We start from the raw sequence: 127,775 nt of genomic DNA, 5'->3' as shown, positions 1-127,775 counted from the left end.
AAATTGAGCCCTAAGTGTAAGCTGTGTGGATTGATTTGATAGGAACGTGTGTCTGCTGGCTGTTTATTTACATTTACTTCATTTCCATTGAGACAATCTGTCAAAGGAGCGCCAACAACTCCTGACTGCCACAGTCCACTTAAATCCATTACTTTTTCTCTGATGCGTTTGATGGCACAAAAAAAATAAAATAAAAAAACACATCTACAATGCTTTATTGACTTTGACACACAGCTTTAGTCATGGAAATATCTGCACTCTGCAGTCTATTAAATTACACTTGAGCCAAAGACAATCTGTGAGGGGTGAGGAATTGGATTTTTATGCTATTCCTCCCTTGAAGACTTCCATCTGTGCTATCATTACAGGTCTGTCAGGTACAGCAGTTTGAGCTGAAATGAACGATAAAGACTAAGCCATGGGGAAATGATTAAAATGCAGTCCGAAAGAAAGCAGCAATCTGTTGCAGTGTGAGGTAGAGCAAAAAGGTCATGATTGAATTGCCCAATGGTTGAAGTTTTTTTTTTCAGGGGGGCAAAAGCGTTCTCCTCTGAGACAGTACTAGAAAGAAATATGTCCAGGCATAAATAAGTTCCCTTGCCAAAGAATTTAAAGAATGTTTTTATTAATTCTGTCTCTTCCATATGCTGGATTTCATAATTCAATTAAAAGCTTTATTTTAAGTGTGAATCATATACTGTATATTATGCATTTGACAAATATCAATCTTTAAAAAGTCCTCATTCACACTCCAGACATTTTCATTAATCCTTTGTTGTTACAGTAAGTAACTCACACCGGTGTCCCCTTCTATCAGCGGAACGGAAATGGACTTATCAGACATTTCCGATCAGTTAAAATAAATGAATTATTTGATCACAGCGATCTATTTTACCTCTATATAAAATTACACAGAATTGTAGTGGTTGAGTGGTTGATTTCCTTTACCAAACAGTTTTTCCCCCTATTTTCCTATTGTAGGTAATAAGAGAAATACATATAAAAACATTGCATACATACATTACATTGCATACATACATACATACATTAACCATCACTGTGACATGACAAAGAAATTTCATCCTATTCAAGTCGTGTCTCTACTTTCAGTCCAGAGTTCAGGGAGTTGCTTTGGATTCACTGTGAGCCTGACCAAGATAAAATGACTATTGGAGATGAATGAATGAATGAATGAATGAATGAATGAATGAATGAATGAATGAAGGATTATTTTGGGGAATATTTTTCAAAATACTAGCCATTTTCATTTTCAGCAAGAGTGAACTTATTACAGTCAGTGCAGTTTTTTTTTTTCAAATTATTTAGAGTGGTAACAAAATGTTCACACAGATAAGCTTTAATATATCTCAGAGTAATCGTTCTATTTCTGAAATAATTATCTTTGAGTCTTCAGTTCCAGCAAGGTAAGATTATCTCTACACTTTCACAGATATCACAGGAAGCGTCACAATTTATTTCAGTCTGTCGTGTATAATTGACACAGTGCAATGTTGTATGAGGTACAATTGCTCTAAAGCGTATATGAGTGATGGTAAGTGCACGAGCATCTTCCGGATGGGGGCAATCCTCACATCAGAGGCCCTGGAGTAGATTAAAGGCTAGCTAAAGCCAGAGTCAAGAGCCAGACTTTTGATGTCTTTGCTTCATATGGCAAATTTTCATTCATTATTTAAAATTATCAGTAGCTGTCTAGCCTAAAACTTTTGTGGATTGGTATTAAGAGTAAATTATTTATTTTCTGCATATTGCTTTAAGTTTATTGGAAACATTTTATGTGCTGTGCTCATTGGAGGTTCAAAGTAAAGCTATTTTAGTTAACTAAAATTGACGTAATTATAAATATTTGTTATGAATCTATATAAAACGGCCAATAATGCTGAAATGGGGGAAATCAATTTAGTATGCAAAATTATTCATAAAAAATACCCGTGTAAAATCCCCATGCAAACAAAGTCCTTGAACAAATTTAGCATTTGAATTTAGTAAAATATTCTATATTTTATAGCCATAATCTGGAGGAAGACTGGATGCAAGTCAGGAATACAGCCTGAATCGGATGCCAGTCCGACACATGGCAAAGGAAATCCTTACAGCTAAGGAAAATTCCGACAGTAACCAAATATTACAATTGAACCCCTGCACTCTTAAAAGCAGTGGTTCTTTTTAAGAACCTAAAATTAGTTCTAACACTTGCTTTATATATAGAACCCCAAAAGGTATATATATATATATATATATATATATATATATATATATATATATATATATATATATATATATATATATATATATATTATTGAGAATCAGCAAAACTCCAAGTATTTCTATCATTTCAGTTTTTATTATTTCACAAATTTAATGAACTTCTTCTTTTCTTAATGATGTCTTCGTTGAGAAACCTCTAAACCCCAAACACTGCAGCCTTTAAACATGGCCACCCTGAATTACTGTACACTCCGCACGACACACACACATACACACACACACTTCCTTGCTCACAGGCTCCCATCTACTGACTGAACACACCTGTACTCAAATAAGCCACACGCCACATACACACACATCGTCTTCTCATTTTACTTTTGGCTTTTCACGTTAGGGGTCCCCAGAGCGAATCATCAGTTTCCACCTCACCTCCTCAACATTCTCCACTCTCACACCAATTACCTTCATGTCCTCATTTAACACATCCATATATCTCCTCTTTGTCCTTCCTCTTGACCTCTTACCTGGCAGCTCCATCTCAAACATCCTCCAAACCGCCTGTACACGCCTTCATACACACACATAGTGACTGTTTAAAAGAATTTTTCATTGACTCACAACTTTATGAATTATTTGTCCAGTATACAGTCCTGAAAATATCAAGCCTTTTGCTCACTGTTTTGCTTTCAGAGTTTGCTTTCAGAGTTTTTTTTCGTTATTACTTTTTGTAGTTTCTGTGACACCCTGCAACAATAAATGCTGCTAAACCTCACACAGCATGTAAGTTAATGTAACATAATCATAAGTCTTAATGAGCTAACAAGGGTTATTATGCAAATGTGAAATATTTATGCATGGCATATATTTTCAAGTATCGATTTACTTTTATTATACTTTTTAATTTTTTTTTATTTATTTATACTTCTCCATAATTTAGTGAAAAAAGAAGACTTCATTTTAAAAAGTTATCTCACCCTAAAGGCACAGTCTCTACCACTCATTTTTCCTAACAAAACTCACAAAAAAACCTTGACCTTAGGCCCCACAGCATGTAAATCAATATTCTAGATTTGCCCCACTTAGAATTATTTGTGTCTCCCACTCTCCAGCACTTTGTGAGAATTTGCAGCTCTATTCACCACAAATGGTTAGAGAAGGCAACCTGTGGCAAATCCTGCAGTGCTTATTTTCTCAGTCTGGTTGTCATCTCTTTGACAAAGCAGGATTTTTTCAGGGTTGCAGCCGCAACAGAAGTGAAAAGTTCAAATATTAGACTTTGCTCTGGGGCTGGAGCTCTGTGACAGCTTGCCTGTGCCAGTGTCAACAGGGCAGACCAGTGGTAGTGGGCACTTCTGTCTCGTCTGTGGTGACCTGCTGGGATGTGCAGACGGACCACATTATCTTACCTGACATAGCATAGCTATCTAGTCCAATAATCCTTCCTTGAACATCAGTACAAGTCTTGCTCCGTGCAGTTATCATTATTAGCTTCTTTCTTTTCCAATTGAAGGAATGCATGATTGCGGTCAGGTTTCTGTTCATCCTGCGTGTATTTGCTCAAAACACTTTAGACTCAGCTTGAGTAGCTGATGCTATGGCTCATGTAATCTGTATACCTAGAGCAAAGAGAAATGTTATCTTTGTGAAAGACTCATTGGTGTAGAAGAAAGCAGAAGAAGAACAAGAATGATGCAAGCGTGGAGAACTTACAAAAACAACACATTTATTTATGTCACTTATACATTAGAGCACAGTGAAATTCTTTCTTTGCATATTCTGACTTTGGGGTCAGAGTTCAGGGTCAGCCATGATACAACACACCTGGAGCAGAGAGTGTTAAGGGCCTTGCTCCAGGGCCCAACAGTAGCAACCTGGCAGTGCTGGGGCTTGAACCCTGATCTTTCAATCAACAACCCAGAGCCTTAACTGCTCAATAGGCCAGCAGAAGCAGCTTGGGAGTGCTGGGAGTTGAACTTGCAACCTTCTGATTTGGAAGATTTTTTTTATATATATATATATATATATATATATATATATATATATATATATATATATATATATATATATATATATATATATATATATATATTAGAAGAATATATTGAGTAAATGTTTGGTGTTACATCCCCGAGGGATGTAATAGCCTAGTGGGTAAAGTGTTGGAATACTGATCAGAAGGTCAAGGGTTCCAATCCCAGGTTGGCCATACTGCCTAAGCGAGGCCCTTAACTTTCAATTGCCCAGTTGTATAAATAAAAAATGTATGCCCCTCTGGAGCACCAAATTAATTTTTATTTCAATATTTATTTTTATCGGCAGCTCATACATTATTATACGTTTAATGTTGTGGCATGTCTGGAAGTAGAAGTTATATTCTGATATAACCTTAGAAATTCATATAAACACGACATAAATGCATCCTGTCATGTTAAAAGTTAACCTTAAAACTATTCTGAAAATTTTCCTGTTTTGGAAAAGTTTAACTCTGACTGTTACAAAGCACTGACACTTCCAAAAATACAAGTGATCATCTATTAGAATGAGTGCATTAAGATAAATTTATGATTTACCTTAAGCTAGCACTACAGTCTCAGAAAATTATTCCAAACTTTCTGACCAATCAGAATTGAGAATTAAACCCTGACATGTCCTAAACCCTAATAATAAACATTCATAGGCAGTTTGCATTTGGATTAGGATTATTGTTGCATAAAATCTTAATAAAATGGCAATACATCTTTGTTGGCTTTAATGTGCATCTGCATTATAGTGTATAAAAATGTCACTGTACATTTTTCATTGCAATTGAATGCCTTTTCTTTTATAGCATTTGGATTTTCTCAACCCGAATGATTTCTCTGCATCCGAGTAGAAGCTGTGGTTTAAGCACTGAGATACTATCAGTCTATTCAACTGAGGAAGGATCAAATAGGTTCATTGAGTAGGCTATAGTGCTGCACTGGCACAGATGCCTCAGCTAAGACATCAGGCTTATCGAGAAGAAATAGAGGTTTGAACGTAGCATAGCTTCCCTTCCCTTTCATCTCCCCTTCCTTGTCCAAGCATGCTTTAACGAAAAGTTGGCAGTTGAAGCAAGATTGTGAATGCCCCCTACTGGCCTTTGTGTGCCACCTTCTGTTAATTACATTATAATTATATCCAATCTTTGCATGCATTACATTACAAGTATCATGGATTTCTTTGCTATTCTCTGTTCTATACTTGGAAAGTATAGTATAGTATAGTATACAGTTCATGATATTTTAATCATGCATTTTTGTACCATGCAAATATGCTATGCTTCATTTAGATCTGCCTGGCATGTTTTTCATATTGTCATATACTTTCAGCCAGTTAACTAAATTACTGAACTGTAGGATCCTTTAAGCCTAAATCTGTCCTTATTCCTTATTGCCTTCCAAATAACATAGACTTTATCACAGGAAATGCAGCCAAAATGCAAGCAGCTTTATTCCTATTTAAATACAGGGCTAATTATATATTACATTATTAATAATAACATGATTATTATCCATGCTGAATATCGCAGTAGTTATCCAAATCATTATCCGATGATTTGCTTTGTCACTACATAAATAGATTGGCAGATTAAATAGGCAGATTAAGCTAAATTTATAGAGGGAGTCCTTTCAGAAAATAAACACAGCAATGATGTGCAATTCTTGTCAGTTCTGAATAATTTAAATCTAAAGTCAGCCGTAGTACATCAAATACAGGTCCATTGCCAAATTCAATAGATATATATGCAAAAGTGGGCCGTTTTCCTAAAAACGAAGTGGTTATTAATCATTCGCTCATCTTTAGTATCTATCTTGATTAATGTTATGAAAGATGTGAGGTCAATCCTGGCAACGCTCGGCTCAAGCTGGAAGAATTTACCCTATCACCCTAGACGACAGCCCATCGTAGGCCACCATGTAATTGCATACATTCACACAATCATTCACAGCTAAGTTAATTTGGCAGATATAGACCATGTAACTGCATGTTTATTTTTCTGGACACTGGAGAAAACTGGAGAACTTACAGAAACCCCACATGTAGAACATGCAGATCTTTACAGTGTCCTGAAAGTAACCTGAGCTCAGATTTCAGCCATGGAGCTTTGACATGTAGCAATGCTGCCTGCTGTGCATCTATGCTGCCCACATATAATTAGCTATAAAGTTGTTGTTCTTCTTTCAGCTGCTCTCATTAAAAGTCACCACAACTGATGATCTACATGTATGGTTTTTTACTCATGCTTGGGACCAGCACTATGAGTGCACAGGCTTGTGCAACCAGTGTGGGAATCGAACCTGGGCCACAGTGGTGAGAGCGTGGGAAAAGATGTTAGCATAAATAACAAATGAAAACCCCTGTTGTATTTTTCTTGCATTTACATTGTAATACACGAGAGTACATCACTTAAAGAGAGTACACCACATCCAGAAAAATCATCTTCTGCCACTAAAAGTTGTATTGCCCCATTTTGTGGTGTACATGCTCTTTCACAGACACACATTCGTGTCCACCCACACAAGTCTACCAAGAGCCAAAACACTGCTGGAAAATTGCGAAATAGAAGAAAAATAATGTCAGTTTGCACCACATACAGTACAGTTAATTATGACAGTTGTAGAAAGTAACAAATTGGTCGAAAATGTGATCTATATTTGTGAAAATACGTGCTTGTGGCTTGTGTCCAGTGGTATTCCATTTAACTAGGTCACTTTTTTCTCTTTTTCCTTATTTCACTTTACTGTTTCCTTTGGCCAATACAAAACAAAAAGAAAACACATGACCCTAATTTCTCTTTGACATTTTAAAAGCACCAAATGAGTTCCTGGGTGGCTAAAAAGCATGTCCCATTACCACATTAGTGGATGAGTGGTTCTGGCTTTGATTACATTCCAACCATGTCATGAAAATAGTGTTCTCGCAGTCTCTCCAGGGTCCCGTTAGGAATAATATCTTACATGACAATTATCAGAGCAGATGGAATTAAAAACAGTCTTTAAATCTCTTTCTGTGTACAATGAATTGAACTGTCTGACAAACATTTCTGAGCACCATTTGTGAATTGTCGAGCTCTTCTAATGATTCTGGTTAAAATGGAGCAGACAATGACTTGTTCAGTTAGAATGTCAAGTATTGTTACTCCTACTCACTTTCACAATGTTCTGATGCTCTTCCAAAGATTGCTGTAGCTCTTTTCTCCTATAGAGATGTCTGAAGACAAACACATTCAGCCTCAGGGTGGATGGGTCACACCACCAGCAACATGCACCATTGTGATTTTGGCATGCCTTTGGTTGCCATTGTTGCCCTTGTTTCTTTGTTCTGAAACAATAATATGAGTGTAGCAAATGAGAAACATGACATTTATCTAACTCTTTTGCATCCATAATTGGCCGCACTGTCGTCCGCAAGGTCAAGCGGTGTACAAATTGCCAATGAGGTGAGGTCTGGCTTTGTGCAAAATAAGATTTTGCTAGAATTGCAACAGCGGTTTCGATTACTTCAATTAACATTGTATATAATAAACCTCAGAGTTTTTTCCCTTCTTTAAACCTTCTGAAGAATGTATAATATCAAGTTTGTCTTGAATTCAGGCTTAAGTCCAAGTAAATATATAATACATACAATACAAAAAGTAACAAGACTCCAGCTTAAAATGCATTGTGTAACAATGTTGTTCTTAACGTCAACATCGTCACAGATACGTCATCCTTTTGTTCGTCATTTTACAGCTGTGTTAAATAAATGTCTATTACGAAAAGAGTGGGAGGGGTGCATTTGGAAGGAATCACAGACAGGAAACAAAGGAGGTGCTGACATTCAGTTTTACCCCTCCATAAAACCTTAAGGCTCACTCCGACCTAAAGGGAGACAGATTCTCAGGACCCCCAAGTGCCCTCTTTTGAATAAACATTAACAATGTGGCTGGAATTTCATCCCTGCATTTGAGCAAAACAACGACTAACCACTGGGAGATCAGCCAGAGGCAAAATTGAGAAGATCGTCCAGTGCTGGGCACATCGTCTACTACCATGCTGTGTATCCTGCACTGTGTATTTGTGTGTCAGTAAGAGTCCCAGGAGACAGAGGACAGCATTTCTTCTATATCAACAAACCAAAACGCATTAAAAAACAAACACAATTATTATATTTGAATTTGAATTAAAGGCATTTCTATTCACTCCATGCAGCTAATGTATATGTGGCAGTTTCCATGTCTTTTCATTTTCTTGCATTTTGAAGCTGGCTAATTGTTTAAACACACATTATATTTCTGTTCTTCTTCTTCTTCTTCTTCTTCTTCTTCTTCTTCTTCTTCTTCTTATTATTATTATTATTATTATTATTATTATTATTATTATTATTATTTCATTAAAGATCCTCCTGATTGATGGCAAGTGTCCGGTTGTAAGTGTATACAAAAAGCTTAGATGACAAAGACTAAAACCTCTTGTTTGCTTTCACTTGTTGTTAAAAGAAAGAAAACTTAATATCCAGAAAGAACTTAATATCCAGGAACGAGAAAAAAATGCCTTAGTAAGCTGTTAGGTCACTGCAAGCTGCTACAACAGCATCAGATGACCTTGGCGTAGATTATACGAGTCTCTGTGAACTGTTCTGCAGGGATGAATGTTAGTCTTTAAAAAGATATTTGCTGAGATGGTATTTTGATGCTAGTGATGGGGTTTGCTGCCTAGCATGTCAAACCAAAGTATGTGAATTCATTTTTTTCTTGTAAACAAGTCCTTATCTTTTTTAGCACCAGTTACCTCTCAGTAGTTTATTCCTCTTTGTAGCATGGCTACTATAATATACATGTAATCTCTCTATTGTCTACTGCCATGTTTCTAAGCCATTGACATTCTCAGCTACGTTTATATGTTGCAGTAATGCATTAGAATAAGTTACTGAATGTCATTCCCATAGATCTAATCACAGTTGAGCAGTCTTGTAACTGAAGCTCCTGCATTGTATGCCCTAAAAAGAAGGTCATTTACAAGTCATTCGCAAGTCATTTAAATCTTTTTCTCAAGATACTGTCTTACTTTTCTGTCATTTAGCACCTTTATCCAAAGCAACTTACATTTTATTTTAATTTATACAACTGAGCAATTGAGGGTTAAGGAGCCTTGCTCAGGAGCCCAGCAGTGACGGCTTTGTGGACCTGGGACCTCCAACACCTTAACCACTGAGCTACTACATCCGTAGACCCAGAAGCATGAAAAACTGAGCCTACTTAGTATTTTTATACATTTCACAAAGCAGGGAAAAACCATAGGATTTTAGTTCACAGGATTTTAGTTCATGGTTTTGTTTTGAATCTAGTCAGATGTTGATTAATTTCCTCTAATTGCAGTTTTGTCATTATTTACGGTACAGCTCTGGCTCAAATTTACATAGAATCAGGTTAATAGTGATGTAATTAATATTGATTCTATGTAATGTTTCTACAGTAAAAATGCTTTCTGGTGTCTCATAAATCCCCCCAAATATACAATCAACCACATCACTTTTATGCCATTAAAAGAAAGTGAAATAATATGGTCAAGAATTGGCAAATAATATCATGCCGTATAGGTGCTAGATGTACACAAAATAATTCAATGGTTCCATTTGTTTATAAACAGAAAAAAGATAATTAATGTCTACTGATTTTAAAATTGTGATATAAGCTGTTTTGCAATGTATACAGTATATATAAATATAATTTCTGTTTTATTGCAGTTTTTAATTCATCCTGTAAACACCTATGAATACGAAACTGGGTTTGTTCTTATATCTTTTTGCATTTATTTATTTATTTATTTATTTATTTATTTATTTATTTATTTATTTATTTATTTATTTATTTATTTATTTATTAATTAAAATGAACAGCCTTTGGATGTTTTTGGCCTAAGTATACATGAATGTACTGATGAGTTATGGAAGGACATAAAACACAACTAATTTCACAACACCAGATTTAATTCAGCCTTGGGCTCTGAAATAAGAAATCATTAAAAAGCATGTTAAAAATACAACATTTTTTTGTCTTTTCGGTGGTTGTTTTGTTCTTATGTTCAGAGGGAATAGAAATAATTAACATCAGATGCAAAAAAAAAAAAAAAAAGCCATATCTCTGACCTCTAAGCAAAACATTTGCTATAAACATAAGAGCAAACCAAATTGGTACTCAAGTGATTCAAGAATACATTTCAAGATCATTTACAAAGTGCTTATTATAATTATTGTAATATTCCCATTGTCCTCCATGAGACATTTCAAGCATCATTTAACTGGTTTATGATACCTTGGGGGTAGTTCTGGACAAGCAACTGTTAGTGTCTCCTCATGTTGCTAAGCTGGCTCAGTAATGCAGGTTTTCCTTTACAACATCAGCAGGGTCTGACCAGTTCTCTCCATTGATGCCACTCAGGTGCTTGTTGTCTTGAAATCGGTTGGCACTTTGCTCCTGGTCATCTCCTGTATGCCACAAGACCACTCTAATGTTTACATTTTGCTAATCTGGCTGATGATTTTGCCCCCAAAAAAAGTACAACTGACTGAAATAGTCAGTGATTATTTCTGCACCAATGTTACAGCGTTCACTGAGCATTCCAGTGAAAATAGCAAGACGAAGCTGAAGCAGGATGTTGGAATCCTATTTTATTGAAATGTACGGCTTGTTTGAAAGGCTTTGCTCAATTATTTTGCTAATACAACTTGAACAGGAGATATAACAATAAAAGAAGTTAGTCATGATCACTTTTGAGTGATCATGAGAAGTGCAGTGGATAGTTATTATCAGTGGAGAGCTCATAGCTATGATCTGTGTATAGCAGGGATTTATTATCATATCAGTGTGAATTTCAGTCTTGTCATGATTACGTAGTTTCCGACTATGATGGAGTCAATCAGATGTCCATGTGTGTCCCAGACCAGTGCAGAATGTAGTATAAGTGATCATTGAGAGGCATTTGACTCCTTTCAGACATGTACTTATTGCTAAATAATTACGTAGGACACAGGACACGTGTTAATACCAGGTGTGAACAGGGCCAAAAAAGAACTCATTTACCTCATTTACTTGCACAGTTATATTGTTTTTGCACACGTAGATTAGTTTAAAGTCATAATACGATGTATTCAGTAAGGTGTTGTTCAGCAGAAGTAAATCTTTTAAATGCAAATGTCCTTGTTTTTCTTTTGGAAACAAGCAGATTTGACTCGGAATTAGACATAAAAGAGAAGTCAGAACTTTTGCTTTTTCAGAACTGCAGTGTATAGAAGAAAATGTCCAAATGTGAATGAGTAAAAAGATTTTTTTGTTTGTTTGTTTATGTTTGTCTGTTTTTTGTCAGGCCACCACACAAATACAAATGACCTCATAATACAAACTTCATTGTAGCATTAACAGAACCTTTACAGACAGAGACAAACTGTGTCTTCACGGTTCACTTTGGCAAAAGTACTACCATGGGTTTTCTTTCCATAGTCCTCCAGCACCACCACCTCCTCCTCCTCCACCAAAACCACCACCACCACCTCCTCCTCCTCCTCCTCCACCACCACCTGGTCCTCGCGCGCTTCGCTACTAACGGGGAGAGCCAGTGACGTCACGGCCCGGCTGCTCTGGAGTTTATTAGCCAGGTCGCGCGAGCCGCCTCTCTCTCTCTCTCTCTCTCTCTCTCTCTCTCTCTCTCTCTCTCTCTCTCTCTCTCTCACACACACACACACACACACACACACACACACACACACACACACACACACACACACACACACACACACACACATAAACACACACGCGCGCACACACACACACACACACACACACACGCGGCTCTGTCCAGCCAGCACAAGGCTCGGACTTACAGCTCCTGGGTATTTTCACTTGTACTAAAAAGTAACAAAAACTAAACAAACACAGACCCGAGTGCTAAAAACTTTCGACTGACGCAACCAAAAACTAAAAAAACAACTTTTTTATGTCGGTTTGTTCGTTAGAGGATTTATTTTGGGTCCAAGTGTAGTTTGTAGGTGGATTTATCCTTTTTTTTTTTGGAAGACTTGAACTTTGAAGACTGAAAGTTGGAGGAAAAAAGCCGACTCGTGATGGACGCGCTGTCACTCAGGTTACTCGTTGTTGTGGCTTTGACCTCAGCCACTGTGGTAAGTCAAACTTCTAGTTTTATATTTGTAAAAGAAAGAAAATGGATACACCTGGAAGCTTTGAGATTTAAAAATAAGTACATAAATAAAAAGTTTAACTTAGAAAAAGGACTAGTAAGGAGGACGAGGGCCTTTCTCAGGGGCCCAGCAGTGGCACCTTGGTGGTGCTGGGATTCAAACTCACAACCTTCTGTTCAGAAGTCCAACAGACTTAACATTAATATCATGATATTGCCGGTACTTCAGAACCAAAATGTAATCATCGAGACAACAGAACTTTATAGACTGAAGTGTGTTCTTCTGGACATGGATCATCAAGGTTTGTGGTGCATTTCATTTTAATATCTTACATATGTGCCAAACTGTCAGGTTTCATATCAGTCTTAGATTCATTCTCAGGAAAATAGTCTAAATCTGTTCATTTCCTCATTTCTGTAACCAGTGGTCTTATCCTCGAGGGTTCACCTTTTTGTACGTTTAACCTGATAACGTGGAAAAGTTTACATTTTTATTTTAGAAATATAAATGGACCAAAATTAGATTTTAGTGTCAATCTTGTGTAAAACAAAAGGTGTACACAAGAGAACCTCACACCAGCGCACTAGTATATAACCTTTTGATTCAAGATACGTACTCATAGAGTATATAGTCGGTAAATAAGCATATTATAAACTAAATCTTCAACAGCCTGCCATATTGTTCAGCACTTTTATAACATTACTCTCTTTTCCAATCGAAAAAATTTGATTTCAAAATGTAGACATTGTCTTTGTATGTGTATTTTGATCACTTTAAAACTGTTTTTTTTTCCTCGTTTCAGGCTGGCGAAATTAATAAAGAAGGTAAGGCACAGCATTTTGTTCCTTTTTGATTATAAATTTCCGTTCAACCAATTATGTGAACAGCGACAGTGTTTAAGAGGTGCAGTTGAAGGTTAAGGAGCAAATCTGAATCAATCTCAGGTAACATTTCAGGAAAAATCATTTCATGCCAAGTGGGATGGCCACAGTGGGCGTAAGTGAGAAGGGACTATATTTTTCAAGTTCAGTTTTTGTTTCTCACATACACAATAATACATAAACAGTACAACATGTAGTGAAATGCTTTTTATGACCGTTGATCTAAAAAGTTTAGAAGTATGCTGCCTATCGGGATTTTTATTAGTTTCCTCGACTTTATTCCTTTTAATAGAATAAAAGTAGGATATAAGTTTACTAAACTGCAGAAAATCTGTATGGGTGCATTTATGGATTTAAGGATAATAGAACAGAGATAAGCAGAACGGAAGAAAAGCTCATATATTAGTAGATTACATTGGGACATTTAAAGAATTTCAGAAGTTAAGAAGTACTTCAGGCTGGAGCTCCGATTAACACCAAATCTATTATCAAGACAATAAAATGACATGGGCTTATAGCAGTTCTAACTGTTCACAGAGAAGACTTCAACATATTTTCACAATAATATTAAATATTTGCTAGTTTACCATCTAGACATAAGTGGAATAATTCTGATCCTGTTTATCTTGTTTAGAATAGATGTTGTTAGTAGGTATATTTAAAATGTGAAAATCAGATATAAAGCTTATGAAAAAGATACAATACCTGTCTTGTTGCTCAAGAACAAACACAAGAGTGCTTTATTGGTTTGTAAAAAATTGATAGAATGAATAACTGATAGAATTATTCTTTAATGAACTGCTTTATGTATTATTGTGGGAATTTGAAAAGCTCGCACACCTTAGTCGATCTCAAGCACAGAGAGAGGCAGAGTTACAATTCAGTTAAACTCTTCTGAAAGTCAACTTCGCTGAGCTTTATTGTCATGTCTCTTATAGCAAGTTACTGTATGTGCCGAAGACTGTTACTCAGAAAATTTTGTAGACTTTAACACTTTCACACATCACAGTACACTGTTTTTCCGTTCCTCCAGAGGAATGGAGATCGACTTATCAGACATTTTAATCAGAAGAAACAAATTAATCGCTGTAAGTCACTTGTAAGATTAAACAGGACACTGTTGGGTTTCTGTGTGTAGAGTATTGTGAGTCAGTATAGCAGGATGATGGGAAAGGGGGGTATGAGCCCCCTGCTGGGCCTCTCCACAATAACATTGGTACAAAACAGATAAAACAGACAGCACAACTAAAGCTGTGTGTAAAACATTGTATACAACTGCCACAATAAAATGATTAGATTTAAACAAAGAATGCTTGTGGAAAAATATTCATGAAAAACTGCAAATTCTTTAAGTTCTCAGTGTCTATTTTCATATGAGCCATTAACCATTACTATTGTGTGACAAGACAAATAAATTGGATGTTAAACATGGGCACCTCAAAACTGGCAGACATTTATTTTTTGGTGTCTCGGAAAAATAGTAAAATGACAGAAATGCTCTGTTCAGCTTGATGACATCCTAAACATTACTGCATGTAAAGAGAACAGCATAGTTATGCTTGAGATTTTTTTCTGTAGGATGTTACAGTCTAGGTTGTCCAACTTAATTATATGCTGTATTAATTCCTTTTGACTAGGAGATATTTATTTTCTTGGAAATAGTCAGAAATATCAAAGTCATTGACAGAGTTTGACATGAAGTTTAGATGAATGATGAGTTAATAGAGAAAAGGATTGCTCCAAAGGTACTGAAACAGCTAGGCTGTGGGATGGGCCAGCAGGCATTTTGGTTGACTCGTGTGCCATAACATTTCCTTCTTATTAGGTGAACTGGTTTATAAAATAAGTATGCTTTGTGGCATTTAGGTTCCCACTAGCAAACTTTGTCATCTGTGTTCTACTACTAGTTAAAACTGGTAATGAATATTAAACAGGAATATTGCAATATATGATATGAACTGCGAGTGATTTGTTTCACAATATTTCTAATAATGGTATTCTGTCTCATGCTTTTTTCTACCAAAACATCAATAGAGGGAATATCTTTTAAAAGAATAATACTCATCTATCCATTATAGCTTGAGAGATTTGCTGAATTTATGCCAAGGTGTTCAGAATCTGTACTGGTGGCTCATGGTGGCCAAACATAGCACCTTACTTATGTTTTCCTCTATAGGTTGGTTTACTCAGCATTTGACAGATGCCCTGAAATATATATAAACAATCTACCTATTTGTTGTAAATGCACTTGAAACCAGACCATGAAAGGATGATGCAATTTTGTCAAACCGATGTAATGTGCTAGACAATAACATCTGCTTTTATATCCCACATCTGTAAAAGTAGCACAGGACAGATTACAAGGCACTCTGACAGCTTTTTACTAATTTCAGATGCTTACCTGTATTCGAGCTATTGTTTATACATGATGCAGGCCAAGTGAGGTGGAAAATTACTTTCCAGAATTAGATAGTTCATGCTAAACATACTTTGCTTATTAAGTGAGTGCAGATGAATTCTATAATTACTTGCAGCCTACTAGGTTATTATGTGTGTGTCTTTTTCCCGTTAGAAGGAAATAGTGCCTGGTTAGAGTAATTCCTAAAAAGTTTTCTCCCTGAAGATTGAGGCTGTATTCAATTTAAGAATGTGAGTCTAAACCAAGCCAAGACCTTTTAATGATTAATGATATCTCTCTGGAAGGTCTGACATGCTCTCTCTGTGTTTCTCTCACTCGGTCTCTCTGCTATCTCTTCAGACTTCTTGAAGAGCAGACTGAAGGAGTATGGCCTGGTCACACCTGTCAGCACTGACTCAGGTGGACACTTCTTGTCACACCTCCTCTCAGCAAATCACAAGCAGCGTGTCAAGCGCAACGTGCCCAATGCCACAGAGCCAGCAGGTGAGAAACTCTTCTTCAATGTCACTGCTTTTGGCAAGGAGTTTCATCTGCGGCTCTGGCCCAACAGCAGGCTAGTGGCACCTAACGGCATGCTAGAGTGGCACGACGAGATTTTGGTGTCTACCAATGGCACCACGAATGAGACACGCACAGACAGGATTCTGAGGAAAGAGTTGATTAAGACGAACTGCAATTTTATTGGGGACATCACCGACATGCCTGGAGGATCAGTTGCTATTAACAACTGTGATGGTCTGGTAAGTTTTCTCACAGAATGTTCCGATCCCGAGCTACCTCTCAGCGTTTATTTGTATATACATATGTTCTCTTCCTTCATAACATGGCCTTAGTATTATTTTTAATGCTGATATGATATATTTGTTATTCTTGGTATATATTGAAATAATTTATGCAGTGCCACTTTAGCAACAATTTTACCCCAAAATATTTTGACTATAATAACGCTATATAATATAATATAATGCTAATGTTATAGTTTTCTACAAGTTAAAGAATTAAAGAATAAGAAAATTGCAAACATTAGAAGAAAGAAAGCTTGTAATTACAATTTCTTACATTTGCTAATGTGTGACTATTCAAACCTTATAAATAACCAAACCTGAAAGGTGGATCCACTCTTAAATTGTGCAGTCTCATAACTATATACATTTCCTTTGAGTTTCACTGTATCTACAGGATATTTTGCACCAATTAAAGAATAAACATCTCAATGTTAAAGCAGGAGTTTAAGGGTTTATGATTGTTATGGATTGCAGAGCTCATGCTTAGACTTCCTGCCTGTTAGCCACACTCTCCTACACAAAACACACAGCCTGCAGACTTAACTTCCTCTTTACGCAACATATATCGTCCTTGTAAACTTTTTTTTCCTGCATGTGGGGGCAGCATGGTGTTCCGCTTACTCAGGCATGCACCAAGCCTCCAGAGCTTAAACATGACCATTTTTACTGTCTTAGTGACACTAATGATTAGCACAGTGGAAGGCTATTATAGTGTATCTTTGTTTCACATCAGTAGTTAGCGTTTATGTGATAATACGAATATATCCCAAATAACTGACTTTTTGCCAGCTTCAATGTGCAGTAGCCTTTACTTCTCACATGCTGGCAAGTAAACTTCAGTCGTAAATGTGGAAGACATATCGACCACAAGGATGCTGATATCCAAAGTAAAAAGTGTTGCTTTCTAGTCTCACTGTAGTTGAAGTTTAAGCTGAAGCTTGTAGAAATATCCTTGATGTAAAAAGTACACAGGGTTCCTATTGTGCAGCACTTCAAGCCCAGCAGCCCCCTCACAACAGATACTGGTGCCCTGGGCGAGTGTCCAAATTGATAGCAGAGTTGAGTGAACCTCAGGTCACTCCAGGATGCTGACAAATGAGCTGCTGCTTCCAATCCTTAGGGATTCAACTAGCACAGGGGTAAGAGTGCACTTCCTTTGTGAGGGGTTTTACAGGAAGGAAAATGTGTGGGGTTATCTCAGAAGTTACATGAGATCAGTAATTCAGGTCTCATTTACTCGGATAATTTAAAAAAGTAGTAGTGGCTCCCTTGGGGAAAACTGATTGCTTTTTTTTCTTTTTGGTTATTAGCTTAACCATCAAGTCTCTAATGTAGGGTTAGAGTTGTTGCCATGGGTTTTGAGATATTCTGCCCTCATATTGTAAGATACACAATAACCTGGATGTCTATTTAACAATCTAATGACGGAGCTGTACTTTCCTTTTGTGTGCTTTGAATTTTGTAGAGAATGCATCCTTTTTAAGAAACTCATAATAGTAGTTGAAAAGGTCTAATAACCTTTGACTTTAGATTAAATGTGCGATTCTTATGATGATTACGAGGGTGGTTAAAGGTTAATATACTCAAACTTCTTTCTGCTAGTATTTTTTTAGTATATTCAAAAATGTTGAATGCTGTTCATAATACTATGTTTATAATATAATCCTTTCTGGGTCCTTGAGAGCAGATTAGCAACATGAAATGAATCAGTAGAATGATGTGTCATTGGCAATTGTTTCTAGTAGCTGTAACAAGCAAGATTTTAGCAGAATTCAATTGATCAACTTTAAGTTCCGAGATCCCATTACAATCATGCTTTGGCTTCAAGATATAATTATCAGAAAATGCAACTCTTTTAGAAAATCCTCTAATGCCTGAATAGCCTGTTTATGTTTTACCACCTTAAGCAGAAGACTGGATCTAACAGTGAACATTGGTGGACAGGCTTTGATGTTAAGTGGCTCTCTTTCTTTACTAGGTGTGTGTTACGCTGGTCTTAATTAGAGCTGCTGCAGGTCTGGAAGTCTTTATACGTAGCCTCAGTTCTTGGGCCTGTGAAGTCTGTGGGAGCATAGAGGAATGACCCGAACCCCTGTGGAGGAAAGACAGAAGGAGGAGTGGACTTGCTCACTTGAGATAAGCATGAAATCCTGCCTGTGAACATTCCTTCCAGACAGGAAAGAAGGTGGAATGATCATGCCTGGTCCTTCTATGCAAGATCCCATGAAAGTTTTGACACAATGCATTTACCTGATGCATAAACCAGATTTTGCTCTAATAGATCTGGTTAGACCTTTGTCTATTAATAAATCAGCATGACAAGGTTATGGTACAAAGCATGGTCAAAAATATGTTATACCTGACTGTAAAACGCAAACTTGTTGTTACAAATAACATTCACCATTATCCTGAATGTATTTATGCTGATTTAGTTTCACTGGAACTACAAGTGCTATCCCAAAACTGTCCCAGCATTACCATGCCCCTTGTGGGCAACTCGAGGTCTATAAAGACATGGTGTACCAAGGTTGGGTATGTGGATGTACTTGATTGATTCACAGAGCCCTGATATCAAAACCACTGAAAACCTTTGAGATGAACTGTAATATCAGCATCGTGCCAGGCCTTCTTGCTGGACATCACTGCCAATCTCTGCTTCTCTTTTTATAATGGGAACTCAATGCCTATTGCTATGGATGGGATGTTCAGACCTTCAGTGCACTAGTCCAAGGCACCAATGAAGACCAGTCACCCTAAAATATTTGTAAAAGACATCACAAATCCATGTGGAAAACTAAAAACCCCTTACAAACATCAGTGGTTTATGTACTGTAATCGACATCTCTGTGATTCCTATGGTAATGGAAGTCATACTTATATTCCTTGTACAGAATGACTGATCTGAATACTGGGTTTCTGGCAAAGCTTCACACAGGCAGCTGGCTTGATGCCATAGTTCTTGGCCCTACACCGCTCCTTTTGTCCAGAACTTAGTGTTACTAATGAGTGGAGCCAGTGCTCTTCAGCACCATGTCTTTTTACATGTCTGCAACAGTTGGTGTTCTTCAGATCCATGCGCCAATGCAACAGGGCCTTTGAACTCTTCTTGCTTCTTAGCCCAGGTCATACCTAACATTCCTCTCAAGTTAGACAAAGAATGCTGTGTTAAAAAGAGGGCATCTGTAGGTACATGAAGTTATTATTCTGACTATCATACTTAGTGTAGAAGCACTGAAGAGCAAGGTAATGTACATTCACATCTGGACCAGGAGGGCCATAAACGTAGAACGTTTGCAGTCGAATCGAACGTTGTTATGTTATGTTCTGTTGCATTAGACAGACTGCAAAATTCTCATACATACTGTATGTTACGACAGTGTTTGTCAAACTATGGAAGTTTTAAAGCAAGTTAGTATAACGATATGTGTCCAGGATGCGGTCAAGTGAATGAGTCACTGAATTGTGTTCTTCAGTAGTCCACTTTGCAATATCCTTTTGTTACTTGGACAATAGGTTTGAAATTAAACTGTTTTGAATTGTAATGCACTATATTGTATTTGACTGAATACAGAACAGTAAGCTCTGTCTGCATGGTGAGAACAAAAGAACAGATCGGATTAAAAAAACCTCTGATCTTAATAATGTCTCATTAAAGCTGACCGCCGGGAGTGGAATAATGCGAACAAAATTAATAGACTTTCTTTATTTCTTTGATACATGGCACTACTGTTGATTAGCTGTGATTTGACACCTAACTGGTATTTCACCGGGGAAACGTTGAAACCTGATAGGGTTGAAAGATGTTTTAGGAATGGTTAATTAAAGGAAAATATGGGTATATGTAGTGACAGTTGATATGACCAAAATATTATATCACTATGTATTATTGAAGCTGTTTTTGTAATTGGTGGTATTTTTTTTCTAATGCAACTTACTGCCAGTCTTTGAGTTCTGTCCTTTCAAATATTCTTCATATTTGCTCTCAGTGTTAGCTCTGAAATGAGCAACAGTGCTTGTTTCCACCATCATCATGTGCAGTTTCTTCTTTGAAACCAAAGCATGCCTACACTAGACCACATTATAATGTTCGTACACATACAGGTTTGGTCTGCTTTTGTGTGGATAGTAACAATTTTTATATAGAGAGTTATACAGTATATAGAATAGTATGGATGTGTGTATATGTATATAGTAGAGAGAGAGAGAGAGAGAGAGAGAGAGAGAGAGAGAGAGAGAGAGAGAGAGAGAGAGAGAGAGTTAATCAAAAATTGAATGTTATGGTAATGGTAATATTTACACATTTAAGAAAACTGAACTAAACCATTGTGAAGTCTTGTGTTTGTGTTTGAGCCTGTAATTGGAAAGAACCCCAATCATATAGGTTTAGTTTGATTCTGTTCTGTCCGTATGATTGATGATGGTTTTAACTGATGGCTTTTTCATCTGTCCTTCACTTTCACAGACAACATGGCAGCGTATTGCATTAGTTAAACCTGACCATTTCCCGCAGCCAGCTCCCTTTTGCTTGTCCACACATGTTTCACACAAGCTTTCCAAAACTGTTACCATTAATTTACAGTATAATTCTGACACAAAATCAGTATAATTCTTACTAAAATAAATAGAAAAGAAATCCAATGCTTAGCACACACATCGTTGTTGCTTGTGAACGGAATTACATACAATTGAGTCCAGTCTCAGTAAGTATTTTCATATTTAAATGTACGTCACACTTTTTCTCATACATTTATAAAGCAGTTTTTTTTATAGATGATGAAAAACCACTGTTGATGGAAGTTTCGAAAAAAAAAAAAAAAAAACCATACCTTCTTGTGAATCAGTATCATTAAAGCTAAAAATATGGTACAAAAAAATATGGTACACCACCCAGCACTTTATGTGGCACTGACACATCAGTTCCAAACAGTATATATATATATATATATATATATATATATATATATATATATATATATATATATATATATATATATATATATATATATATATATATATATATACACACACACATAATGTTTAAGTTTAAGACTCTACCTAAGCTTATGGTGCATTGGTTAATATATTTATTTTACATGAGTTGCATCTACAACGCTAACAAGTGTATGAACTTTGTGAACTTTCTATTTTTTTTTTTTATGTAAAGGTGTTCCAACGTGAACTCTAATCCCAGCCATCTGGAGCGAACACATTTTCCTCTGGAAATTTTGGCTCAGTTCAATGGTTCTTTTCAAGGACTAAAGCAGGTAAACTTTGGATCATAGTGGAGATTGTCCTGGCACCTGGAGCATAAAAAAAAATAACTGAGCAAAATCCTATTTGGGTGTGTGCTGCAGTTAATGTTAACTGTTATCTCGTGTAAGAGGCGAGTTCTACTTTTCTGAGCTCCTTCTACATAAGTTCCTAAATGGGAATTTATAAGAGAGGGAAGTTCTCATTGTGTTTTCTGAGAGGCACCTGTGCTTCGATTCGGTAACTCCAAATGCTCTTGAAAGGAAGATGATATTACACTGCAACGTTGCAGATTTATTTCCTAGTTTTCACTAGTCTTCCTAGAATGATTTGAAAAATGTAATACTTTTGCTTAGGGTCAGATTGCTATGACACATCTGATAGGATATTTTGTGTTTCTTTAAGCTCACATATACAGTATGTTGAGATGTAGCAAAAAGGTTTTCTTTGATGGAACAAACTGGAGCCAGTTACTTCCCCCAACCAAGTAAGAGCGGGCACAAAAGTCGTATTCACTAATAGTTACTGATGTAGCCTGTTGATTCAGCCAAGGAGCTTGCGTGTTGCAGCAGCCTGACCCCTGAGCTGTTTTGGTATATGGTTTGAGGTACAGGAAGGGAGATGCCTGAGGATATGCAGTGGCAAGTTACTTCTTTAATTTAGCTTCAGCATAAAGTAAAGTCGAAGGAGGTCTAGCCGTGTACTTTGGCTGCTTATATTGATGTATTTATGTGTTTACACATAAAATCACCCTTTCAAACTTAAGAAGAGCCAACATTTTCTGTTGTCATTTCCCTAGACATTGGGGCCTATTCACCCAAAGAGTTCAGTTTTATTTTCAGTTCACCAGTAAGGGTTAGACACCACTCAGATCACTGGGTAAATGTTTGCTCTTTTTTTTCCCCCTCTTGACAACACAAAAAGAAATGAAGGACTTGATTCTGATGTTGTCTTTTCAAATGGGAATTAAAATGAGGTTAGCTCGTGTCATGTTCTCTCATTATAGTTATTGAGCTGTTTAGGTATAATATGTTTTCTGAGCAAAGATTTGGTTTAGGAGTTGAGCGCTTAGGATTCAGAAGATTCTGAATAACCTGTTTAAAACAAATAAAGGGTTTGAACTTTGTAATTTATTGCATGATTAAGAGAATCATTATTGTTTTGGTACTAAATATTCTGCTATAACTTCCGCAATTTCTTGTTTAGTGAAAACTTCTTTTTTTCTCCTTTGCATCTTTTTACCTCTTGGGTGAAAGAAATTAGTCTATGTAAATTTTATTTTATTTTTTTGCTTAAAGTTCCTTTTTTAAGGAAGGATGAAAATGGCAGGTAATGATGACGAAGGTTTGCACACATTTCTAAACCAAATACGCCTTTAAATGCAGAGGGTGAAAGGTAGCAGTGTCTCAGGCTGAATCCATGCTTTTTTCCGAAGGTGGTAGAGTCTTTTTTTAAAGTACGTTCATACCGGCTCCTTAAAAGTTTAGACTGGAGGGCTGTCTTAGAAAACTGGACCCCTTCATCTGAATCCCATATGTTTGTGTTGGCTAAGGATGGCTGTCTGCTTGGCTAGCCCTGATGCTGTGGATATTAAACTGATGGAACACAGCATTCTTGATCTCTTTTTTAAGACTGCTAAATGCAAAGCTCTATCAAGCCACCTGCTTTTGTCTGCTACATGAGGAAAACACCTTATCGGTCATGTCTTTGTAAGCCCCGAGTTGACAACAGGGGTATCTACTTTATGTTATATACCTGTCAGTGAATTTATTAGTGAGATGCAAGGAAGTGCTCAGTGTAAGAAATGTAAAGTCTTCATTGCTGCCACTAGCTTGTATTAAAGTCATTTCTGCAGCAGGTGCTTTCTTTGGCTAGTATACGGTATGCAACGAATGTGTAGCTCACTGTTTATAATCGGTTGCAAATGATAACGTTTTTTGCATTCTGTTTAGTTTCTTTGCAGTCTTCTATATACAAATGTACTAAAATGATTTTTTCATTTTTTATTCTGTAATAATTAATTAACAAAGTGACTCATTTTAACCTACGTCACCAGGCAGAAAATGGGTCAGCTACCAATAATGGGTTACATATAAAAAGAAATATACTTTTTTCCTGCTCATCTAACTACTTATTTTCAAAAAAGCACACGACACATTTATCCACAGTCCACTCCCGGTCACATGTTTAGATATCTGCTGATAGAAAGGGCTTTTTTTTTTTTTTTGGTTGCTATTTTAAAAAAAACAAAATAATTTCTTACTGCTTTAGAATCATGATGAAAACATTAACACTTTGAGTTATAGACTTAGAGTTATGAACTAACCAAGAACATTGTTGGATTGAATCGTTTTATATCATAGTTATATTTATAACAGTTTTTCTGATGAATCTTCTCTCACCTTTGGGCATGTAGCGTCACCCAGGTAGCTTTGCTTAGAGTTCCCAAATAGATTGAGCTCCTCACTTATTCGCCTGAATTAAAGCTACTTCTCTAAGGAAGCCATAACATTCTTGACAAAACATATTTTGTTTCTGGACTTGATGTAAAATGATGTAAAACATAAATATAATTGTGTGGCTTAGTGTTTAGTTTGGTGGCTTTGTACCTCTTAGACTCTGGGTTCGAGTCCCATTTCTGCCTTGTGTTTTAAGGATTTCCTTCATGTACCGTGGTTTCATGTGTTGTCGGCTAATTGGCATCTCTGAAACGTCTGCTGGGATAGGTTCCAGATTCGTGTCCAGTTCTGGTTCTGGTTCTGCTTCTGATGTGTTCAATGTATCCAAACCACTCAAAACATTCTCCTAACTCTGGTGTCTATATGGTTTAAAAAAAGAACCCAGACATTAATTATAGTTTTTCCTTTTCCCCAAACCACCAGCACTGTAGCTGCAGACACTCTGGTCAGATCAAGGTATTATTACATCAGTGTTGAAAATAACTGTCCTGGTTGTAATTGGTTTGGTGCCACAAAGACTGAATAGACTGTCACCGTTAAAGACAAATGACCCCTAATACCTTTTATAACACAGTTAATTACAAATGGAAGAACAAAATAAGCACCATTCAGAGATATTACCTGACGTTCAGAGATCCGAGTTTGAACACTGCCATAATGAATTGCCCTTGATCTTATAATATTAATAATACTTAACTAAAGCACAGAAGTGTAGATACACATTTTTTATGTTCAGCATGACATGGTTTGAACTACAACCTTGCTAGTGTACAGTATGTGCCTAAAATTATAGCGAACTATAGTAAAGTATTTCTAAATCTTGACATTTAATATGATGGTAGAGAAATGTCTGGTTTGGAACATCTTTACATACAAATATCTGTTGACAAATAATTCTTTTTTGGATGTTCACAGAAAAAAATTTTTTTTTACTTTTTATTTTATTATTTTTATTTTTTACTTTTACTTTTTTACTCTTCCTTAATTTCCTTGATCCATTTTGTTGTACTTAGATAGGCTCAGATACGCTCATATAGGCTGTAATCCATCTAATTAAGGAACATGCAACGTTCACCAATTGTACATCTCGTTGATTCGGCATTGTTCTTGAACCAAAGTAGTTTATCCAGTCAGTGTACATTGCAAAAAAATCAGAACAAGTGAAAAATATATAGAACAGAGTACAATTTTATGATGAAAATATAATGCCGAGCATAAATAAGTTCTAGTTGAAAGAGTTTTGGTAGATAATTTTTCTCATTTTATTCATTTATTGTTAGAAATAATCAAAAGTTATCTTCCAGTATAATGAGAATATTTACTGCTTGGAATGAGCAAGAGCATATAAATAATCTCATAATAAGAAATATTTACAGATACAATTTCCAATATTAATGATATTTTTGTTTGCTAATGTAACGTTTTGCAGTGTAGGGCTTGGGGTCGGGGATATGGAATAGTTAATTACTGATTCTCTACAAATATCGGTTTTGGATTTATGCTGGAACATAAATAAAATAAATATTACAAGAACAAACAACTTATTGTCACTTGCAACCCGTATCAGTATTTTTGTTTAGATTTACCTTAATGCATTACATCCTTGTAAACAGAAGCTTGTGCTTGGCATCCTTTGTTTATGACCATGCATTAATTGCAAAATGTCATAAGTAGATATGTCTGAGAGCCACAAGCCTGTTGGCATTTTGCTAAGCTCGTCTGACACTTTAGGATTTGAGATATGAATACAGCTTTTGAATGTCAAGGCTAAAGCTATCCTACACTTGCCATGTTATTAAAGGCATCTAAAGTGTGCTAATATTTAATTTGAAGTATTGTCATGTTTTATGCAACACCCAATGTTCACATTAGGCTCGTTAGTAGGGTGTAGGGTTGTTGTTTTACATTATTTCTCTTACACTTTGAACACACTCTTTCCTTGCCGTTATCTCTCCTGTCGTAACACAACACAATCGGAGTGTTAACGCAATCATCACTCATCCTGTCAACCCTAATCACCTAGCAATAAAAGACTTAAAATGGAAATTCTGAATAGAAAGTGATTCCTTAACACCCCCTTTCACAAATCCCATTCTATTCATTCTATTCACCTCTATTTCTGAGACATACTATGGTTGTGTTTTGTACAGCATGTGTAAGATCGACCTACATATTTTTAATGATGTTCAAGTTATGGGATTGAGTACATCATTAAAAACTTGGCCATTCCAAAGGCCTCAGCTTTGTGTTTGTCGACGGAGTTCATGGTGGATTTCAAGATGTCTCAGATCATTGCCCTTCTGTAGAAGCCAACCTTTTTAGCTTTAGTTTTTTTGACTGACTGTGCCATATTTATTTGCTGATATTTACTGGAATCCATTCTTCCATCTACCCCTGGCATGTTTCTTCTGCCACTTTCTCGCCTTTGATGATCATAACCATAATTCTTTAGCCAACAGCGCTTATTTCCAAAAGACAGTTTGCATTTATAGATATTGTTTTTTTATTGTGAATTGTAAGCAATACACAGACAAGGGGCATGGTGGCTTTGTGGTTAACATGTTTGTTTTGCACCTCCGGAGTTGTGATGTTTTGATTTCACATCTAAGTTTACATGTTCACCCCCGTGCCACAAAGGTTTCCTCCGGGTACTCCAGTTTCCTTCTTCAGTCCAAAGATACACATGGTAGGCTGTTTGGCATCTTAAAAATGTCTGTAGTGTGTGAATGAGTGTGTAGGTTTGTGTGTATGTGTTTGTGCCCTGTGATGGGTTGGCATAATGTCCAGAGTGTCCCCTGGTTTGTTTCCCTAGGAGTCCTCTGGGATAGGTTCCAGTTTCCCCACAACCCTGTGTAGAATAAGTGGTGTAGTATATAAATTGATGGATGGGTGTTCAAACAACTAGCGTGTCCAAACATTCGCATACGGCACAATTAAATTTTTTTTTCAAATATATTATCAAATATAAAATCCATTAAGAGAGGCATTAAGATTTGCAAAATAATTTTGACATTTTAAAAAGTTTGTTTAATTATTTGCACTGCAAAATCAATACAATATGGCATTTCTTTCCTGAAGAGTGCACGGGATAGTGCTATGAAGTCCAAGCCTCTGATGAGTAGAAAGCTGGAATCTGTGTGTGTGTGTGTGTGTGTGTGTGTGTGTGTGTGTGTGAGAGAGAGAGAGAGAGAGAGAGAGAGAGAGAGAGAGAGAGAGAGAGAGAGAGAGAGACGTAGTCTTCTAGCACATTCCAGAGATCAGCTTTGAGAGGCTGGACTGTGTACATGAGTACATGAGGCCAGTTCTGGGGCTTGAGGCACTGACTAAAAGAGCTGCTTTAAAAGTACAAGGAGGTCAGTGCGTACACACATTCTTACACACACAGACCGTCAAGTATGCACACATTGACACATACATACCCACTCTCCGGACACACCCAGTGACACTGAAATACTCACCTGAGAGCAACATTTACAGACAGAGTATGTATGAAATTATGTACATTCCAAATTTTCTTTTCAATATCAGTATTCAGCTTGATTGAGGCACAGAAAATTATGATGCGGGATGAACAAAAATAAAATCTGTTCGTTTTATTACTTCTGTAAAAAGACACTGTACACAGGTTGTGTAATATTTGTCATATAATGCAGAATACATAAAAAAAAATCCCATTAGTCTCAATTAGAAATACTGACCCAAATTTATGAGTGTCTGTTGAATGTCTGACCATATGGTGGAAAAGTGAGAAAACCTAGAAAGGAAGAGAGAGGGGGAAAAAGTAGCTCACAGAAAAAGTGAAGATAAAAAATCCTGAGAAAGAATATTAATGACCAGAAGTCATATTCTCTCCGATGCTAAGATGTGATACTATTATGTTATCCTATAAATCTTAAAGAGCTTATAATGGCTAGTAGAATAAAACAGTGCTTCACTTGCACTTATATATATGATTAGTCAAAGGTGCTGGAATAAAAAACACAAGTTTAAAAATATGCAAAAGTTTATGTTGTTATCTGGAACTTGATCTTCAGCATTACAAGGCCTAACCTTTGCATGTATCTTACCTCTGTAGAAATGCTAAATTCCATGTTTTTATTTTTGCTCCATAAGGCTGGCATGATCCGAACCAACACTGATGAATACTTCATCGAGCCTCTGGAGCGTGGCATGCAGCAGCAAGAGGAAAACGGACGAACGCACGTGGTGTATAAAAGATCCGCTCTGCTGCAAACACCTTCAGACATCTCAGAGGACTACAAACACCCTGGTGCGTGTCCACAGTTTGATCAAATCAATACTTTCTCTTTTCCTGTTTCTTAACACAATCATAGCTTAGGTAAACAATGGAGGTTTCACATGGAAAAAAAGTTAGATAGACAGTATAATATCTCAGTAATATATCTTACATCGATTTGTACATTTCTTTTAAACATAAAAGGTGGTTCCGGTAAAATGGGTGTCTCTTCTTCTTTTTCATCTTCACGTGTGGTGTTTATACGTTTTAAGCCTATTGTAAGCCTATTCCTGAAGTGTCATTTGCCATGTCAAACAATACCATCATTAAAAATTCTGTAGTAACGTTTTCGGGCTAGGAAGTAGAATTTTACAGTATGTAGTAGAAACCACAAAAGTCACAAGTGGGTTGATACACACAATGTGACATTCCATTGCGATTACAGTATAAGAAATATAATCACAATTAAAATTAGTGGATTTAACAGTGAATAAAAGGGCTGTCTGCTCTTATCTATAGCTGTGTGATGCTTAGATTTTGGCACCACTCTTACCACTCTCAAATCCCTTTAAAATTGAAGGATGCATCACCTCATGTTGTACAGTAATAATCAGGTGCAATCCAGATGTGCAGTACTCCCTGAGTTGCCCACTTCCTGTGTCATATCAATAAGTGCTGCATGTTCATTGCCAAGCAGTCTGTTCTATGGGAATTTTGTGCTTCATTCAATCCTACAAAGAACGCTTCTGCATTCAGCCAGGCTCCCAAATTGCCTATAATTATCCTTGCTAAATCTAACAGCATTGTATTTTGAGTATAGCAAGGCAATTCAATTATTTCAGATATGGCAGCTACACTTGTATGGAGGACAAAAAATGAGCTCTTCACCATAACCCCTTATACAGTATATAAAGCATTGTTAGTTATTACATTTGCATAATTAAATAAGACATTGAGAAATAAGTTTTTCTGTGTATGCAGGTTTATAGGTTATAGCCAATCACTGCTAAATTTGACCTTTTTAGACAGCATCTCAGTCAGAGAACTTCACATTCAAAGACTTGTGAAAAGGTTTATGATTTTGCTAAACAGGTGGAAAGCTCAGGACTGGTACTCTACACCCCTTTATGTTCACTATGGGGTGAACGCTTGTCTGGTGGTTGGGGTTGCTATAGCAAAGCGGTGGTGTACCATTGCGCCATTGTTGCAAGCATCCAAAATGAGAAATGATTACTCACTCGTTTCTGGTTGCTTGGAAATTCTGGTCCTTTTTTTTACAGTCTGAGAACAGGGTTCTTTCTCTCAGCCTTGCTAACCTTGTATACTCCCACCATCATCAAACCATTGTGTATCCTAGGCTTTACTGAGGACCACCAGCCTGGAGAAGTTCATCCATTTTTTATTTGGATTCAGTAAAAAGCTGAATTCTTACTCTAATCAGACAAGCAGGTCTCAACGAAATAAGCAGGGGTGTGAATCTTTACCTTTTAGTTAACCAAGCAACTTATGATATACTTCAATTGACTACCGATCCAATAAGATTCTCTTTACTATCGATAGGATCCATTTCATTATAAATCACATCACAATTATTTTTCCACCATGGGAAAGTCTTTGCAAAAGACATCTTCCTGGTAACCTGACAAGCTACTTTATTAATTAATTAATTTATTTATATAAATAATTTATTATAACTAGCACACACGGTTATTTGTGATCAATAATTTACAGTAATGAAGGCGTCTCTATTGCTGGCACTGTGATACATTACACTGCCTACTGTACATTCTACAGAAACTTTAACGGGACCTCTTTTGAACCACTCAAGCTGTCGGCAGTGGTAACGAAGGTGTCCATTTAGTATGTTGCAACACGGACCTTGGTATCATGTTGGCTGAGTACAGTTAGTTAGCAGAGTAGTAAAAAGATGCTCTTAGTGGTGCATTACTTGAAGAGGCTCTTAGTGGTGCGTTACCTTTTCTTTACCTCAAGTTCTTTAAAGAATAACTCCTCCAAAGCGTCCTAACAAAGGAAGCACCATTTAGCCATTTTTTCATTTGCATAATGAACACTGACATCTTCCGGCTTTTATTAATTATTATTGAAAAGATGTAGTGCTTTTTCTGCATGGCATAATCTTTAATTAGTTGAAAGGTTAAAACAGAACATTAGTTAGGATGTTAAAGTAGATTATTTCTATGCAGTTTCTCAGGATATGCATTAGGATGAATGAGTCACATAGCTTCCTGTTATTAACAGAAGGACTTTTCATTCAGGTCTGTAGACACTACAGCATGAGCCCCAGCAATGCATGCATTTCAAAGAGCAGGGAGGGTCAGTGATTAAGGTGGCGAACTACTGATCAGAAAATTGCAAGCTCAGATACCAGGACCTTTAGATAACCACTGGACCCTAAACTGTTCATTTCAATTGTATGTTGTAAGACATAAAAAAATGTTGTGGCTGATCCTTATGTTAATTTATCAGCTGGATATGAAAACAATACCTTTTACCCTGTACTGTATATATCCTGTATTACAGTATAAATAAATATATATATATATATGCAAATGATATCGTTTGCTATTATGCACAGAACATCCATCTCTGTGCAAATTGCGGCCTTGCAGCGGAATAAGTGTCCCATCTTGTCTCAACATGTCTGGCCTGTGGACAGTTCACTTGTCATGCCTTGAGTAGATGTGCTTAACAAGCAGGAGCAGCAATTACGAAAGAAAGACAGCATAGAATCAGCTACACATAGCACTGGAAATTACACATTTTAACTTGCTGCATCCACTAAAGGCTTCTAGCAGCAGGGCAATTTAAGATCTTAGATTAACAGCAAGCTTGAGGATAGTTCAAGAAAGCCCTTGAGAATTCTTGTCTGGTTCACCCAGCGAAGCATACAGCTGTAGTGGTCAAGTGGATTTATTCTCAACCCCAAAGAACCCTCGGAAGGGAAGATCCGGATTTGGTCTCTGGAGAAAAAAAGAAGAAGTGATTTATATTTGTCACACAGCTGTGTTAGGTTGAACTAGAGCTGCCGAGCAGGGAGGAATTTGGTGCGCTGTCAAGAATGAAGAACGAGTAATATTCAAACTGATGGCAAGTAAAGAGAATCATAAAAGTCTCATAAACAAACAATGTTCTTTATACTTAGCAGGTGAACATCTTTAGAAACGGTAGGTAACGAGAGAACAAGGAGGATTTAAATCTAACCAGTCAGGATAAACGTGAAGCCAAAAAAAATTTAGCTTCAGGTTTATAATGGGCTGTACATGCTGGCCGCATAGCAGATAGGAAAATAGTCTATGCAGCTCCTCAGCTCCTAATGTCTAATCCATAGCATCTGATTGCAGTGCGTTATACAGTAGCTCATTGCGGCTAGCGGTGCATGGATGCTGGGGTTTATAGATTGCATAGAAACATTGGGCCTGATTTATCAAATTGGATATGTGTACATATTTATCCAGAAAAGATTTATTAGTGCTTTCAGGTACTAAATGTGTTAATGTGTTACGAAAATCCAGAAAATTGTTTGCAATTTGGTTTTGGTTTATTTCAGTTGCACACGTGAATGCAGTGAGGATTTTACTTAAATGTTTAGAAAAAAAAACTTAAACTTAGGATTTTACTTTTGCTTAAATGTCAGTGAAATGAATCAATCCACTATGAATCGATTAATTGAGAACACTAGCTTATTATGAAAGAAAAAAGTATTGGCACAAAGAAGTTAAAGTATGTCTGCAATAACTGACATGCTACAATGGCTGGAGATTTTGCACACCCCACACTTATAAAGACTCATATAGTCATCATTTTGCTTTTTTTGGGCTCCAGTATGCACACATGGGTGCAAAGAAAATTACTGTTAGCAAAACGTTCATGAAGCCGGCAGGAATTTTTACGTCAATGAGTCCTACGAAAACGTTATTAAAAAATTTATACTCACCTATCAATATTTTGATAAAGTTTTCGTTACTTTTTGGTGTTAGATGAGTGGTTAAAAGTGTTTAAAAGAAGGATGTGGCCAAGAATGAACCACAACCAGTGTTCTTATTCATCTTATTAATTGTCGCCTGAATGGCAAGGTTAGATTTAATTCCCAATAGAAAGCCACAATGGAAAGGTCATGGTTCAGGGCCATCCTGTGGAATGCTACAACTCTGGAATCCACTTAGTGACAAGTGAACAACTCAGGACAATCAGGCCTTTGGGACATTAGGGGATGACCAAGTAATGGCATGCAGCTAGGAAGTGAGCCATTGTGAAGGCAAGAGACTTAATTGTGAGTAATGGCATCACCTTAAGCCTTTACTATCCCTTATTACTATGCTGGAATCAGCCTCTGACACATGAACCAGATTAATGCATGTGAGCCAGAAAGAGGAAGACAGATATGAGTGCCAGATTTTGTTCAAACCCCATTATGTCACAAAAAAAAAAAAAAAAAAGTTAAGTGAAGTTTTATGAGCGTTATAAAACCTTCACTAACTTGCGCTCCATTGTTTACTGAATCTTTCTCAGAAATCCTTCCAAACAAAGAAAAGAAGGACAGATCGCTGTGAAGTGCAGTTTAATGTTAGTGATAAATTTTATCCATTCAATCTGTGTTTAATAAATAAAAAAATGATATAATAAAAAAAATATAATATGAACATTGAAAGGTTTTATTGATGGCCAAACAGGAATCGTCGGTAGAGAAGGTCTTCCATGTTCTTCTTACTCATTAAGCATGACATGATAGATTGTAGTGTTACTGATACTTGAGATACTTTGCGCTCATAAATTGTTGCTATTATGTTATAGTTATGTTGTCACCGTAGACCTGCATGTTAGATGCACAGATTACAGTATTGTAAAAGACAACCTTCAACCCGTGTGTTATTGTGTTATTTAACAGCAAAGACAAAGTACACGTATGCTTGTACAATTTTTTTGGCTCTCACAACTTGAGCTGTGTGGATTAAGGAGCCTGTAAAAACAGCAATGCCCCACAAATCTGGTTTCCATATTGAGCTCTTAAACACTGCATGCGTCGTGACCTAATGTTGATCCCCAAGTTGGGGAAATAAAAGACTTCTCTTCTTTCCTATCAAGGCCTCATTTTGTGATGAAATATTAACTTCCATAAACCATTCGTTAGACCAATGTGTGAGTGTCTATGTGGTGTATACTCTCTGTGGTTGATGAAGACTGTAATGCTGTAATGCTGTAACAATACTGTAAAGTTTACATAAACAGCCAGTGATTTTTTGATCCTTTTTTGATGATCTTGATGCTTGTGGTGCCTTAGAGGAAGACCTTGAGATTGATGCACATGTTCTCGAGCTTTAATTGGAACCACTAGACAGGCCAGCTTTAGCCAAGCATATGCTCAGACTCAAAATAACAGAGACTGATTCCAAAGTATGCGCCCCTTCAATATTTTTTTGCTTTGTACATAAACCTAAGGCATCAACAAGGGAAAATTTTATGCAATGTGTGATGTACTGGCATTTATCTAGCAAGAGTTTGTGCTTATGCTCTTAAATGAATCATCAGTCATGGATTACACAGTCAAAGTGCTTGCCATGCTCTCCTTCAAAAATGAGGTGTAATAACAGCCTGATAAATACTTTCCATGGAATATAGTTATAGACGCTATAGCTCTGGTCTGAAAAATAGACAACCTTGAGGATTTCAGTGTATCAGAGCAGGCCAGTTGAGCTTTGTGCAGTTGTTCCATTGAATCACGTAACAGCCACGGCATCTGGCAGAGAAGCAAGAAGTGCTTTATTACCATCCCACATTGCTCTTCTTTTTCTTCACTGTAGGTGCATGGACAGCCATCATTAGATACGTGGGTGAAATAAAAAAGGCATTCGTAAAAATGCCTAAAAGGACGATGCCATTGTCACTGTGCAGATTGGTAGTTATTTAAGACTGGAGATTTGCAGTATCTACGATTGATTTTGCATAAAAGGCAAGATATTTTATTTCTTATACAGTCATTGTCCACTTTATTAGAAGCACATGTGCACTTGCTCATTCATGCAATTTTCCATTCAGTCAGTCATTATGCAGCAGTGCCGAGCAAAAAGGCATGCAGATACACGTCAAGAGCTTCACTTAATGTAACATCAAACACCAGAACGATTTGACACAATGCACATGATGCATTTTTTTTAGATCACCATGGTTGTAGAGTGGTTATTTGCATTACCATAGCCTTCCTGTCAGATTGAGAAAGCCTGGCCATTCTTCAGTGATCGCTCTCATCAACTAAGCGTCTCTGCCACAAGAACTGCGGCTGTATAAACACTGTTGTTTCTGAAAAGCAACAACAATGCCATAGTCAATTCCCAATTCTGATGTTTTTGATGTGAAGCTTTGAATCAAAGCTCTTCATATGTATCTTAATGGTTTTATGCATCGGTTTTATGCATCACTGCTGCTGCTATGATTGGCTGATTGGATGTACAGCTGTCCCTAATACAGTGGACAGTGAGTGTATATTAACATTGCAGACAATACATTTAACTTTATTTGACTATTCGTAATGAGCAATGCATATGTCAGTACAAGCCAAATTTTGGAACAAATTTTGAGAATATGCTTAACTTTTTTATTTTTTTATACTGATGTACGACCTTTAATCTGAAGGTTGGAAGGCTCTAAAGCTAAAGATAATTTCAAGACATTTGTACGAGGTCCGGATTAGTGGTTAGTATGGTTTGATATTATAGTTACCAGTCTCTGTCAGGACGTGTCCCTGGCTTTCCCAGGCACCAGGATTTCCTCTGTTTCATTTTGATGCAGATCTCTATGTTGAATATGAAGCATAAGAAATTTCACATCCTCCCTGAATATGAGAACCAGATTTCTGTTAATGCCAAATATCCTAAAGTGTTTTTTAGGAGTTTGTGGTAAGGATTTTGTTTGCTTTTTTAGTAAAGACTTTTGTTAGAACACCTGGTTTACCTTAAACAAAGCACAGTATTAAGACCTTGCTGTATTTCCATCAGAAGGGCCACATCTGTTTTTGTTTTGAGAAGTGGAGGGTCTAGATTATACCAAGCCATTCTGTTTGTGTGTGTGTATTTGCTGTGGGAGCGGATATATCTGGCTAGTTACGGGGTCTCACCAGCCATGTCTGCCCTGCAATGCCTCAGGGGCAAGAAGAAGAAGAAGAAGAAAAAAAAGCACGAGCTGCCATGTTTTTGTGTGTGTTGCTGTCCAGAAATGATACAACCTGTCATCCTCTAGACGCCATAGAAGTCTCTCACGCTTGTATGGGCTGCATGTGAAAATCAATTTCCTAAGCTTTTCATTGTACTTTATACATTAATTATACCTCTTTGTGCTTTTGGTTTCAGAGGTTCTCGCCGACTCAGTTGGCGTCAGACAGCTAAATTTAATGACTCCACTTAATAAAACATAAACAAAACAGCATGAGAGCACGTTTATCATTTCTTATTCTCTCGCCTCCACAGAATCATTCTCTCCACGTTTCAGCTATCATGTTCCTGACAGCTTGAGTGGCATTCAAAAAAAAAAACATAAGTGCCACAGAAAAATGAATGAATTGAGGAGTGTGACAGGTATCTTTGACTGCCAGTCCACTTCGCAGCACTGTTTGTGATCTGTCTTCATGTCATTTCATAGTATATATATGTTTTTAGACCGTAAGTGTTTTTTTATCCCTCACCCGATGATCATATGCACATATTTTATGCGAGGAAGAATTGATATCTTTGCTAAAGGTGGGCAAAACGTGTTCTGAAAAAATCTTTGTGAAGAAATAACTTCATCGCACACTGACAGATTAAGAGTAATGTACCTGTAAATTGAAGCAAATTTATTCTTATAATGTCATTGAAACTCACTTAGTCTTTGTCTTCTATAACAGATTGTGAATGAAAAGCAAGTATGCTGAGTCTCGTATGGATTTGGGTTAGGTTAGAGGTCTGGTATGGTCTAAAGCTTGATTCTGGGGTTACTGCTGTATATTTGGACTATAATTTTGGATCAATGTCCTGCTAGAAGTTCCTTGACACATCTAACATAGAGTTGAAGTAGATTTATTTTCAGGAAATATATTAAATAAAATATTATATATTTATATATATATATATATGTATATTTTTATTAATGACATGCACCTTTACAGCTCACTGTAGCTCATAATGAATGAATTTATTTGACTTTAAGTAATTACACTGTGATTATTAAAAGCATATAACAGCTTGCACACTCACACCGATCTCAAACATAAGTTCAATCACCCTAATGAAGTTTGTAGATATTCCACAACACCACAATCACTGACATTCAGCCTACAGCCTGCAGATAAGCAAATAAATAAACAAACATTGGCATTTCTCTATGTCATTGTCCTTGTGGACACCCTGAAAAATGACAACTCTTGTCATTGACATTCAAAATGCATCGACACACTCGCTAAATTATGCATAAAGGTTGACTGAACAGCATTAGCATCCAAAGCCTCATGGGCCAAGCATTTGACTCTGGTGTGAAGAGAATGTCAGTGGAAGATGCTGTTTTGAGTAATTGGCTTTTTAAATACGAGCCATTTGTAGGTCTTTCTGTCGAGACTGTGTGGTTTGGTGTGACAATGCCACAGTAAGTAGCTCAGATTAGCGTGTCCCCTGATACCTTGCAGCAAAGAGACACATCTTGAGGCACAGTGTTTAAGCCTCAGAGATGAGTGTCAGAGGTTTAGATAGATAAGTAGATGAGACGCTATAAATACTATACAAAATTACCTCACTGGGTGGTTGTGTTTATCTCAGCAGGATTCTTGTGAAAGTTTGCAGAATTTTAGAGATTAGCATGTGTGCCTAGGCCTAGTGAATCAACAGCTAGTTGAAAAAAAAAAGCTTTAAAATGCACCTAATTCCTGTAACTCAAGCACTGAATAAGTAGATTCAGCAAAACCCCTTATTGTTTACTCCCACACTGTGGAGATTTTCAGTTTGCCAGCTCAGCTTGTTATTTTACAACGGTGCATTTGCATGCTTATAAAGTGTTCCAGCAGTGAATCGTGCTGTAGAGCGCTGCTCCTGGCTTTATATCCCAGTGCCATGTCTAAAGAGCGCCACGTAAACCGCCTCGTGTTGCATCTTTTCCCTCCCGCGTTATGTTGTTAGCTGTATGCTGTACAATCTTAATTGCTGATTCTAGTAGACAGGAAAAAGAACCAGCTTTAGCCTTCAAAGAGACGCTTGTTAATCTGGGGGTTTAAGGGCGGGAAGCTGATCAACCCCCATTTTCCAAAGGTAAATAAAACAGCACGAAGTAGATTAAATCCAGCTCTAAATTGTTCAACTATTTAACATTTAGCTTACTCCTCTTTTGGTATCACGAGATGTAATGCATGTTTATGAACATTGCTGCAAGGCCACAAGTCCTAGAGTGGAACATTGAATTTGAGCAGAATGGTGGAGTAAATATAAAATATTAACTTATAATTAAACACATGTCTTTATATTACAATCCTTACATTTTTTAATGTCAAAACATTTTTAATGAAGTGATAAAGTCTGTGCAGCAGAGTTAGACATCACTAGCGTGCGTGTGGGAGTGAATGACTTTGATGCACCAGTGAAAACTTCCAGCACGTGCATGGTACATTGCCATGCCTGGGCACTCTGCCCATGCCAGGAGTATTCGATTTTAGGAACCTTTGCTGGATGGCTGAGCATCTTTTCCTTCTGTACGCTATCTTTACTTCTCTATTTCGCCAGCCGAGAAACCCCCTGAGGGAGCACGATTCTGATCCAGAGCAGACCAGGTTGCCAGAGCAGGGCCACATGCACAAAGCACACAGACACACACACCGATTGTGACTCTCGAGTGCAGGGGGAAGTCCTCAACGTCTTTGAAGTGGAACCTCAGAAACGATGTTTACTCTTTTGGGAGGCAGGCAAAGCAAGAATGCGTATGTAATGATGGGATGCACGAGCAGAGGAATGTGCCTCACAATCCCCACACTGTAGAGTTAAAACCCAAACCATGAGCCACTCGAGATATTTACCTTAGTGCCCATGCTCATGAAGGACAGTGCCCTATAGACTGGTGAATTACATGAAGCACTCACACGGCTCATTTTTTTCTTTCTTGGATAGCATCCACTTACTTGTATGCCAAAGAAATGTGTAGAAAGTCACTTTTGCTTCCAAGTTGATTTATCTGAATGAATCAGAGAGTCTACTGGGGCAACTTGTAATAAGCAAGATTTAGTCTTTGTGACTCATCATGAAAATAATTTGGTTTTCAAATTATTTATTTATTTATTTATTTTTAAATCTTTACAGTGCCAGAACTCAGTGTCCCTGGGGCACTCGACAACATCGCCAAACAAGTGAACCACACATCCAGGAGACGCAGGCACGCCGGAGACGATGACTACAACATCGAGGTGCTTCTTGGCGTCGACGACTCTGTGGTGCGCTTTCATGGAAAGGAGCATGTACAGAACTACCTTCTCACTCTCATGAACATTGTGAGTATTGTCAAGTATGAAAGGCTTACAGTTTAATAACTCCAGTCTCTGCCACCCCCCCTACACACATGCTTAAATGAATAATTATACTCCAGGTACTTTAGACAATTATTTCAATCTCAAGATTAAAAGGTGGTTCAAAGACTCTTTCGTGTGTCGAATGTGAACGACTACTGCTCGTTTTATAGATTGGTGCTACATAAAAAATGGTTGTCTCACTTCAGTGAAAATGAGCTCGATTAGTACAGTTCACTTACAGTATGACCCTGAGTTCAGTTTGGTTGCTTAAAGGTATTAAATGGATGGTATGTATTAACTTGGAGATAACACGTTTTAAGCCTTTTTTAATTTTTAATAAGATGCCATTCGTCAACATGACAGACTCTTATTTTTTTTTTTGTATATTTATAATCACACCCTGCAGTGTCACTGATATGAGGATGAGGTTCCCCATTGAGTCTGGTTCCTCTTAAGGTTTCTTTCTTTACCATCCAAGGGAGTTTTTCCTTGACACTGCTTGGCTGAATCACCTCAGACTTGTTCATTGGGGATAAATAAACACATTTAAATATATATCTTCTTCTTCTTCTTCTTCTTCTTCTTCTTCTTCTTCTTCTTCTTCTTCTTCTTCTTCTTCTTCTTCTTCTTCTTTTGGCTTTTCCCTTCAGGGGTCGCCAAACCGAATCATCTCTCTCCACCTATCCCTGTCTTCTGCATCCTCAACACTTGCACCCACTAGCTTCATATCCTCATTATTTACATCCATATACCTCCTCTTTGGCCTTCCCCTTTGCCTCCTGCCTGGCAGCTCCATGTCTAACATTCTGTTACCAATATACTCACTCTCCCTCCTCTGAACATGTCCAAACCATCTTAATCTGGCCTCCCAACTTTGTCCCCGAAACGTCCAACATGAGCTGTCCCTCTGATGTACTCGTTCCTAATCCTGTCCAATCTTGTCACTCCCAAAAAAGACCCTCAACATCTTCAGCTCGGCTACCTCTAGTTCTGACTCTTTTCTCTCTTCTTAAGTGACACTGTCTCGAAACCACACAGCATGGCCAGTCTCCCCACTGTCCTGTACACCTTCCCCTTGATTCTCGCTGATATTATTCTATCACACAGCACTCCTGACACCTTTCTCCACCCATTCCAACCTGCCTGCACTCGCTTCTTTACTTCTTTCCCACTCTCTCCATTACTCTGGTCTGTTGACCCCAAGTACTTAAACTCCTGTACCTTCTTCACCTCTTCACCCTGTAACCTTACTGTTCCACTTCCCTCCCTTTCATTCACACACATATTAATCTAGAATTTTGTATTCTATTAATCTTTATATTATTCTTTTTATTAACACTTTGTTCTATGTTTATGTTCTGTAAAGCTGCTTTGAGACAATGTCAGTTGTAAAAAGCGCTATACAAATAAACTTGAATTGAATTGAAGTGAATCTTAATTGAAGCATAGAGCTTTCCCAAAAACAAAAAAGCAATCCGCCCATTTCTCCGTTCATCAAGGGGAATAACTATCTTTCGGGTTTTGCTTCCCTTTAGTGTTTAACAGCTTTTATTAACTTAGATATCTAAAAAAAAACACTTTGATAATGTTAGTGAGGATAAATGACTTTGTTTTGCTTGTTTAAAAATGCCTATTTTCCAGTAGATGTCCCTGGCGTTCTGAGCACACATCTGTCTTTGAACCGTGGTGCACAGTGGCGTTCTAACGAGCTGTCCACTAATGACTTGCTGCCAGCATGTCCGCCATACTCACTGTGCCAGGCTCATTTTCTAGCACTTATCCTACTATACATTGTTATTTCAATCGCTTCAGAGAAAAACAACAACAACAAAAAACCCCTCCTGTTAGTGTTGATTGTGGCAACAGCAGTCTCCTGCTAACCCATCCAACCCCATTGTAATGCACAATGGAAATGGATCACTGCCAGGGTTTGATTGCTGAGTTTAAAAAAAAAATAGAAGTAGAAGAAGAAGCATTTTAAATAGCTCTTTTATAAGCCAGAATTAAAATTGATCCGCATTAGTTGTTTTGTATCAACCCCTGTGGCCCTTTTTTGAATTAGTTGAATGCTGGAACTTCCACACAGCTGAGCTCACACATGACCCCTTCCTCCTCCACTTGGATGTTTTATTTCAAATTTTATTTCATAAAGAGGCTGGCTTTCTTTTGATATATTTACGAGTGCACAGTAAATGGTCATATGTCAGTGAACAGTTTAATTATTGACATTTTGTCTGTCCTTGTAGTATAACTGGTCAGATGAAGACTGGAAAAAAGACCAGGTATTTTCTCCTAATCTTCATCTGTCCAGTTTGGGGCGAGTCTGTGCCCACGATCGCGTCAGATTCTTGTTCCTGTTCTTAGCTGACAGGAGTGGAACCCGATGTCGTCTTCTGCTATTGTATCTTATCCACTCTGCTGAGATGTTTTTCTGCTCACCAGAGTTGTAAAGAGTTACAGACGTCCTGCAGCTCAGGCCAGTGTAGTCATTTTCCTCTGATCTCTCTCATCAACAAGGTGATTCAGCCTCCAGACCATCCACACATTTTGTTTTTTCACACCTTTCTCTGCTCACACAACTCTACAGACTGTTGTGGGTGAAATTCCCAGGAGTTCAGCATTTTCTGGCACGAACATCCATGCCACGATCAAAGTCACAGAGATCACACATTTTCTTCATTTTGATGTGAACATAGACTGAAGCTCTTGATCTGAATCTACACGTCTTGTGGTGGTGCCAAACAATTAGCTTATTAAGTAACTGCATGGATGTGCAGGTGTACAGATGTTCTGCTTTTATATAATGCCATAAGTGCAATGCCAGGTAACTGTTTTCATGTCTGATTTTAAATTTTTCCTGAAAATGTCAGTTTGTGCGTTTTTTTGTTTGAGCTGCTGTAACAGGATGGCATATCATGGTGGCAATTTTTGGCTGCTAGTAAGTCAGGCCCTATTATCTGGTAAAATGAATCCATAGCCATGGTGACACCTCATTTATTTTGTATTATTAACATTTAGTATTTGCTTTGTTCTAGGCAGGGTCATGGTGGGTGTGAGGTAAAAATACATATTGGATCAGATAAGATTCATTAGGCCATCATGCACCCACATATCCTATCTTGGAGCAATTTAGATAAGATAATCCTTTGCCATAGGTTGATAAACCTATAGGAAACCCATGCGAATATGGGGAAGATACACATATATGCAAATACAAGATCAAGCTCAAGATCAAAGTAGGAACCTTGTTACACCACCATTTTGTTAATACTATTTTTTCTTGCTGCAGAGATTAGATTACATTGATTAAAGTCTGCAGTTATTTGCAAGGTTTGATATGTTGCTTTGTCAGACACTGATCTGATCGTTACTGTCAGGACATGCTTGATTGGTCAGTGTTAGCACTGCTATACCATACCTCTGCAGGAGGTGGAGATGTCTGTAAGGTTTATAAAGATCTCAATGCAATATTGTAATCAGTTCAGTTTTCCAGAGATGTGACATCACTGGCATATGTTATACTCTGACTTCACCCCTGCTGATTTGAGAGTTTGACAACAACTTGTTGTGATAACTACTAGTTCCATTAAGTGACACAATGTCAGTTACTTGTGGTTTCTGATTAAACTTGATATTCTAATATTCTCTTTAATAGGAACACTGGTACACATTCAGGCAATCCAAACATCCAAACATCAGTGACAGCAGTGCAGTTAAATCAGTGAATAAAGTGATCTCAGTGACTTTAATTATGGCATGACTGCTTGGAGTGCTTAAACTGAATGTTGCGAAATCATCTAGTGGCTTAAATATCCACTCTTTATTAAAAAAAAAAGCAAAAAAAGCATAAAAAATGCACACCACTTCAAACCTTGCTTAATGGCCAGCAAGAGAAGAAAGGCTGAACTGGGTTCCCCTCCTGTCAGGCAAGAGCAGTCTAATCTACAGTGTGCACAAGCTCACATGAACTAGAAACTGATATTGAAATAAGGTCACCTGATGCCTCACTTATAAGTGGTGCAGACGCTCAATAATGGATCTGGAACGTACATACTGTGCACAATCTCTTACACAGCAAATAGAAAGAAAAAAGAAATACTTTTCTGGAAATTGATCATATACTTGTGTAAGCTTTTAACACATGAGTAGATAGATAAGTAACATTTAGATAGTGGGAGCTGACGTCACCCTGTGGATATGTAAAGAATTACAGCTAAATGCACAAATCACCACACTCACACATAACACATCATAAAACGATGTCACACGTGATTAGTTTTGTTTGTTTGTTGACTGGTTAATTAGCCTGTTTATATTTATTGACAAGTTGATACCAACTGAGAGTCATCCTCTTGGAACTATGTGCTGAGTTAAGCCCAGGTTTAGAGAGACAAACACACGGAATACCAGTCCTCTTACAGATCATAACTACCATCGGATACCTGGAAACTGATTACCACCAGAGCTAATTTACTGATAATTTAGCAATATTCCAGCTATCTTTAATCTCCAGCATGCCAGAAATTCTGGATAATATAATGAAATGAAAGTTTGTACGTCATATTTCCTTCCATTATGGATGTACCGGCCAACATCAAAGCTCAATCTGCAGCCATATCCAGCTTCCATATTCAGAAATGTAATTGACTGCACTCATGTCGCCATAAGGGCACACACTCAGAATGAAGCTGCTTTTTACTTGAAAGCAATTGCATTCTGTTAATGTACAAGGGAGTTTAATTCTATAACTGGCATAAACATAGAAGGGATACACTGCAATGCATGACGCACATTGCCTTGTAGGTTCACTTGCGGAGCTCAGCATTAGCCTGTTTTTTACCTCTATCTCCATCACACTTTACACTTTGCTTGTTTGCTTTTCTCTCCACCATTGTAGCTACTTTGTGAAGTACTCTTCAATGCACATTATGGGAACTTATGGTCAGTAACCTGGTCACATTTTCAAAGTCATTTTTCAAAGCAGAAACAGTATGTAAAGTGCAAGGATGTATAGTCAAGGTTTCAAAAATCAGACAAAAACACACTTTCACTTTGGAATCTGTGGGGAGTTTTATAAATGACGCGACGTGACATACAGCTAGGTATGGTGATCCATACTCAGAATTCGTTCTCTGCATTTAACCCATCCAAAGTGCAAACACAGCAGTGAACACACACACAGCAGTGAACACACACAGCAGTGAAAACACACACCCTGAACACACACAGCAGTGAACACACACACCCTGAACACACACACAGCAGTGAAAACATACACAGCAGTGAACACACACAGCAGTGAACACACACAGCAGTGAACACACACACCCTGAACACACACCGCAGTGAACACACACACAGCAGTGAACACACACACCCTGAACACACACCCGGAGCAGTGGGCAGCCATTTATGCTGTGGCACCCAGGGAGCAGTTGGGGGGGTTCGGTGAAGGGCACCTCAGTCGTGGTATTGCCCGGCCCGAGACTTGAACCCACAACCTTAGGTTTAGGAGTCAAACTCTCTTACCATTAGGCCACGACTTCCCCCTATGAGGCTCCTGGTCTAATAAATCTTGATTTATTTTGCGACATGCACATGTTAAGGTCAGCATGAATCCATGTACCTAACCTGCCTTGTGTCAACAGTGTAATTTTTTCTAGCCACACATTGATCACCTTCATAGCAAGTGAGGATTGTTTGAATGCTTAACTTCCTTGAGCATGACAGTGAGTTCAGTGTACTTCAGTACCTGCCCATCACCAGACCTGAAGCCCTTTAGAGCATCTGTGGAGTGTATTAGAACATGAGAATTCACATCATGCAAGTGCTACTGACAAATCTAGAGCAATTATAAAATTCAATCACATCACCATGGGCCAGAATCCCGAAGGAATATTTACAACACAATGTGAAAGAATTGAAGCTGTTCTGAGAGCAAAGCAGGGTTAAATATTACATGTAAGTGTAGTTTGGCCTATTTTGATAGATATGGACTTGTTTTGGACTCTAAAAGCTATGGGATGCTATAAAATGTTTCAGCCTGACCTCTGTTTGTTTTAATAGGTGTATTGTCTAACCTCAAAACTGTAAGCCTTTTGTGCTTGTCATTGCTGTGTTTTTCTCAATAGATTAGCTTCTTGTATAAGGAAAAATTAGAATCTGGTCATAATTCAGTTGAGTACAGTACATTACAGTGTATACCATACTCTGGGATAGATTTGATTTCTTTAAGGGATCGTTAGCTTTCTGTTCACATTAATAAACTTTTCTCTCTTTTTTATAAGTAAACTGGTCACAGTAAAATATAGAACCTATGAGCTGATATTGTCTTTAGATTGCATTTTACATGAAAGGTGTTTGAGCTAATTATGATTATGAGGAATAAATGAAATATGGGCACGGAAGCCTTTATTTTCACCACATATACATTACAGCATAGTGGAATTATTTTCTTCTTATAGCCTAACTTTGGAGGTTGAGGTTGGAGCACAGGGGCAGCTATGATACAGCACGCCTGGAGCAGGGAGGGTTAAGGGCCTTGCTCAAGGGCCCAACAGTGGCAGCTTGGCATTGCTTTGGCTTGAACTTCGATCCTCCGATCAACAACCCAGAGCCTTAACTACTTGAGCCACCACTGACCCCTGTGGAAAATATATGTGGGAATATTTTGCATGTAATCACAACTATATATCCAAATCAGTACACCACTAGGTTTTACCCTCTTAATCAGTATTTATGTGCCATTGTTCCTTTGCCCTTTTACGCAGTGCAAAGGCAAGAAATTGCATGTACAATATGTTATGCAAGGTCTTATGCAACGCCAGTGTAATTTTTAGCTTAGAGCTCAAAACACCCATATCTGTAAATGTATTCAGGTTTAAATGGCATATATATATGAGGTTGTAGACATAAGTTAAAGTCAGGAAAGACTTTTAAATTATTAAATGTTATTGTGTGTACAACAGTTGTTAGACAGAATTTCTAAATATTGGCAGGCCCACTGTCAAATGATTTATTACCCAAATTAAATAAAGCCTATAAGCAGGAATAAGGTTTCATTGGATCCAAGTTAGAACAGACATCTGCTGTCAAACAGGAGTATATCACACCAGAACTGTTTAGCCACCTGTCAATACATTCAACACTGAATAATTCTGTGTCTATGGCTGATCTAGAAGATTTCACAGATTTATGTCTGTTACACATCACTTATCTTTAATCCTGATGTGAATTTTAAAGATTTGCTTAATGCATCTCCATCTCCATCACTGTTTCCCAGGATACACTGGGGATTCATTGAAATATAAGAAATATCTGACTACAGTGTTTAATTTCTTGGTATAAATACACAGATAGATCACTAAATCACTTTATTCTCTGTTGTGAGGTATATACATGTGATGTCCGTCTCTCTCTTCGTTTATTATCTCTGTCTATCATCTATCTACCTATCTTTATGTATATATGTGAATATGTATCAGAGAGCATATCATTTAGCAGCATCATAAGACTTTTGGTTTATGGAGTAGGCGTCAGGGGCCTTAGAGACCCTTTTCCTCCCCACTCTCAGCCACACAGCAGCCTCTTAGGTAAGTGAGGAAGGAAAAACAGCTGTGTTTAAAAGACCTCTGTATTACCGGCTCAACACTGGGGCCCTTTCATCATTCGTCTGTAGCAACATCTATAAACGCCATCATATTACTCCCCTCAACTTCTACTTGCTTTCCCCACCCTATAAGAGCACTGCAAATCGAAATCCGTTCCATTCTCTTCAAAATTATGCATTAGAAATTATATAGGATTCCTGTGAAGCAGTCCTCTTCCTGTAAAGTCAGTTCTGCTCACAAAAAAAAGAAAACCTTTTCATATCTGCACAGTAGCTGTGTGACAGCCTCAGGCGGGAGACTCTATGAGGGCCATTCTGTCACAAAATGTGTCCTCAATTTTAGGTGAAGAGACTTTCCATGGGTGGGATCAAGTGCTGTCTAAATGAGCTGCCTAGAAAATGAATGCATGTAGATTTCTATAAATTGATGAGATTGCTGCTAATTTTCCAAAAAATATATTATTAATTCAAATAGTGACATTTGTGACATTAATTTTTCCACTTTTTCCTAGTTCTTAGTTTGTCTAAAAATACAAAAGACAAAAGAGTAGACTAAGGTCCCTGATATTTTTTGTTAAAACGTATGATAAATCAACATATACAGAACAGATTTTTTTGTACAGTATGATTAAATGATTGCAGGACCTGTATAATCCTTTTGAATTTTTTAGCCACCATGTCATCACTCTTTACCCTAAAACACTTGCTATTTTTAAAAGCACGTATTGATCCTTGTTAGCAAAGCATTGCACACCAACGATCTTTAATCTACCCTTTTCTCACCGCTAGCTACCGAGTAATGTCTGCTACTATATATCATGCTTATTTGAAATCATTTGTTATTTTTAGCACTACAAGCGATCTTAAAACGATGAAAAACAAGCGAAGAAGAAATACAGTAGCTTTTTGTACTTGTTTTATTTCTAGCCTCACATTTACATAATCTTAAAAAAAAAGTTTATTCTTGCTTCACACAAACAAAGAAGCTGATTGCTCTTATGGTTACTCATCATACCTTCCCTTTTCATCTTACCCACAGCATCAATTGGTCTAATCATTCCAGTTCTTCTACATTATAGTTACACTCACAGCTTATAGGAAGTGTATGGGTTCAGTGGAGTCCTACAGCAGTGAAGTGGAAAAAATCTAGCAACATGAAAAACAGCTCACTTTTTATACTCCTCTAACAGGGAGTATGTTGATTGTTGTGCTTGTTAAAACGGAAAAATGCCATGTGACAGACCTCTCGCATATCATAAAAGATTCAGAAACTTGTTCTGTATTAATTGAGCTAAATAAAGCCATAGGAAACATAGCAATGGCTTATGATGAAAATGAATCAAATGATGAAAAATGCACGGGCAAATCACACGAACGCGAGGAGAGATCGGTCCTTTACACTTTTTTAAAGTTTTTAAATGTTTGGATAGTTAATAGTTTTACCCTCTTTTTACCAGAGACTGCAAAATAATTTGTGCCTCTATTGGGATGCTCAGCATTGAATTTCCTCTTGGTGGTTCTTTGTGGTTTTCCACAGTGATGGTTAATGACACAGATGAATGTAGACACTCGCCTTTAAGAATCTGTTGTTATTTTAAGTATTTCTGTTACTTACTGTAGCATACTCGAGGAAACACATAGTGTCTCCTGGTGGTCCAGTGGCAGGATCCTATGCGCTCAATGGTGTTGCTCGGGTTTGATTCCTGGGTATGGCGCTAACCCAGCCACTATAGATTTAACTCTCAATGTCCAGTCCTGAGCCTGGATAAGCATAAAACCTGTGCCAATCAAATATGTGGACCAGGTGATCTGCTATGGCGACCCCAATCAGGGAGCTGCAGAAAGAACAACAAGTGGAGGCAGTATATATATATATTTAAAATTCAAAAACAGTTTTTGTCACACAAATGTTTCAATCTTTAAAGAAAATCCCATTTTAAACCCATTTCTTGACTCAAGTGCTTGTTTATAAGCATCTAAAATCTGGAGTTCTGTGTACGATTTTCCCAACATAGGCGAAAACATCTCACCCTGAAAGCCAACAGTATCCTGACTCATTTTATATCAGACTTGCTGTAATACAATAATTCATTTGCTTATACAAATTGAAAATGTCTAATATGTTTGCTGGCAGACACAGAATGTACTGGTCAAAAAGGTTAAATAACTAAATAATGAATATATTTTTTAAATTGAATTTTTAATGCAGTGTTTCATTAGCAGTTTAGTGTCTCATTCAAGACAGAGCTTGAAAAAAACATTAATATGCCAAGATGTGGCAATTATTTTTTTTTTTCCATATTAGGCACCGTTTCTGCTTTATAGACACAAGATCAGGAAAATGTAGCATTTTGTGCATTAAATAGCCCACATGTGGAGAACAGGCAGTCTGATAAACAAAAGACAGTTAGAAGGTAAGAGTCCAGTTTGTTCAGGTTTTAGGAGACATGAGTCAGCTCCTAAAATGACATGTTTCTTCATCCTTCCTGTGGAGTGTCTGGTTCCAGGATGCAGTAGCATGGAACCGTTGTTTTGCCAAAACCACTGCTATGGTGCTTCTGGCATACAACATTATAAAATGTTCCTGGGTTTTCTTTGATGTTTCGGATTGGAAAAAAGAGTCCGTTATACAGTATTTGTTCTCACTTGGATGTATATAGTAGGAACACAGTGTGTAGCTCTAGAAGTCTGATGGGTTGACCCCATTGCCCTGCTGCAATTTTCCCTCTAAAAAGCCCAATGTTGTCTTTCCATCAAATATAGTTAGAAGGTTTATTTTCTGTGCTATGAATTGGAAGTAATGGTTAATATACTGCAAGCACTTAGGTGCAAATTAAATGTCCAGACCCAAAAGATCTCTCTGTGTCAGTCCCAAGGACACATGATTCAACTGAACCTTTGATTATTAAGCCCAGTATGAGCTGGATAACAGCTAAAGCACGTCTGATGGCAAAATGTTTTGAGCTTTGGATTCAAAAGACTGTCAATAAGAAGCGATGTTCTCAGATACTTCAGCTAAAATCGTCAGATAGTCATTTATTAAACCTGTGTTTTTACAGAGCAAATATAAAATACCCAGCGGGGTGTGTGGCAATCGTATACAAAGCCTTCTTCCACGCTTCACATAAAACCAATATCTTTCATGTAGTTACTGCATGATATTATTCTCTGTTCCTGACCTTCTCCTGCTGGAGAAGGTCAGGAATAAAATACATATGTTGAATAAAATACATAAGTTTAACACTTTTATTAGTATTTGAAAGCAAGATTCTTAGTTTTCATAATTCTTTTCAAGCAGAAGAAAATGTTGGCATTTTTTTTTTATTGTATTCTATTTCAGGTGAATGAGATATACCATGACGAGTCACTAGGCGTGCACATCAATGTTGTTCTTGTGAGGATGATCATGCTTGGCTATGCAAAGGTAAGACACAGAAGAGACAACCAATACATTTTGCATACATTTTACACATAAAAATGACCAATAAACCATATTCAGCTGGTTCAGTACACAGTAAAATAAAACATGGTGATACATAAAACACAGAACTACAGGAGACAACACAACTAAGTACACTACACACACCTACACAATAGTACAAGCAGAACAGTAGAATAACTGAAAGGGTCAGTGCAGTGCTGAGCAGTGCAGTTTATTTTGTAATAAACAGTAAAGAATAAAGAGCAATAGTGCAGGTCAGTACAGTAAATACTGCTGTTTTGCAGCAGACATATTACCACTGCACTGTTCTACCATGTGTGTATTAATCACCTTAAGTTAATTCTTAAAAATATCATTTTCATCAGTACAAACCTCATGAGATTTCCCAAAGTTCATAACACGTAAATCGATAACGCTGGCCCAACATAATTCAATCTATTAGCTATTAGAAACTGCTTAAAATTAAGTTTAGTATATATATATATATATATATATATATATATATATATATATATATATATATATATATATGTATATTATTTTATGTTTTTACATTTTTATGTAAACGGTATAGATTTTTTCTGCAATTTGCTGCCCCTTTGTGTTGTTGAGCCATGTTAAACAAATGAAGACGCCGGATGTTAATGTGTTTACTAATGTCCCCTCAGTCCATTAGCCTTATTGAACGTGGGAACCCATCGCGGAGCTTGGAGAACGTGTGCCGCTGGGCTTTCGGACAGCAGAAAGACGATCCAGAACACTCCGAGCACCATGACCATGCCATCTTCCTCACACGCCAGGGCTTTGGCCCTACTGGCATGCAAGGTAGAAAATCTCCTTCACAGATCTACTTGAATTCATCATCATCTTCAGATTTCACACCATACTGATTCACACTTGGCTGTTTACCTCTACAGAAATCTTTGCTTTTCTGCTTTTCCAGCTACGAATAATGTTCACTTTGTGTATTATATAATAAGAGTTTGCATAATTGAGATCTTTCACATTTAACTAAAACAAAAGCACATAAACAAATGCATTTTTCATATCCTTTTCTTTCCCTTTATTTGATTTTGTCTCATTTGTCTTTGTGATTTATTCAGCATGCTCATTGACACTCAATCTGTTTTCTTTTACATTTTATTTCCTTCATTAATGAGTGGTGCCTGTACTGTATAAAATGTCTGTTGTTATTATTTTTTTTACAAGTTCTTTAATGAAACTTTAATGAAACTTATACAAGTTCTTTAATGAAACTTTATTTATTTATGAAATAAATCTGAATGTCCCAACAAAGCTCAAAGGACCTGATGGTGAGGACCCTGACATCTTAAGTAATAAAGTCTTCCTCCACATTTATACAGTTGAGTTAAAATGCGATTTGAGTGCAGTGCTTCCTGCGCTGATTGCTGTATTACAGAGCCATGACTTTGCAGCAAATTGTTGTTGTTTTTTTGGTATATTGTTTCATGGTATATTAGTCTTGTAAGCTTACAATGATGAAATTCTTTTAGCGTGACATGACTCCAAATATACTCATCACTGAGTCAACAAAGAGCTAACCATCTCATATTTAGCTCTAAATTGCAGGAGTTATGAGATCATTTTTACAAATAGGTAGTTTTCTGTTCTGTTTTTTGTTCATGCTTTCACATTTTCTGTAGTCTTCTTGTTATTTTATAGGAAATATTTGGTTTCATTTGATTGTTGAATTTATAGCTGCAACTCATCACCTTTTTTTAAATATTCGGATAAGTCAGATATGCAAAGGAGGAGATTCGTTTAGTCCAGGGGTCGGCAACCTTAAACACTCAAAGAGACATTTGGACCCTTTTGCCACAGAAAAAAAAAAAACACAGGGAGCCACAAAACCCATTTGACATCTAAAATGAAGAGAACACTGCATATATCGTATTTTACCGTTATGGAAAGTATAGAAAAAACTGTAGTGTGTTGCATTTATGAAATCAACGAACTGCTACCGAGTAAATGTAATTTTATTTCTGCAGGCAAACAAAAATATTTTGAACAGTTTGAGCTAACCTTAAGAGAAAAGTCGAGGGGTTGAAGGTTACTTTCAAATAAAATATTCATTGTCTAATTGAGTCCTCTTCGTATTCATGACCAGGGCTCTCAAGTTTTGAAGACAGGCAAGCGTGACATCTTCAACCAATGAAATTTTTTTCATTGGTTGTTACGTTAAATCTTTCCCAGATAGTGCTATTTTCTGATTGGCTATTGTGTAGCCTCTTTTTTTGATATGCTGATAAGTGTCAGGCACGACTAAGAACGCCAGGAGACGCGCTTGATTCGGTTCCATAGAGACAGCGGTGTGGACTGATACATTTTGGGTGCTGCGGCATATTAAATATATGATAATTAGTCAAAACTTTTTTCTGCGTGAGAAATACGATGTGTGGCAGGAGCGTGTGACAAAAGACCAAAATGCTTGACTGTCACTCTCAATGTGTGACACTTGACAGCCCTGCATGACATCAAAATTTGAACTTGTCGGCTGCAGCAAACCAAAAATGCGTCTGTTTCTGTGTGTCGGATTTTGCAAGTCTTCAGTTATAACACATATTTTGAGCTGCAAAAAAATTAAACACGGTTTATTTTAATGTTACAAGAGCATCATAATCTTAGAACTTAGAATTACATTTTTTTAAAAACTAATTAACTAAAATAAATTACATTTGAATTAAATATTTATTTTCCAAATCTACAGGGAGCCGCAGCAGAGTGATGAAAGAGCCACTTGCGGTTCCAGAGGGTTGCCGACCCCTGAGTCTGTTAAAGTATCATCAAGCTTGTTTTTTTAGTGTACTGACTTCTTGGCTAAACTTGGAGAGGACCAACACGATAAAGTTTCTGACTTGGCTTACCAAATTAATTCAATATTTCTGTTCTAAAAATATATCTTGTGCACCATAATAAAATTAAAATATTAATAAAGAGCTAGTCTGTCATTCCACTAGAGTCCTAAGCTCAGATGATGCTTAATTATCAGTATTCTTAATTATCAGTATTCTTAATTATCTGTAATTCTTAATCCTCCCACTGAAGATTTAATGCTGTAACCGTATCTCTTCAAAAATGTTTATGGGTATCACAGCAACAGGTATGAATATCAATGCAACCACTTTTATGTTTTGAATTCATCGAATTAATAAACTGATTTGCATAAATGTGGTTCGACTGTTGCACTGAGCGGAAGGTCAGGAGTTCAAACCTCATCGCTGCCAAGCTACCACTGCTGGGCCCTTGAGCAAGGCCCTTAACCCTCAGTTGCTCAGCGTGTAAATGAGATAAATGCAAGTCACATCTGACAAATAGTGTAAATGTAAATGTGTATTATCTGCTATTATCTTCCTTTCACAGGGAAACAGGCTGAAATTATTGTCTATAGCTTGCTCTTGAAGTCCACATCAGCAAGTAGCTAGATTTTAATTTTATCAGTTTCACATTAGAACCCTCACTAATCAGAACCTTATTATACATCGATGCAAGTAAACCCAGATATAACGATTTATAAACCTAGCTCTTGCTCTGTCTCATACCAGGCTATGCTCCTGTCACTGGGATGTGCCATCCAGTTCGCAGCTGCACCCTCAACCATGAGGACGGGTTCTCCTCCGCCTTCGTAGTGGCCCACGAGACTGGACACGTGTAGGTTTTTAAAAATCTAGAGCGACCAGAGTGCATGAGCATTTTTGCAGTCTCAGAAGGCAACCTTTTATAACTTAAAATATCTTTTTTAGTTCCTTTTTTTTATGTCTTTTATGGTTTTTATTTTAGTATAATGAATTCAGAGATGGGTTCCTTTTGGTGTTAAAGTTTCTTTTTACATTCTGCGTAGAGAAATGAATCATGATATCTATTTAAGCAAGCGTACATGTATAACGAATATGTGCACACTTTTGATTAGCTCACCCACGCCAAATCACGGCCATGCACATGTTCACATATTAACGTTTCCAATACAGGTGCTCCCCATCCCTTCTTCCTTTTTATCTTCATTTAACAAGCTTTCATTTTTTAAGTCACTAATTATATTTATAAAAAAGGTCTTGTTTGCCATATCCACTGATGATGCTGCTAACAATACTGTAACCGTTTTGGTCTATGAGAAGAACGATAAAAAGGGCAAGACAATTATACCAAGTGTGATTATACTATATATAAGCATCCTCGGAACGCCTCTCGACCAACAAAATAAGTGGACTGGAACTAACTGTGGTAATTATTACTGTTGCTTACACATATCTTCTGAACACCAGTCCATCGGACCCACTGCCGACAAGTCATCAGTAAATGGTAGAGAAAGAATCATATAAAATAAAATATGGCAATAAAGCCTTGATCACAGGACCTTGGATCATTTATTTTTAAAGTAGAAAATCATGTATATGACATGCTGTGATATATTTAGTCTAATTTGAGGATCAGGACATTTGCTCACTAGAACATAATATGTTCAAAGTTGCTTTATTCACCTTAGAACAACAACAGTCTCTTGTGTTATGAAAGATCTTTTATTTTTATGAATTTATCTGACGGCTTTTGGCAAAAACGCTTTATATTCCCAGTTGAATAATATCATGTGTCACAGTACTTACTGTGTATAAAGTATAAAAACCTCTGTGTATACAAGGCCTTATAATTCTCGTTCCTGTCATTTCTGGCATACTGAACACACTTATCAGAGCTTATATTATGTCATTCTTCCTTCCTTTCTCTCTCTCTCTCTCTCTCTCTCTCTCTCTCTCTCTCTCTCTCTCTCTCTCTCTCTCTCTCTCTCTCTCTCTCTCTCTCTCTCTCTCTGTGTTTTTCTTCCTCTTTGATTTTCAGTGCATGCAAGACAAAACAGCTCATTTCCCCAGATACCTGCCTGCATTCTTTCCCTGGATCTGCTGTTAGCACAGCTAAAATAGATGATTATGCAATTATCACAGAAGAATATAAACACTTGTTGTTTTTGTATACCAAACACATATGGATGAAAAGCAATCCATTCTTTTGCATTTTCCACCACTTTTATGTCCACTGAATTGAACATGTAATTGAATGTAAAGTCTTTCGTTATCTTCTTGTACTAAAGGGAACCATTTCCACATCTGTATTATTGTTGTTTCAGGAGCCAGGGCAGTTTTCCAGCAGTCGTTTGCAATGATGAAAGGACAAAAAAGAATTTGTGAAATTCAAATTAAAAGTCAAAAATTGAAATTCAAAGCAAATTAAACTTATATTAGCATTAGTGCTCTGCATAATGTTAAAAAAATGCTCAGTTATTTGTAATTAATGCATTTACATAAAACATTTACAGAATGCAGAAGTTCTCAAACAAGAGCATTTACTTGCTTGTAGCCAAATATACTGATTCTGTAAACTACTGAATTCTCCCTCTCTATCGTGTCTTTAGGCTGGGAATGGAGCATGATGGACAGGGCAATCGTTGTGGTGATGAGACCACCATGGGGAGCGTCATGGCCCCTCTGGTGCAAGCAGCTTTCCATCGCTATCACTGGTCCATGTGCAGTGGACAAGAGCTGAAGAGATACATCCAGTGAGTCATCATCTCTCTCTCTCTCTCTCTCTCTCTCTCTCTCTCTCTCTCTCTCTCTCTCTCTCTCTCAATCACATGAAAGCTCTTTACAATATAGTGGCACATTATCAATACAGTAAATAATGTAATTAATAATATGGGATACTAAGTAAAAAAAAAACAACAGTAAGTTTTATATTACAATTAAGTAGCAGCTGATCATTAAAATCAGATTAAATGAGTTGTATCTGACATTATGCAGTAACACTACTGCTGCCACTGGATTTCAGGTTATAAGCTCTTCTAAAAAGCTCCTATATACAGTAGTCAATAGGTTGTACATTCTTCCTCATTATCAGTAAGCATTAAAGCCTGTGTATGAGATAAATAAGTAATCCGATTATTTTGGTTTAGTAGAAGAATCGGCTCATTATAAGTAAAGTAACCGTGCCTCTGACATAACAAAACATTTTTTTTTGTTTTTTGTTGCTTAACATTGATCTGTTTTGAAAGATTATTTAAGATCCTACCGGGACACTCATGTCTAAAAGTTCTTTAATATATTTGTGTTATTATTATTTTATAATGTCCTGTCTGGGTAGTTCTTGAACATAATAAAGGAATGTGACTGTAAAAGTGGCTTTTTAAGTGAAGCTTTTTAAGTGAAGTGAAATTACTTAATTCTGTTTAAATATGTCATTATTTCTGTATAATTCTATAACAGCTCATACACCGAGACTTACTTAAACCCTTACACTCTAAATAATATAAAACTAATGATAAACGGATTTTCAGTGCATTCTTTGAAAAGAAAACATACAGCCAGTGACAAAGTGACATTTTCTGGCAATCACTGGTGATCGATTTTTTATAAGTTAAATAACACTCTTGAACTGGGTTCCTTTAGGAAATTAACCCACTTCCATTCAATTCAAACTCAATTCAAATTTATTTGTAAAGCACTTTTAACAATGGTCATTGGACAATGGACAAAGCAGCTTTACAGAGCTTCACTAGATGCTAAAATGCATTTGATCAGATGTATTTTTTTCTATAGTGGCACAACCTTGATGTCTTATTCCTTATTTAGTTCAGCCATGTTTGAATCACATCTTTTTTTTTAGATGTTAGTTCTCTCTTTTCAGTGGAACATTTGCAAATAGACTAATTAGCAGACTCAGAATCTGTCTGTCACACTGACACCCCATCAAACAATTTGAATTCCTGTTTATTTCAACTTTTCCACACTTAGTTTCCACATTCCAGGTTATTTTCTAATGCTGTAGCACTCACAAATAACATTTCAATTAGTGTTTCTATTTTGGGACATGGGATATGGAGAGTATATTTTCTTTATGTGGCAATTCAGTTGTGGAGAATGTGGAAGTTTAATAAAATGATTCGAGAGCAATCACAGGCAGTTTATGCACTGATTTGTTGCACCTTATTCTGAATTATGACACATATTCGCAGTGTCTTTCAGTGAAACACGGCTTTAATAAACCGTGGAAATCGAGGTCATCTCTTTACTAACACTCTGTAGTACTCAATTTTGCCAAGTGGTTTCAGGATTTATTTTTTAAACAAATTTAGAATAATTGTATTTGTTGATTCACTCTGAGGCTAATCCTTGTGAACAATAAAAATGATTGAGCTTTCAAAATCCTTCCTCTGCCTGTTAAGTATATTACATGAAATTAAATTAACATAATTATCTATAAAACGACTGCTTTCTACCAATTAAACTGGTCATTGTTGGATGATTTTTCTTTCACTGCCAAACAAATAATTCTGCTTTTAGGTGGCATGTGGTTCAATTATCAATTCACCGCAGTGTAAAGCACGAGTTTTGTTCTTATCGTCAACTAATTGCATGCTGCTTATCAGCAGAACAAACATCCAAAGCCTGTCTGAAATATTCAGGTAACAGAACAATGCATTTTTTTTGCAGTGACTCGAAAGTACCCCAAACTCATCTGAAACCCATATTAGAAATGTGGATGAAATACCCGTAGTCCCATTTTGTCAATAAATGTGAGACCACTTTATAAGCAAGCTTAATACTTCACTTTCACAAATCAATGTGTATTTCATTTTCACTTTAAGAACCCATGCTTTCATCCTTTCACCGTTTTTACTCTGTATTGAAAGGTCGTGAACACGTACAGTCTACTACATCTAGTCTCAAATTGTGACTGATTTTTTTTTTTTTTTTAATTGCTTCCTCACAGTTCTTATGACTGCTTACTAGATGATCCATTCAAGCATGACTGGCCACAGCTCCCAGAACTTCCTGGCATCAATTACTCTATGGATGAGCAGTGTCGCTTCGATTTTGGTGTTGGATACAAAATATGCACATCAGTAAGTGTAGTTGGAAGGATGTCCTTCTTGTAGGCAGGTTTGATAAAACAGAGTGCGTGTGTGGAGCTCTGTTTATGTAGGATTTGTTTAAAACATATTCACTGTTGATAATTAGCAAGCCTTGTGTCTTTACACATCTTATGGTTCAACTACAATCCTTGGAACACCTAATATAGGTACTAATGTATTAAATATAGCTCAATGAACAAAGTTGTATACACAATTATGTTGTAATATTCACAGAGTGTCCGTGATAGTGACTGATGAATTATCTGATCAGCTTGTCTGTGCCAAATTGCCCAGAATTGAGACACAAATCCGTTATGCATCTGCTGTGGAATATAAGTGACATATAAATTTCTCATAAATATCATATTACACTCGTTCTCTCCAGTTCCGTACATTCGATCCTTGCAAACAGCTTTGGTGCAGCCATCCAGACAACCCTTATTTTTGCAAGACTAAAAAGGGACCACCACTGGATGGCACTGAATGTGCTCCCGGCAAGGTAAATCCAACCCATCTTTGCAATATTGTTGTTCTTGTTGTTTGCTGCAGAATTAATCTTACATCATATAATCCTCTTTCTCTAGTGGTGCTACAAAGGTCACTGCATGTGGAAAAATGGTAACCAGGTGAAGCAGGACGGAGCTTGGGGATTGTGGACCAAGTATGGTACATGTTCACGCTCTTGTGGGACAGGCGTGCGCTTCAGGACACGCCAGTGCAACAACCCAGCGTACGTTTAGCTTCACAAAACCAAAATATTCACAGATATGCGACACATTACATTTATGGCATTTAGCAGACACCTTTATCCAGAGTGACTTACAACTAAGCATTGAGGGCCTTGCTCAGGGGCCCTGCTTGGTGGACCTGGGGTTTGAACCCATGACCTTCCGATCAGTAGTCCAACACCTTAACCACTGAGCTATCTCATCCCACCTTGACACACTTTACTTTATACTTTATGTTTGTAGGAATAATGATTTTTCAATAATAGCTTGTTCACATGAAGCGAACCTGTGTATATTCAGCATAGAGCAGTGATAAAACAAACAAAGTTTTTTTCATTTTAATTTTGACTTCAATAAGATCAAAGAATTTTCCACCGGCTGGGTTAAAGAGAGAGAATTATTTACTCAGTACTTTAGAATGTAATCAAGCAAATGTGTACAGTCTTATGTGATGATAAATGTTCATTTCTTTAACACAGTCCATCAAATGGTGGACAAGACTGCCCAGGGGTCAACTATGAGTTCCAGCTGTGCAACACAGATGACTGCCCCAAGCAATTTGAGGACTTTAGAGCCCAGCAGTGTCAACTACGCAACTCCCACTTTGAGTACCAGAACACCAAACACCACTGGCTCCCATATGAGCACCCAGATGGTGAGTGAGCATGGCTAATTACATAAAAGCCTTGTTTACTAGTTACTATGTCACATATTATGTAGAAAAATGGAATAGGAGCCTAAACATACAGGTAAAAAAACTGCACACACAGCAGCAAGCAAAATGCATTTCCATCCCTCATACTGTACATATGCATTCAAGGAACAGCTGTTTTCAAAATCAAGACTTAGTGCAAAACGGGTCAAATGGGAAGTGTGGTTAATTACCTATTCTGTTCAATGTATTATATACTGGGCAAATACCATTGGTCACATTACTTTGTCTGCAAATGGGGTGTAAATAAGGTGTAAATTAATGGTGGGCTATCAGCACACTCTGCTGGCTGGGCCCATTATTCAAGATTAGAGAATAAGAGATAGCCACAAAGAGAACATCTGGGTCTGTCCCTACACACGAGGCACTTTACAAGGCTATTCTGAGTGCTGCATTTCACTGAGCTGCTGCGTTACCGCTAGCAGCACTGGCATTTTCCTCACGCCAAATATCGAATACTCTTTTTTCCAGTGTTTCAAAGACGTACCAATTCCAGTTGAGCAGCTAAGCCTTTAGCCCATTTCTGTCCCTGCGATGAAAACATGTCAAAAAAGCATGACTCATTGTCTGCTGTTTAATTCACACCATGCTGTGCCCACAGAATTGAGGGAAATAATGAATAGTTGGGGGTATCTGCACAGTCTTTGAGATTTTGGCATTATGCTGCAGTTTGGGCAAGGCTTTATAAATGCTTGTGAGAGCACAGATTTAAACAGTAACTGAAGCAAGAAACATATGCTGAAAGGAGCACACTTAGTGTGTTGAATTCTCTGAGTTCAATTCTCTTGAACCAATGAAAAGATAATAACAGGAAAGAGGACAAATGTGACACAGCAGGAACCTTTTATCAGTTACCCACATGGGGTGACAATTTGATGACGTTTGTGTTGGTATTTGGAAAGGGAACTGCTGCTGAAATCATTGATGCTTTTGACTGGCAACCCTGGACATCTTTTTGGTGCCATTATTAACCACAATTAATATTTTATTATTATTATTATTATTATTATTATTATTATTATTATTATTATTATTATTATTATTATTATTATTATTATTATTATGCTATAGTGCACATTTTATATAAAAGCAAGCATTTTTCTATAAAGGTGCTGGTCCAAATGCTACTGAAAAACTCTCTGTCTTAGAACTCAAATGAATTGAAATCTGGCAACCTTGCAGGTTTACAGTATATTCTGCCAAAAGTAATTAACTTAAGCACCTGCATAAACTCTGAACATGGAATCGTTTCCATAATGTAAATATTGATGTATTTTTTGCAATTAAGTTTCTGACACTGAATAAAATCCTGTGTGTGTGTGTGTGTGTGTGTGTGTGTGTGTGTGTGTGTGTGTGTGTGTGTGTGTGTGTGTGTGTGTGTGTGTGTGTGTGTGTGTGTGTGTGTGTGTGTGTGTGTGTGTGTGTGTGTGTGTGCGTGTGTAAATAAAAGACGGAGGCAATATCTCAGGAGGTGGAACATCATTTTGTTTAATAATCACAAAATAGTTCATATTGTTTACTTCATCTGGTTTCTTACAGTAAAAAAAACCTTAAAAATTCATTGCTGTCATTAAAAATGGTCAACACTTGGACCATGTTTATTAAAGATACTCAGGCACAAAGAACATGTAAAATAAAAAAAATCTAATTGTGTCATCTAAACCTGAAACAGAACATAATGTTTAAGCAGTACCTTTTACTTTCCTTCAGCCAGCAAGAGATGTCACCTGTACTGCCAGTCGAAGGAGACGAGCGACGTGGCATACATGAAGCAGTTGGTGCATGATGGCACACGATGTTCCTACAAGGATCGCTACAGCATCTGCGTACGGGGGGAATGTGTGGTAAGCTTCTGACAGTACTAAGCTTCAATTCCCTTTTACACCCTGCAGCCATGTAGCATCAGTGCAATAGCAAACACTCCCCTGATTGTACCTGTCAAAAAAAAATCCAACATCAACACAACAAAAAAGTTCTGAGGCAAAAAATAGATGAGAAATAAAAACTAATAATAATTCTAAGCATTGACACCAATAATAGCAGTAATAACAATTCTGCATTTTCACATTTCATCACAAAATGATAAATACAATACTGCTTTAAACAACGGGCCGATTTCAGTGCAGATGACTCAGTCATTTCCATTAGACAGGGAATAAAACTCATTTTGGAAGGAAACAATGTGCTCATTTATCAGAACACAAACGTTTGGATGAGTATCTCAAGCCGACCATGTTATTCTGGTTTTAAGACAGGGCACTTTCATTTCATTTTTTTCTGAACAGTGGAACTGTAGTGTCGTCTGTGTCTACTAACAAGAACAGCAATTATTATTCATTTAATACTAACACAACTGAAGCTATGAGAGGCTTCAAAGAGGCTTTATTTCTTTCTGACTTTCAGAAAGTGGGATGTGATAAAGAGATTGGTTCTGACAAGGAGGAAGATAGGTGCGGAGTTTGTGGGGGTGACAATTCACACTGCAGAACTGTGAAAGGAACCTTTACCCGAACCCCTAAAAAAGCAGGTATAAAGTTTTTGCTTCTTGCTCATGATTTCCTATGGGCAAACTTTGCTGTAGTATTTTATTCTATATTTGGTGTCAGATTCCTCACAAAAGTTACACATGCTACTTCTTTATCTAAAAGCAAAATACATATTATACAGAATAATAAAAATGATTTAAAATGATTCTGAAAATCATCGAGATAGGAATTTGGGTTAATAATTGAAAAAAATGAGATATATGGGTATTTTAATGCCCCGAAGCATTTAGCTACTATAACATGTTACAAGACAAGTTTAAGATTTATTCTTAAAGATTTATTCTTAGACTAATACACACTTACAGCAAGCCTGAATCAAATCCAGAACATTTGAGGAACAAAGAACGTGCTGAAGGGTCCAACAGTGACAGTCTGACAGTCAGCCGTAGGATCTGTTTATTTTGACACTGTGTGCATATGCTTATACTCTGTCTTTAATTAATATGCATAATTAAGTATAATTAATTCCATTTAGCACTAATGTGGCATGTCTGAGTGGCAAAAAAAAAAAATCAATCTTCAAGAAGGTTGAAAATAACTTTTTAATAAATTATTATCTTTTCACTGTGGCTGAACAAAACAAGTGCTTTTACTATTATAATAATGAACATTTATATGTGTGTCCAGATATATGCATGCCTTTCTGTATATAGAATATTTGGTCTTCATCAAGAATATATCATAATTTTAGTCTTCAGCGAAATAATTTAAGCATTTTAAAACCATTTTCTCGCTTTTAATTTTACTGGAAAGTTTCAGTGTTGGGTTTTCATCGTATGTTTTAGATAAACACATTAGAAATTGAACTGTAGCGAATTCTTTTTATCATGTGTGAACTATGAATATAAATGATTACATAACTAATTTAAATAACATTTTTGTCTGCGTCGGATTGTCCACTTTTTCTGCATGTATCTAATTTACTGTTAGAGCAGAGATTACACAGGCGAATCTCAGTGCACCGATTGTGTTACAAAGGGTCTGCTGTCTGTAATAAATGCATGTCACAGTAATTATGGCACCATCCCATATCAGACGTATGTCATTAACATGAATTGTGTGACTGTATCCAAAGAAGGCAGGTATTAATTAACCAGTATGTTGCATCAAATGTTGTTGTATCAGAATGATAATAGCTGTGAATGAATAAATGCCTTGAACAAAATCGAAGTACTGCTGTGCCAAGTGAAATACACACCTATCAGTCATAACATGAAATCTGCTGACATGTGAAGTGAATAACATTGATTATCTGATTACAAATGGCCCCTGTCAAGGAATGAGATATATTAGGCAGCAAATGAACAGTCATCTCTCAAAGTTTATGTGTTGGAAGGATAAAAAGGATCTGTGTGAATTTTGATGGCTAGAAGACTGGGCTAGAGCATCTCTAAAGAAGAAGGTCTTGCAGGGTGTTCCTAGGATGCAGTGGTTAGTATCTACCAAAAACAGTCCACTGAAGGGGCCACAGGGTCCTGGGCATTCGAGGCACATTGATACGTATGAGGAACGAAGGCTTTCCTGTCTGGTCTTATCTCACACAACAGCTACAGTGGCTAAGAAGGTATGAGAACACAATATATTTCAGCTTGCTATGTAAATAAACGGGCTGCATCACCACAGACTGGACAGGGTCCATTGTCCTACACTGGACATGCTAGCATCAGAACTGGACCAGGAATCAATGGAAGAAGGTGGCCTTGTCTGAAGAATCACAATTTTCTTTTACACTTACCAGTGTGTGTCACTTACCTGGGGAAGTGATGGTACTAAGATGCATTGCATAAAGGCAGTGCTTTGCTCTGGATAATGTTCTATGAGAAAACCATGGGTCATAATTTGGACAAATACCACTTACCTAAACACTTTTGCAGATAAAGAACATGATACCGACATCCCCTAATGACCGTGGCCCTTTCAGCAGGATAATTCTCCCTGCTACACTGCAGAAATGGTTTAAAGAACATGGTAAAGAGTTCAAGGTGTTGCCTTGACTTCCAAATTCTTCCAAATTCAATCTGATCAAGCGTCTGTCGGATGTGCCGGACAAACAAGTCTGATCCATGAAGCCCCAGCTCACAACTTCATGCCTAGATGCATCAGAGCTGTTTTGGTGGCACAAGTGGGACCTACACAATATTAGTTAGCTGTGGGTTTAATGTTATGGCTCATCGGTGTGTATATTTTTTTGGTATATGATGCTGTTTATTTGACACCTTTTTTATTTGTCAAGTCAATTTTGGACATTCTTGAATAGAACAATTTATTTTTATTTTTACTTCTTTCTAATATTTTAATATATAATAACATTTGTTATAAATAATGATTTGAGGAATTTTTACCCAAAATAATAATAATAATAATAATAATAATAATAATAATAATAATAATAATAATAATAATAATAATAATAATAACAATAATAATAATTATTATTATTGTTATTATTATTATTATTATAAATAATTATTATAACTATGATGTGCTAATAACAGTTTATTTCCTTAATCCTTTATTAATATGTTTGTGAAAGACAGTGAAAACTATTTATACCATAGCATTAATGATTTATTTATTTATTTTCTATAGATGCATTATAATTGTGGAAGAATTCTTGGGTTTTAGCACTTTGCAACAGTCAGTAAGATTCCTGCATGGGAAAGTATTGGTTTCTCTGTAACATAAAGTGATGTGATTTCCTTTTAACTTAAAGAGAGGCTGGTGGAAACTTATCACATCACCCTGTTATGGATTATTTTCCTATACCAGCACAGTCTGATATGTTTTTTCCTTACACGTTCAATTAAGCATGTCCAGAATTTGACATAATGTCTTTGGCACTAAGCATTCCTTACTCAGCATGATGTCACGTCTATGACTGGATATTTCAAATTGCATGCTAAAGTTTGTCTTAGTTTCCACAATGCAGTATGTCATAGCATGTTTACTTGAAAGAGCATGACTAGTGACATCAGTGTCATTGTCATTAACATGTTATAACACACATCCTGTGTGATCTTACTGCAATGCGACGCATCCTTGTTGACTGCATGAACGAAGTCAATGATGAAAATATCTCTCACTTTGTACTAATGTGAATGTTTACTCACTTTCTTAACAGGGAAAAAATTAAGCAAGAGATGCCAAAGAGAAATGCCTTTTTTGGAAAACAAAATCTGCAAGTATTCTGTGTTTCCTAATCGTATGCTTTCTCCCCATTGTAATGCTTTCTTTGCCATTAACTCACTAGGGTGAATGAAAAAGACTTTAGACTGACTGTGTGCAGCTGAATATTTGAAGCATCAAGCTTTTTATATTTAAACATCAAACAGAACTACTGTAATGTAATCTAAGGAATTCAGCACGTTAGAAGTGACTCCACAAACCCTAGTGAGCATGATAAGTGTATCTCACACCATATAAGACCCCTATATAAGCCCCTGACATCAAAGCACCCGTGTAAGTCAAAGGTAAAAGAATGCAGTGCAATACACATGTAATAGTTGCATTTTTCTTCAAGGGAAGACAAGAGGAATCTTTTTGCTGCCCAAAGGAGCGAGGCATGTGTATCTAAATGAGAGTGAGGACTCTAGAAATGTAATTGGTGAGTGGTTCAAGGCTTTGCAGATGAATGGACATCCAAAATCAGGAAATTTCAGTGCTTCAGTGTTTATAGTTCTTTTGTTGAAAAGTGGCTCAAGGTTTTGCTCTGCAGCTTCTGTTATACATTCATCAAAGAAATTGGAGCTTCTAACAGGATTACATCTCAACAGCTCGCTCGATTCATGAAGGTTTCTCTTTCAGTCACATATTAATGCACTTGGAGCTCATGTTCATGAGGCATAAATGAAAGATTTACACAGAAATGATGAATGTATTGTATGAAGTCTGTATGACAAACCTATAGTCACATTCACAAGTAACCGGCTTTGCTTGATGGACTCGACACAACCTGCGGTAGTATAGGGCTCCAACCTGTCCAAGAGCCTAACAATAAAACTGTTTGCCCTCTAACAAAGCGATGTCCACTTCTGCAAAGACATAAACTAAACGTTCAACTCTGTGTTCACTAATTTCTTCCACTGTCTTTTCCATCCGAATATCTTGTCTCTGTTGCCGCTTCACTCTGGTGCAAAGGTTACCTAAAGATGTTCGTCATCCCCCCTGGGGCTAGACATGTGCTCATTCAAGAACATGAGGCTTCCCCTCACTTTCTTGGTAAGTGATAGCTGTCCTCACAACATTTTGGTCAGCAAATGGTACATGCTCACCTTTTCACACATACTGAATTTAGACCTATACACTTGTTTTATGGTACATTATGATTTTTTTTTCCATGTAGTGGGCTTTTAAGTGCCTCAACATTAATGTGTTCTCTTTATCGCCATAACTATCATATACTTCATTAGCCACGTTATCTTTCTGTCAGAGCATATTTAATCGTACGTACATTCTTTTATACATCTTTTTCTAAGACTTCTGATAAAAAATACAAATTAACGGTGACTAATGTTCTAATGAGGCTGTCCTTTGAGGCGGTCCAATTACCTTATCTTATGTTCACTGGACTAATAGCCTTTTTAATTGCTGGACTTTCACTCAAGTAAAGAGGAAATTGTGTTTTGGGTTATTAGACTTTTTTCCTATAATTAATTTAAAGAAAGAAAGATTTCTATCATTGAGAGTCAGGAATAACTTTTCCCATTATTCCCATTATGATGATTATCATTGTTTTTTAATTACTGTACCCTTAAACTTGAGTTAGGATTAATACAGATTATACATTGTTATTGTGTAGATACAGTACTGTTCAATTCAGAATGTGAATCTAAATCAAAGTAGTAGGCTAATAGAATTGGTAGAATACTAAATCTAATACTAAGTAGTAATATTCAGTAGTATAATCCAGTGTTCAATCGTAGTGTATCAAGGCAGTGGTGTTTAATGCCTGGCAGCAATCATTTATCGACTTGCTTTTCTGCCAGGAATCTCCGATTGCATGATTACCCTTCAGTCACAATTAACTACCACTAATACTGACTTTATACTCCTGCGAGTTTTGCACTGTATATTATGTGTAGTATTTTCCTGTGCACAGATTGTCAGAAGATTGTCTACTAATATTTACATGACACGTATCACTTGACAATCTGTATCTGATAACGTCTCTCGTCACTCACAAGATCTCAATCTACACAAATAGTTTCCTGCAAATGTGACGTATGAGGTTTTGTAACTGATCATCGGTTGCAGCGGTCAAGAACCAGGAAACAGGACACTACATCCTGAACGGTAAAGGAGACGAGGTGAGGTCACGCAGCTTCATTGACCTGGGAGTCGAATGGGATTATGTCATTGAAGAGGATGCTGAGACTCTTCATACAGATGGACCATTACATGATGCAGTTGATGTTCTGGTAAATGCATTTATATCAGTTTTATTACCTTTTACATACTGATTAAAATGTGCTTTTAAATTATTTGATTGGTTTTTGATTCCCACTGAATAAGGGAATGTGTCTGAGATTCATGTCAAGCTATATTTGTCAATGTCAAGCTATATTTATTCAATATATTTCTCAAGACACAAAATTGTTCCCATTGGTCTATTCAAGTGTCTGTCTATATTAGTGTTTCCTAAGAATTAAGATTTTTGTTAGCATGATATCTCATGAATGAGGGGTTGATGTTGTTTGGATGTTTGCTGATTCAAGGTCACAGCAAGGTCAGATATCTGAAATTGGTATTCTTTAATAGATTCCTTCACATCTGAAGAATATTTAAGGGTAGTTCTGGCATACAGTTTATTAACAAGAAGTACTCAGTTTGTTGGTGGGGAGGTATATCTGTTGACATAGTAGTGTTGAATACAACTTGTTACAACTATGACTGAATTACACAGGAGTTTGCATGCTCACTGCCATCCTGACCAGGATAAACTAGCTACAAAAGATTAATGAAAGAGTGAATATTCATTATAGTATCAATAATGATCGATTGGAAATAGTCTGCAGTTTAATTTTGATTGAAAATATCCTGAACACATCATAAATGTTTTAGATAAATGAGAAGTAATAGCTCAAAGATTGCAGCTTCTTGTGGTCCTAAAAACTTCCTGCTAAGAATGTTTGAACTGAGTATTCAGTTGCTAGGCAACAAGTTTCATCACGTCTACTTTTCTTGAACTGGCAATACATCAGCCATATCGATTATTGATGCAAGTTGGCTCAAGTTGTTCAGTGTGTTTTGTTGTTTTTGTTTGGAGGGTTAGTTATTTGGACCTTATAGATCCTTTTCAGATTTCTGGGGAATACTGAACTAGCACTTTCTCCCCTATTTGTTGTATGTGTTTATATCTAAAAAAAAACCTTGAACAGTGTTTTAGGCTCATGGTATATTAAGTCTGTAACCTAGTGACCCACAGTTAATGTATTCAAAGCACTTTTGTACGTCGCTCTGGATTAGGGCGTCTTCCAAATGCTGTAAATGAAAATGTACTCATATGTGTCTCTTGCTGAATTTTTCTTTGTAGAGAAGAGATTGTATTTAATCTTCAGTTAACATACAGCGTTGTCTTAAAAATCATAAAAAAATATCCAATGATCTGATGTACAAGATTCATTGATTAATTGCAGAATATTTTTAAAACATGATACTCAGTCAAATTTATTCAATCGTAAAGATTGCCATATATCAGACAGGGAGATTTTTTTTTATTTATTATTATTATAGTAATTAGTTATACAGTATATCTCTCTGTCGACATCTGTGCCAAGTTTTCACAGCAGTTAATCTTTCAGCCAAAGCTCTTTGATCAGCCAATTCCAGCTTTAAAAATGTCAGTCTTAAACTTATATTTTAAGTCATTTCTGTTTCTATGATTTGTATCCCAGTAACTTTGGCAATAGTTTACTTCTGAAGATTAGGAGTCCAAATCGAGTGGGAGGTTACAGAGACGGAAGAGTGAGCCAGAACTCATGTCTAATGTGTCACTAGGTAACACAAGAAGGTACAGGGTTATTAACCAGCAGCCTTTCTAAATGGACTTCATACTAAATGCAAGCTTCAGCAAGAAGCTGTGGCTCACATTGTGACAGATATGCTCATCTGACAGAGAAAGTGAGGTGATGGAAAGCAACTGTTTCCTCCTCCACAGAATTCACTCTGGGTTAGAGATAGATGATGTGGACAGACTCTCTTTTACACCAAGGGAGACAGGTCAAGCCTGGAAAAGCTGGAAATTGAGGAATGATCAGTGAATGTGTAGCACAGCAGTGCATGAATCCACATTTCTTTTTTTCATCACATAGATCGATTGTCATGTAGCATTTTGAGATGTGTGTGAAGTCGTTAGATTTCATCTGGCTTAATGAACATTTGAACAAATTACAGTATAATTGTGTAACCCAAAAAATTTATATTTTTCATAAATGTTTCCATTTTAGTGATGTAACTATAATCTATACATGTATAGTACAAACCTTCATGATAGATCAACACCTCATTATACTGCGTTTTCATTAATCAAGTCAGTCAATCCAGGGCAGGAAAAACTGTACTAAAGCACCAGCAAACAAAAACCCCAGCTGCTGTAATGTCAGTGAGGCATGTTATACAGTGGCACATTTCATATTTTTGGAGTAAAATTATTCCTCCATTGTGTACTAGTGACGCTCGCTCCAGCGGATCAACGTAGATGCAATTATTTCTCTTTTCAAATCTGCGCAATAGACCTGATGACACGACAGTTTCTTCATTCTGGTGATTGTTGCTGAATTGGACAGGCAATGAAAAAAACCCAAAAAAAAAAACAAAAAACGATTGAGGCATTTATGCAAGCTGGTTTTCATTAATTAACTGCAAACCTCTGTGGGTTGTCCCTATAGAAACATACATCTGTCATGAATGTAAATGAATGAATTCAATGGAATGAATGCAGATAGTGTAAATGATGTTACACTAAAACTCATCTGATGTTTGTGTAGTTTCTAAAATGAACATCCGGCAAAATACAGTACAGTACAAATTAGTGCCCTGTTGTCTGTTGTTTATGATGTGTGTGTGTGTGTGTGTGTGTGTGTGTTCTTTTGCTTTCCTTTGCTAGATTATACCAAAAGACAATGAGACAAGATCATCACTGATGTATAAATACATCATCCATGAAGACTCGGTCCCAATAAACAACAACAACGTCATTCAGGAAGACACATACGAGTGGGCTTTAAAGAGTTGGTCCCAGTGTTCACGACCTTGTGCTGAAGGTAATAATCTGAAACACATTTTTTCCTGTTACTTATTTGTAGACTTCCATTTTTTTTCTTTTCACTTAGAAAGTGGCTTTTCTTATGTTTTCTTGAAGGAAACCAGTACACAAAATATGGATGTCGCAAAAAGGGGGACAATAAGATGGTGCACAAAAGCTACTGTGACAATAGTAAGAAGCCCAAACCCATCCGCAGGAAATGTAATCTCCATCCCTGCACACAACCACAGTGAGTAGAGAATATTTTCGTTCATTTTTATGACATTCACTATTAATATTACAGCAAGTCACCAGAATAAAAAAATATACTTCTTATAGTCATAGTCTTATTATTTAGTGGTAATTGCTTACATATAAGTGTGTAAACATCTTCAAGATTGGAGAAGTTAGCTTTGAGTCATGCTTAACTTTAATGAACTTCCTGATAATATTCTGATGCTATGAATAAAATAAACATAAATAATAATGCCTTGAAGGGATGAAATAAAGCACAGAAAAGGAAGAAATTAAACCCTTTAAGGGTTCTCTCTCTCCAGGGAAATCATGAAAGGTTCCAAGTAAAACCATTCTGACCATAATGTGGTGTTTCACTGAATTTATTACATTTACATGATTGTGGAATTGTCTTTTATCCATGAATTATCGATTAATAGAGAGAAAATCTTTGAAGTGAAATTAGAAGAGAAAATGCAAAATAATGCCTGTTATTTTTTCAAAGAGATTCAAAAAGTTGAAGAGTATTGAAGTGAGTGACTGCCATCCTGATTGCATGCTACGGCTGAACAGTGCTCTTTACCTAAATGTATGCGTAAGCATGAGTATGCATGGACATAAGGTTTTTTTCTGTGTGAATATAAATAATATGGTTTGGGGTATCACATGACATACAGTATAACTACAAGCCCATAATAAGGTTCTTTATCTTGTACATTTGATATTCAATAATTAGTGCTATGGACACAGATATCAATATAAACACATGACAAACATTTTGATACCCTTTAATTTAACCTTTAATTCTTATTAAAGGAGAAAGATTGACTACTGTAAAACAATATTGTTTCTCTTGTAAATCATATTGTGTTGCATATTAAAGTTACTCAGTGTTACTTAATATTTAATCACCAATCCCTTTTTAAATAGCCTCCTTAGATGAAATGCATTTATGAAATAACAAACATTTGGGATAATACCATGATTTAACACACACCTTCCACCGTGATATTTTTATATTTCAATCTTTCCCTTTGGGCTCTGTGACAAATTTATCCCAACCGCCTAATTGCCGATCTCCTCACTTCTTCTTCATGACTTTTCTGCCCGTTTCTATTCATTCGGTGGCCTGGTTTTCTGGCATGAAGTGTCAGAGTACTCTGATTTCCTTCTATTCTTTTCCCTTCATTTCTTGTCCCTTTCAGAATTGCTCTTTATACCATGAATGAAAGTCAGTTTTGACCTTGAAAACTGTAACCTTATAGCCTATTTATTTTGTTTTATATAAGAGAAGCTACAGAAATTCTCAATTAGTTCAAGTCTTCTGTCAACTACTGTAAATATCCTGGGATCTTTGCACATGCTGTCTCATTTAATGAAAAGCCTGGCATTAGACTCTGGGGTGAGATTTTATAACAGATGTCATGACTTTCAGTTTGACTTTGTTTATTCAGACAACTGAAAGCTTCCCCAGATATAAACTGCCATTTTTTTTTCACAAATTTTCCTTATAGCATGTTTCGACCTATAACTGGTTTTGCACTTTTTATTGAAATATTAATTTATTTTAAAATGGATTATATTTCAATTTCTCCTCTAGTATACACAATAATCCACAATAACAAGTAAAATGTATACACTTAACCAAACAGATTTTGATATTTTCTTAATTAAAGAGACAAAGTTATTCATAAAACTACAAATGCATTTTGTGGGTAAAGGCAAAAGGGTATACACAAATACATTACTTGTTTTTATTTAGCAGCCTTTATAACACAAGTACATGAATCAGATCACTGACTGATCAGGTGAATAGACATTCACAACCACTACATATACATAGTTTAGTCTATTTCTTTATATTGTGTGTGAATTACATGTAATACGTATGTTTCCTCACATTAACGAGTTCCATTTTGATAAAACAGTATGCAGAATGTCCGACCCTTAAGTAGAATTAACACAGGTGTGACATTCGGTTGACTTTCACACCCGTAACTATTCAGTTCAATTCGAATTGATTTCTAAAACACTTTTAACAATGGACATTGTCTCAAAGCAGCTTTACAGAACATACAAAACATAGTATAAAAAGTGCAAGATTAATATTAGACTTTTATTTAAATGTGTTTGCATTTATCCCCAAAGAGAAAGCCTGAGGTGACTCAGGTGACTGTAGTGAGGAAAAACTCCCTTAGATGGAAGAGGAAGAAACCTTGAGAGGAACCAGACTAAAAGGGGAACCTCATCCTCATTTGGGTGACACTGGAGGGTGTAATTATAAACTGTTATGAACAACGGAAAGTGTTATTATAAATAATGTCCTTTTTACGGTCTTATACAATCTATATACCTCAGGATCCTTACAGATTTGGCCACTTATCAGAAGTATTTAAATGTATATCAGTAACTTCAACAACAGAGTGAGTTATGTGATTTCATAGGCCAATCATCTGCACTATGCAACATCTTCTGTGGTTGCAAAATAAGCAGTAAAGATCAGTGCTTTTGGAGAGATGTCAAGTTTTACACTCAATTGTAGATTTAGTTATGAGTCTTACCTGGCATCAAAGAACAACAATGCAAACTATTTCTCTCTTTATTTCATTACTTATATATGCTATATTTATATTTATATTATATTTGAAGCCTGGAAAGGTCATTGTGGTCATTTTAAGTTCCGCTCAACTCTACTTTATCATAGAAGGCAACTCACATGTTGCCTTCTATGATAAACATTATATCGATGACTGAATTCCTTGCTGTTTTTCCTTCATTGAGTCACAGAAATAAATAAAACCACTCATAACTGCAGTGTAGTCATGCCACATTCTCAGATACATGAGAAGAAATGATATGTCAGTAGTATTCCACTAGTCTGAACACATCATTGTCTGGAAAGCATAAAGAATTTACCGTTGAAATGTTTTGACTTTTTTACACTTAACACTTAACACAGAAGCCAACTGGGAGCTGACATTATAAATACTGTTAAAAAAAAATCTGATGGTTCACTGATACTGCAGATTCCACCATGGTATAAGGATAAGCAGTTTTTTATTAACCACCAATTATTAATTTATTTTTTGCTGTGTTCCATCTTCTCTTACCAGAATTATTCAAATACACCTTGTAAGAGTCAGAAACACTCATTTTAAATTGAGCATGTCATTTTTAAGCAAGAGGTTCAAATATAGGACTATGGTTGAAGAGGTTAATTAGGCAAAGTCTAAGCATCTAAGAACGAGGAATCATTTGCGAACACAGTGTTTATGTGCTCCTTGAGACTAGAGAACTTTTTTTGTTATTTTTTGTAATTGTTTTTTAGTCTTTTTATATTCATGCACATATACCGTATCCAATTTTCAGTGAGTCAGAGTTTACGTATATGTAGTTAACATTTGGATCTACTGTCTTTTGATTGGTCGAATCAGCTTGATTGCTTTGAATGAACTCGAACCAAACACCTGCCGTTTCCAACAAAGTTCACACACAGCACTTGATTGAAATTCTTTGCCTGTTCCTTTTCACAGAATCGTTATAACTGAGTCAGGTTTGTGGACCTCCTTGCTCGTTCAGTATATAAATAATCTATGAGATTTAGGTCAGTACATTGTGATGTGACTACAATACTTTTTTAATGAGCATCATTAGAAATAAGTTGCTTGGTCAGTGAATCCTCTGTAGACTATGCTTCCATCTTGCTTTACAACCTGTTCCTAGAAAATCCTAATATTGGAATTGCCTGAAAAATTCATTGATGGCATTAATTGATTACAAACTCCATTCTTTTGTTTATCTTTCAAAGGTGGATAGCTGAGGAATGGGAACATTGCTCCAAGACATGTGGAAATCTGGGTTACCAAATCCGCACTGTACGCTGCATTCATTTCCTGCAAGAGGGCACGAACCGCTCCATCCACAGCAAGTACTGCAGTGGAGAGAAACCAGAGACCAGACGTCCCTGCAACAGAGTACCATGTCCTGCCCATTGGAGGATTGGAGCCTGGTCTGAGGTTTGTGACTCATTTCAGTGTTTACAAGTTTTATTAAACAATTTTTTGACTCTGCACTATGTGATTAATTACTGGCCTTGATCTTTTACAATTAGCACACACAAGCCTTTATTTCAGTTAATCACCAGATATAATAAGTTGTTTGAGTAAATGGACTTCAGTTATGTTAACAAGCTGAAAGCCAAGACACACACACACAGTTCTTGTCTGTCGGCTGTTGATTACGGCAAATAGTTAGGTCTAGTAAACATGTACATGATGAAAGAACCCTCATCATGTTGAATCATGATGAACGATTTTGTTTAGTGTGCATGGGAATTTACAAACTCAGCTTATTTGCTTGCCTTTTTGTTAAAATACTGATTTTTTTTCTTGTATGAAAAGCATTGAATTTATTGAGGCACGTTCTGAAAAGGATCTTGAATAGACTGCTGATAAGCTTACATTTAATAGCCTATATAAAGAGAAATAGTAGAAGAAAAATAGATTTTCTTTTGCATAGCTTTATGTTAAACCTGATCAAATGTTGTTTACTATTGTTGATGCCTGCATTGAATATGAATAACGCTGGCATTTGCAAATACTTACAATTGATAAGATTGTTTTAGACGACCGTGGTATTTAAACTTGTAACCCACAGCCACTGGAGAAGTCTTTCATATATTTACAATGGATAGTTTTATTTGAGCTGTTTGTATTTATATGCAAGAAATCCTGAAAAGTTATTTTTTGGCCTTTTGATTTAAATAATATACCTTGAATCCAGTCCACATGTCTACAGCCAAATCAATGTCGAACCTTAAAAAGATGGCAGAAGAACACTTTTTGTTTCAGCTTCTGCTTCGCAATTAGATTTTCTTTGGCTACAAAATAAATGGAAAAATGTTTTTGTCAGTAAGCATTTGTAATCGGCGAAATAACTCACAGGTGTGTTCACAAATCACCCCACCCCCACCCCCGACACAGCACACTTCTCAATGGTGTAGCACTACAAGCCAGTTATTACAAGCATGTGTTTTGTTGTGGCATTCAATTCTGGACTGAAAAGAGAGTGGACTGTTAGCTTTTACCCCTCATTAACCTGTACGATTCTAGGGTGAGACAGATTTTTTCTTTCAAGCACTTTATCCCAACAACCCTGAGAACACACCATTCACAGTGCAATTTCCTTCCATGGCACATTACTCTTACATAACTTTTCAATCTCCTGACCACTTTTCAGTATTTCTCTTACATGGTGGCTTTTATTTCTATACACAAAGGCTAAAGTTATACTATATATAGTACAATAACTGTGCAAATCCACTTTAACTGTGAGTACAACTCAAAACACCTCGATAGATTTTAGACAAATTAACTTTCTGATTGTGATTGTAATTCTCTCTGCCAGTGCTCAGTGACCTGTGGTGAGGGAGTGGCAAGCCGCCAGGTCAAATGCCGCATCGGTGATCAGTGCGCCGGCGAGAAACCAGAGTCACAGAGGCCATGCCGCCCAGGACCCTGTAACGGTATGCCAAATCATTACACATCAAGAGATACAGGGTTTATGATTAAACATATATTTTTCTAAATACTGCAATTTAATACAGTATAATTTTGCATTTTTTCAAGATAATGTGGTCACAGAAAATGTTTTTGGCCCTATATTCAAGATACAAGATTTTATTTGTCACATATATAGCTATGTACAGTATACAACTAGCAGTGAAATGAAAACCTGTCCCATTTCTTCTTAAGTTGTGCATACTAATATTCTATTAGTTCTTGTTAACTGTATTCTGATTATGATGTGCAATATGTTACATGTTACGTATAGTAGCAGTGGAACGTGACGTATATTTATGTTAGGTGTATGTTAAGAGTACAGAAAGGGTAAACATTACAGAATGGATAGTGATGTACTGTACTAAATGTGCAGGAGAGTTACTTGGTTATTCCATTGTAATTCTACATGCTGTGTTGCGTGTAGTATTATACAGCGTATAGAATTACCAAGAATAACCAAGAATAATAAAAATATGTTTTTATAGATTCCTAAAGGATCTGTAAGATGGACATGTCCATGTTAAGGAGTCTGTTGGCTGAGGGAAGAAGCTCCTCATGAGCCATCAGTCTAATGAATATCCGCGCTTGCTAAATAATAATACACACCTGCTATAGTGTAGTATATGCAGCCTTCACTCTTACAGATATGTAGCAGTGTTTTGCCACAAGGGAAAGTACCTTCTAGGTTAAAGAGGATTGCTTTAGAATAGCCTTTTTACTCCTTTTTACTCTCCACTGCTAGGTGTGAAGTGAAAGGATGCATATTTTCTCATGCAAAGAGACCATTTAACATGTCAGCACTCTGGGGAAGCTTTATTGCGATTATTGTGCTGACACATACGGTTATAAATAGTGCTGTTTCTGAGCCTATAACTTTAATCACAAGAGCAAACGTTCTCAAGCGATTCTGATAAACATAAAAGAAAAATACAAGGATTTTGAAAATGAATATATAATTGTATGAATTTCTCATCATTGGTTTTATTCAAGATTTTGTTGTGCATTTTGGAGCTCCTGTTCTGTCACATTTTACTTTCATTGTATAATAATACATAAATTGTATTTCCTTTCATGCAAAGCAGACCTTCATTTGTTGTGAGGCATTTTGTTTATAATATAGCTAATTACTAAAGGGAAGTAAAAATGCACAGCATGAAGAAAAAACACATATTTTGTGAATTTCTGAGATGCCAGGGCATAAAGATGGTAAGTTTGGTAAGTCACTGGTAAGACTGATCTCTTTTTTGACTGAAGAAAACTCTGGTGAAACCCACGTAATTTGAGATAATGTCCTGTGGACTGATGAGTAGAAAGTGGAACTGGTATAAAGCTAACACAGCATTACACAAAGACAGATGCCTTGTGTGGCTGCTGCTTTAGAGCCTCATAATTGTCAGAAGCATGAATTCTGTCCACTATCAAAATGTGCGTTCATCAGTCCATGAACTGAAGCTCAAGTGCTTCTGAGTGGCTCAAAAGAAATCTAGTCAAAAACCTGACATGGTCAGCAGTCACAAGACAGCAGTTAATGGTTGAAAGAACATTTTATTGTGCTTTGTATTGCACTTTGTATAACAATTTGTAACCATTTATTGTGACAAATATGTACAAATAGACAGAATCAGAATTTGTTTTACTGCAGTTGCTGGTCAATCTCGGCAAAATATCCAGTCTAATTCCAGCTGCACTCTTACAATACACTGCCCATTAATGCAAACAAAATACAAACCACTTGATGCAAACAAATAGATTTTTCCTCTGTACAAGAAAATCTCAGAATATGTACTGTATGTCCTAACACAGTTAAAGAATATTACACACAAATTTCCAGCAATAAAACGTGTGTGTACATTTTATGCAACAACCTGAATTATGTGTTTGTGTCACAGATGAGCCTTGTAGAGGAGACAAGTCCATATTCTGCCAGATGGAGGTCCTTGCTCGGTACTGTTCTATCCCAGGTTACAGTAAACTGTGCTGTGAATCATGCAGCAAGCGCGGTGGCACACTCTCTTTGCTGACTGAAGCTGCCGAGGTCGAGGAGGAGGTGCGATTTGGCTCAGCCTCACAATTACTCGAGACTCTCTCAGCCTCTGTCAATCAAACCCTTAATCTACCCCTTGAAAAACCCAACCAACCCAGTGGCCCGGGCAAGCAAACCTCCACCGGTGCAGCTCTCAAACCAAACACTGAGAGCAAAACTCCAAAACGTCTGGTGCAGGCTACTAAACCCAGCACTAGAAACCTCCCCTTCATGATGGCCTACAAGCAGCGCGATAACTTCGCTAGAGCTACATCACAACACACGGATAGCCTCCTAGATATTTCCAAGGTTGAAAGATGAAGGCTAGGATTAACAGCTTTTTTTTTTACATTCCTGGACTTTGTGTAGATATAAATAGCTTTATTCTTTGTCTTCATTCATATCATTCCTATAAGAGGTTTAGGGAAGTAAAGTGCTGGTTCACTTTTTGGTTTCTTTGTCATTCCCCCAAGTGGTTACTCAGAATCACACTAGACATCTATACGTTTTTTTTGTTTGTTTGTTTGTTTGTTTTTTCTTTTTTTGGGTACGAGGCACCAAAGATGTTTCAAAATTAGTCAGACGCCCCTTTTCAGCAACCTCCAAGGTTTTGCACATTTAGCTCATGTGATCGAGATGCCAGTGATCAGAAATGCTTGTAGATTTGTAGAATTTCAGAATCAAGCACAAAGGGTTTGTTTAATGAATCTATATTTATGAATGTTCCTGTAAATACTGTATGTGTAATAGTCAGTATTATTTTTTACTAAAAACATGGTGCAAATGTTTTAATGTAAGATTTAAGCATATGGGTAAAATGACAGCAGCTAAAGATCTTTCCCTATTTTTAGTTATTCCCTGTCTAAACTCCTAAACCTTATAAAGCCATTACTCACCAAACGTAGCAAGAAATGCATGTAATCCTATTTCTTTTGTGTGCAATCACATCAGTGATTAACGTCAAAGCTATGTATTAACAACCATTTTCTCAAATTTCTTTCCTTATCTCTTGTACTGTATTCAATTCTTAAGCTAAATGTGTATTTCACCAGCAAGAGAGCTAAGTGTAGAGACAGATTTATATGTCAGAACCCAGTGGGGCTGAAAAAAAGTGCTGTTTGTCACATGCCAGCACAGAGCATAGAGTGTGAAAGCCTATATTTTGAGTGCACCGAGGTAGGATTAATACAGAATTAATTAACGAAAAGCACAGTGTGTAAGGTGGTGCGCTTTCGCCTGCAAGATGTCAAGGGAAAGATGTTTATTTTTAAACAAGGGTAATTTCTCAACCACAATGCATCTGACTGCAATAGCAAAGAACTCCACTGTACGTACTGTATCATTGGAGTCCAAACATATAAAATCCATTCACACACGCTTGCTTGTGTGCTACTGTATAGGTATTGTATATAGAATTAAGAACTTTAGAGTATTTATTGACTTCCTTGTCTGTTTTTTTATGTCCATCATCTCTTATTTCACTAGCAGGTAAGACTCTTCAGTCACAAGGAAAAAAACAGTTTTAAGTTAGTAGTGAGAAAGCTCTTGTCCAGCTGTTTTAGAATAGCATGTAGTGTAAAAGCCCAACACGACTGTCAGCGGCTTCTAAAGTAGTAGACGAATCTGTCCTTACAGTCAATTAGTGAATCTGAGTCATGAAAAGGTTTAATCCAAGACAAACATGGAAAATGTTGGTGTTGTAGATATGTTTTATAGAAACGAAAAACTATTGTAACATTCTTGAAACTTAATTTTTGAAATCTTTTCAATGTAATTCCATTGAATTGCTGCCTTTGACAACTTTGCTGCTAATGCTATGCAAAGCTTTTAATTTTCCTCAAAGCCAAAGTAGATTAGTATTTGTAGTTTTTTTATTGACAATCCCTGAGCCTCAGACAGATCCGCTGTATATGAAAAAACATTTGTATATCCCCAGTCCTGACTTTGCATGTAAGTATTAATTAATGTTCTGACACTCAATGTCGGTTTCTTACATCTTACCATCTGTTTATTTGTCCTTTTTTTGTTTTAATGGAAGTGTACACTACTGATGCTGTTTGTTGTAATGGGGAGCACATAGCAATAAAGAACATAGTAAATATTCATCTGTTACTGTCACTTATTACTCTCTCATCAGTTCAGAGTGTATCTCTTGCATTATTCTTCTCTCCAGTGTGGAATGTGTTTTATTTTATACCACAAACCCTGTAATGTTGATTGATGGGAGGAAGGATATCCATTTGTACTTGAGGTTGAGGGGTGGACAAGTCTGTATTGAAAAATGAGATCACAAGTAACACAGTTGTCACTGTTTATTAATGTTCCTCACTTGTGGTTCCAGCGTACATTACAGTATAGATGAGGAAGAGACGTACGAATATGCCGTATGTTATTTTGCAGTCCTGGATCACTAAGGGAATTTGTCTCAGTCTCTAAAATTGTTATCAGTTCTCCTTTGATTGTAATGCTTTTAACCATAAACTGTTGGAGCGATAAAAAAATAGGTGTATGTTAAATACATCACTCTTCCTTAAGTCCTAAAGTCTCGTCAGAAAACCTGTTACTTATCTGTCTAACCTTCTGTGCCTATTCATTTTCCTAACAACATCCAGATTATCAGTTGTGACTCAACAGATTTTCTTAAAGGGAATTGCATTTCCAATGCAAATCAGCAGCGGCACATGTGTGGCAAGTTAAGATTGAATGACTTCTCAGAATTAATCTACAGTGGATATAAAAATCACACAACTGTAAAAAATGTAGGTTTTTGTTTAGCACATTGGGATTTGACAGTTTTATTCCATTTCTCCTTTTAAAATGCTCTTGATCAACAGTCAGCTTCATAATATTTAGACATTTGAAATAGCTGTATATCAATATATCTAAAGTAAATTTGATTTAAGATGGGATTGAAGTATAGATATTTAGCTTTAATTAAAGGGGTTTAAAAAATGTTTTATTATTACTGCCATTTTTACAAAATCTCTCCATTTTCACAGGCTAATTGGATAAATATAGGGATTAATTTTAATAATTGGATTAAAATCCTTTGTCAATGATGTGTGAAGTCGGGAACTCATGGACTTAACCCGATGCTTTTTTTCCTTCTAGTAGATGCTTTGCCATGTCTTTACTCTAGCTGCCATCAGCAGCTGTTTGTTTTTGGGTCTTTCTGTCTTCAGTTTTGTCTTCAGTAAGTGAATGCACGTTTGCTTAGGTTTGAGGTCAGGTGACTGACACGGCCATTCTAAGAACATTCAATTTCTTCGATCTTGGGTCACTTTCACAATATGTTTTGGGTCATTATCCATGCATGCTGTGAAACACCATCAGTTTTTAAAATTGGCTGAATCAGAGCAGAACTTATAGAAGCTCTATGAACTTTGGATTTATCCTTCTACTAATATCAGCAGTCATATCATCGATAAACACTGGTGCAGCATGTTCAACAGATGATGAGCTATGCTTATGGTTATAAGTTCTTTCTTTTCCGTCTCTATACTAAGCTCTTTCATTGATTATGGCACAGACTTGGGCAGTAGCCATGTATAATCTGACTTTTCTATACTTGAGTATTATCGATGGTTTGCACCAGAGGTAAACTCTCTGTATTAACATCCATGAAAATGTCTAATGATTGTAGACTTTGACAAGGATGCACCTACCTCCTTGAGAATCTTCTTTACTTGGCTAGATGTTGATGTTTTTCTTTACCAAGAGAAAGAAGTAATTATCTGTAATTATCCACTCTATTTGACTTCCGTGGTCTTCCAGGCCTTTCGGTGTTGCAGAGCTCACCTGGGCATTGCTTTTTTTTAATAGAATGTTTCAAATTGTTGATTTCTCTTGATTTCATTGTTGATTTTATGTCAACCTTTTCCAGGTTTAGACATCTTTTGGTTTCATGAATTAATTTTTATTTATGAAAAAAATACATAATTAACTTTTAATTTTAGACATTCAATAGAAAACAATTCAAGAAATGCAAGTCACAATTGAAACAATGAAGTTAATATGCTCAATTGGATTTGAATTTGAGGCAACGCACATTAATAAGAACCAAATTCAGTATAACACAACCATTTACGCTCAAGCTCTCAGTATTAAGGAGGAAAAAGTGTGTGTGCATGTCACACTTTACTTTATTAACGATACACAGAAGCGCATTAACTGCTTAGGTTACACTGTGCCTAAGCCCATTAATGTTTCAGGAAATTGCCCAGAAACATGCTGTGACATGAATTATGGAGATTTTCAGGTCCAAAAAGTGCAATATCATTGACTACCAGTATCAGACTTTAGACCCAAATCCTACAGAGAGTTCATTTCAGTGAATCATTAAAGATGTGATTTATTACATTACAGGCCTGACAGATGATTACCAGAGAAAATTCTACTGTCACAATGTGAGCCACCTTTGCTCTTGATTCTAAGTACCACCCTTCTAAGGAATCAATACAAAGCATACCCAAAGCCTACTCTTGTGCATCTAGCCTGAAATCTTTCAAAGCTTTAGCATCCAAAACCTCAAAGAGAGGGATCAGTGTAGACAATTGAAATAAATTATCATTAGATATGAAATTTTGAAAGCCACTTGGTATTAGAGCATGACAAGAGTTCAGGATTTATGTAGTGAACTCTTGGGGTGGAGTAATTTGAAAATAATTTGAAATTGTGAGAAATATATGTCAATTTTTTTCTTTTTAAAAACCATATGGAGGGTCTATCAATATGTTTTTGTTGGTTTATCATGTTACATTTACGGCATTTAGCAGACACTCTTATCCAGAGTGACTTACATTTTATTTCAAATTATACAATTGAGCAACTGAGGGTAAAGGGCCTTGCTCAGGAGCGGTAGCCTGGTGGATCTGGGATTCAAACTAATGACCTTCTGATCAGTAATCCAATGCCTTAACCACTAGGCTACCACATTCCCACATGTTCTGGCAATGTGACTGTCACATAACTTTTAAATATATTTAAAATATTTATAGTTTCCTTTCACATATACCCCTATATATACCCAAGTGGACTTTGAACATCCATACTGAGACGCCTTTCTTTTTCATTTAGACAAATCCCTCAATAGTGACAGACATGTGTTTTACCTAAATATTTTTTGGGAATAATTTTGCATTAAATTATATCACAAGTGAATGATAAGCATTTACTATTGACTTGACAAGAAAAGTGGGTGAAAATGGCTTTGAATTTCAGTAAAATTATATAAAAGACATAAGTATGTTATTAGGCTTTTAGATGCTGTTAAGATTGCTACAGTAGTGAGGCAAGTTGATATTAGGATCTCTGCATGGTGCCATTTAAGTGATACCATGTAAGTAAGTTTTCTGGCAGTAGAAGGGGCATTGTCAAAGCTACGAGCTATTTTGGTGCTCTTTGACAAACTCTTTTTGACTGCATATTTATTTATTTGTTTGTTTGTTTGTTTGTTTGTTTGTTTGTTTGTTTGTTTATGTTTTAAATGGTATGAGCTATATGTCCATAATGATTTTGGGGTAAAAGAGTTTAATATTTAAGATAATAATTCAGGATATGCTTATTCAGTATATTTTACAAAACAAAAACACTACTACTACTACTACTACTACTACTACTACTACTACTACTACTAATAATAATAATAATAATAATAATGCTTAAATGTATTTCCAATCAGGACTCATGCAGCAACCCGTTCCTAGCCCCTACCATAACTAGGTGCAACGATACTGTATACTGTATACAACAGTACTACTGTATTATTACTCCACTTGCACTACCTCTACCACCACTATATATATATATCATTATATAATGTCCTTGTCTGTTTGTATTGCCCACCTGTCCTGAATATATTGCTGTTTACAAACCTGTTAACAATTTGCTGCTAAATTTGTAGAGCTGCTAAATAATTTTTCATTGTTTTTAATTCAATTCGATTTTATTCTATAATAATAACTGACACTGACACCAGGACACCAGAATCAGGAAAACAGCGATTAAATGATGTAACTTTACTATGTGAGTGATCATAAATACAGTATTTCTTTGTTAAATATCACTTTCTGTTTATCTGTTTGTTATTTGTTAATCTGTTTATTTTTGGTGCGAATCAGCCATACATTTTACTATAGTTATAGCTTATATGTTTCAGACTGAGTGCAGTAATTTAAATGACATCCAGAATTGCTGCCAGAATTGATATAAAAATTTATTCTGTTTGACTTTTAAAAGAAAAAAAAATTGTAAAATCACGTACAGTATGTAGAAAGGTCTTGATTCACTTACAGATTAAATCCGATAGTGAAAGATAGAGTCTAAGTCAGAGAAGAAGAAGAAGAAGAAGAAGAAGAAGAAGAAGAAGAAGAAGAAGAAGAAGAAGAAGAAGAAAACATTTATTAGATCTCATTTACATTAAAACACAGTGAAATACTTTTCTTCACATAATGATAAACAGTCTACAATAGACCAAGGAACAGTGGTATGTTAAACAAGATGAAAACCAGCTTTATCTGGTTTAGGAGTGACATTTCACAGTAATCTGTGGTTTGTTGTGTGTATTTGTTGTAAATTAATGATTGTGAAGTGTTATGTGAGATTAGAAGTCCAGGGAGTGAAAATGATGTAACAGGCCATGTGACAGAGCTAAGATTAAGTCTTTTAATTATTATGCAGAGGAATCTAATGGATGACTAACAACTGTAATTGGTGTACTAGAGCAGTTGTATTAATGAAGAGAGTTTTAAAAGAGATGACGTTGTAGCTCGCTTTCTGCGTAATGCCTAGAGCAGTGGTATAAATAGTTACACCTCCCTCCTGGTTCATTAGTCAGACACAGGCTTTATAAAGTATCCATAGGAGGTCCATTATGTATGAAGTTTTCTTCAAGACTAATCCAAGTTTCTAGGAGACTAAAGATCCTTTTTTCCAGCCTTACAGTATGTACAGTGACTGCTTTATATGTAAGGATTTAAAAATAACATTAGATAATTAGATAGAAGTTCAGTTTGATTCAACTACACACTACACATGAAACCAGTCAGTCATTGCAAGTTGATTGCTCATATTCTTACAATTTCTTAAGAATTTAGAATTTTCCATCCAAAAATGAACAATTATTGATTTTTTCCCCCTAAAAATTAAGCATCCATAGAATCATGTACTATACTTTATAATATGCTTTAAAATGTTTGTAGGAAAATCATAGCTTAGAAAATACTATGTATAGTTAAATATATTTTATACCATTTTTCAAAATTCAGCAATACTTATTTTTTGGACATTCCTGTAATATTCTGATACTATGGGAGAGGAATGAGCATGTACAATTTCACAAATAATTTTTTTTATGGACCTGACATATTATGAAAATCTTTTTTGAACATAACGTAAATGATTTTGTAAAAACAATGTTACAAATACAATGCGGTTTAATTCATTTCCTCTGTATTAGTGCTCTGTAGTGTGTGAAATATAATGACAGGTATGATCAGGAAGAAGGTTTTTCTGAGATATAAGTTTCAGATAACACAGTAGTCACATAGATGTAGAAACATTTCTCTGATCATGTTCATTTTATTACCAATAATTTAGAAGAGATATGTTGTTTCTGCCTACAGTGTTTTGCCCTAATTAATGCTCAAACAAAATATCAACTCAATAGGATGAAACCTGAGAAAACAGAAATGTCATTCAGGCACCAGAGACCTTCAATAATCTCCACCTTCAATCTCAATTCATCCTTGATTATTTATTGTTAAAAAATAGTCGAAAGGGAGAATTTGTGCATTAATATAAAACAAGCTTTGCGTAATTTATAGTGTACAGTATATGATGGATTTTACAGAGGATAAAGGAAGCTGGAAAGGGGATGATAAGAGCAAGAATATCCTTTTGTCAGAAAAAATATATAGTTTTTCTCTGAGCTTAACAGTTTGTGTGGGTTGCTTTATGAGTTAGCGCAGTGAGTAATCCTCAGAACAGAACACTTTATTTAAGGTAGTGTTCATAGAGTTACATGTGAAAAGTTATTCCTGACAGCTGTTGTGAAATTGCATACACATTTATAATGCTATATTTCAGTATCAGCTGTCATAAAGACTGCTTTTGTTATTTGCCGATGCTACCCGAATTGTCAGAGATTTTTGTTTGACAAAAACTTTCTACCTTTTTTCAGGCTAATTGACTTTATTTGATCATGATATCTGAATTTGTAGCAAGTGTACATTTGGTAGGTCAGAAACATGTTACTGTGATACAGTCTAACAATAACACTCTAATTAAGGGCATGAGAAAAATAAATATTATTAGGTGTTCAGAGACATTTTTATAGAACCAAATTAACTCACTGCCATCGTTACAGTGTCTTGTTGCTGCACTTGAATTGCACTTCAATTAAATACAATAGTGTGAATTTGGGCTTTTTTCAGTGTCTAAGTTCGGCTCTCCTAACAGCGTTGATTTTTTTTTTCTTTCCTAAACCATACAAAGTTTGCATTACCTTTTTATTTTGACTTACTATGTATAACTATAGCTGCAGTTGTTCTTTGGGTTTTTCAGTCTAATTAACACAACAACATTTATCTGCATTGAATAATAAATAAAATAATATGATAGAAATAAATCAAAAAAGTAAAGCACTACAAAAGTACATTGGTAAATACAGTACACAACTGTAATGTGCTGATGTTGACTTAGCTTTATTAAGAATATTCCAATTTACTCAAATAATTGATCACCTTCTCTACACTTGACTACATACAGTACGTTTTCAGTAAGCAGCATTGCAGATGGATCTTCCCTGCTATTTCGCCTCATACACAGAACTGAGCACTCGTCTAATGAATATAACTGTAATCAGCACAAATATAGCAAAGCAATTTCCAGGAAGCATTTTGATTAAATAACACTACAAGAGCAATGCCACTGCCTACATCTAAGTATAACCCAAACAAACAATCTGGCTCTCAAAATTCACCTAAGTGTTGCTTACATAGTTCTCAAAAGTGCACTTAACTTCAAAAGAATTGGCCTTATGGAGTTAACCAAGGCTCTCACATGAATCTTAAGAAGTATGATTCATTGCTCAATTATTTCATTAGGGAATGTGTTGATGTAATGATATCATTTTGCAGTAAATACACTCTGGATGAAAAGTGAGATCCAACCCTCATTTAAACCCATTATGTATCATTCAACAAACCCTAGAAATAAACTCAGAAAGGCAAGAATCAATTGTAAGCAAGGCATAAAGAGCAAGATGACTTCAATCCACAGCACAAGATTTGTATTTTTTTTGTAATCACAGATTGCAAAAGCAAAACCAGCTGCTGTGAGCTGAAGGAGCACATCAAATTTGATTCTTGTTTTAAAGACCACATTGCAGGGCCTTAAAATCCCAGACCAACAGATGTTTCAGCCATCAACTAATGTCATGAAGAGATGCCTAAATAAGATACACGTTTAGAAGGCTGCAGGAACTGATGAAATACATCACTGTTCCCTCTGCACACCATCTCAGCCACTCAAATATCTCTCACTTAAATATCTTGAAAGTGTAATGCTTATGAATGAATGTTACTAATGAACTTCTAAGTGTTTAAAACCACCACCTGAAGCTTTTCAGCAAATTCGGAGTCCTCAGCCTATACAAATCCATATATAATGGAGTGTTGCAATTCCTTAGTGGCCAGGTCCAGGCTATTAGGACCTTACTCCACCTTACTCATGCTGAACAGTGGTACCCCACAAAGCTTTGTACTTAGCCCACTCATGTTCTCCCTGTTCACCTTGACTGTGCCGTCAGACATATCATAAACATTATCATCAAACAGCTCTATTATGCTAAGATTAAGCCATGGATCATACAGCCTTCAGGGAGGAAATAGTACTGCTAATGTTCTGGGAGCAACATCAGCAAGACTAAGCAATTAATCTCAACACCAGAAAGTGGTGTGTTGACCACAGACCTACCTCCATCAGTGGAAATACTATGCAGTCAGATGGCCACTTTAAGACCTTGAGGGTTCACATAAATCAAGACCACGCTTTTCAAGAAAGATCACAAAAGCATTTACTTCTTCACAAGGTATTGTAACAGTGACAGTATTTTTTGTTCACAAGTTACCATGTACTTGACTATCCAGCATGCACATATGTATTTACTTACTATACATGTGCTACAGAAAACATTATGATAAAAGAAATAATCATAAAAAAAAGGCTGTTCTGAATCTGAAAGAATTTATCTTTTAAAGTGCATCCCCTACGATTATAATGCAAAATTATAATGCAACAAAAATATTATTGTACTTTCAGGAAAGTGTAATATTTGATATATATATATATATATATATCTTCCCACTTAAGACTATATTAGGTTTATTAGTGATATTATCTCTTTTATCAAGGTGGCTGCTGAGAGGCCCTATTTATGCTTTTGCAGTGAATCAAATAGAATAAGTCTTCAAATGGAAAGCTATGTTTAAATGGTACCTTAAATGATATCTATTGATCTCCTATTCGTGACACATCTGAAATGTTAAATCTTGCCAGCAGTTCTTTGGCACGTACAGTATAATTTATTATGTAGCATCTAATCCAGCATAACATCTCAAGCTATATTTTATGGTTTATTTGCATGGTGGTTTATCGTATCCATGAATTTAAATTGATTCTGTCAAGGTTTTGAATTCCCGCCCACTATAGAATCTCTATGACCTTTAAATTTGTTTCCAGAAAGCAATTCTTATTTTTATTATACCTCTCTTACACAGCAAGGAAGAAGAGGCACACATTACAAACTCAAGGTAGAAACACGTCAATGTCTGAGAGAATAAAGTACAAAGACTAATAAACGCAGCCTATGTGAATCCAGAGTGGAAAAGCAACAAAGATGTAGTTATTGTATTCTCACACAGTACTGAGTAGTGTGACTCAGTGACTCCAACCAGTACCTATTAACTCTTCTAAAAGGTGGCCACAACATGGCTTTAATGAGCCTAGCAGACAAAATCAGTGGCCTTTATTCATTAACAGTCAGTCCTTACAGGAAATACTAACAGACTGTCCAGGTAAAAGGTATGAACTTGTATTTATTTGTTTTAGGGGTAAATGTATCTGTATCTATTCAATGCTTTAATTTAAACTGGATTTAAACCAGCACTGGATAAACAACAAGCTTTTTTAAACCTTCAGAAAAGCTGTATAAACTGATTCACTGCAAAAAATGTATTGCGCTGTTTGCTATTTTTTTTTAACAAGTGAAAATCTGAATATGGATGCATTTATCTAATGTTATTTGTTCTTTTAATACATTTTAATTCATTCTAAACATAAATATTTTGTCATGTCAGCCCATTTAACTATAACTGGCTGCCATGGACTCCAACTCCAAACACCTATGTGCCAAGTCGAGTGATTACTAATGACACACATGTGCACTCAATCCCACACCACAGTATTTACGGACTTTCAATCTTCCCACATAATGTGAGGTACGCTGCCCTTGATTTTGTCTCATGTTTGGATTTGTCTGCAAGCTTTAGAAATACTGCTCTTGAACGCCTAAATCTGTCTCTGTTACCTGATGTTTAAGTTTGAAGGAAACAAGATTATTAAGATAATAAGTGAAAATTTTCTAGCAAACAGTTATCAAACTGTCCACCAAGATGTAACAGCTGGGCCCCTGATCAAGGCCCTTGACCCTTAATTGCTCAGTTGTACAAAATGCAAGTTGCACTGTATAAGGCTGTCTACCAAGTGCTGTAAATGTTTAGCATAGAAAATGCTATTTGACTATAATCACAATTTTCAGTTGCTAAGATTTATATATATATATATTGCTATATAGCAATACGAGCACCGGTCTGGTTCGTGAATTCTGGCTGCGACACTTCCTCAACCTCGTCTCATCACTCTAGATTGAGAATGATCTTATATAGATATTTATAATTAGAGCATTATTATAGGGTTTTTGTAAAGTAAAAACCTCCTGCTCACATTGTTATTTAAAAAAAAATTATTTACATTTTTTTCCATCCTTAGTATACGTATGTGGAAATATGTTGTTTGTGAAGTAACACAATGTGCAGTCTTCACATTCTGCTGAACATTTCCAGGTGTTAAGGAGCATCTATTTAACCCAGCACAGAAAGTGAGGAGTAGAAATTGTGGGGTTACACATGCCAGCTCTTAAGATCCTTTTCAGAAACCGAAGCAGCTGTGTTACTGTATGTTGCTCATTATGAAGCAGAAGAATTTGAAACCCTACGTGAACCCCCAGGAGACACTGAGCTGTTTTGATAATGATCCAGAAAGTGTTTAGTTCAAATTCATAGAAACATGATAATCTCTTATTGTATAATTGTACTAATATTTCACAGGCATCTAAGAAAAAAAAATCTCAGAACATTCTGGTTTCATATTAAACATAGGAAATGTAGACACAAACTAAAAAGTGGTAAACAAGGAGTCACAAAATAAACTAACATCAGAAAATTGCTTTGACTTCATTTTCACCTTCACCAATTCCTGCTTAGTTTTAAACAATAGATGATGCATCCAGTTTTCTAAATAACTTAAAATTGCATTAATTTGTCACTCTCAAATCACACGGTCAAATTTCGTTTATTTCTTTTTGTCTATTTATTGACTTTTGTGCATGATTGAAAGAACGAAAGCAAGCTACTGATTACCTGTGGATTTTTGGTTCTCTGCAGAAATGCTGGAAAAAATAGACAGGTGCCTGAAATGATCTAACACAGAAAGTCATCATAACAACAAGCTGGACACCTCAAGAGAAATGATTCTACACTCCCGAGTACCAGGAAGTCTGCACAACCATGGCCCATGGAGTGAAGAGAACATAAAAAAAAATTACTCTGGAAAAATGTCCAAGGTCATGGGACAAGGTGATGGTGGATAGGCTACTTTTGGCACTATAAGTCCATTTACTTTAAAGAATGGAGAAAGCATTAAGTCTATTAAAGGTTGTGCTCTTCTAGACATTCATATCACAGCATACTCGGACCACATCAAGGTTGTCGTACCCCAATAAGAGTTATATGATGTACTGTATGATGATGCAAGATTCAGGTAACAACCAAGTGTAGACAATGTCTTAGAAAGTTTAGCCTCTATCTTTAAAACTTGCTGCATGTCAAAGAACTCATCTCATTACTGAAATCTGGGAGAAGAGTCTCAATGTGCTCCTGTGTTGACTGACATGCTGGAGCTTGTCTAATTTGTGAATGTAAAGTACACCATATGCAATTTTAATAAATTGGAGAGAGAATGATGGATAGAAAATTGATTATTTTAATATTCCACACCATTACTCTATTTATATTCTTCATTTGGCTTCAGCCATAACCTGTCTAAACCTGTCTTTAAACGATCTCTTTGATATCAGAGATAAAGAGAGATTACCGAAGAGGAGATTCTCAGTTGCAGTCTGTTTTTAATTGAACACTCTATACGGCAGTAGCCTAATATGCCACTTTGATATTGCAAGTAAATACACAACAAGAGTAAGTCCTTGTTTGTCAGAATTCATTCTTAAATTAATACAAACACTTGTACACTTCATTTCCATACCTGGACTTCCATTGCCATGACATTGACATTTGTGACATACCGTATCTAAGCTGATTACCTAGGAAAGTCTATGGAGGCATTCTTATGTTAAACAGATTCAAGGGTGCAAATAGTTCACAATGTTTTGTCTATTTATTGGAGAAAAGGGTGCTTTCAATCATTTCTGAACCTCTGCCCTTGGAACCCATTTTTATTAAGATGTAATTAGATTCCATTTGATATTATTTACAAGCATAATAACCTTGATGATTAGTTTCCATCACTGTAACAAAAATGTGCCAATGTGTCTGTGATTTTCTATGTTTCATGCACCCCACATTAAGGATAATTGTTGTAGGTAAACTGTTTAAATACAGTAAAGTTATAACATGTGTACATGGACTGTGTATTTATGATTAAAATGTTGTATTAGTATACATTAAATACTGTAACTATTTTTGTGGCAGTCTGGGGAAATCTGCTGGATGCTGCTGTGGATGAAGTCTGGCAAACAGCTGAAAAATTATATCTTCCTGCAAATATCATGTTGTATAATGAGCCAGTTTAACAAACGTGGTGGAAAAAAAAGTTTTATTTAAAAATATCCAAAACCTTGCTAGCTAGGTGTTATTTCCTCACATAGTGAATGTCACGGTTTGATGTCTGGAGTTTTAGATAGTTATGTACAGTATAAATAATATCAGCTTGTCATTAGCTCTTACTGTCAGTCTGTTCGTGATAAGCGTCAAAGTCAAATTGTAATTTTTAAACGAATTTTTACACACTTTATCAGCAGCCTTATGAGACACTTGTTTCTTCGGCAAAGAATAATAATATCTGACAGCCCAGCTAATGATTTGTCTTCTTTTTATATCTCCCCATATTGTTCTTCTGCAATTCAGAACCATATTCTCTCTTTCCTTTAGAGAATATTAAGAGATGGGACTTGGCAGTCTTTATAGAATGCGTATGATTGTTTTGTTCTCCATTTCATATCTGTAGGGTTCACAGATTTAATACAGCAAGTGTATGAGTGTATGCATTATTGCTACAGATATAATCGCATGTTATTATGTGCATGAAGAGTCGATTACTGAGCTGACTTACTGAACGGTACTTACCTGACTGCATTGTGCCAATGGGGTGAATATGGTGTGGAGTTGTTTTACAGGGGTTGGGCTTGGCCCCTTAGTTCCAGTGGAAGAAACACTCAAGACATTTGGGACAATTTCATGCTCCCAACTTTGTGGGGACAGTTTGGGCATGGCCCCTTCCTGTTCCAACATGACTGTGCACCAGCGCACAGATCAAAGTCCATAAAGACATCTATGAGCAAGTTTGGTGTGGTGAAACTTGACTGGCCTTCACAGTTGGACAGTCATGTCTTTAACCCCATAAAAAACCTTTGGGATGTGTTGTAAGACCCTGGCAGGTACAGGATGGAGTTGCAGGAATATTCCTAGGCTCCAATATCGGTTCTCAGCCAACAAACCCAATTAAATACATAGATACACCTCAACAAATTGTTAACCTATCTGTCAGAAGACAGACAGAAATAGATATTACAAAGAGAAGGAATAAATAGGAAAAGAAAGGAGAGACATAAGGCAAATAGACAAAAGAAAATCAATGTGAAAATACAAAAGGTTGAAGAGTTGGTTAAAGAGTTGAAAGACTTAAATATGAGTTACTAAAAGAAGACAACGATGGATCAGACGCTGTACCTAGACAGCTGTAAGAAGATTCCAAAAGAAAGGAAGGTTATTATGTGTTAAGTTTTATTTTCAGAAGTTCAGGAGAACTCTTAATCGCATTAATCATGTATTCTCCTATAATAGAATTGATAAGATTAATTATTATTAATATTGCTTATTTGACTGTAAACTTAGATGATTATGTTTCTCACAGTGAAATCTTAAAAGCCCACTGTGACATTTACTCGCATCAAAATTAGCTTGTGAATTATAGCATTCCCGGTGGAAATATGCAAATAAAGTGTTTATTTGTCTCGCTGTTGAAGATTTGACAGAAGGTTTCTATCATATGTAACCACAGCTTTGCAGCTGCAGGAAGTATGATAACCCTAACCCTAACCCTATAACCATATATTTAATTGTTAACCTTCAAAGATGAGGAAAAAACATGAGTAGCACTCTGAATGTGACAAGAAATGTTTGGAGGATGAAATTTGATGTTGGATGTTGAAAAAGCCCAAGGTGGCCAGAATTGACAGCGAAATACAACTTGCAATAACAATGTTACAAAGTGTATATAAGACCCATGAAATGTCATTTGGGTGTGCATTCACCTAGAGGCAAGCTTAGTGTGTTATACTCAGTTATTGGTAATAGTGAGTGCATCATAAAACAAACGCAAGCTTACACTTGATTACTTTTACTTATTCTAATACTGTTTGATTATTTGAAGGAGATTTTATTTGTCTTTTTTTTTTACTTTATATATTACACACATTTATCTGTATTACATTGTTTTTTATTAAAAACAAGGCCTCCCATTGTGAGGAACCTGAAAAGATAAAAAGGTCTAAGTCTGACTCCTTCATCTAAAGATTCAAACAATAGATTAGATAGAAGAACTTGAAGAGGATCCTTTATTAGAAGACCGTGGGACTTCGAAGGACACCTGTGTTCAAGGTAAGACCAACTCTGATAGTTGATCTTGTGTTTTCAAAACTAACACTAAAAAGGAACTCAACATACCTAAAACTTGGAGTAAGAAATGTTGTTATTCTAAAAAAAATTTCGTCGTTTACAAGGTTAAATAATGTCCAAAACATTCTCCATAGTTTGTGGTTTAAAATGTATGTGTTAAGGATGAAAATGAAAACATCCTTCTTAGCAAATGCTGTCATCCTCTATTTTATTCCAGCAGGTCGCCGCCGCTGTGGAGTAGCACAGGACCTGGGTGACTCGTCCATAGTCAAAAATTGAAGAGAAGTAGTGCCGGTTACAATGTTCTTACGCAAGACGCATGCAGTTCTGTATATTTACTGCTAGAGCATGAAACAAAAACAGTGGCGCGACATATAAACTGCGTACCTGTGTCATGCGTACGTGTGTCTCTGTTGTTAAAGTTTATTGTTAATTTGATAGATGGCCATTTGTTAATAATTTACATAAGATGAATTTTCTTTTGTTGTCCAAGTACCTGTTACTTTGTTCAATGACAATAAAGTTGAATCTAATCTAACCAATCTGATGACTGTTGATGCAAAAGGAGGCACATGGAGTTAACGGTCAGGAAAACCAGCTGAGTGAAGAAGGTTTTGTGTTTGTTACAGGGGGCTGTCTGTGTGAGCTCTCGCAATTAAGCTGGTGTTCTGAAAAGGTCTAAAAAAAATAAACAAACAAACAAACAAACAAACAAACAAACAAATAAATAAATCTGGATTTTGGAGTTAGTTAAATTAATGTTAAAAGGATAAAGTTATTTTTCCATAGACATATTTTTGGTTTTGTGTGAAAAGAGGGTGGGTAGTGGCAGTGGGGCTCATTGGGTGCTCAGCACACCTAAAGCTCTGACCCTAGAATCGCCCCTGATGAAAAACCAATACATTCTGATTAGGGTTCTCTCCAGTATGCCTGTTGCCTAATGGAAAAGTCTCAATTACGATTGCTCTATTTGGTGTAATACATTTAATCATACAGTATAAGTGGTTTATTATAGAGGACATTTAGAGAAATTAACATGTACTGCTTGTCATGCATTGCAAATTGGATTAGTGCAGAAAACTGATTGCATACACAGAAATAAAGTCCTTTATTAGTGGCAGTGTTTGTTCTAGAGAAAACAATTACCCTGTTCTATTCAAACTCAGGATTAGACCCCTGTTTTGTTTACATTTAATAATTGCTGCTACCAAATTTATTGCTATATTGTTTATATTGTGTTTTCCCGTCCTGTCTTTTAATTTGACTAGTTCTATAACAGTGCTAATTATGTGTCAGTTCTGAAGAAAGACTTATGAGATATCCTTAAAAAGATGATGTAGTTAGTTTGGTGAATCATCTAATTGTATCCTGTAATAATCTTTTATTTCAATTCGTAATTCACAGTAAATAACAATATCATAAAATAACATTATATTGCATAATGCATAATCTTCATTCTTGAGCCTGTGTAGGCTGTGTGCTGGATTTTATTATTAGCACTGGATGAAAATTTTGCCAAATTTTCTATCATTTCTCTGTGGTACAAATGTTGAGACCAAATTCCACCTCCTCAGAATTAGTTATCATAATTACTTCCTTCTTTAAATCACGATGTAGATTGCACCCACCGTTCTCCAGAGACACAAAGGAAATGGATGAGTAATTTGGATTGAGTGTGTTCTGTGTGCACATCAGCATGAGGAGAACTAAAGAGAAGAGGCAGTGCACTCACTGGTTGTCTGTTTCATCTCAATGGATTTCAAAATCCAGTGCAGTTATCGAAATCCATGCTTAACTAGATTAACCAAGATTAATTTTCCTGGTCACAAAAGTGTTTTTTTTTTAGATAGAACCAATCTCAAGAGCATTACTGTTGATCTAAAATGAACGGAAAATGTTTGCTGCCTGCATATCACTCAAAGACCAAGGACAAACAAAAACCTTGAGGTACAACGCAGACTACTGACAGAGTGTGAGAAGTAAATAATGCAGACTGAATCCCATTTTGTTTTGTGCAAACGTTTTACTTAGGAAAGGGAGGGTAGAAGTCAAGTTACCTCCTGTCTGCATGTCTGCAACAAAGTTTGGTCTTGAGATGTATTCCAACCATCTGCTGTCACAACCGTACACATGGATAACTTGACAAGATTAAAAAAAACCTTCATTTTCAATGAGCTTCATATAAAATACTAAGTCAATATCCACTTCTAGACTTAACTTTTGTTTTATCTGTGTCGCTCCCACTCATTAATGAAATGTCATTGTCAAAGGAGTTTTTTTGGGTGTTGGCATTCAATTTTCTTCTTGTTGCAAAGCCCTGTGACATTTTTTTCATGCAGGGAGCTTTGGCACACTATAATTGTAGCGGGCAAGCAGCAGCCATTTGTTACTTTCTTGGATGAAAAGCACAGTGGTTTAAAAATATCCACTATTCAGTAAGCTTTACTTGAATTCGTTTAATAACAAGAATGCCACCCCCTTTCTTTTCCAGGCAATCAACACACATCTTAGACTTGGATGTTTGTGGCTAAAATCCTATAGTTAATTTGTCTAGGAGACTTTATTTCAGAGATACACAAAGAGAAGTTACTGGCCAGTCACATATCTGTAGCATATATTAATTCCTAACTTTCCTAACAATCAGCTATTTTATTTCTCCTGTGTAATTATTCACACTAAATTAATATATCATTCTGCTTGAAAAACGTGTGTATTTGGATCTCCTAATTTTTAGAGATCTTTCTAACTCAAAAACAGAGAACGATAACTAGGCTTGGCTTTAGATTTTAGATTTTACTAATTCATTCATCTTCTACTGTACCTACAGTACAAATAGAACATACCACAATGTAGCTAAGTAAACAACAAATGAATAACAAAAGCAGCATGTTCATGTGCACAATCTTAAACATTTCTTTGAACATAGCAATTTAAATGTTAAATGTGTCAGCAGTGTCAGCAGTCTCAAGAAGAAATAAACAAGTATTAATTTAAATACTTGTTAATTTCACTATCAGTGTGTGTCTCAGGAGACTAATGTCATGGTTATGCCACAATAGACCCTGAACTATATTAACCAATAGCCAGATATTGTCATATATCCATGTCACATGCCCCAATGATCACTCACCTGTTACCTCCAACCCCTAATCAACACCCATATACTGTATACTGTAAGTCTTGTGTTGTTGCTGGGTTGTAGTTTCGGATTTTTGTATTTTGGAGTTTTTGTTGTTTGTGCCATTGGCTCTCATGTTGTGACAAATAACATGAAACTTGATTGGGTTTGAATTTTATAATTGGCTTGTTACTGCCATGGCATGTAGGGATTATAGTGTCAGATTTCAATTCAATTCAAATTTTTTTGTATAGTCCTTTTGGACTATACAAAAAAATGGAAAAAAATGTATACATACATACATACATACAGTATATATATATATATATATATATATATATATATATATATATATATATATATATATATATATATATATATATATACACACACAAAGATTAAAATAATACAAAAGTTAAAGATTAATATTAGAATTATTTTTAAATGTGTTTGTATTAATCCCCAATGAACAAGCCTGGGTTGATGGAGGCGACTGTAGTGAGGAAAAAACTCCCTTAGATGGAACAGGAAGAAACCTTGAGAGGAACCAGCACTGGAGGGTGTGATCATAAATATATATATAGCATAAATATTTCATCTGTATTTGAATAGAATGAAATTTTTTTTATATTACTCACTTCAAAGACAGCAATTCAAAATAAATCTATAATTTCAGATAAATAAGACTCACCTGTGGAAGTGGGAGCTACACATGCTGAACTTAAGATAGATGTAAACACATTTGGAAATGTACAGCTGTAATGTACATTCATGAACATACTCACAAATACAAAGAGATTTTCAGATGCTTTTGGTCACCTGGCAGGATTTTCTTTCAGTCTGGTTTGTCATATGACTATATGAACATTTACTCATGATTTAAAGACTGATAAATGAGGCCCATGGTGTGTAAGTTTGAACACCAGAATGGATTTAAGTGTCAGCCAGCAAAATGAATGGAAGTGTAACCCTGCCTGTGGCCTAACCAGCAACCCAGAATGCGGCAGCACCAGAAACATATAAGAAGACATTTTTTTCAAGAAGACATTTTTGTTTCAGAAACAATGTATTATTGAAGAACATTTCATACTATTCAGCGATTAAACCCCTTTTCAAAATAACATCCATCATTTAACAATACAATCATCATTAAAACACAGATGAGTTATACATGCACCTTAAATCCCTTAAATGAGCAATGCAAACAACACTAATGAGTTTCACGTGGAAGTTGCCCTTTTCTCCACTAAGTAGCCTAACACACAGTGTTCTTTTAATAAGCCTTATCTAAGAATCATACATTATAATTAACTGTACTTATCGTACAGGAAAGGCTTTCCTGAAACGTTCTTCACACTAAGTACTTCCCTAACATCATGGTGAATAGTTTGATCATTTATTGATTATTTAATAATCATTAAACAAAAATAATTGTAAGCTTGTAAATAAATGAATGAATATTCTTAATTAATTTTATATATAATTCTCAAAACACACTATGATCTATTTGCTGGTCTTCTCGCAACATTTCTGAAAGCTCAGCTACAGTGATGTAAATGAAATTGTTCATTGTTGTTTAAGCAATTAAAGATGACAGTGATCTAAACACAGTTAAAGAGATGTATGCTATACTGAATATTAGGAGTTTATATCTAAATGACAACATAACAGATTACCAGGCTAACAGCCTAGCTTGTTGCTGTCTGTGTTTACACTGCTTCTTTGACAACTCTAATTGCACACTGCTGGCCTCTGAATGTTCTGGTAGTATGGCTTAATCAAGTATGAGATAAAGCTCCAGTCTTGACTAGCACAAACAAGTTAACAAGATGTGTGTTTTGCTAGCTATTTACAAGCTTCCAAAGTTTGTCAATTGTCAGTAGAGGCAACACAAGTGTTCCAAAGTGGTATAACACAATAATAATACAAAAATAATGCAATAATAATTAGCCTGCATTTTAATATACACTAACATACTCTGCACTGTATAAATCATCCAGCTGTTACTGTTACATAAACATTTGCTACATGATTAATAAAAGTCTACTTAAAGGGATCTTGAACAAAGTTTTGCAGAAATATAGCTAGTTATAAAGTTTTTTAACTGTATGTCTGCATGACTACTTCTGTTAATGGACAGGTGAAGGACAACTTTGTACAGTGGCCTCTGAGATACTCTAGATAGGCTAAAGGTGTATCTTCTGATTCAGGATACAATGATATTCAAAAAGGCCATGTCCTAGTTTAGTTTGATAATGTCCCACCAAGGTCCATATAAATGGGTTACTGTGGAAGAACCTGACTAGCCTTTAAAGATCTCAACTCCATCTTTTGGGATTACACCAAACATCGGGTGCAATTCAGGCTTTATGACAGAACATATGTGCCCTTGATAATGCACTTTAGTTCTAAAATTCAATATAGTTGCTAAATGAAAACAAATCCCAGTAGCCCTGTTCCAAAATCTAGTAGAATGCCTTTGCAAAAGAATGTTTATTAGAGCAGCAAAGTGAGAACCAGCCACATACAAGTCCATCTAACAAGCAAAGTCTTAAGCGACATGTACTGTACAATACAATATGCAGCATATTTTTTTACTGTGTTCTTTGTAATTTTGTAATATATTTCTAATGCTGAATTTAAACACAATTTACTTCGTCACTACTTCAACTAGTTACTATTACTTTTTCTGAGCAACAAATACCTGCAAATTTGGGAAAGTAAAAAAATACAACGAAGTCATTGTTCTGTTTATTATTACTTTCGTCCAGTAACAGCTTAGTAGTATTTTGCAAAGTTATAGGATAAAGAGAGATATTCAAAATGGAAAACAACCATCTGACAGTTGAGGTAGTAGCATGATTTGTACATTGGCCTTGCATGCACTTATAGGAAAATAAGTGTAACGTATCCTACGTTAACGACAGGACAGTGTAATGTGTTACATCCCTTATGTTAACTTACATATGGATTATTTGATTTTTTTTTTCACTTCCCAGAGTTTGGAGTAAACAGCTGGACACAGAGGAAATCCAAACTCGCAGCACCACCTGAGCTGTTCCTATTATTATACCAAAAAGAACTTCAATATTATGTTAATAACCACATCAACAATTTCTCTGAGCTAGTAAAATCAGCATTTAACTCCATTACATATACTTTGTTATTAAAACTGCTGAGTTAGCAGGATTTACACCACTCTACCCTACATTGACACTTAGAAGCTACATATACAATATGTATATTTTTTCTAAAAACTTTCTAAAAACTTTCGACTTGCTTCTTTAAATAGCCACCCATACAGAAACCGAGACAAAACCCTGAAAGATAAGCTCAGAGTAGTCAGAGCTGAAAATATTCAGCTACATTTAATTAACGAGGTGCTGTTCTGAGCTGATATGTCCTGCTCTGACAAGGATATATGATCTAATGCAGCTTCCACTCAAATTTGCAATCAAGTGAGTGGCACCTGGAACTTTTAGAATTAAAATTTCACTTCCCATTCACCTTTGCACACATCCAGTTCTAGGGTTTGATATGTAGCCATTGTATCCAGTCCTAAGTAAAACCTGCATATTAATGAACAAGCAAACTGTTTATGAATTTAAAACTAAACATACTTGGGATATCAAAAAAAAACTAAACATACTTTGGGTTTTACATTAAACATTGGCGAAAACAGATTTACACTGTATAGTCATTTCTAAAACTTCAGTCATTTTCAGTAAATCTTTAATACAAGATATTTGACCAGCTTGAATCTATACTTTCATTTCAGGATAATCTGGTGAGTTTCTCTCTTGGTATAAGTGTCACAGTGTGAATTTACTGCAGTAAATCTACCGATTACTGTCATACCTGTACAGACCGTTCAGTACCGTGCCCTACAGTAAAGATGCTTGGACTCGGGATGACTTTTCATGCCAATCATAGCCCAATTTCCAACCTTCCATTCTAGGCTAAAGTGATGTCTCACTGAAAATAATCTTTATAAGCTCTTTCAGTCTGTGCACATCACAGTTATTGGATCTGTCCAGAGTGGTCAGTGACTTGCTGTGTTGATACTGGTTCACTTTCCTTTCCACCTTTATCTCACTATGGCTTAAGCATGATAAATTTTCCCCCCATATTCTTTCAATATACATTGCAGATATCACCCTAAAATGTTTTAGTCATTTTTTTTCAGTAAAACAATTCAGAATAGAAATAATCAATGTGTTAGTCAACAATAAGGTCTAACAACAAAAATCATTTTGCAAAAATAAAATGATTTATTCAATTCCTGTACATTATAGCAAGCTTTCTATCTATATAATGTGGGTATAATGGAGGTTTTGGGTTTCTTTTTTAATTTTCCAGGAAGATCAGAAAGGTTTGATAGACATATTAGACATATTAGTTCTATTAGAATCTTCAATAAAACTGGAATACACTCAAAGTACATCCAGCCGCAAAGTCAGGGATGCTTTACCTGTGATTATATCGCCAGTATGATTTTCTTTTAATATGAATTAAGATTATTCAGTTACATGAAAAATCACTTTCAATTCATGTACAAATAATATTATTTAAATGATTCATTAGAAATAAATGTATTAAATGATTTTTTATATGAGATATGCTACTCTGTGTTCAGTATCAGCTACAGCACCATAAATGAAAGCATTTTTCAGGTTTTTGATGAAACCTGACAATAATCCACATAAGCTTCTTCAAGCTGTTTTTTAAATGTCAGTATTAAAACCCTTTTTATTTTATCTGTTTCTTCCAATGGAGTCTTGGTGTATGCACAAAGACTAAAGCTTTGGTCAGCTTTCTATAATTTTTTTTTAATTGTATATAATATACATGTATCCTATTTAACACATTATATATAGTCATCATCTTAACCTTCATTTCAGTGCTGCATCGACTGAATCAAATTTTATAATTTGTTTTACTAGATTCTTAGGTAATAGAGTATTAACACCCGCCACACAATCTGCTTACATATATCACACCTGTGCCCTGTGTGTTGCAGTAATTAACTGCATTGTACCTACTCTGGTATTAGACTGCTTGCTACTGCTTGAGTTAAAATTAAAAATATATATATTTTAATACCTAGACCTCAAACAATAGAATGGCCTATTCAAATCTCTCTGTGAATCCTCTGCTTTTGAAAGCACCACAACACGCTGACTGAACGAACAATATTACTTCTCTTATTCTACTCCAAATGTTTTAACAACCATATTATTGTTGCTTTAAAGCATGTTTTCAATGTAAAGCATACTTGTGTGTTAGAAATGCTAGAACAACTTGCCATATGGCTGCCTTGTTCTGTAGAACTTTACAGATCACAGACCATCAGTTTCCAAATTCACAGTTGCACATCTGTACTACCACAGCACCCAATGACATGTTCATCACTGCACTCAGTTCATCATAGAGAGAACAATAAAATAATTCATTTTGTGTCTGATCCATCTTGAAGTATATATATTCAGATTGGCCTCCATTGGTTTACTTGTTTCTCACTGAGATATATGGATATAGATTATAGTACATTTATTATTCTGATTGAGACTTTGAAATCAGTCAAATTATTAGTCACAATTATTCGTGTGATTAAGAAATCTAACTGACTGTAATGTAAATGTAACAAGTATCGATCCAGTAATTTTCTATGGCAGTCAACTGTATAGACATGCACAGTAATTTCTTTGTATATAGTATGGCTTTTTTGCAATGACACAAAAAAAATCCAAACCACAAATATTACTGCAGCAGTTGCAGAATAAGTTGAACAAGTGACTACTTTTTGCAATCCAGAGATAAATATATTAAATGAAGTACTTTTACTTTAACTATGTTAAAAATTAGAGTGGCAATTTCTGCAATTTCCATCTTGTCTGAGCATTTTTGAGCATGGTCTTATTGATTTCTGACAATTCTATTAAAGCAATCAGATAAACACAGACAGGTTAAGTAGCTAAAGAAATATTCTGCAAAAAAATGTCATTTTTGACCCCCAGTGCCTTTCATCACATTTCAGATACACTGGAAATGCTTTTTATAACATTCTGGTTTACTTGTTCACATTATTTTGCTTTTTCCTCTTTCCAAACCAGTTCAGTGCACAATGTAAGCTGAGACTTGCAGCAGAGGTGAGTTCCTTATCAAAGAATGTGACAAAATTTCTTACAGCTCGTGGAGGTGTTTCTGCAATGTAAGATGGTGGCCTATTTCTCTGCAGTGTTGGCAAAGATAACAGCTGTAATCTCGTCAAGCTTAGCGTTTTTAATTCGAAATCTTATAAAGCCATGATGCTGTATCATCTAAACCACAGCTGTTTTATTTTGCTGCTGCTAGAAATCTTCCCACCAACAGATTTCAGCAATAAACTAACATGCCTGATGCGGTTACATAAAGTGTGCAGAAGACAGCCAGGTCTAAGAGCACCAGGCTGGAACCATACTCTGTAGGAGGCTACAACATAATGAGCAGGGTTATGTGCTAGCCTTTGCTCTAAGCATCTTATACTCTTGACACAGTATTAATCTAAGCTCAATGGGTAGAGTTGCTATCTCACAGCTCCAGGGTTCTTGGTTTGATCCTGAGCTCAAATTACTTTCTTTGTGGTGTTTTTGTGCATATTCCCCCCGGTCTGCAAGGGTTTCCTTTTGTTTCCTCCCACCTTCCAGGCCGGTAGCTATATTTAATATATTAAATTCTCCCTAGGTGTGAATGAATATGAATGTGTGTGCACATTAGAGGTGTAATAAATCTGTATTTGTTTACTGCTCAAAGAAAATTTAATCTGCTTTCATATACATATTTAATCCAGAAATGTATGTGGCCTAATAACATTCTGCCAAGCTTTCTATCATCTAAATGATGTGACTGGGTAACAAGCTAGCCATGTTTCAAAGCAATAATCCTTTCATTCATTCATTTTCTACTTTTCATTCTTTATCCGAACTACCTCGGGTCACGGGGAGCCTGTTCCTATCTCAGGCGTCATCGGGCATCAAGGCAGGATACACCCTGGACGGAATGCCAACCCATCGCAGGGCACACACACACGCTCTCATTCACTCACGCAATCACACACTACGGACAATTTTCCAGAGATGCCAATCAACCTACCATGCATGTCTTTGGACCGGGGGAGGAAACCCCCGAGGCACGGGGAGAACATGCAAACTCCACACACACAAGGCGGAGGCGGGAATCAAACCCCGACCCTGGAGGTGTGAGGCGAATGTGCTACCCACTAAGCCACCAAGCCACCATGCCCCCCTCAAAGCAATAATGTCTTCTTTAAATTGACTTTTGTGGTTTGTTATTTTTTCAGGAAGATCAATAAGGTTTGCTGGACATACTAAACATTTTAGATATGCATACAAATTAGATTAGATTCAAATAATAATTTAAATAAATGATTAATTAAAAATAAATAAATTAAATGATTATCTTTGAAAAGCGCAACAGAAATATGCTGCTGTGTGGTTTGTATCAGCTACAGCACTATAAAGTTTCTTGTTTATAAACTGACATTGGTTACACTGGAATTTGTCCGACTTTTCCTGGATCATCCTCAGGACATCTTCCTTGTGTTCTTCAGATGATCCTAATGCCTCAAGGCACAAGATTCGCACTGAGCACAGCCCTCAGTATGACACTGAAAAAAATTATCAAATTACAGATGGAAATTCAGAAGGTAAACTATTCCACATTCTTTTGATTAACAAATACTCAACAAATGTTTTCTGTAAATAAAATCATGGTGTTAATTGTCAGTTTCTCTTAACCCAAAAATTGTTGGTACAGCAATCTCTTATAGACACTTTCCCTGAAACCCTGTAATGGTTGGGTGGTGATATTATCATCATTCTCAGCATAATAATTAAGATCACTGTCATCATGACCATCATGGTCTTCATGATCATCATCATCATAATCATCATCATCACCAAGCAGTGGAAGATTGCGAGCTCTGCAAATGTTGTGTAAAATGCCACAAGCCATAATAGAATGACTAACACGATCAGAATAGTGTCGAGTCTCTACATGAAGGACACAGAATCTTCTTTTCAGCTGTCTATTTACTCTCCACTTTGTGCGCTCTTTATGATTAAAACAAAAAGATTAACGAACCTAGATCTAATGAATAAGATGAAAGAATGCATTAAATGAACATTGGCATTATGTCAGCAATTTATTTCAGTACTGTAATAATAGAGCTACTGTTCTACTTCTAGCCATCTATAATGAATGCGAAGGCTTCATTTGACAGGAATCATCTAGATCGAACAGAATTTTATTCGAATAATCCAGTGAGGCCATTCTGGGAATAAAATGAAGCATCATGTATTGACCCTAGCAATTTTGGCACAAGATCATGGATTTTGTAAGTGGCATTAAACACAGCTTGAACGCTGATGCTGTAAATTCTGTTGAAAAATCTCCTCATTTACAGCTGGAGCAATGATGCGAACATGAGTTCCATCAACAGCTCCAATGAATCCCCAGCACTGCTTTTTTTTAAGCAATAGTGGTATTTAAGACCCTGTTTACTATGGACTGTGATGTGCCAAGTCATTACTGGTCAAGTGTTGTATTTTTTCCAGATGCCAAAAAAAAACAGACACTATTACTTTTTATTTTTTATTTATATTATTTTTATTATTATACTTGGAATAAGGGGCCATTTTCATCTGATACCCTTTTTAAGTCCAAAGTGATTTTGTTGGAAATATATTGTAAGTAGGTCATAAAAAAGTACTCTGTATTCTGATGTAACAATTTCTTTCCAAGATCATAATACTGAAACATCTGGTATGCGTTGGTCTACTGATTGGGGATGTGGTAATTTGGTGGTTAAGGTGTTAGTGTACTGCTCAGAAGGTTGTGAATGTGAATACCAGGTCTGCCAAGCCTCCACTGCTGGGCCCTTGAGGTCCTTCACTGTCAATTGCTTAGTTATTTAAAATAAGATAAAATGTAAGTTTCTCTGGATAAAGGCATCTATGGTATACTGAAATGTTGTGGAAAGGTATACTGAAAGGTTGTGGAAAATGATGTTTCAGAACAGAAACTATGTCTTCTCCATATGTTCCATCCCACACACTTCTCCATGTATTCCATCCCACACAAAATCAACACTGCATTTATTTCCTGGCATAGAAATTATTTTTGTTAAAAGATAGAGAGATTGAGTAGTTCCTATCATGACAAGTGTATGTGTGATTGCTTACAGGTAGAAGGTGTAGCTGCCATACTGCCCCATTGTTTTAATTTTTTCTTTCACATTTCTCAGATTCATAGCCAGTGACACTAACAGAACTCAAGTAACATAGCTCTCTATTGCCATAGCAGGAAGAAAAATGTGTATATGACGTTTCTTTTACAGCAGATGACAATGTAATGGTGCAAAAATAAGTTAAGTGCCAGAAGTCAGTTTAATATTGTGGAAATATTTCAGACCTGAGTAAATGTGCCACATAAAATAACATGTATTACAGCAGAGGCATTTAAAATAGAGAAGTGTTTGCAGATAAATAGCCTTTCTGCAGCCAGAGTAATGCACAGCTCTCTGAAAGAACCCTTGCAGAGACAGCAAGGAATAAAATTCTTCTGAACATAGAAGAAGGGAACAATTTCTAAAGAAGGAATGCAAAAGCCAGCTAATGCAGTCTTTAGGTCTTGATTTAACTCTAATGGAAACATGTTCACATATCACTTTTTTGGGATCCACATTATCCAGGTCTCACTATAGAAATCAGAACAATTCATTCCAGAATGTGTACTTATAAGACTTAAAATTGGTAAGATAGTTATTCTGATAATGATTTTTCAATGCTACAGCTTTACTCCCTAGTCTGGAAGTTATGCTAGTATTCGGTTCATGGTTTTCAATTTGACTTTTGCCATAAACCCAGAGCTGCTGCTGGACAAGTTCTGTCAGTTGACTGCATCAGAGCCCATATGCCATGTGGATTTACAGTACTGACAGCAGAAAGTTCTGACCCTCATGTTCAGAGGTTTTAGCTGCAACATTTCTTCAAGCAAAGTTTTGATCCATTTTGTATGGCATTATGGGAGATTACTGAAAACACTTTTCAAGACTATTTTGTCTGAAGCATCAGTCAAACCAGATGAACCCAGTCGGAACCACCGAAGGAGAAAAGATGTGGGACGTGAATAAAAACATGCATTTTGCAATTTCTTTCTTTCTTTTTTTTTTGTAAGATGAATATTGATGTGAATTTGCAAGTGTTCTGAGCCTGTAGAAAAAAATTCAATCATCTTGCCCGTCTTTAGCAATAAAAAGATTAATCAATAATGTAAGTGCAAAGTAAAATCTGCTGTGTTTGTCTACCATTTTATAGTCATACAACTGTGTGTCTTACATTTTATAGCGATAAAACCAAAAAAAGTGGCAAAGCAGAAAAGCATCACACAATCATCTGCTGTATGGTAGAAAGTCTAGGGAGAAAAAACTGGCTGTGATCTCGGGAGGGATGTCGTGCTCTCTCTTCCCTCGATCACATTGACACTAGAAGATTGTGGGTATCTATGATCTCCTGTATGTGGACAAGTGCAGATACGTAGCTCTTGACATTATATTGAGAAAATGGGGGATTATACATTTGCACACTTAATTGGATTATATACTTGTGTATGTATATACAGTATGCAAACATTTAAGCAACCCTGGTCAAAATTTCTTTAAGTGAAAGGTAATTAAGGGTGCTTTCACACCTGCCTTGTTTAGTTCGGTTGAATCGTACCAGAGTTCGATTGCTCATTTGGTGCGGTTCGTTTGGGCAGGTGAGAATGCAGCAATCGAACTATGGTGCACACCAAAAGCAGACCAAACAAGCGTACGGAGACCTCCTTGAAGAAGTGGTCTTGGTACGCTTTCAAACAAACTCTGGTACAGTTCGTTTGTGGTGAGAACACGGTCCGAGATCGAATAGACCTAACTGCAAAAAGTATTGCACATTTTGGACTAAACCAGCTGCCGTAGTGGGTCGTTGGCAATATTTTCGGAAGATGAGCATGTCACAGTTTTGCAAAAGTAATGCTCGCCACATTGCAAGTGTCTTGCAGTGTGTCTTCGCTGTTTGCAGTGCATTAAAATTATATTTTCAAGACCCATCCGCGATTCATTCTGAAAATTAAGACTTTGCATAGAATGCTGTATACAAACAATGTAGTAGATTACAACCACGAACATAATTGCAGCGTGCAGTCGTCTCTCCATAGTGTACTGTATGCTGTATTTTCCTCTTTTTGTTTACTTCTGGAGTTTCATTGAAATTTCCCGCACGTTTATTCTGACCAGTCGAGAAGCAGTTTAGGAATATGCTCAAAGACATGTGGCCAATGAGTGATTTGGATGTTATCACATGACTGCATTTTGGTTCGTTTCAACTGGTGCGGAACAGAACGATCAGTGTGGTGTGAAAAGGAACCAAAACTGCTAAAAAGCTACAATGTATCATTTTTTGCTTTTGGTCCGGACCAAATGAACCGAACTATAGGTGTGAAAGCACCCTAACAACTGAAATCTTTTTAATGAGGAAAAAAGATTTAAAGACTAATTTCCTGCTCTCTATATTAAAATACCTTAACAAATAGGAAAGAAATAGTAATTTGCAACATAGACAAAAGTTTGGACACTTTCCTAGTTTGAAAGCCTAAGAACCTAATTAACTCATTAGGCTTTAATTGACCCATTAGTACAATTATTGCAATTAGCTATAACAATTCCAGAACAAAAATAATTCTCTGCCTCTTAAAATCTTGAGTGTTAAAACAAATTATCTATTGGTTTCTCCTTCTAAAGAGCTGAGAATCAAAGCAGAGAAAGGCTAGAAAAAGATATCAAGTGCTTCCAGCTTGCACTTCCACTGTATGAAATGTTATTAAAAATGGCAGTTAAGAGGAACTGTGAAAGTGAACACAAGATCTGAAAAAACTGTCAGTGAGAGAACTGCTGGTATGGTAGGCAGAAAGTCAAGGTAAAACCACTATATTACAGCAATGGCCTGCAGAAAGGTTTTTTCCTGACGATAGTGGTGAGATACTGTACCATTCTACTGTGAAGCTATTTTCTGCACACACATGATCTCCATGGAGAAGTCATCAGAGGCTCACCAGTGACCACATCACATAAATTGAATTCTAAAGTATGCAAAATAATATGTAGAAAAGACAGAGGCATTTTGGAAATAATTATGAAAATAAGTTATGATTTGTTATAAGATTTATGATTTGTGATATGATAAGTTATAATTTTTACATCAGTTCTACCAATATGTTTCCTTTCTGCTAACATCCTTTTTTTTTTAGCATACTAGATTTTTTTTGTTGTTATTTGTGATTTAGCAACACTGGCACTCTGCCCTCAGTACCTCCAATCACTCAATTGTGCTTCCTCTTCATTTTGCTTTAGTCCTCATACCCACAGCTGCGTCTCCAAGAATACTGAAGCCTGAAGTTCCTGACAACCCCACAGTAGTCAGCCTCATTTTCAACAACTACAAAAAGACTTTCACGCTGTTGGGTTTCTAGTGTAATAATAAACACCAGATGCTTGTCACGATAAGGATGGTACAGTACAGATGGTTATGCACTTTTAGAAAAACAAACCTACAGCATGACCTACTTAGTGAAATAAATCAAGCCCCCCCCCCCCCCCCCCAAGGCAGTTATATAAATTAATCAACCCCTAACAGGCTGTAATCAGTCATGTATACATCTGAATGAAAGGAACAGAAACTTACCAAACCAGGAAAATGGTTTACTTACTCTTAATGGAATTTATACTCACTGGCCTCTTTATAAGAAATACCTCATTAATAATGTCTAGGATGTCCATTTTCCCTCGGACCATTTTATTTTATTTCCTCATGGCAAACATTGAGATTCTGGTCCATGTTGACATAACCGTATTACATAAATGCGGCAAATTTCTTCTGCTCTACCACATCTTGAAAGCTTTTTTATTGGATTCAAATCTGATGAACAGACAGGCCATTGAAGTACACTGAACTCATTTTCATCTTCTTGGAACCAATTTAAAAGTACTTGTGCATTCTGATATGGCACATTTTTTTGGCCCATCCATCTCAGCATTCAGAGATGCTTTTTTGTTCACCAGCTTTGTAAAGAGGTTCTTTGAATAATTGAAGCCTCCTGTCAGCTCGATTCAGCTTGGCATTTCCCTTCTCAGCCGCGTTTGTTTTAGCAGAAGACCTCAATTGACGGATTCACCGGTCATATTTCCCATTTGGTTATTTTGCTATTTGTATTTTTATGTAGTGCAACTGTCAATTACAACCAATGGGGTAATCTACAAAAACATGATGCAGCAGTTGGGAAATGGTACAGTTCATAATGATAAACATGCAGAACATCAAGGCTGCCAACTCTCACGCATTCAGCGTGAGACTCACGCAATTGACCCAATTCTGACGCTCTCACGCCACACCCCATATTCTCACGCAGACTCGTGCAGCAGTGAGGACAAAAAAATCGCGCCGCATGATCTCGCAAAGCAATGCGCTGAGAGACCAGACAGACAGAGTAGTGAGTTTTTTTGTGACTATTGTGAGGGAAATACACAATTTCCCATCTGCACCATGTGAATTGTGAATGCAGGCAGGTCAGTGAGTTACAGGGCGCTCCGCGTCTCCGTCCAGTTTAGGCTAGTAACTAATAGGCCTATGCTGTTATATAGTTTATATACAATTAAGTTAGCATTAGCAGAGTTGTTTGTTTTGCAGCACTGAGCAGTTATTTTACATAACTTTATCATAAAAAAATGTACAAACAAGGCTGCCAACTCTCACGCATTATGTTAAAATTAAATGTAATGCAAATCTCCCAAGAAATTCTGTACAGATACCAAATACTTTGACAATCAATATATACTTATTACACTTCTGCTAATGCAAGTATTTTGTGTTTGTATTTTTTCCACATCAAGCCATGCCCCTCCATAACCTCACTCTAAGCTGAACTATGATGTAGCGATTTTGGCTCGCGAAGCAAGGTAAATATTTATAAGCAACTATAACGTGTTATAGTGACTTCTAAATATTTTAACCTAAGTTGAAATTAACGGTACTGGAATTAAGGTTACGCTTATTTGGTCTGTTCTTCCGGCGAACAGGCCGTGTAACCTTTATTAATTCTATGAAGGCGGTATCTTCCCGGCCAAGAAAGATTCGCTTTCCTTTTACTGTATACCATAATTTAAATTAAATTAACTTAATAGAGCATGTAGTTCAGACCAGATATTGCAGGTACCTTAATTTGTGAGCGAGACTCAGAGACAAATCACCTGTGGCTCAAAATTATGACATTTAATGAATGAGACAAACACAACATAAAACTAACTACACAAACAAACAAAAGAAATAGGGAAAACGAAAATGAAAAATAAAATAAAGCAAAAGAAATTAAAATTGGGGAAAGGGAGGAAGAGACTGGAAAGAAGAAACTAGAGAAAGGAAGGAAAGGAGTGGCAAGCTTAGACTTCAAAATTAAATCACACCCTAACTGGGAAATCGTCACAGAAACTTAAATTCACCTTAAGATTCAATGAAAGATTCCTACTTAAAATTACGCATCTAAATTGGTTGGTAGAGGAAACGGTTACTTGCATTGGATTACTGCACAAGAGTCCGGATGCAACAGAGAAATCTCTGAAAGGTCAGTTAGGGTGGGGTCAGACGTTCTTCCAAGTTCTCCTGAAGATCAGAGCAGTTGTCGTTCTTGGAAGTGAAGCTTGCTGGAACTTCGTTGAAGGAAGATGGAGTCGTCTTGAAGCTGTTCCGAAAGTCTGACCACGGATTAGTGGTGTTTGTGACAATTTAAAGGTCACGAACTCCACCCATCTTTGGGAAGATGACCAATACTTCGGTCAGGATTTTGAAGGGAAAAACTCCCTTTGTTTCAGGTGTCTGTGGGCGTGGTTTAGCTATCAAACTTTTAGATGACTTTAAAGTTTGATCCAGGGTGTATTAAGACGGTATGGCGCCTTTCGTGCTCAAATAAAATACACCAGTGCTTGAAAAATGAGTAACCGATAATTTTGTGGTCATTTGGATACTAAACATGAAGGGTAATGATGGTATGAAGGCAGCGGTACATTACATACATAGATCAGTAATCAAGGCAAAGATAAAGGCAAAGAAACAAAAATGAAACATGAACAAGATGCACTTTCATTAGGGAAGTAAAAAAGAAAATGATAGCTTCGTATACATTCTGACATCAGACCTTAAAGGGTCATACGGCATTAGAACAGGTATACATTAACATGCCATGATCAGTAAGATATGATGATAGAGTATAACGGATTTTAAAATACAATGTTGTTTTCTGACACATGAATAAAATACACCCTTGTCAGGAAATTAAGGAGCAAATAATTTTAAGTCAGGCAAGCCTTAAAAGAAGAAACACATTACAAAAAGGGTTATAAGAATGAGAACCTTAGAGTACCTTATCTTGGGTTTTATTAGTAAACGGAATGTCTCATTGTGTTGTGTGTGTGTGTGTGTGTGTGTGTGTGTGTGTGTGTGTGTGTGTGTGTGTGTGTGTGTGTGTTCTGTTTGCTGGCCCCAATGAGCCGCATGGGGTTATCTGGTCTTTGTGGAGACTCCAGACATTCGGGAGCCAGGTGTGGGTGTAAAACTGGGTTGCTCATCGGTTAATTGAGGAGTAGATGTTGAAATTTAGGGTGCCTGGGACATGAAATCTAAAATGACTGGTACAAGACACTACAATGATGTGGTAATGATGTGGCTCTTTGCGGTAACACAGTAAAAATTGTGGCTCTTGGTCTCTGACTGGTTGGCCACCCCTGGTCTATGATAACGGGAGGTCCTCCAGCAGGTGCTTCCAGAGTAAAAGTATACATTTTATCTAGGAAATGTAGTGGAGTAAAAGTGAAAGTTGACATAAATTTAAATAACGAAGTAAAGAGCAGATACATGAAATTTCTACTTAAGTACAGTAACGAAGTATTTGTACTCTGTTACATTCAGTCACGAACTCCACAGATGATGAGCAGTAACTAGAAACCAGCACAGAGTTCTTACACCATTCTGTGTTGATGTAAACACACACACCACCACCGCAAGTCTTACAACACAGAGCTGCATTTCGGTCGGCTCTAAACGATGTGAGCTTGTTTGTCTGCTTTTGGGACTGATGATATTTTGGATCATATTTTAAGCGACACTGTATATACACTCATATGCTGTATAACTGTATATACCAGCACTTTTTACCTGTGAGAAAGTGTAGTAATGTGGATGTTATACACAAAGTACTGTAATATGTGTATTGTATTGAACATGTTCGGATAAGCGGTAGAAAATGAATGAATGAATGAATGAATGTTACATGTGGACGCACATGTCTCTGTACGCACTGGTGTTGTGCTGGTCCAGTGTGTGGTATCTGAGCACTGAGATTGAGAGCGGTTAAACACTCTGCTTCTGTTAATAAACATTCATTTCTTTGTACACAAGAATAGTACAGAAATGTCCGATCTTAAATCATAACAAAAACATGCTTTTAAAAAAATAAACAAACGCGTGTTTTTGTTTGAGTAACATGACGTCACAGGCGCCAGCGCTTAAAAAATAACTTTCATTAGCTGCAGACAGAAAAACGTGGAAATGATGGCTTTTTATCTTCCGAAATGTGATAAGTAAAGTCCCTTTTTTAAATAAAAATAATAGTTGTTAAAGTAAATATTACAGTAAATATTACATTAAATATTCACGCTGGAGAAATGTCCTCACTCCTTGGCTGAAGTGTTATTAATCATATCAACAAGTGTGGAAGACCTGCAAAGTGTATAAGATCATGATATAAATGTGATATATATATAAAGTCATATCCCGGTGGCCCTGAGATAATTGAAATCGTCCCTGATAGTACAGACAAACGGAGAGCTGCAGGTTTTTAGATCGAATGAAATAATAAAAAGAAACAAATGAAACCATGTCGATAGCAGAAGAGACGATTAAGATGATTTTTGATTAAACTTTAAAGGATGCTGTGAGGAACTATTTATTTTAGCAGGTAGTGTGTGTGTGTGTGTGTGTGTGTGTGTGTGTGTGTGTGTGTGTGTGTGTGTGTGTGTGTATTAATTCTATGTATACTAATAAATGTATTAAAACATCAACCTTGAAAAGTTTCCCAGTGGGTTTATTTTCTTTATAGTCAATAAACTTTAGTGGAAGCCATTTGTTTACTGATTAAAATAACAAAAAAAAAAAAATGTCCAAGATTCTAAATGACAAGTACATCGCTGTTGTAAGTGAACTTAAATTACTTGTGATTTTCCTGATACGAAGGGTGAAAGTGACAAAGCTCGTCAATCACAGTTTTTTCAACTCTTAATTGGTTGGTCATTAGGACATATTAATTAATTACACTTGCATTTTAATCATTATTTTGACTTCATGTTCATTTCTGTCCATCCAGTACTAACCATGCCCGCTCTGTTTTTAGCCCGGTGACACAGGCAGACTACCCGCTGAGGTGGCGATTTTGGAACTCGTGTGCAAGCTGCCACACTGTCCGTATGTGATCGAACTGCTAGATTGGATCGGGACGCCCGCAGGCATCATCATCGTCTTGGAGAGCCTGACTACTGCGTTGATCTCTTCGAATTCTGTAGGCGTGTGAACTTGACTGAAAATATGGCTAAAATCATCATGCAGCAAGTCATTCAGGCTGCACGTCACTGCTGTGCCCGGGGTGTGTTCCACCGTGACATCAAGGAGAAAATATTCTCATCAACCCTCACACCCTTGAAGTCAAGCTCTTGATTTTGGCTGCGGTGATCTACATAAAGACACTCCCTAAACAGAATATGCAGGTACAGTACCTGCACCTAATAGACGAGTAGATTCGAGGGTCTGGGGTCTGGGTGTCCTGCTGTACAGCATGCTGTGTGGACACAGGTCGTTTAACAGCACACACCAGACTGTTTATGGCCTCCATTGTTTCCCAGAAAAACTGTCTATGTGTAAGAAAATACACATTTGTACACAAAGCTGCCATTGCTAAATAGCTGGAATTGTTTTTTTTAAGTTACTAACTGAGAGAAAATAATGAACATACATTTCTAAAGGTTACCATATTTAATTTTTAATCAATTACATTATTTCACACAGCTTCCTGCACTCTGATCAACTGGTGTCTACAAAAAGACCCAAAAAGACGTCCAACACTAGAACAGGTTATTGCACACAGCTGGGTCCAACATTAGGTTGCCCCCTGCTGCAGAGCCCACCTGGTTTTAGGAAGATTGACTCCAGTACTTCAAATTCATCAGGAATTCAAAAGAATTATTGTTTATACAATTTAATTACTCATGTATTAAAAGACTTTGTAATATGTTTTTATTTTCTGATCATTGTGTAAGAAATAAAAAAAATGTGACACTTTACAAATAACTTTACATTACACTTGCGAATAAAACCAATGTAGTTTTGTCACAGCGTTCTATGTCCAATCCTCGGCATTCTGCCGATGGTAACTGTGAAAAACCTTGGTACGTCTTTTATTTTTTACTTTTATCTTTATTTCTTTTTGATCTGAAAAACACTTGAATAATTATTTAATTATACAATTTACAATACCAAGGGGGTACGGTGGCTTAGTGGGTAGCACGTTCGCCTCACACCTCCAGGGTCGGGGTTCGATTCCCGCCTCCGCCTTGTGTGTGCGGAGTTTGCATGTTCTCCCCGTGCCTCGGGGGTTTCCTCCGGGTACTCCGGTTTCCTCCCCCAGTCCAAAGACATGCATGGTAGGTTAATTGGCATCTCTGGAAAATTGTCCGTAGTGTGTGAATGCGTGAGTGAATGAGAGTGTGTGTGTGCCCTGCGATGGGTTGGCACTCCGTCCAGGGTGTATCCTGCCTTGATGCCCGATGACGCCTGAGATAGGCACAGGCTCCCCGTGACCCGAGAAGTTCGGATAAAGCGGTAGAAAATGAATGAATGAATGAATGAATTTACAATACCATTACAAACACATACAAATTGCCTATTTACATGGCCCTTATGACTGCCATCAGCTTTTTATGATATTAATGGATCTATGTGGAATGATCTCTTACCAGGTTGTTGGTTTTTAGTTTTGTGGTAGAGCTTGTGATGTGAATCTCTGCCTAGTCTCTCCCAGTGAGCAGACCATGGACCCTCATTTTGGTAAATCTTTACCACAACGTCATCACTACTTTCAGATTTGTGATGGTGCACATTCTGACCAGAATGCATTTTGTTTTTCTGACTTTGCCAAATTTGTTGAGTGGCTTGGTGAATAATAACAGGCAAAGAGTTACACAGATTCTTGAGCTCCTTTCACAGTATGTTTACTGTAGCCTGTAACTACTTTAAATCCTTTGAAATATGTCACTCTTTGCCACATGGCGGTTTCAGTTGTGCTTTTGTCAACATTACGCTGAAATAGAGCGTGCAAAGCGAAATGCAATCTAGGAGCAGTGATTCGCCAAACCTCCCTTATTGCAGTCGCACACATTTCTTCTGATTTTATTTTGTAGTAACGAGTAACGAAGATGTTTAGTGGAAATATAGCGGAGTAAAAGTATACATTTTATCTAGGAAATATAGTGGAGTAAAAGTGAAAGTTGACATAAATTTAAATAGCGTAAAGTACAGACACATGAAATTTCTACTTAAGTACAGTAACGAAGGCTAACTTTTAGCTTGATGATTCACATGTTTTTATATGTTGACAAATCACCAAAATGAACCATACACAACTTTAGACCTAGATAAATTTGCTTTGGCACAACAGTGAGTATACCTGAAATGCAGAAAATCAACTTTAACAAGCAAATAAGCGTTTTTGTGAAAAAAACAACAACTTATCTCTTGTCCCATGTGCTTCTCCTCTTCACAAAAAATTACAAACGATGGAGTCCTTTAGAATGTATGGTCACATTACACCAAATTTGCATAGTTGCCCAGAAACAGGGGGTGGGTCAACTTACCCACTGGGTCGTCTTACCCCACTCTCCCCTACAGAAAAATGGAGAGCAGGTTTTTGGATCGAATGAAATAATGAAAAGAAACAAACAAAACCATGTCGACAGCAGAAGAGACGATTAAGATGATTTTTGATTGAACTTTAAAGGATGCTGTGAGGAACTATTTATTTTAGTGTGTGTGTGTGTGTGTGTGTGTGTGTGTGTGTGTGTGTTAATTATATGTATACTAATAAATGTATTTATTAGCGCCTCTTTAGCATTAGCGTCCCTTTAGCATTAGCGTCAATTTAGCATTAGCGCCTATTTATCATTAGCGTCCTTTTAGCATTAGCGCCTCTTTAGCATTAGAGCGTCTATCATCAGAGCCTCTTGTGTAGTAATGTGGATGTTATAAATAGAGTTGTATTGTATTGAACATGTTCGGATAAGCGGTAGAAAATGAATGAATGTTACATGTTCTCTGGACGCACTGATGTTGTGCTGGTCCAGTGTGGTATCTGAGCACTGAGCCAGAGAGCGGTTATACACTCCGTTTCTGTTAATAAACATTAATGTCTTTGTACACGAGAATAGTACAGAAATGTCCGATCTTAAATCATAACAAAAACATGCTTTAAAAAAAAATAAACAAACGCGTGTTTTTGTTTGAGTAACATGACGTCACAGGCGCCAGCGCTTAAAAACTAACTTTCATTAGCTGCAGACAGAAAAGCGCGGAAACGATGGCTTTTTATCGTCCGGAATGTGTTAAGTAAACTAGATTTTTTTTAAAATATTAAAATAATAGTTGTTAAAGTAAATATTACAGTAAATATTCACGATTGAGAAATGTACTCACTTCTTGGCTGGAGTGTTATTAATCATGTCAACAAGAGTGTAAGACCTCCAAAGTGTATAAGATCGTGATATAAATGTGATGTGTATATGTAAGTGCCCGGTAAGGTTTTGATGTCTTTTATTTTGAAATTGCCACTTTTCCTTTGTTACGTCACTTGGTGTCCACAGGTGCATATAATCTGGGAGTTTGCACGTGGATGGAGGTGGAAAGGGGGTGAGTAGCTGGGACACTCACTTTCTGTTGACCGTTTCGTTTCTTTGGATATACATTTCCTTTGAACGGTTCTTTTGATTTACAGTTACTTCCTTTTCTATTTTTTGGAGATTATTTCATCTTGCCATCATTTCTGCTATACATCACAATAAACCACCTGAATGAAACTGAAACGCGTCATCTTCAACTCCCTCTACTCAGCCTCTTAGCGGCTACTGGTTGCTGCTACAGTGTGTATATATGTATATAACATATATATATATATGTTATATCCCGGTGGCACTTAAATAACTGAAATTGTCCCTGATAGTACAGAGAAACGGAGAGCTGCAGGTTTTTGGATCGAATGAAATAATAAAAAGAAACAAACGAAACCATGTCGATAGCAGAAGAGACGATTAAGATGATATTTGATGACACTTGGGAGGAGGCTGTGAGGAACTATTTACTTTAGCAGGTAGTGTGTGTGTGTGTGTGTGTGTGTGTGTGTGTGTGTGTGTGTGTGTGTGTGTGTGTACAGTATTAATTCTATATATACTAATAAATGTATTAAAACTCATTCATCAACCTTGAAAAGTTCTCCCCCAGTGGGTTTATTTTCTTTATAGTCAATAAACTTTAGTGGAAGCCATTTGTTTACTGATTAAAATAACAAAAAAAACAATACAAAAAAAAAAAAGACTGGACAATGTATTAGAATTATACAATAACAATATCTCTTAAGCCGTGATACACATCCTGAATTTATGTCTAAATATGCGAAAGAAACAAAGGCAATTTTCTCCTTAAGCCTCACTCCTTGGCTGAAGTGTTATTAATCATATCAACAAAAGTGTAAGACTTCCAGTGTATAAGTGTGATATATAAAGTCATATCCCTAGTAATTTTTTTTCTTAACCAGACTCACACTTTGTTGTGCAAGAACACGTTGGCAAGAAGAGAAATCTGATGGAGGTTCCTCACAAAAGACCTGAGGAGCAGTTGGTTAAGAGGAGGAGATCAGAGACAGGAGAGAAGGACGTGGAGACCATCAAGCCTGAGAGCAATGTAGAGGCATCCTCCACTGTCACAAGGAGAGTCGGCGAGGAGAATCCTTTGAAGAGAAAGTGCATGGATGTTTCTCAAGGACCTGAGTCCAGGCCTGAAGCGACAGGAAAAAGGAGGAGAACAGAGACAGAGGAGAACTATAAGAAAACAAAAGGTGAGAGACAGAAAACAGGAACATGACATGTTTTAAGATTAGTCATTTCATAATTCTAGGCTCGTAATAGATGCTGTCTGTGGAAGTATCACTGAGCTGGATCTCTAAATCAGCACTCATTTGTTTCTTACTTTTCTTCTACAGACATCTTTTTAAAGTGCTACGCAGTGGGACGTATGCTAGGACATGGAGGCTGCGCTTCCGTCTGCGCAGGGGTCCGGAGGTCAGATGGGATAAAGGTAATTTTCAGCTCAAATGCAGCTACCTGGCACTGATAAACACAAGGAAAAACTTGTAGAGTTATTTATCTGTTTCTGTGTTACAGGTGGCACTGAAGATCATGTCCAAGATTATAAATGACAAGTACATCACAGTTGTAAGTGAACTTAAATTACTTGCGATTTTCCTTATTCGAAGTGTGAAAGTGACAAAAGTCGTCAATCACAGTTTTTTCAACTCGTAATTGGTTGGTCATTAGGACTTATTAATTAATTACACTTGCATTTTAATCATTATTTTGACTTCATGTTCATTTCTGTCCAATCCAGTACTAACCATGCCCGCTCTGTTTTTAGCTCGGTGACACACGCAGACTCCCCGCTGAGGTTGCGATTTTGGAACTCGTGTGCAAGCCGCCACGCTGTCCGTATGTGATCGAACTGCTAGATTGGATCGGGACGCCCGCAGGCATCATCATCGTCTTGGATAGGCCGGACCACTGCGTTGATCTCTTCGAATTCTGTAGGCGTGTGAACTTGACTGAAAATATGGCTAAAATCATCATGCAGCAAGTCATTCAGGCTGCACGTCACTGCCGTGCCCGGGGTGTGTTCCACCGTGACATCAAGGAGAAAATATTCTCATCAACCCTCACACCCTTGAAGTCAAGCTCATTGATTTTGGCTGTGGTGATCTACATAAAGACACTCCCTACACTGAATATGCAGGTACAGTACCTGCAACTAAGAGACGAGTAGATTCGAAGGGTAGTGGAGCATTTTGTGATCTTACTGATGATACTCTTTCTCTGTCTCTCATTCAGGCACTCCGATTTACTTCCCTCCTGAATGGATAACCGAAAGAAAGTAGGAGGCGGAACCCGCTACTGTCTGGGGTCTGGGTGTCCTCCTGTACAGCATGCTGTGTGGACACAGTTTAACAGCACACACCAGACTGTTTATGGCCTCCAATGTTTCCCAAGAAAAACTGTCTATATGTAAGAAAATACACATTTGTACACAAAGCTGCCATTGCTAAATAGTTGGAATTGTTTTTTTAAGCTACTAACTGAGAGAAAATAATGAACATACATTTCTAAAGGTTACCATATTTAATTTTTAATCAATTACATTATTTCACACAGCTTCCTGCACTCTGATCAACTGGTGTCTACAAAAAGACCCAAAAAGACGTCCAACACTAGAGCAGGTTATTGCACACAGCTGGGTCCAACATTACACGGTTGCCTCCTTCTGCAGAGCCCATCTTGTTCTAGTAGGAATGACTCCAGTACTACAGATTCATTAGGAATTCAAAATAATTATTGTTTATACATTTTAATTACTCATGTATTAAATTGACTTTGTAATATGTTTTTATTTTCTGATCATTGTGACTTTGACATTTGATGATTTTCTGACTTTTGATGATTTTCTTTTCTTGATTTTAGATCATTGTCTAAGAAATAAAAAATGTGTCACTTAACAAATAACTTTACATTACACTTGCAAATAAAACCAATGTAGTTTTGTCACAGCGTTCTGTGTCCAATCCTTGGCATTCTCCCGATGGTAACTGTGTGATAAACCTTGGTATTTCTTTTTTTTTTTTACTTTAATACATTCTTCTGTAATATTCCCAAATTGTCCATGCTTAGAATCCTTTCAACACTTGTTCCTTGGAATTATTTACTTGAAGATGTTCTCTGAGGAGGTGATGAACTGGTTGCAAAAGCACTGTGATACCTCAGGAACGCTGTTGTCAAGAAGACCTTATACATTCCTGTCACACTCTCTTTTACACTGTTCATCTGGGTCTGGAGACCATGCTGTAAGGTTCACCACGGCTGGAACATGGATCCATTGTAGATAAGCATTTTGGGATAGCATTGGGCACTCTTATGTCTTTAATGCTGTCACGAGAGCTGTCTTTCTTGTCCATCCCCACATCTTTATTTCTTTTTGATCTGAAAAACACTTGAAAACTTGAAATTAATTTATACCTCCCCCCCCCCTTTTATAAACACAACACAAAAAAAACCATTACAAACACATACAATATAAACTTGCCTATTTACATGGCCCTTATGACTGCCATCAGCTTTTTATGATATTAATGGATCTATGTGGAATGATCTCTTACCAGGTTGTTGGTTTGTAGTTTTGTGGCTGAGCTTGTGATGTGAATCTCTGCCTAGTCTCTCCCAGTGAGCAGACCATGGACCCTCATTTTGGTAATTCTTTACCACAATGTCATCACTACTTTCAGATTTGTGATGGTGCACATTCTGACCAGAATGCATTTTGTTTTTCTGACTTTGCCAAATTTGTTGAGTGGCTTGGTGAATAATAACAGGCAAAGAGTTACACAGATTCTTGAGCTCCTTTCACAGTATTTTTACTGTAGCCTGTAACTAGTTTAAATCCGTTTGGTGCCTGTTCTCTTAAGGGAAAATTTGCATTCCCTTGAAATATGTCCCTCTTTGCACACCAGGAGTTTATCGGGGTTATAAGGGGTAAATTTGTAAATGTCAGCATATTGCTTGAACACTTTTAGAAAATCTAATGGATCTTGTTTGGTAGGAACAAACAGTGGTGTCAAAAGTATTCACATTCATTACTCAGGTAGAAGTTTAGATACTAGAGTTTAAAAAGACTTCTGTAGAAGTTGAAGTATCAACTCAAGCTTTTTACTCAAGTAAAAGTGTAAAAGTGCTGGTTTCAAAACTACTTAAAGTATAAAAGTAAAAGTAATGCAAGGAAAAATGCCATTAAGGACAAAAGCTTAGGCTGTGCCACAGGGGCCTTTTGTGCACTACCCCCACTACCCCACCTCCTCTAAAGGTCATAATGACTATAATGTTATATTAATATGATAATGTTGAAAAATTTGGGATGCACTAGGCTACCTGTTTCAGTCACATACTGTATATGCCCATTGAAAAAGAACGCATTTTAGTACAATGCAAATACATTAAACCATATATGTGTACTACTAAGCTGTTTTTCATGGAGCGGAAGATATGACTAGTTGGCTATAAGTATTGTAATTTTGCAGAAAGTCAAACTTCAGAGGCATTTCATCAATAACCTTTATTGAACTTAAACAACAACAGGGTAATCAACATGCGACAAAGAGTTACTAATAGGCTTTGTTCATCCACAAAAGCAGCTGGTTCTCAAAGTTCTTTGAGCCAGTGCATGCTCTTCTTGGCCTGAAGATCAGCCCTGCAACACTAAGCAGTCTTTCACAGGCTGCTGAGGCCGGGAGTGGCGTATTAAGTTTAAGTGATAGCTTTCACACAGCTGGGAAGGACTTCAGTTTCCCTTTCGGAACTCGAGCTGCGTCGAAACGCTATGGGAGTGCCCTTGCGTGACCGTGCTCTGAACCACGTGTGTAATCTGACCAATAGGTGTTGGGACGTGACGTCATCGGCGGGTGACGTCGCGTAAACAGGAAGCTACAAATGGCTGCGAGATGGACAAGACGCTAGCTTCTGCTCGTTCAGGTAAGCGCTGTTTTCTGATACTGTGTTTTTCTGATCGAGTGATGGCTGGCAGACAAAAATTCCAAAAGTGTGTTTTTCCGTGTCCCCGTTTTATTACCAGGAAGGATTTTCACGATCGATGCGTTGTTTGCTTGGGAGTGGAGTATGCACAATCGGCTTTCAATTGCTCGCATTGCAGCCGCATGGCTATGTGCACACTTCGTTCCCAGAGAGCGCTCTTCGAGAACAGCGCTTTCCCTCGCGTCTCCGGTCCCACTCTTGCCGAGGCAAAGCGGCGCCGGTGCTCGTGGGGCTCGCAGGTTGATTTAGCAGCAGGATTGGAGGCGGATGAGTCCTCTCCAGCTTCGTCTGCTGAATCGAGCTCCGGCTCTCGCGGAGAAGCGCGGCATTACAGGTCTCTCCCTCCGAGGACGGTGAGCTGATGGATGCTAGCGAGCCTGTGGGCTCCTCACAGCCTGTGCTGTATGAGGAGCTCCTCGAGGGCATGACACGAGCCGTGTCCAAGCTGGATTTAGATTGGCCGGTGGAGCAGCAGAAGCAGCGCACACCCAGTAAGCTGGATGAGCGTTTCCTGCGCACTGTGTCACTTCCTCAGCGGCGGAGCCTGCCATTTTTTTTCCTGGGATCCTGGGAAACCCCGTACTCTACGCGCACTTCTCCTAGTCACTCCTCGCTTTACGCGAATATGGTTGGGGCTAAGGCGTGCGGCTTCGGGGCAATGCCGCGTGTGGAAGAGACGCTGGCTAGCTATCTCTCCCCTAGCATAGCATCATCACTAAAGGCTCCGGTGTTCCCTACTAAGCCGGTATGTCCTACGTCAGCCTTGGTAGGGAAGGCTTACGCGGCAGCAGGTCAGGCCGCGGGCTGCCTCCACACCATGGGTGTGTTGCAGGCATACCAGGCTGACCTGCTATGTGATTTGGATGAGGGACTTAGCTCCTGGACAGCTGATATTGAGGAGTTGCGTCGCACTGCCGACTTGACTCTTCGGGCCACGAAGCAAATGGAGCGGGCCGTTGGGCGGGCCATGGCGGCCCTGGTGGCCACAGAAAGGCATCTGTGGCTCACCTTGTCCGACCTCCCAAACAAGGATCAAGCTGTGCTACTGGACGCACCGATGGCTCCTCCTGGACTGTTTGGCGACGCTGTAACGGCGGTCATACACAAGTTCCAGGAGTCTAAAAAGCAGTCGGCTGCGTTTCAGCAGTACCTCCCTTGGCGATCTCGTGGGGCTGTTCGGCGGCAGCCCCAGCTTAGTCCTTCCGGGCACCGCAAAGCCCAGAGACAGAGCGTGGTCACGTGATCTTCGTGGGCGGGGCCTAAGGGCCCGAGGTGACGCTCTAGGCCCAGGAAGGAGCCTCCAACAAACGGGCAGTGGTGCGTAGATCCTGACGGTCTACGGTTGGGGGGATGGGGCACACCTCATGTGATGGTGCCCATCCATCCCCTGCACCACCGGGGCGCTAGGCCGTTGACTCCGCCACAGGATGTGCTCCAGAGCACGGCCCCCTCCAGCGGGCACCTCCCTCCACTTCCGCCCAAAGTCTCGGTACGCATTGGGGAGGCCCGCCGCCTCTCAGGAAGTGTCAACGGCCGCAGTACGTGGCTCCGGCCGTTCGGGTCATGGAGGCCGGTCTGTCAGCCCTGCCACAAGATGTGCTTCAGGGCGTGGCTTCCCTCCAGCGGTTCGCTCCCCACCTTTCCACCCGAAGGTTTGTTGTGGAGGGGGAGGGTCCGCCGCCTCTCGTCGAGGTGCCATCAGCTGCAGGGCTTGGCCCCAGCTGCTCTGAGTGGGTCAGAGGCCTGCCCTGAGGGCCTGTTTCCCCTGAGGATTTTTCTGACAGTTTGGGAGGAGCTGCCAGGAGTCTCCCGGTGGATCCTGCGGACCATAGAGGACTGCTACCTGGTTTAGTTAGCGTGCTCTCCTCCCTGTTTCAAAAAGATGTGTCCCACTCCTGAGGAAAGGAGCCATCGAGGTGCACCCCCCCTCCCCCCCCGGTTTGAGAGTCAGGCTTTTACAGCCCGTACTTCATCGTTCCAAAGAAGGATGGCGGGTTGCGTCCCATTCTAGATCTAAGCTCCTTGAACCGCTCTCTCAGGAGCCTCAGGTTCAGGATGCTCACCCTCAGGGAGGTCATGACTCAGATCAGGTCAGGGGACTGGTTCGTCACAATAGATCTGGAAGACGCGTACTTTCACGTTTCCATCCTTCCTGCACACAGGAGGTTCCTGAGGTTTGCTTTCGGGGCGAAGCTTACCAATATCGGGTCCTCCTGTTCGGCCTAGCACTCTCGCCCCGCACCTTCACGAAATGCGTCAACGCAGCACTGACCCCGCTGCGGCTCCAGGGCATCCGCATTTTAAATTACCTCGACAACTGGTTGATTCTGGCTCAGTCAGAGCGCCAGGCATTGCATCATCAAGATGTCGTCCTCGCCTGCATGAAGGTGCTTGGGTCTCAGCTAAATGCCAGCAAAAGCGTGCTCTCTCCAGCACAGAGAAACACCTTTTTGGGCGCGTTATGGGACTCGGCCAGGATTCAGGCACGGTTGTCACCTGCTCGGGTCAAAGTCATCCTCACCTCTGTCAGGAGAGTGCGGGAAGGCCAGCCACTCACTAGCAGTTACAGAGGCTGCTAGGGCTCATGGCTGCAGCATGCAGCATAATCCCGCTCGGCCTCCTGCACATGAGGCCCCTCTGGTGGTGGCCCCGGGGCAGGGGGTTTTCTCTCAGGGGAAACTCATATCGTTCCATCAAGGTCTCGCGGCGTGCTCTTCGAGCCTTGGATGTTTGGAAGGACCTAACGTTTCTGTCCCAAGGCCCCGTGTTGGGGGCTCCATGTCACCACGTGACGCTAACAACGGACGCCTCCCTCACGGGGTGGGGTGCGGTCATGAGTGTCCACTCCACCCAAGGTCTGTGGAGCGGCCCACGTCTCTCGTGGCACATAAATTGCCTGGAGATGATGGTGGTGTATTTTGGGATTAAAACTCTTCCTCCCGGACCTGCGAGATCGTCATGTATTGGTCCACACGGACAATACTGCGGTGGTCTCCTACATCATCCACCAAGGGGGTCTCCGATCTCACCCTTTCTACAAGCTAGCATGAGCGGTCCTCTTGTGGTCTCGGGACAGACTCCTCTCTTTGAGGGCCATTTATATCCCGGGACGGTTGAATGTCAGGGCAGATGCCCTGTCGAGGCAGGGGCTGAGGCCTGGGGAATGGCGTCTCCACCCCGAGGTGGTGGAGTTCATATGGCGGAGGTTCTACAGAACCCAGGTGGATCTGTTTGCGACCCGGGAGACCTCGCACTGTCCCCTTTGATGCTCTCTCTCTCACCCAGCCCCGTTAGGTCTGGATGCCATGGTACAGTCATGGCCGAGGCTACGCCTGTACGCCTTTCCTCCGATTCCACTGCTCCCTGGAGTTCTGGAGAGAGTTCGCCGGGATGAAGTCCGTCTCCTCCTGGTAGCACCTCGATGGCCGGGCAAGCCATGGTTTGCGGATCTGGTGTCCCTACTCGAGGGCCCTCCGTGGGAAATTCCTCCCAGGAGGGATCTCCTCTCACAGGCGGGCGGAACCCTGGTGCACCCCTGCCCAGAGCTGTGGAGGCTGTGGCTGTGGTCCCTGAGGGGGCACAGCTCATAGCAGCTGGTCTCTCTACAGAGGTAGTAGAGACTCTTCTCCGCTCCAGAGCTTCCTCCATTTACAGCCCCCGAACAGAAGCGACAGAACCGACTGTGTCCAGTGCGAGCACTGGTCACTTACCTTCACAGGACGAGTCCGTGGAGAGAATCAGTGCAGCTGCTCGTCTGCTACGGCCCTAACAGGAAGGGTTTCCCGGCCGCTATGCAGACGTTGAGCTGATGGGTGGTGGATGCGATTATCGGCTCACAAGCCCTCTGGCTTCCCCGCACCGTTCGGGGTCCGAGCTCACTCCACCCGGAGTGTGGCGGCCTCTACGGCCTAGTCCGCTGGAGTGGCACTCCAAGACATCTGTGGCGCTGCGGGTTGGTCCACCCCGCTGACCTTCATCAAGGTCTACGACCTTGACCTCAGAGCCACCCCGGGCCTTCTGTCCTATGTGCAGGTGCCAAGGCCCTCACTCTCTACGCAGGGTCTGGTCAGTGTGGCATGATTGGGCACTTGTTCCCATAGCATTTCGACGCAGCTCCGCCGATGACGTCACGTCCCAACGCCTATTGGTCAGATTACACACGTGGTTCAGAGCGCGGCCACGTAGGGGCGTTCCCATAGTGTTTCGACACAGCGTCTCGTTCCTCAGGGAACTAGGGTTACGGTTGTAACCTAGAGACGACCTCTACTGTGTCTCCTGGGCACCTCAGGTACGCATACAAATGCTGGGTCATTTCAAGAGGGCTCTCTTCAAG

General features: G+C 37.3%; 2 protein-coding genes, 1 long non-coding RNA gene and 1 pseudogene across 6 annotated transcripts; all 4 read left to right on the top strand.

Annotated features, from left to right (window-relative positions):
• The first annotated feature begins 11,984 nt into the window (after window positions 1-11,984).
• On the top strand, window positions 11,985-80,097 carry adamts3 (ADAM metallopeptidase with thrombospondin type 1 motif, 3). Of its 4 annotated transcripts, none has more exons than XM_027138463.2 (23): window positions 11,985-12,402; window positions 13,223-13,244; window positions 16,060-16,203; window positions 28,328-28,484; window positions 38,774-38,961; window positions 49,929-50,012; window positions 50,699-50,855; window positions 53,594-53,699; window positions 55,453-55,596; window positions 57,807-57,939; window positions 58,334-58,447; window positions 58,533-58,678; window positions 59,156-59,331; window positions 61,099-61,232; window positions 61,792-61,915; window positions 65,455-65,538; window positions 66,072-66,152; window positions 67,188-67,351; window positions 70,039-70,195; window positions 70,294-70,426; window positions 74,219-74,426; window positions 75,817-75,934; window positions 77,861-80,097. In XM_027138463.2, the coding sequence occupies exons 3-23, from the start codon at window positions 16,087-16,089 to the stop codon at window positions 78,313-78,315; spliced, it is 3,180 nt and encodes a 1,059-aa protein (XP_026994264.1). In that variant the 5' UTR covers window positions 11,985-12,402; window positions 13,223-13,244; window positions 16,060-16,086; the 3' UTR covers window positions 78,316-80,097. The 4 variants fall into 4 exon arrangements, with proteins under 4 accessions (XP_026994264.1, XP_026994261.1, XP_026994263.1 ...); XM_027138460.2 differs by having other exon boundaries at window positions 16,060-16,460; XM_027138462.2 differs by lacking the exon at window positions 65,455-65,538 and having other exon boundaries at window positions 16,060-16,460.
• Window positions 80,098-84,841: 4,744 nt separating this feature from the next.
• On the top strand, window positions 84,842-94,026 carry LOC125145419. The gene is made up of 3 exons (XR_007143789.1): window positions 84,842-88,084; window positions 88,773-88,805; window positions 90,717-94,026. It is a non-coding gene; the product is annotated as an uncharacterized LOC125145419 (long non-coding RNA).
• Window positions 94,027-108,186: 14,160 nt separating this feature from the next.
• On the top strand, window positions 108,187-115,825 carry LOC113637549 (annotated as a pseudogene).
• Window positions 115,826-118,334: 2,509 nt separating this feature from the next.
• Window positions 118,335-120,865, top strand: LOC113637720 (serine/threonine-protein kinase PSK1-like). The gene is made up of 6 exons (XM_047818771.1): window positions 118,335-118,454; window positions 119,356-119,655; window positions 119,800-119,894; window positions 119,981-120,031; window positions 120,231-120,602; window positions 120,698-120,865. Exons 1-6 carry the CDS (start codon window positions 118,352-118,354, stop codon window positions 120,728-120,730), a joined length of 954 nt encoding a protein of 317 aa, XP_047674727.1. The 5' UTR covers window positions 118,335-118,351; the 3' UTR covers window positions 120,731-120,865.
• Window positions 120,866-127,775: the final 6,910 nt, after the last annotated feature.

Source organism: Tachysurus fulvidraco, chromosome 9, assembly GCF_022655615.1.
Source record: "Tachysurus fulvidraco isolate hzauxx_2018 chromosome 9, HZAU_PFXX_2.0, whole genome shotgun sequence".
In the NCBI taxonomy this organism is placed as follows: domain Eukaryota; kingdom Metazoa; phylum Chordata; class Actinopteri; order Siluriformes; family Bagridae; genus Tachysurus; species Tachysurus fulvidraco.
The sequence above is the reverse complement of the archived record's forward strand: the minus strand, read 5'-3'. Positions and strand labels throughout refer to the sequence as shown.

Bases quoted from the DNA above. Each gene is read 5' to 3' on its own strand.
- LOC113637720 (XM_047818771.1), top strand. From the start codon at position 118,352: ATGTCTTTTATTTTGAAATTGCCACTTTTCCTTTGTTACGTCACTTGG. The intron at 118,455-119,355 runs GTGAGTAGCTGG...TTTCTTAACCAG, and splicing joins TGGATGGAGGTGGAAAGGGG to ACTCACACTTTGTTGTGCAA. The intron at 120,032-120,230 runs GTAAGTGAACTT...CTCTGTTTTTAG, and splicing joins ATGACAAGTACATCACAGTT to CTCGGTGACACACGCAGACT.
- adamts3 (XM_027138460.2), top strand. From the start codon at position 12,346: ATGGACGCGCTGTCACTCAGGTTACTCGTTGTTGTGGCTTTGACCTCA. The intron at 50,856-53,593 runs GTAGAAAATCTC...GTCTCATACCAG, and splicing joins TGGCCCTACTGGCATGCAAG to GCTATGCTCCTGTCACTGGG. The intron at 66,153-67,187 runs GTAAGTGATAGC...CATCGGTTGCAG, and splicing joins GGCTTCCCCTCACTTTCTTG to CGGTCAAGAACCAGGAAACA.